General features: G+C 36.3%; 2 protein-coding genes across 2 annotated transcripts; one reads left to right on the forward strand and one right to left on the reverse strand.

Moving 5' to 3' along the window:
- Positions 1-42,244: 42,244 nt before the first annotated feature.
- LOC127847115 (puromycin-sensitive aminopeptidase-like) lies at positions 42,245-96,029 on the reverse strand. The gene is made up of 20 exons (XM_052378748.1): positions 95,602-96,029; positions 88,825-88,980; positions 86,925-87,050; positions 85,621-85,728; positions 75,557-75,757; positions 71,186-71,282; positions 70,158-70,306; positions 68,671-68,835; positions 68,050-68,154; positions 67,332-67,487; positions 65,103-65,184; positions 63,571-63,707; positions 60,870-61,004; positions 60,014-60,233; positions 55,013-55,155; positions 53,928-53,984; positions 51,939-52,046; positions 48,492-48,644; positions 46,020-46,067; positions 42,245-43,019 (listed from the first exon to the last, which is right to left on the reverse strand). Exons 1-20 carry the CDS (start codon positions 95,926-95,928, stop codon positions 42,879-42,881), a joined length of 2,814 nt encoding a protein of 937 aa, XP_052234708.1. The 5' UTR covers positions 95,929-96,029; the 3' UTR covers positions 42,245-42,878.
- Positions 96,030-105,497: 9,468 nt separating this feature from the next.
- LOC127848140 (uncharacterized) lies at positions 105,498-111,178 on the forward strand. The gene is made up of 3 exons (XM_052380444.1): positions 105,498-105,672; positions 107,341-107,473; positions 109,788-111,178. The coding sequence occupies exons 1-3, from the start codon at positions 105,670-105,672 to the stop codon at positions 109,982-109,984; spliced, it is 333 nt and encodes a 110-aa protein (XP_052236404.1). The 5' UTR covers positions 105,498-105,669; the 3' UTR covers positions 109,985-111,178.
- Positions 111,179-144,179: the final 33,001 nt, after the last annotated feature.

Here is a 144,179-nt window from a genome sequence, read left to right on the forward strand (position 1 = left end):
TGAAAAATTCGAACAATGAAAAGAGAAAACAGAGGAATAGTAGTGACAATGGCCAAAACAATAGCAACAATAGTAAAGTGCATAAACAAAGAGGCCCGCCCGGGAGTTCGAGTACAGAATCTACTCCGGTAAGCGATTTGCTTAATTGGACTAATTCGGTGCTGTATGGAGATCAACTGAGTGATAGTGTGTGTGTGCCGGTGGATGCAAAAATAGTGTCACAAACAATTGCGGACGGTGGCAATTCCGAACCTACGAATAGGGACCTTATGGAGATTATGAAATCTATAAGTAATCGACTAGAGTCCGTAGAGAATAAATTAAAAATTGTTGAAGTCATTGAGAAGAGGATCGGGGGCATGGAGACGGACATCAAAAAGTTGTGGGTGGCATTGGACGAGCGGATGAAGAAGGTGGACGATCGAGTGAAGCGGGTTGAAGACAAGGTGGACGGGGCGGACATCCACGCAGCGCAGATGGCGTCACGTATCGACGAGCTCGAAAAGGAGCGAGAAGCCATGCGCGATGATGTTTCGTATCTCCAGTCACAGAGCATGAGAAATAATCTTATGTTCACCAGTGTTCAGGAAGACAACGCTTCGGGTAACGAGACGCCGGAAGTGACGGAGCGTAAGCTTCGTCAACATCTCGAGGACGCTTTCCACATTGCACGTGAGTTGGTGGATTCCATTAAATTCGAACGTGTGCATCGTTCCCCTGGCGCACCGACTGCGGGAAAAGTAAGGAGCATTGTGGCGAAGTTTTCGTACTTCAAAGACAGGGAAATGGTGCGAAAGCGGTGGAAAAACTCGACGGAACTGTTTTCAGGGTGTTTGAGCAGTTTCCACAGGATGTGATTCAGAAGAGACGGAAACTGGTTCCCAAGATGAAAGACGCGAGGCGGCAAGGGAAGCGTGCGTACCTTGCTTACGACACCCTCTATATAGATGGGGTACCGCAGCGCGCATAGGGGCACGATGACAGTAGGATTTCTATCTTGTCTTGGAACTTTAATGGTTTAACAGATTGTAAAAAAAGTAATATTAATTTTGTCAATTTGGCCATATTGACCAAAATCGTGTTTTATATATATATTTGTTTTCAACTTAAATGAAATGAAAACGTGACATATTTATTTTATACTGTTTGTATTAAGACGCTGTACTTATGTATAAGTCTAAATAAAATGTCTGTTCTGTTCACAAATGCTTTCGTTTTACTCTATAGCTTCCGGCCATATATAACTGGCTACTCCAATTTTTCTAGAAAACACTGATTATATGCAGTCTTATTGAATAAACAATACTGAAGCTGCAATGCTTTTCTGATTCATTAACAGAAAATCCTATATAGGTTATTTATTCATCTTGACTCATAACCGTTCAACGCAACATATACAAAAATAACAAATGACGATTGAATTGAAGCTAAATATGTAGGGGTCACAATTTAAAAATCTGGTAGCAAACTAAGTAATAAACGTTTAATCAGTTATAAACGATTGTATCCGAAGTATGTCTGACGTTGGCCAAAATATTAAGCTTTCACCTTTCAGATGACTCTGTTGGTATAAACTATTTTTCTCAAGTGTATGATATTGAATGAGCAAAAATATTGGTGCAACAACTGATATAAAATACTGTTTTATTAAAAATTAATAAACATGTTCACGTCACACAAAGATTACACAAACTATTTATTCATTCGTTAGCATTATCAAGTAAGATGCAATGCAACATTTTGTGGTAATTATGAAACACTGGAATTGTAACGTCGCGTTTTATCACAAATTGTGAGGAAGCTGTTTCTACAAAAATCCAAGCTTGTATTCAAAGTGTCTATGCTATCTGTAACTAAACCCTATAACGATTTAGTCGTTTACAAGTTTGTCAGAACTGTAAAATAAATTATCGCGTGGCTCTTGATCAATTATCAAGCGCACCTGATCGATAAACAACTTTATACCAGTTTACGCGAGTTTCGTTCCGTTTATTTCAAAATGCACATTTTCACAATATGTGAATAGAATGAGCAAATACAGTTTATACAACATAATAACAGAGTCACATCATTTACAGAAAACAACGGTTAATTATTGCGTTCAGGAGAGAACGGTGAAAACATAAAACATGCAGAATTATAAATAAACAAAACTGTGTTATGTTTAATGCTTTTTTGGTCCAAATTTACGATTATTAAAGTGTTTACTTGCAAGAGATCAAACATTTATTTTAACTGTGGTTACTGAGTTATTTGATAACCTAGTAAAATGTAACCCGTTTTTCATCGATTTACCACTGTAGTGTAATTTTACCATTGTTTTCAATTAGGCGACACCCTGATGTATATCATGTGAATTTACACGTGTGTAACGGTTTAGTAAATGGAGATTTGATCATTTTATTCAAGTATTTTGTAACCTTAAGGGCATAAATGGAGAAGGATTACAGTGGTTCGAGATAAACAATCAAAAGGACTTGTGAAAACTGTGACAAGAACAGAGCGAAAAGTTAGAACCAACAGAAAATTCGACCATATCGAATTCGAGCCAAACGATAAAATTCATTCATTCATTCAAAAGTACATTTTATAAAAAATTGCCCTTCTAGGTAACCGGAAATTCGAACCAAGCGACTTAAAGCAAACCCGAGTGAACGGAATTTCATAACCCAATATTATGTTATTAAAAATAATCAAAAGCGAAAATTTAACGAACGGCTGTGTACGCTATGGCACGAATGATAAGTTTAATTGTAATACAACTGTATCTTCATTAGCAAATGATTAACTTTGTAATTGATATCGATGGTAAAATAATAACATTCCTCTAAATATACATCAAAACACACATCAGGTCGGCAGACAAGAGCACTGCATCTTGTCTGTTATGCAGTGCAACAATTCAACTGCATGGCGGCACCTCAAATCTTCGAAATCATATTAAATTTAAGCAACCGTCCGTTGATAACAACAAGGCCAGTCCGGATGTGGCAAAGCAACAGACGTTACACCAGGTTTATGGCCCCCGTCTTGCTTCGAGCGAGGCGATCAATCAGGCCCTTGCAAATTTCGTGGTCCAGGCATACGTGCCAATGAAAATCGTGGAACACGAGAGTTTTCGTCATCTGATGCAACTTCTGAATCCGCAGTACGAGGTGCCTTCTAGAACAACCGTCAGGGCGCGCATTGACCAGCAGTATGATGACGCAAAGAAGTCTCTGCTGTCCAGTCTTCAGCGAAGCACGTCAGTCCCCCTTACAACTGACTCCTGGACATCCAATGCCACAGAAGCATACCTCACAGTAACCGTACACTACATCAAAGATGACTGGTCAATGGAGTCGCGCATGCTTATGATCCGCGCCATGCCAGAGCGACACACCGGCGAAAACCTTGCTATTCGCCTTAAGGATTGTGTGGATGAGTTTGGTCTGAAGGGACGTGTTGAAGCATGTGTTCACGACAATGCCAGAAATATTGACTTAGCAATTGTGTGAGCGATATGACGCGAACGTAATATAAGCGGCCCAATCAAAAATAAAATAATGACGCAAGCGATCTCAAATTAGAAATTACTTTCGTTTCTATAGAGCGGTTCGAGCAGTATGACATTTTTATGTACTCTAACATTGAAACTACCTAACGCGTTTCGGTTAACCGGTTAATAACCGGTTACGGCAAAAGGTTAACCGGTTACTGATTTTTGTAACCTCTTGCATCCCTAGAATAAACATATTAGTACCATAAGGACTGAATGAAAAAACGATGTGAAATTGGTAAGATATATTTTTTTAAATATTGCAAGCACCTGTAAATTGACTTTTGACCTCTTAATATCGAATCAATGGGAGCGGGGGTCATTCAATAGACTAACCAGCGCAACGTACCTGATCCTATGTTTGCGCGTTATACAGATATTGTATCACTAGGCATCAATAGGCGTCTTTATTTCCTTACCAGAAACACAAAACACACACAAACTGTGGATGCTGATATATCAAAGCATTATGTACACATCTGTGACATTGATTAAAAGTACAAAGTTGCAAGCCCTTGTGACCTTCCACATGTTGACCTAAAAATTGATTGGAGTTTTATTTATCGCCTAATTAACAAAACGACCAATGTTGCCACGTCAGAAATTCAACAAAAAAAAACGGGTATTAATTAATTATGTATAAGACATTGGTCATAAGATATTATGAGGAGACGAAAATGGTTTACGGACCTGCCCTCAAACGATCGACACAGCCCCCCATCCTCCCCAAAAAAATTAATAAATAAAAATGATAATAATAATAATAAATAAGACAATAGGAAAACCACCACGAAGTTACGTGGAAAACATATATTTCAAAACGATTGAAACGCCTAACAACTTCGAACAATAATTGAACTTTGGCGTGGTTATTACATTCACAAAAGTCCGCGTTCACAAATACAGAAGGACATGAATGTATGTATAATGGCTGTGATATAAGGTCATGGGGCACGACGGCGATGAGGTGTCGGTATTATCGTGGAACATTCATGGTTTAACTGATTTTAAAAGATCTAGTACAGAGTTTACAAATATTTTAAGTTCATTCGATATATGTTTTTTGTTTGAAACATGGACCAAGCTATCTAGTAACATTACGCTTGACGGCTATCTATCTTTTAATGTCTTTAGAAAATTTCAACATAGAAACGCTCGAAGATGTAGCGGTGGTTTAGCTATTTATAAAAAAGATCATTTAAAAAATGGAATGGAAATTATACGGAATCATTAAGACACAATTATTTGGATAAAATTAAATCATGAGTTTTTTAATACTGCCCTTGATATTTACATATGTGTTAGCTATATATGGGGAGAGGACTCACCAGTCTACAATACAATTAATGTCGATCTTTTTGATATTTTAGAAAATGATATCACATATTTTTCTGAAATTGGAAATGTTTTTATAACAGGCGATTTGAATAGTAGAATCGGTAATAAAATTGATTTTATTGTACATGATACAATTAATACCGAACATGATGATGTCGATTATTCACCAGACCAAGCCTTTGCCAGGGCCTCAATAGATAAAATACACAATAGTCATGGTATTAAATTAATTGATCTGTGTAACTCATCTACATTACGCATTATCAATGGTAAAATAGGCGATAGTTGTAAACCCACATTTTTCTCAAATAACGGTTCTTCAGTGATTGATTATCTGTTGACAACAGAAAACAATTTTAAATCGTTACCAAACTTAACTGTTTGTGATTTTAACGAATGGAGCGATCATGCACCATTGCAGTTTTCATTGTATTGTAATAATTATTCGCCTTGTGTTGATTCTTTCACTGATGTTAAATATCAATGGGACAATGCATTTCGAGATAAGTTTCGTTCAGGAATTATCTCTCGACTTCCCGTTTTGACAGAAATTGTTGAAAATATTGATTGTACAAGTAAACTTTCAATTAACGTAGCTGTAGAAAAATTTACTTATACATTCCGGAACGTTGCGGTTCCGTTGTTTTTAAAATCTCATGTTTACAAGAATAAACCCACGTTCTTTGTTGATAGTTGTATTAAACACGCTGATTGGTTTGACAACGAGTGTATAATTGCTCAAAATCAATACCATGACGCTTTACGATGTTTTAATTGTATTAAGACTGATATAAATAGAAAAACGTTGTGTGAAAAGAAACGTCTTTATAAACAGTTAATTAACAAAAAGAAAAGGGATGCATTTAAACGAAAAATGATAGAAATAACAAAATTAAAGAGTAAAAAGTCAAAGGAATTTTGGAAATATTTTAAATCTAAAAACAAAATAAATGGCAATAAAATTTCAATACATGCATTCAAGGATTATTTTGATAATTTGAGTAATGCTATTTCTCATACCAATAATGCCGAAGCTGAAGAATTTTTTTCAAATAATAACTTTAATGAGGAAAATTGTACTTTTCCCGAACTAGATCAGCCGATAACAGTAGGTGAAGTTAAAAATGCAGTTAAACGCTTAAAACGTAAAAAGCGGCTGGTAGTGACTTTATTTTAAATGAATATTTTCTTGAAAGTTTGGATATTTAAACAAACCATTTATGTGACATTTTAATAGTATTTTAGTTTCGGGCTTTTTTCCCGATCAGTGTACAGAAAGAGTTATCATACCTCTGCATACAAAGGATCTGTTGATGATGTTAGTAATTATAGAGGGATAACATTTGTTAGTTGTTTTTCCAAGTTGTTTACAACCATTTTAAACAAACGTAACGAATCGTTTTGTGAAGATAATGCTAAAATTTCAGATGCACAATTAGGATTTAGAAAAGGTTGTTCAACTGTTGATGCTATTTATATCTTGTTGTCTGTTGTGCAGCATTTTTTAAATGAAAACAAACGTTTGTATGTTATAAACGTTGATTTGCTCAAATATTTTGTAGTATATATCGTAATGCATTATGGTTAAAAATGTATAAATCTGGTGTACACGGTAAACTATTGAGAATAAATAAGAATATGTATGAAAATGTTAAATCGTGTGTTAAGTCGTTGACATCATATTCCGAATACTTTAGTTATGCTGTCGGTATAAGACAAGGGGAGGTAATGTCCCCGATTCTTGTTTCACTGTTTGTAGAAGATTTGGAACTATTTTTAAAAGATAACACATTGTCTGGCCTAAATATAGACGACATAACCTTAATTTTATTGTTATTTGCGGATGACATGGCTATTCTAGGTAAATCACCAGAAGAAGTACAGAACCATTTAGATAACCTGTATCTCTATTGTAATACATGGGGGCTTAATGTGAATACTTCAAAAACAAAAATAATGGTTTTTCGTAAAAGGGGTTAAATTCGAAAAGATGAAAAATGGACATATAATGGCCAAGATAGAGAAATCGTCGACAATTTTAATTATCTCGGCACTGTTTTGAATTACACTGGTGGTTTCACTTTAAATCAAGAACATTTGTTTGGAAAAGCCCTTAAGGCTATGAATATTTTACTATATAAATGTAAGCAGTATGACCTTAAGCCGAAATTATTTTGTCAGTTGTTTGATTCTTTTATTGGATCTATTTGTTGTTATACCTCTGAAATATGGGGTTTTAATAAATCAAAAGAGATCGAACGCATTCATTAAAATTTTTGTAAGTGATTGTTAAATGTGAAAATAAACACATGTAACGCTACAGTTTATGGTGAGCTAGGAAGATGTCCATTATATTTTAATAGATATGTAAGAATTGTTAAGTATTGGTTAAAAATTATTAACACTAAACATATTATTATACAAACTGTTTATATGCAAGCATTAAATGATTGTAATAAGGGACGCAACAATTGGGTCGCAAATGTTAAACAATTGTTAAACGGTTACGGATTTTCCTATGTTTTTGAAGCTGCAAATATAACTAAAAGTCATGCTTTTGTATGTGAATTTAAATGCAGAATTATTGACACCTTTAATCAAGAATGGTTTGGTGAAATGAATAGAATTTCTATTCTAGATATGTATAGAATGTTTAAAACTACTCTTGAATATAAAAACTACTTAGATTCATTACCCAAGAGTCTACGTTTATACTTTGTGAAATTACGGGCATCTGCCCATCCATTGAGAATTCAGACCGGAAGATACGCACGCAACAATATTCCCCGTGAAGAACGTTATTGCTTGTGTTGTAATCAACGGGACATAGAGGATGAATTCCATTTCATCTGTGTTTGTTCATGTTACCGTTCTATACGGCAAAAATTCAAACAACGTTTTAATTTCATAAATCCATCGGTTGTTAAGTTCCATAGTTTATTAACATCAACTTGTAAATTTGTAATAGTAAATGTATGTAAATATGTAAAGGAAGCATTAACTGTGCTATTTGAAATTACACAACTTGAATTAATAGTTTGACTTGCTTGTAAGAAGTGTTTATATCACTTTTCAGTCACTGATATTATTTGTAATAGTTTGTCCTTACTGCCTTTACTATTATTATGTTTCTTCTTGTCAAAATCGTTATTGTTCTCTGTTCTTATTTTGTTTAGAAATGTCATTTCATTGAATTTAGTTCTGAACTTTCTAACATATATACATGAGTATATTGATTTGGTTACTTACTATGGTATACTGATACGTGACATTACTTAATTGATAATTATATGCATTAAAGACGATGTACCTATGTATAAGTCTTTATAAACTGTCTGTTATGCTCTGTTCTGTTCTGTTCATAATTAAACACATATTTTCATGCAACGTTTACTATAATAAAACTGACTGAATTAGCAATGCAAACTAACGAACAAACTTTACAATACAACCAGTGCACGTTAACCGAAATTTTTTTAAACTTATATTGCTATTAAAATACATTTGTATTATAAATTAAACAATATATACTTACAACTGCAACACGTTTCGACGCACTCATTTTAAATATTCAAATGCCTCGGTAATCTCTATACCTCCGTTAAAGGTCAATTTCAAAGAAAATCCAAAGTCACTATATTTAACGCTATTTACATTGTAATATGTTTAAATTATCGAGAAAATAACGTTTGCGTGTTGTGTTTAACCTGAAAAGGATGATTTTGTTGACTTTTATAATCGTTTACTGCATAGCTGCAGGCCATATATATAGTGTTCTCTGTAAGTACCGACAGCAGGCCATTTCGCCGGTGACATTTACTCTAGATGCCGGCTACTTTTCCCAAATATATCAAGTAAAATGTCACAAATGCTTCCGTTTTACTGCATGGCTGCCGGCCTTATATAACTGGCTACTCAATTTTTTCTAGAAAAACACTGATTATATGCAGTCTTATTGAATAAACAATACTGAAGCTACACTGCTTTTCTGTTTCATTAACAGAATATCCTATTTAGTTTATTTATTCATCTTGACTAATTACCGTTCAACGCAACATATACAAAACATAACAAATGATGATGGAATTGAAGCTAAATATGTAGGGGTAACAATTTTAAAATCTGGTAGCAAACTATGTAATAAACGTTTAATCAGTTATAAACGATTGTATCTAAAGTATGTTTGACGATGGCAAAAATATTTAGCTTCACCTTTCAGATGACTCTGTTGGTATACACTATTTTTCTCAAGTGTATGATATTGAATGAGCAAAATATTGGTACAACAACTGATATAAAATACTGTTTAATTAAAAATTAATAAGCATGTTCACGTCACACAAAGATTACTCAAACTATGTATTCATTCGTAAGCATTTTCAAGTAAGATGCAGTGCAGCATTTTTGTGGTAATTATGAAACGCTGGAATTGTAACGTCGCGTTTTATCACAAATTGTGAGAATGCTGTTTCTACAAAAATACAAGCTTGTATACAAAGTGTCTATGCCATCTATAACTAAACCCAATAACGATTTAGTCGTTTACAAGTTTGTCAGAACTGTAAAATTAATTATCGCGTGGCTTTTGATCAATTATCAAGCGCACCTGATCGATAAACAACTTTATACCACTTTACGCGAGTTTCGTTTCGTTTAATTCAAAATGCACATTTTCACAATATGTGAATAGAATGAGCAAAAACAGTTTAATTTATATCATCTGTTACTTTTGTGTAATTCACATATTTAAATGTCTGTTCAAACTGTGATCACAAAAACTAAATTATTATTCGCAAGTAAATTGAAGCCCTTAATTGGTACCTAATTGACAAACAACAGTTCGGGCCCTTTCTTAAAGAAAGTATATTGCATTGCGCGATTTGAGTAATTCACACATTTTAATGGCTGTACATACTGTGATCACAAAACTTAATTATTATTCGCCAGTCAATTGAAACCGTTAATTGGCACCCCATTGGCAAACAACAGTCGGGGCCTTTCTTAGAGCGCAATCAACACTGATACGGGCCGCGTTATCAGTTTGACACGACACGTCAAACATGTTACTCCTAAGTGATATCGGTTGCTTTTTAGGAAGCGGTTCGCAGGTCATTAAATATTGGTGAAATTACGATTGGAAAAAAAATGCGGATATCATTTTTATTATTCGAATGCTGACCATTCAATCGAAAATTCGATTATTCGAATAATTTTGCCATCACTTGTTATTTTTAAAGCCTTAAATTGGTATTTCTATACTCAGATAATAAAAACCTAACCGCAGCATTGCAACCATGTTTTTTTTATCGGATCGGAACCGTCTCGATATCGGCATAGACAGATTAGAAAATAGTTTTTCGTACAGGTTGCGCACAACCACAACGCTTCTAACGTGTTCACAACCATTTGCCATAAGTTGAAATAGTAACCGTGTTTTACCCCACATTACATAGTTTAAAACTCAGCTGAGATATCTTTGGGTTAAATGTTAAGTTCAATGTTAAAACAATGGAAATTAACGGGTATCTACAGTGTTCACATGGCTTTGTCAATAATTTGACCTTGTGATGTGAACAAATTGTTCAAATTGTTATATCAGTGTTCTCTGTAAGTACCGACAACCGGCCATTTCGCCGGTTACATTTACTCTAGAAGCTGGCTACTTTTCCCAAAAATATCAAGTAGAATGTCACATATTTGTGAATGTTAGTATAGAGATTTAAACGTGCTAAATCTTCTTCTACGTGGATACAATGGTGCACGATGAAAAATTCGAACAATAAAAAGAGAAAACAGAGGAATAGTAGTGACAATGGCCAAAACAATAGCAACAATAGTAAAGTGCATAAACAAAGAGGCCCGCCCGGGAGTTCGAGTACAGAATCTACTCCGGTAAGCGATTTGCTTAATTGGACTAATTCGGTGCTGTATGGAGATCAACTGAGTGATAGTGTGTTTGTGCCGGTGGATGCAAAAATAGTGTCACAAACAATTGCGGACGGTGGCAATTCCGAACCTACGAATAGGGACCTTATGGAGATTATGAAATCTATAAGTAATCGACTAGAGTCCGTAGAGAATAAATTAAAAATTGTTGAAGTCATTGAGAAGAGGATCGGGGGCATGGAGACGGACATCAAAAAGTTGTGGGTGGCATTGGACGAGCGGATGAAGAAGGTGGACGATCGAGTGAAGCGGGTTGAAGACAAGGTGGACGGGGCGGACATCCACGCAGCGCAGATGGCGTCACGTATCGACGAGCTCGAAAAGGAGCGAGAAGCCATGCGCGATGATGTTTCGTATCTCCAGTCACAGAGCTTGAGAAATAATCTTATGTTCTCCAGTGTTCAGGAAGACAACGCTTCGGGTAACGAGACGCCGGAAGTGACGGAGCGTAAGCTTCGTCAACATCTCGAGGACGCTTTCCACATTGCACGTGAGTTGGTGGATTCCATTAAATTCGAACGTGTGCATCGTTCCCCTGGCGCACCGACTGCGGGAAAAGTAAGGAGCCTTGTGGCGAAGTTTTCGTACTTCAAAGACAGGGAAATGGTGCGAAAGCGGTGGAAAAACTCGATGGAACTGTTTTCAGGGTGTTTGAGCAGTTTCCACAGGATGTGATTCAGAAGAGGCGGAAACTGGTTCCCAAGATGAAAGACGCGAGGCGGCAAGGGAAGCGTGCGTACCTTGCTTACGACACCCTCTATATAGATGGGGTACCGCAGCGCGCATAGGGGCACGATGACAGTAAGATTTCTATCTTGTCTTGGAACGTTAATGGTTTAACAGATTGTAAAAAAAGTAATATTAATTTTGTCAATTTGGCCATATTGACCAAAATCGTGTTTTATATATATATTTGTTTTCAACTTAAATGAAATGAAAACGTGACATATTTATTTTATACTGTTTGTATTAAGACGCTGTACTTATGTATAAGTCTAAATAAAATGTCTGTTCTGTTCACAAATGCTTTCGTTTTACTCTATAGCTTCCGGCCATATATAACTGGCTACTCCAATTTTTCTAGAAAACACTGATTATATGCAGTCTTATTGAATAAACAATACTGAAGCTGCAATGCTTTTCTGATTCATTAACAGAAAATCCTATATAGGTTATTTATTCATCTTGACTCATTACCGTTCAACGCAACATATACAAAAATAACAAATGACGATTGAATTGAAGCTAAATATGTAGGGGTCACAATTTAAAAATCTGGTAGCAAACTAAGTAATAAACGTTTAATCAGTTATAAACGATTGTATCCGAAGTATGTCTGACGTTGGCCAAAATATTAAGCTTTCACCTTTCAGATGACTCTGTTGGTATAAACTATTTTTCTCAAGTGTATGATATTGAATGAGCAAAAATATTGGTGCAACAACTGATATAAAATACTGTTTTATTAAAAATTAATAAACATGTTCACGTCACACAAAGATTACACAAACTATTTATTCATTCGTTAGCATTATCAAGTAAGATGCAATGCAACATTTTGTGGTAATTATGAAACACTGGAATTGTAACGTCGCGTTTTATCACAAATTGTGAGGAAGCTGTTTCTACAAAAATCCAAGCTTGTATTCAAAGTGTCTATGCTATCTGTAACTAAACCCAATAACGATTTAGTCGTTTACAAGTTTGTCAGAACTGTAAAATAAATTATCGCGTGGCTCTTGATCAATTATCAAGCGCACCTGATCGATAAACAACTTTATACCAGTTTACGCGAGTTTCGTTCCGTTTATTTCAAAATGCACATTTTCACAATATGTGAATAGAATGAGCAAATACAGTTTATACAACATAATAACAGAGTCACATCATTTACAGAAAACAACGGTTAATTATTGCGTTCAGGAGAGAACGGTGAAAACATAAAACATGCAGAATTATAAATAAACAAAACTGTGTTATGTTTAATGCTTTTTTGGTCCAAATTTACGATTATTAAAGTGTTTACTTGCAAGAGATCAAACATTTATTTTAACTGTGGTTACTGAGTTATTTGTTAACCTAGTAAAATGTAACCCGTTTTTCATCGATTTACCACTGTAGTGTAATTTTACCATTGTTTTCAATTAGGCGACACCCTGATGTATATCATGTGAATTTACACGTGTGTAACGGCTTAGTAAATGGAGATTTGATCATTTTATTCAAGTATTTTGTAACCTTAAGGGCATAAATGGAGAAGGATTACAGTGGTTCGAGATAAACAATCAAAAGGACTTGTGAAAACTGTGACAAGAACAGAGCGAAAAGTTAGAACCAACAGAAAATTCGACCATATCGAATTCGAGCCAAACGATAAAATTCATTCATTCATTCAAAAGTACATTTTATAAAAAATTGCCCTTCTAGGTAACCGGAAATTCGAACCAAGCGACTTAAAGCAAACCCGAGTGAACGGAATTTCATAACCCAATATTATGTTATTAAAAATAATCAAAAGCGAAAATTTAACGAACTGCTGTGTACGCTATGGCACGAATGATAAGTTTAATTGTAATACAACTGTATCTTCATTAGCAAATGATTAACTTTGTAATTGATATCGATGGTAAAATATTAACATTCTTCTAATATACATCAAAACACACATCAGGTCGCAAAGAATTCGGCATATTTTGTTATCCCTAAGGTACACTCGTGGTTCAACTCAAAAAGCTGCATAGGAAGATAAATTGGCATCTCAAAGTGTTCCAAAAACTTCCAAAGGCCGTAGGTAATGGGGTGGCAGCCGCCGCCCCAATATTTCGGCTAGTCGTCGTTATATAATTAAACGTAAAATCTACAAAAATCGCCACCCCAAAAACAGTATTTTTGTAATCACGCGGCGTCAGTGCAGAAGCCATGTGTCCCCTCTCCGTCTGCTCCGAGGTTGCCAATGTCAATATCCCTTGTTAGGTGTCATAAACCATGGACCCGGGTAATGTCATTGCGTTAATTGTTTTATTGTTCTTTTCCGTGATAGCGCTGTCGGTGTTTTGATTAAGGACAGGCTATTCTTTTTAATTTTAATGGATCGCTTTAATTCAGATGTAACTTCCAATTAAAACAATTTTGAGTAAATATACGCGTGAAAAACATTAATGTGATTGAATATATTTTTGTTCTCTTAGTATAACAGTTATTATTTGATTAGCAATCATTATTTTATGTTTTAATTAGCTCGAGTTTTTGGAAAGAAAAAAATGTTGAGATTTCTGGGTCGTCGTCGGCGGCATTGGACAAACTGATTTCATTACAAACTGAGAGTGAGACAAAAATCGTTTCCCCAAAACGCACCATATTAATTGTTATTGTAACAATTATCGGAACCACGGGAGAGGACAACCCTCTCAAACGAATCCCTTTATGTTACCAGTATATAAACTAGACCGCCACCCCAATGTTTGGAGGTTATCTACGCCATTGCTTTCAATTGGAAAGTTACAATCGTTTAGGAAAAAAAGGAGGTCATAACGTCGGGAAAGTTTATGTCACATCTCACTAATTCAATGACGCGTTGCCATTGAACCAAATAAGGATTGGAATAAGCATATTAGTACCATAAGGACTGAATGAAAAAACGATGTGAAATTGGTAAGATATATTTTTTTTAATATTGCAAGCACCTGTAAATTGACTTTTGGCCTCTTAATATCGAATCAATGGGAGCGGGGGTCATTCAATAGACTAACCAGCGCAACGTACCTGATCCTATGTTTGCGCGTTATACAGATATTGTATCACTAGGCATCAATAGGCGTCTTTATTTCCTTACCAGAAACACAAAACACACACAAACTGTGGATGCTGATATATCAAAGCATTATGTACACATCTGTGACATTGATTAAAAGTACAAAGTTGCAAGCCCTTGTGACCTTCCACATGTTGACCTAAAAATTGATTGGAGTTTTATTTATCGCCTAATTAACAAAACGACCAATGTTGCCACGTCAGAAATTCAACAAAAAAAACGGGTATTAATTAATTATGTATAAGACATTGGTCATAAGATATTATGAGGAGACGAAAATGGTTTACGGACCTGCCCTCAAACGATCGACACAGCCCCCCATCCTCCCCCAAAAAAAATAATAAATAAAAATGATAATAATAATAATAAATAAGACAATAGTAAAACCACCACGAAGTTACGTGGAAAACATATATTTCAAAACGATTGAAACGCCTAACAACTTCGAACAATAATTGAACTTTGGCGTGGTTATTACATTCACAAAAGACCGCGTTCACAAATACAGAAGGACATGAATGTATGTATAATGGCTGTGATATAAGGTCATGGGGCACGACGGCGATGAGGTGTCGGTATTATCGTGGAACATTCATGGTTTAACTGATTTTAAAAGATCTAGTACAGAGTTTACAAATATTTTAAGTTCATTCGATATATGTTTTTTGTTTGAAACATGGACCAAGCTATCTAGTAACATTACGCTTGACGGCTATCTATCTTTTAATGTCTTTAGAAAATTTCAACATAGAAACGCTCGAAGATGTAGCGGTGGTATTGCTATTTATAAAAAAGATCATTTAAAAAATGGAATGGAAATTATACGGAATCATTAAGACACAATTATTTGGATAAAATTAAATCATGAGTTTTTTAATACTGCCTGTGATATTAACATATGTGTTAGCTATATTTGAGGAGAGGACTCACCAGTCTACAATACAATTAATGTCGATCTTTTTGATATTTTAGAAAATGATATCACATATTTTTCTGAAATTGGAAATGTTTTTATAACAGGCGATTTGAATAGTAGAATCGGTAATAAAATTGATTTTATTGTACATGATACAATTAATACCGAACATGATGATGTCGATTATTCACCAGACCAAGCCTTTGCCAGGGCCTCAATAGATAAATTAATTGATCTGTGTAACTCATCTACATTACGCATTATCAATGGTAAAATAGGCGATAGTTGTAAACCCACATTTTTCTCAAATAACGGTTCTTCAGTGATTGATTATCTGTTGACAACAGAAAGCAATTTTCAATCGTTACCAAACTTTACTGTTTGTGATTTTAACGAATGGAGCGATCATGCACCATTGCAGTTTTCATTGTATTGTAATAATTATTCGCCTTGTGTTGATTCTTTCACTGATGTTAAATATCAATGGGACAATGCATTTCGAGATAAGTTTCGTTCAGGAATTATCTCTCGACTTACCGTTTTGACAGAAATTGTTGAAAATATTGATTGTACAAGTAAACTTTCAATTAACGTAGCTGTAGAAAAATTTACTTATACAATCCGGAACGTTGCGGTTCCGTTGTTTTTAAAATCTCATGTTTACAAGAATAAACCCACGTTCTTTGTTGATAGTTGTATTAAACACGCTGATTGGTTTGACAACGAGTGTATAATTGCTCAAAATCAATACCATGACGCTTTACGATGTTTTAATTGTATTAAGACTGATATAAATAGAAAAACGTTGTGTGAAAAGAAACGTCTTTATAAGCAGTTAATTAACAACAAGAAAAGGGATGCATTTAAACGAAAAATGATAGAAATAAAAAAATTAAAGAGTAAAAAGTCAAAGGAATTTTGGAAATATTTTAAATCTAAAAACAAAATAAATGGCAATAAAATTTCAATACATGCATTCAAGGATTATTTTGATAATTTGAGTAATGCTATTTCCCATACCAATAATGCCGAAGCTGAAGAATTTTGTTCAAATAATAACTTTAATGAGGAAAATTGTACTTTTCCCGAACTAGATCAGCCGATAACAGTAGGTGAAGTTAAAAATGCAGTTAAACGCTTAAAACGTAAAAAGCGGCTGGTAGTGACTTTATTTTAAATGAATATTTTCTTGAAAGTTTGGATATTTAATCAAACCATTTATGTGACATTTTTAATAGTATTTTAGTTTCGGGCTTTTTTCCCGATCAGTGTACAGAAAGAGTTATCATACCTCTGCATACAAAGGATCTGTTGATGATGTTAGTAATTATAGAGGGATAACATTTGTTAGTTGTTTTTCCAAGTTGTTTACAACCATTTTAAACAAACGTAACGAATCGTTTTGTGAAGATAATGCTAAAATTTCAGATGCACAATTAGGATTTAGAAAAGGTTGTTCAACTGTTGATGCTATTTATATCTTGTTGTCTGTTGTGCAGCATTTTTAAAATGAAAACCAACGTTTGTATGTTATAAACGTTGATTTGCTCAAATATTTTGTAGTATATATCGTAATGCATTATGGTTAAAAATGTATAAATCTGGTGTACACGGTAAACTATTGAGAATAAATAAGAATATGTATGAAAATGTTAAATCGTGTGTTAAGTCGTTGACATCATATTCCGAATACTTTAGTTATGCTGTCGGTATAAGACAAGGGATGGTAATGTCCCTGATTCTTGTTTCACTGTTTGTAGAAGATTTGGAACTCTTTTTAAAAGATAACACATTGTCTGGCCTAAATATAGACGACATAACCTTAATTTTATTGTTATTTGCGGATGACATGGCTATTCTAGGTAAATCACCAGAAGAAGTACAGAACCATTTAGATAACATGTATGTCTATTGTAATACATGGGGGCTTAATGTGAATACTTCAAAAACAAAAATAATGGTTTTTCGTAAAAGGGGTAAAATTCGAAAAGATGAAAAATGGACATATAATGGCCAAGATAGAGAAATCGTCGACAATTTTAATTATCTCGGCACTGTTTTGAATTACACTGGTGGTTTCACTTTAAATCAAGAACATTTGTTTGGAAAAGCCCTTAAGGCTATGAATATTTTACTATATAAATGTAAGCAGTATGACCTTAAGCCGAAATTATTTTGTCAGTTGTTTGATTCTTTTATTGGATCTATTTGTTGTTATACCTCTGAAATATGGGGTTTTAATAAATCAAAAGAGATCGAACGCATTCATTAAAATTTTTGTAAGAGATTGTTAAATGTGAAAATAAACACATGTAACGCTACAGTTTATGGTGAGCTAGGAAGATGTCCATTATATTTTAATAGATATGTAAGAATTGTTAAGTATTGGTTAAAAATTATTAACACTAAACATATTATTATACAAACTGTTTATATGCAAGCATTAAATGATTGTAATAAGGGATGCAACAATTGGGTCGCAAATGTTAAACAATTGTTAAACGGTTACGGATTTTCCTATGTTTTTGAAGCTGCAAATATAACTAAAAGTCATGCTTTTGTATGTGAATTTAAATGCAGAATTATTGACACCTTTAATCAAGAATGGTTTGGTGAAATGAATAGAATTTCTATTCTAGATATGTATAGAATGTTTAAAACTACTCTTGAATATAATAACTACTTAGATTCATTACCCAAAAGTCTACGTTTATACTTTGTGAAATTACGGGCTTCTGCCCATCCATTGAGAATTCAGACCGGAATATACGCACGCAACAATATTCCCCGTGAAGAACGTTATTGCTTGTGTTGTAATCAACGGGACATAGAGGATGAATTCCATTTCATCTGTGTTTGTTCATGTTACCGTTCTATACGGCAAAAATTCAAACAACGTTTTAATTTCATAAATCCATCGGTTGTTAAGTTCCATAGTTTATTAACATCAACTTGTAAATTTGTAATAGTAAATGTATGTAAATATGTAAAGGAAGCATTAACTGTGCTATTTGAAATTACACAACTTGAATTAATAGTTTGACTTGCTTGTAAGAAGTGTTTATATCACTTTTCAGTCACTGATATTATTACTGCCTTTACAATTATTATGTTTCTCCTTGTCAAAATCGTTATTGTTCTCTGTTCTTATTTTGTTTAGAAATGTCATTTCATTGAATTTAGTTCTGAAGTTTCATTTTACTTACTAACATATATACATGAGTATATTGATTTGGTTACTTACTATGGTATACTGATACGTGACATTACTTAATTGATAATTATATGCATTAAAGACGATGTACCTATGTATAAGTCTTTATAAACTGTCTGTTATGTTCTGTTCTGTTCTGTTCATAATTAAACACATATTTTCATGCAACGTTTACTATAATAAAACTGACTGAATTAGCAATGCAAACTAACGAACAAACTTTACAATACAACCAGTGCACGTTAACCGAAATTTTTTTAAACTTATATTGCTATTAAAATACATTTGTATTATAAATTAAACAATATATACTTACAACTGCAACACGTTTCGACGCACTCATTTTAAATATTCAAATGCCTCGGTAATCTCTATACCTCCGTTAAAGGTCAATTTCAAAGAAAATCCAAAGTCACTATATTTAACGCTATTTACATTGTAATATGTTTAAATTATCGAGAAAATAACGTTTGCGTGTTGTGTTTAACCTGAAAAGGATGATTTTGTTGACTTTTATGATCGTTTACTGCATAGCTGCAGGCCATATATATAGTGTTCTCTGTAAGTACCGACAGCAGGCCATTTCGCCGGTGACATTTACTCAAGATGCCGGCTACTTTTCCCAAATATATCAAGTAAAATGTCACAAATGCTTCCGTTTTACTGCATGGCTGCCGGCCTTATATAACTGGCTACTCAATTTTTTCTAGAAAAACACTGATTATATGCAGTCTTATTGAATAAACAATACTGAAGCTACACTGCTTTTCTGTTTCATTAACAGAAAATCCTATTTAGTTTATTTATTCATCTTGACTAATTACCGTTCAACGCAACATATACAAAACATAACAAATGATGATGGAATTGAAGCTAAATATGTAGGGGTAACAATTTTAAAATCTGGTAGCAAACTATGTAATAAACGTTTAATCAGTTATAAACGATTGTATCTAAAGTATGTTTGACGATGGCAAAAATATTTAGCCTCACCTTTCAGATGACTCTGTTGGTATACACTATTTTTCTCAAGTGTATGATATTGAATGAGCAAAATATTGGTACAACAACTGATATAAAATACTGTTTTATTAAAAATTAATAAGCATGTTCACGTCACACAAAGATTACTCAAACTATGTATTCATTCGTAAGCATTTTCAAGTAAGATGCAGTGCAGCATTTTTGTGGTAATTATGAAACGCTGGAATTGTAACGTCGCGTTTTATCACAAATTGTGAGAATGCTGTTTCAACAAAAATACAAGCTTGTATACAAAGTGTCTATGCCATCTATAACTAAACCCAATAACGATTTAGTCGTTAACAAGTTTGTCAGAACTGTAAAATTAATTATCGCGTGGCTTTTGATCAATTATCAAGCGCACCTGATCGATAAACAACTTTATACCACTTTACGCGAGTTTCGTTTCGTTTAATTCAAAATGCACATTTTCACAATATGTGAATAGAATGAGCAAAAACAGTTTAATTTATATCATCTGTTACTTTTGAGTAATTCACATATTTAAATGTCTGTTCAAACTGTGATCACAAAAACTAAATTATTATTCGCAAGTAAATTGAAGCCCTTAATTGGTACTTAATTGACAAACAACAGTTCGGGCCCTTTCTTAAAGAAAGTATATTGCATTGCGCGATTTGAGTAATTCACACATTTTAATGGCTGTACATACTGTGATCACAAAACTTAATTATTATTCGCCAGTCAATTGAAACCGTTAATTGGCACCCCATTGGCAAACAACAGTCGGGGCCTTTCTTAGAGCGCAATCAACACTGATACGGGCCGCGTTATCAGTTTGACACGACACGTCAAACATGTTACTCCTAAGTGATATCGGTTGCTTTTTAGGAAGCGGTTCGCAGGTCATTAAATATTGGTGAAATAACGATTGGAAAAAAAATGCGGATATCATTTTTATTATTCGAATGCTGACCATTCAATCGAAAATTCGATTATTCGAATAATTTTGCCATCACTTGTTATTTTTAAAGCCTTAAATTGGTATTTCTATACTCAAATAATAAAAACCTAACCGCAGCATTGCAACCATGTTTTTTTTATCGGATCGGAACCGTCTCGTAATCGGCATAGACAGATTAGAAAATAGTTTTTCGTACAGGTTGCGCACAACCACAACGCTTCTAACGTGTTCACAACCATTTGCCATAAGTTGAAATAGTAACCGTGTTTTACCCCACATTACACAGTTTAAAACTCAGCTGAGATATCTTTGGGTTAAATGTTAAGTTCAATGTTAAAAAAATGGCAATTAACGGGTATCTACAGTGTTCACATGGCTTTGTCAATAATTTGACCTTGTGATGTGAACAAATTGTTCAAATTGTTATATCAGTGTTCTCTGTAAGTACCGACAACCGGCCATTTCGCCGGTTACATTTACTCTAGAAGCTGGCTACTTTTCCCAAATATATCAAGTAAAATGTCACATATTTGTGAATGTTAGTATAGAGATTTAAACGTGCTAAATCTTCTTCTACGTGGATACAATGGTGCACGATGAAAAATTCGAACAATAAAAAGAGAAAACAGAGGAATAGTAGTGACAATGGCCAAAACAATAGCAACAATAGTAAAGTGCATAAACAAAGAGGCCCGCCCGGGAGTTCGAGTACAGAATCTACTCCGGTAAGCGATTTGCTTAATTGGACTAATTCGGTGCTGTATGGAGATCAACTGAGTGATAGTGCGTGTGTGCCGGTGGATGCAAAAATAGTGTCACAAACAATTGCGGACGGTGGCAATTCCGAACCTACGAATAGGGACCTTATGGAGATTATGAAATCTATAAGTAATCGACTAGAGTCCGTAGAGAATAAATTAAAAATTGTTGAAGTCATTGAGAAGAGGATCGGGGGCATGGAGACGGACATCAAAAAGTTGTGGGTGGCATTGGACGAGCGGATGAAGAAGGTGGACGATCGAGTGAAGCGGGTTGAAGACAAGGTGGACGGGGCGGACATCCACGCAGCGCAGATGGCGTCACGTATCGACGAGCTCGAAAAGGAGCGAGAAGCCATGCGCGATGATGTTTCGTATCTCCAGTCACAGAGCATGAGAAATAATCTTATGTTCACCAGTGTTCAGGAAGACAACGCTTCGGGTAACGAGACGCCGGAAGTGACGGAGCGTAAGTTTCGTCAACATCTCGAGGACGCTTTCCACATTGCACGTGAGTTGGTGGATTCCATTAAATTCGAACGTGTGCATCGTTCCCCTGGCGCACCGACTGCGGGAAAAGTAAGGAGCATTGTGGCGAAGTTTTCGTACTTCAAAGACAGGGAAATGGTGCGAAAGCGGTGGAAAAACTCGATGGAACTGTTTTCAGGGTGTTTGAGCAGTTTCCACAGGATGTGATTCAGAAGAGGCGGAAACTGGTTCCCAAGATGAAAGACGCGAGGCGGCAAGGGAAGCGTGCGTACCTTGCTTACGACACCCTCTATATAGATGGGGTACCGCAGCGCTCATAGGGGCACGATGACAGTAGGATTTCTATCTTGTCTTGGAACGTTAATGGTTTAACAGATTGTAAAAAAAGTAATATTAATTTTGTCAATTTGGCCATATTGACCAAAATCGTGTTTTATATATATATTTGTTTTCAACTTAAATGAAATGAAAACGTGACATATTTATTTTATACTGTTTGTATTAAGACGATGTACTTATGTATAAGTCTAAATAAAATGTCTGTTCTGTTCACAAATGCTTTCGTTTTACTGCATAGCTTCCGGCCATATATAACTGGCTACTCCAATTTTTCTAGAAAACACTGATTATATGCAGTCTTATTGAATAAACAATACTGAAGCTGCAATGCTTTTCTGATTCATTAACAGAAAATCCTATATAGGTTATTTATTCATCTTGACTCATTACCGTTCAACGCAACATATACAAAAATAACAAATGACGATTGAATTGAAGCTAAATATGTAGGGGTCACAATTTAAAAATCTGGTAGCAAACTAAGTAATAAACGTTTAATCAGTTATAAACGATTGTATCCGAAGTATGTCTGACGTTGGCCAAAATATTAAGCTTTCACCTTTCAGATGACTCTGTTGGTATAAACTATTTTTCTCAAGTGTATGATATTGAATGAGCAAAAATATTGGTGCAACAACTGATATAAAATACTGTTTTATTAAAAACTAATAAACATGTTCACGTCACACAAAGATTACACAAACTATTTATTCATTCGTTAGCATTATCAAGTAAGATGCAATGCAACATTTTGTGGTAATTATGAAACACTGGAATTGTAACGTCGCGTTTTATCACAAATTGTGAGGAAGTTGTTTCTACAAAAATCCAAGCTTGTATTCAAAGTGTCTATGCTATCTGTAACTAAACCCTATAACGATTTAGTCGTTTACAAGTTTGTCAGAACTGTAAAATAAATTATCGCGTGGCTCTTGATCAATTATCAAGCGCACCTGATCGATAAACAACTTTATACCAGTTTACGCGAGTTTCGTTCCGTTTTTTTCAAAATGCACATTTTCACAATATGTGAATAGAATGAGCAAATACAGTTTATACAACATAATAACAGAGTCACATCATTTACAGAAAACAACGGTTAATTATTGCGTTCAGGAGAGAACGGTGAAAACATAAAACATGCAGAATTATAAATAAACAAAACTGTGTTATGTTTAATGCTTTTTTGGTCCAAATTTACGATTATTAAAGTGTTTACTTGCAAGAGATCAAACATTTATTTTAACTGTGGTTACTGAGTTATTTGTTAACCTAGTAAAATGTAACCCGTTTTTCATCGATTTACCACTGTAGTGTAATTTTACCATTGTTTTCAATTAGGCGACATCCTGACGTATATCATGTGAATTTACACGTGTGTAACGGTTTAGTAAATGGAGATTTGATCATTTTATTCAAGTATTTTGTAACCTTAAGGGCATAAATGGAGAAGGATTACAGTGGTTCGAGATAAACAATCAAAAGGACTTGTGAAAACTGTGACAAGAACAGAGCGAAAGTTAGAACCAACCGAAAATTCGACCATATCGAATTCGAGCCAAACGATAAAATTCATTCATTCATTCAAAAGTACATTTTATAAAAAATTGCCCTTCTAGGTAACCGGAAATTCGAACCAAGCGACTTAAAGCAAACCCGAGTGAACGGAATTTCATAACCCAATATTATGTTATTAAAAATAATCAAAAGCGAAAATTTAACGAACGGCTGTGTACGCTATGGCACGAATGATAAGTTTAATTGTAATACAACTGTATCTTCATTAGCAAATGATTAACTTTGTAATTGATATCGATGGTAAAATAATAACATTCTTCTAATATACATCAAAACACACATCAGGTCGCAAAGAATTCGGCATATTTTGTTATCCCTAAGGTACACTCGTGGTTCAACTCAAAAAGCTGCATAGGAAGATAAATTGGCATCTCAAAGTGTTCCAAAAACTTCCAAAGGCCGTAGGTAATGGGGCGGCAGCCGCCGCCCCAATATTTCGGCTAGTCGTCGTTATATAATTAAACGTAAAATCTACAAAAATCGCCACCCCAAAAACAGTATTTTTGTAATCACGCGGCGTCAGTGCAGAAGCCATGTGTCCCCTCTCCGTCTGCTCCGAGGTTGCCAATGTCAATATCCCTTGTTAGGTGTCATAAACCATGGACCCGGGTTAATGTCATTGCGTTAATTGTTTTATTGTTCTTTTCCGTGATAGTGCTGTCGGTGTTTTGATTAAGGACAGGCTATTCTTTTTAATTTTAATGGATCGCTTTAATTCAGATGTAACTTCCAATTAAAACAATTTTGAGTAAATATACGCGTGAAAAACATTAATGTGATTGAATATATTTTTGTTCTCTTAGTATAACAGTTATTATTTGATTAGCAATCATTATTTTATGTTTTAATTAGCTCGAGTTTTTGGAAAGAAAAAAATGTTGAGATTTCTGGGTCGTCGTCGGCGGCATTGGACAAACTGATTTCATTACAAACTGAGAGTGAGACAAAAATCTAGCATTTAAATCAACATGAAAGTTTCCCCAAAACGCACCATATTAATTGTAATAGTAACAATTATCGGAACGACGGGCGAGGACAACCCTCTCAAACGAATCCCTTTATGTAACCAGTACAGAAACTAGACCGCCACCCCAATGTTTGGAGGTTATCTATGCCATTGCTTTCAATTGGAAATTAACAATCGTTAAGGAAAAAAAGGAAGTCATAACGTCGGTAAAGTTTATGTCACATCTCACTAATTTAATGACGCGTTACCATTGAACAAAATAAGGATTGGAATAAGCATATTGTTACCATAACGACTGAATGGAAAAACGATGTGAAATTGGTAAGATATTTTTTTAATATTGCAAGCACCTGTAAATTGACTTTTGACCTTTTAATATCGAATCAAAGGGAGCGGGGGTCGTTCAATAGACTAACCAGCGCAACGTACCTAGTCCTATGTTTGCGCGTTATACAGATATTGTAACAATAGGCATCAATAGGCGTCTTTATTTCCTTACCAGAAACACAAAACACACACAAACTGTGGATGCTGATATATCAAAGCATTATGTACACATCTGTGACATTGATTAAAAGTACAAAGTTGCAAGCCCTTATGACCTTCCACATGTTGACCTAAAAATTGATTGGAGTATTATTTTTCGCCTTATTAACAAAACGACCAATGTTGCCACGTCAGAAATTCAACAAAAAAACGGGTAGTAATTAATCATGTATAAGACTTTGGTCATAAGATATGATGAGGAGACGAAAATGGTTTACAGACCTACCCTCAAACGATCGACACAGCCCCCCTCCCCCCAAAAAAATAAAATAAATAAAAATGATAATAATAATAAATAAATCATATCGAATTAGAACCAAACGACAAAATTCATATAAGTACATTTCATAAAAAAATTGGCCCTTCTAGGAAACCAGAAAATTCGAACCAAGTCTGATAAAAATATCGGTGTACAAACATTATGTTGCCAATTTTGGCGGACTGATGACAATTCTTCGCTTTCTTACCTTAAAGATATTTAAGCCGTGCTCTGTGAACGGTTTTAATGCATGTGCGTAAAGTGTCGTCCCAGATTAGGCTGCGCAATCCGCACAGGCTAACCTGGGACGACACTTTCCGCTTTTATGATATTTTTCGTTTACAGAGTCTCATCTTAGCAAAATTTCAGTTTAAGCGAAGCGTCGTCCCTGATCAGCCTGTGCGTATTGCACACGCTAATCTGGGACGGCACTTTACGTACATGAATTAAACCCCCTTTTTCACAGAGCGCGGCCCATATGTAAGGTAATTGCTCAGAATTTTGCAGGAATGAAAACATGAACAGTCCGAATTGTTGACAGTCGAATACATTATAGGGATAATACACGTTTTCGAGGGCATGATCAGCTGCGGGCGCTCGAAAAATCCGTTCCTGCCCGAGTGCGCAGCACGTGGGCAGGAACGGATTTGTAGAGCGCCCGCAGATGAACATGTCCGAGAAAATGTGTATTTTCGCTAATCTTCGCTATTATTGCATAAACAAATCACACATACCAAAATAATTTTAAATAACATTGAAAACAATGTTTTGTTCATTCGACATCGACAAAATAATTCGATTATTTCAATACAGTTCAAGGTTGTGTTTTACATATGCCTCACTCGGTCATCATCCGAAATGACGAGGCTTTACCTTCGGATAGGCAGTTTTCGATTTAAAATGTGTTTAAACAGTGGATTAATGCAAAGTTGAAATGCAGCCGCGTAAAGTAAGAAATGAGGAATTATTTTGGAATTTACAGCAGGAACGTTGAAGGTACATAAACACTTACATTTACAGCATAGTCTTTTGAAAGTGTTGAGTAAATAACCTTAACTTCAATGACGTTGCCAATACAATAAAGCTGTTGTCAAGAGAGTGCAGATGGTATAACTTGAAAAGTGGATTGAAATAGTCATTATCCCTGCATGCATGAGGAAACTGGTGCTTATTCAGTTCCCCATTTATGCGTGGAAAGTCGTCGAAGGCTGGAGAAGGGAAGTAACTGCGCGTAGACCAGATTTTGGATATGAAAAACACATAACAGGGCTTGAACGGCACGTGAATCGCATTGTTAATACACGATTTCTCCCGTTCAAGCCCTCCTTTTGCCAAGTTTCTGCACCCCGCCAGAGGGCATTATAGATAGAGTTTATGCAATAATATTGATTCGTATGCATTGTACTTGTATTAAGGTCACCAACGTTATCACAGTTTGTCCTCGATATGTTGCTTTTTCAGTACTTAGTATACATGCATACATACGGTAACTAAGATCTACTATACTTTAAACAGAGGTTATGGTAGAGTAGCCATTGGCTATAAGATATTGACCCACACTATAGGAAGAACGAAACTGACTAATTATGAGACATCATCAGAAAATAATTGTTAGTTGTTATTCACAAGTATTTTTACAACAATAAACAAGCCATGGTCTGTGGATAAATTCGAACCCGCGATCTCCCAATGGTTACACGGGCGCTATAATACCTTAGCAAGAAGGGTCGTAGCGATGTGGGCATGCTTGAAACTTTCATGCGTAAAGAGATATCATTTAGAGTACGATACAGAAGTTCTGGAAGTAAGATGACTGAATACCGTTTATGTTTAGAATTACTTGCAAAAATATTCAGTGAGAAACAACATTTAAAATTTCGGCTTCAAACAATTTTGATTTATCGTTACTTATTTATTTTAACCCATTCGCAAAATGCGTCTAACGTGTGAGAGTGATGTATAACTTTGTAGACATTGTTGCTGTTGCTGTTTTAAAGGGAGCACCATAAGGTCGTCATCTTCATATAAAACGTATCATGGCACTGAATGGTGAGTTATGGACGCAATTGCTAGGGATTGTTTCGTAGCAAATAAAATCCTCAACTTTGTTGGAAATGGACAATTAAACTAAACAGCCATGTAAATGTTTGTAATAATGGTATACATGTAATCGCGGCAATGTGGATGAAACTTTTTTCATCAACGCTCATTGATGATGTGCCTAATCCATAAATCATGGAACATTCCACAATTCACTAGGTATGTCACAGATAATACTCCCGCAAGACGCATGATTGGAAAAAAATTAACGCTACAACTCAAACTCAGTGGTTTCCACACGTAACAAATTATATTTATTATGCTCCCCCAAATTTTTCGTTAAATTGATATCCCCGCCAAATAAATTTTGATTATTGATGGGTGCAGAACTAACAGAAAAGTTTATTTGAAGGGTTGTACCCTTATCTCACTTATTTTATAGTAACAACATAAAAAAACAATTGGAAATAACTCTTATTGAAGAAAGTGTAGGGTTATAGATTTTGTGCATGACACCTCTCCTCATTGATATCTTAACATCCATTAAAAAATCGTGTATAGTATCTGTGATATAGTCCTGTAAAGTAACATCAGACATGTACATATGTACTAGGGTTATGTTTCTTGTGCATGGCACTTATTCTCATTGACAATTATACACCCATGAAATTTCATGTTGAAATCTTGTATTTATAGTTTCTGAGATAAAGCCCTGAAAAGTTACATCATACAAAAACAACAAAGGGCAATAACTCTTATTTAAGAAAGTGAAGGGTTGTGGTTCTTATGCATGGTTCTATAAATGAGATAAAGCCCTGAAAAGTTACATCATAAAATAACAATAACAAGAAAGGGCAATAACCGTTATGTAAGAAAGTATACGGTTATGGTTCTCGTGCATTATACACATGCTTCTGCTCGAGCAGCAGTTAAAGTTTCGACACCTTTGGTGCGCCATAATAAATGAAGTGTATTCATTCTGACCTAGCCGCGGGAAATTTTATATGAATTTTATTGGACAGTTTAAAAGGTCAGGTAAGCAGAACGCCGAAAAAACTAACGCTACAACTCAAACTCTGTTGTTTCCACACGTAACACATTATATATATATTTATATTTATTTGTGAGAGGAGTAGCGTCTAAGAAATATGCCAAAACCCAAATGCTTTGTATTGTTTTGCTTCCATTTTGTAAAGTAATGCGTGAAAACTTACATCCCTACAACAAATTTGCTTATTTGGAAATATGTGGATTATTCGCGCAAATGTTGCATTTGATTACATGCATTGCAGTATAGGAGACAACTGGTATCGGTTATAATACTTCGGTTCATAATTGGACCCACGTCACGTGTGTTATATTTTTTTTATCAATAAAACGTTTTTTTCTTGAATCTTTAGGGGCATTTCATTCAAGTATAAATGGGATTGATTGCCAATATGATCATAGGAATAACACAGTCTTATGTTCGATTTTATTCAATGCCAACACTCCAGTCTTGACAGATATCCTGTTATTTCTTATTCGATTTTCCTATCAGCTATTATAGAATATTTTCTAGAATTTTAACCAGATTAGAAACCAAATGGTTATTTAAACAATCTATAATAACGGCATTCACTAAAATTATTTATATCTGAGTAACATTTATCAAGGACTAATATACGCTTCGTGCGTTCATTAATGAACGGTTCGGATGGATTTTGTTTCATACTGTAAATGAGCCAGATGCAGAAAATCAGGAGAGTGCCAATACGCATCATTCTGTGCGTTCTTTTCCTGTTTCATGTACATGTGCAGTTAACCCATTGCATGCTGGGAAATCTGTTGTCTGCTAAAATGTTGTCTGTTGAATTTCTTAAATTAGCATTTTCTTCTATTAAAAAAAAATACTATCAGAATAGCAAACAGTTTGGATCCTGATGAGACGCCACGTTTTGTGGCGTCTCATCTGGATCCAAGCTGTTTGCAAAGGTCTTCAAAATCCGGTTCCAGCACTTAAAGGGTTAACCCATTTATGCCTAGCGTCTAGACAAAAGGCCTTGGCAAACAGCGTAGACCATGATGCGGCGTCTCATCAGGGTCTGCGCTGTTTGCTTAAATGAATTTCTGTAAGAAATATTCTAAATATAGAAATAAATAAACTAGACATCCCTAATTTGGGAAATTATTGATCCAATTTTGAAGGATGGAAGAGTCGACTAGGCATAACTGGGGTAAATAAGATGTTGTTAATTTGATATGCCTCTCCGTTCGGGTGATTTTTATTTTATCGGCTACAAATATATAAATTACATCTCGAGTATATGTTTGTCTTGGTAACCTGGTGTCATGTGTTCAAACTGATGCGGTTCATCGGACACATCTAACAGGTGGTGTGATTTTCAAAGACTTGGCGCCCTTAATATTTTTCCTGGTTTATGAAAATAATCACACATGGATTGCCACACGTTCAATTACAATTAACGTATGGTATAGAGGATTTTGTTGGATTTTGTGGAATATCGATTTTAATTCACGAGTGATCAAAGAAAATGATGTCTGCGCCCTTGTGAAAATACATGTGTTCTTTTATCACAATTAGTTCCTGTCAAACAATGAAAAAAAAAATTTCGATAAATTTTACTGTTATTTTTCAATATTTGAAACAGTGAAATATCAGTTTTAATTCACTGATATTTCTCTAAAAACAATCGGATATCATTAAATAAAAAGCTTTAATATTATATGTATTGTCAAGAAGAAGAGGCAACGATGTGTTTTAATAAATATATGCGTCACTCGTGAAAATATCATTTTTCTATGATCATTGGGGAATTAAAATCGATATTATATTCCACCAAATCCAACAAATTTTCTTGTTATTTTATGCTTAAAAATGCTTATGTTTGCCATTCCGGACAATACAATTCCCCGTAAGGTGCCTCGAAATGTAAATACATGTATGTTAAAGGGATGCTTATCCGTATGTTTTTATAAACATTCAATGCAGAGTAATCGGAATTGGTCACATTGGGAGGGGGTCACAATCGGGAAACCAAAGATATCTAAAAATAGTTCCGGTCAAACAATTGTTCACTGTTTGAAACAGTGAAATATCGGTTTTAATTCACTGATATTTGTCTATAAACCTTCATAAAGCATAAAATAATTAATTATAATTACAATATATTATTCCAATATCCGTGGCCCCAATAATTGGAAGCCTCCTACGCTTCTAAAACGTTTTGATTATCAAGTAGACGAAACAAATCAATGGTAGACAATATTTATTTATAACAATTTATATACGTTCATTTCACATACAACCAGTGATTTTACAAATGTGATACATGTAACTCAAAACACCATGTCCAGTCAAATGCAATGTTCACACAGATAGCTACATGTAACATTTATTCGCATTGTAAGAGTGTCCCATGCATCCAGACAAACAAGCGCTATCGTCACATGAACCGCGTCATGCGGAAATGAGCCTTATGCATTTTGCACACAGCGTAGCTCTGGACCAGAGATCACAATCGCGTTGTCTGTTCAGGAGCTATCATGTCCGCTTCTGAGACCACGAAACGTTGCGTGACTTTATAGCGGAAAGGGCAACCCCTGATCAGACTGCGCAGATTGGTCTGGTACTTCGCTGGTCACTTATGGCATAAAAACCCATTTTCGCATAACGCGACTCAATCCTGCTTAAACAAAGATGGGCTCCTGTAAACCTGTTTCAGCTACAATTTTAGCCGCGTCATGCGAAAATAGGTCTTATACTATATAGGGCCAGAGTAGCTCTTGGCCAGCTTGAGCATAAGCGATCTGACCAAGAACTACTCTGTCCGGAAATGATACCATAAAACCGTGCATGACTTTTAAGAGCTATTGATCAGGTAAATCTTGAGCTTCGCTGGCTTCACATGGCATAAAACCTTTTTTCGCATATCGCGGCTCATATTGTTGTTATGAACTTTTCCAGCGCGGTCACGCAAGATGTACTTTGTGTATTGGTGTATCTTTCATCTTTTGTATGTTGACGTGTCATATACCGGACTTTGCGGAGACTTATAATATTCATAAAAAATGCATTATATACAAAAATGCATAAAAATCAATTCGATGTTGATATTGTTAGAGATTCGGTATAGAAGAAATATGTCTTATTTCAAATGCTTTATAAGGAAATGTTTAAAATTAAAAAAAAATATATCAACAACGTTCGTTGCTTAAAAACTGGTGTATTAGCGCTAATTTCGCATTTGATTTTAGGCATGGAAGTATATGGGATGAACTAAAGTATTCGTTGCAAAAAACATGAATGACTGGAACCGCGCCATGCAAAAAATAGTGTTATGACATATGTGGAGAGCTTTAGAACTCATGGTCAGGATATAACCCGTCCGTAAAAGTCACGCTAGGTTGGGTGGTCAATTTACGTTAAAGTCAAGCTAGGTTGGGTGGTCAATTAACGTAAAAGTCACGCTAGGTTGGGTGGTCAATTAACGTGAAAGTCACGCTAGGTTCGGTGGTCAATTAACGTAAAAGTCACGCTAGGTTGAATGGTCAATTAACGTTAAAGTCGCGCTAGGTTTGGTCGCCCATTAACGTAAAAGTCACGCTGGGTTAAGTGGTCAATTAACGTTAAAGTCACGCTAGTTTTGGTGGTTTATTAACCTTAAAGTCACGCTAGGTTCGGTGGTCAATTAACGTTAAAGTCACGCTAGTTTTGGTGGTCCATTAACGTAAAAGGCACGCTAGATTGGGTGGACAATTAACGTTTAAGTCACGCTAGGTTAGTTGTTTAATTAACGTTAAAGTCACGCTAGGTTGGAAGGTCAGTTATCGTTAAAGTCACCTTGGTTTGGTAGTTTCATTAACGGGCAGTGTAGGTCCTGTCCTGAATGCGAGAATGCACAGGCTCGACTGGAGACTGTGCTGGGCGGATATGATATAATACCCCTTTTCGCCTGACGCGGCCTTTTGTTGAAGGCAATGTTATTACTAATGTTCAATGATAACATTAGGATGTAAATTGCTTTTACTTAAATATCAGCTATACCGTAAAAGTTAATGCAGCGTCCAGTACTTCATTAGGAGGAACAGAACAGCATTTCTAGTGCCGCTTTTGTGAGAAGTTATATTTTAAACATATATTTTTTTGTAAATAACATATCATAAAATATTTTGACAAGAGGAGAACTGTGATTTTGTAATATTGATGTAAAAGTAATGGATAAGTTAGTAAAGAAAATTGTTGATTATAGTGACATGCGCAATATAACAAAAAATCATATTAATATATATACACATGTGTGTTTCACCCAACCCGATGGGCCTATAAGCCACCAAAACAGAATATTTCAAATAATATACAATAGCACCACATACACTGATACATGTGAATAATATATTACGAATGGATAATGTATGACATTTATATGAACATATTTGTATAAGTAGTACAAATACGAACAACTCAAAAAATAAATTTACAATTTACCTGAATAGTTGTTTTGTAACATGTTCACAACACAAGGTCAATATATTTTGGTCTGCCATAATCGGAAACCAGATCCGAAAGTAGTACCGAAAAGTGCTCCACTATTTTCTTCGGACGAAAAATTCCTGCTTTTTTGAAAAGAATAATCTCAACCCATGCGTGTTTAAGGTCGGCTGTATATCTGAACGAGATGTTCTTCGCCAATTGTTTAGCACTATTTGCTAGTTGAAGACCGTGCGTTGATTTCGGTTTCCCGCTAGATTGACCGTGGAGATATATTTTTGCGTACACCTTCTGAGAATTGTCTATCGCCCCAAAGCGTTCAGACTCTACCGTTAAAGTCATTTTCTTCTTGACATAATTGACATAACTCAATGTAAAACACATGGAAATACGTAGTGCCTTTTCTAAATCCCGTGTCTGGGAAGAATACCTGTTTGCCACACTTCGACACTCGGCTACATCCATAGAGTTCACTGACACCTTAGCCTTGGCATCCGCTGAATTCATTCCCAAGTCTGTGAAAGAAATTGATGACGCGAAAGTATGTCTTCCGTCCAGCAGAGAATAATTTCGACGTTATTAATAAGTGTCGAATCTGTTAAAATATTATTATCATTTATCGCCGTCAAACGCCTCGGTGTCTTGATATACCATATTGCTTGCGCTATGATGTGTTGTTTGGCCACAGATCGTGCGTGTCCCAGTGCAAGCAACCTTCCTTTTTTTCGATGGTGTTCTTAATTTCTTTCGCGAGGTCCAACTGATCTCATATGAACAACAGCGATGAAAAAGACTTCTTCAGAACCTTATCCCGATGTGTATTTAACATTCCGATGTCAGTCTTTTAATTGCAGTTGTTTTGAACACTACATTGGCAATATAATGTTTCTTCTCGAAATGAGGCGATTCAGAAATCGTAAAACCCATCCACTGAAGTCGAATAGGAGGATGCGCCGTTATTAAAACAATAATAATTAGTAAGTCTCACAGCAATCGTAAAAACTGTGAATGTTTTGCTGCACTTTTAGCGATGGCTTGAAGCAATCTGCGAAATATTAGAGTTGATACTTTAATACTCATTTAGCACCTACCGGTAACCAACGCAATTTTCTTAAAATCGGATTTTCGGCGCATGCGCACAGGCTATTTGGCAAAAGCAGCGGTTTCATTAACGTAAATCTTATGCGCAAAGGCATGTGTTTTGTCCACATATCGATAAGAATTTCCAAATATATAATATGCATTACCAATATTGTGTTTTTTTTAAATAAATTTCATTGTATATTTATAAAAATACAAGTTCAGTTATTAGCATCAGAGTACAGTTAGTCTGCAGATCAAACACCGGCAATGCCATAAAGAAAAGCTATATATTAGCCGAATTATTTATTCAACAAGGACTTCAATAGAGAAATATTAAAACATATTATCGTATAACTATAATTTCAGGATGAGCGAATCGGAGTTAATGAATGTTACCTTTTATTCGTTTCTTTCCACAAATGACGCATACAAGATTTCATAACATATTCAAATTTAATATCTAAATTTAAAGCATTAGTATGCGACACTTAAATTACAACTATTGATATTTTCGTTAAAAGGGCCTTTTAACAGATTTTGTCATGTATTGAAGTATGTCATTAAGTGCATTATATTGATAAATGTAAACATTAGATCTCAAAAACTCCAGTAAAACAAATTAAAGAAAGAAAAGAAGTAACCCTCGACTAGGCTCGAACCACTGACCCCTGAAGCAAAAGTCTATCGCTTAGACCACTCGGCCATCCGTGCTTATACAATGAGTGATGTATTGTATACTTTATATAAGCAATCCTCGTAGTATCACAAAATATAACGACAGCAACAAATCTCTCCAAATTATTCAATCGTTTCGCATTGCAACGCTTTATAATTTTAAGGGTTTTTAATCGTCAAAAGATGCATATAATGGATATTTTAGAGTATGGTAACTGTTCAGTATTACTGTTTCCTAAAAAATATCATAACTACAACGAAAATTTGCGAATCTGAAACAATTTGTTTAAATGTTGTCAATTTACCAAAACGTGAACAGGCCCCTTTAATAACTTTTTGTTTTGATGTTTCACTTAGTCAGCTCAATATGATTTTACTGAGATAAGGTTGAAATGTAATTAAGCATGATTGTTTGTATTGTTTGTGCGTTTTTTTCATGTTGTTTTTTAATTTTAACACAAGATGTGGCAATCATGAAGACACATGTATACCGCATTATTAACTCTCAATCGCTTTTCTCATCAGTATTTACCAGTATATACTTGTTAGGCTACAGTTTTTGCGCAGTTTTTATGCAGGTAGCGACAGTTTTGTATTGGCATCTTATTCACCAAGTATAGTGTTACTTTACATGGATTTTATGAAAAGCAAATGTGTATTTGCCGCTTAAGGATCCCTTTGCTCCCTTTATCTAGAGGCCTGCTACAATTAAAATTAAACACAATTGTGTTAATCCATATGATTCGCTGTATGTTCATCTCTCTGAATTTCAAGTTACCACCAAAAAACAAGTTCATTATGAAGACAATTATTTCCGGTTGTCACTTGAAATAATTACTTCGGAAATAAGCAGTTGAATCTTATTTAAAAATTGCACTTATAATATTAATTGTATAAATTAATAGTAATGAGATTTTTGAAAACAAACAACGCAATTGGTTATATTTTACATGTGTATGTAATTACGTTATGCATAAATTCCCAATGTGTCGCGCTTGACAATTCAAATTGATTCGTACTCCAAAATGTTTGGTAAGAATAGCCATAATATACATACATGCATTTCAGATAGAAGATATAACTCGGTTATCAGAGTGCCCAATTTGTTGAAAGTCTCTGTTATCCGAAGTGTCCTATATCGGGAATCAAAGTATCCGCAAATTCAAGAATACCACCTATTAAAAAATGCTCTATCTTCGTTTATATTTCATTGAATACTATCAAAATTTCAGTATTTGAAGCACATTGATTATTCCACATGCTGGAATAACAAACAATTTCTTGCAATTTTTTTCAACCGAACTTTCTATTTTTGTGGCACAAATCTACCATTTTACCTTGATTTTTTTTTCCAGAATATAAAGGGATACACCATTAATCAACTCGACCATGAGCCTTGTCCCAAAAACTAATCTTTAGGACATAACTTTTGAAAAAAAACTGAAGAACTTATCTCTCGCGCGTGGCTTTTGTTGTTCTCCGTTATCGAAGTGCCATCTGTTATCAAAGTATCCGCATTACCAGCGTGCGAAGTATAATTCAATGTTTAAATTTGAACATCGAGTTCAAGACACGCAACCTATTTAGTATGCAGTGGTATGAACCTTCCATCATTAAAATTTAGCTGATATGTACTGACGTTTTGCTTATTATGATTACATTTCTTATTATTAAATAATTTACTATAACGCATTCAAATACTATACAACATCCATTTGTCAAACTTCAAAATTTGATAGGGAGCTTGTTGTCTTAGGAAACTAAATTCATAATTCTTAAGAGGCTTACACCAATAAAACAATAGTGTTTAAAAGCATCATAATATCATAATTGGCCTTAAATGACAACGAACAATTATTCTCGAAATTGTATAAAAACACAAACCATATATATGAATTAAGCCGATTTTAGTGATTTCCTAACAAATTTAATTTCAAATCCATTAATACTTACAAATATACACGCCTATTGACACAAAGCAAGCCAATCTAACGGTATACAGATTCCTCGTATTCATTTTCCAGATTTATTCCCGTCTGGTTGTTAATACACATGTGTGGTGTGTGATAAGATTAACGCAAATAAGATTAATTATGCTTAACATGTGACTGTTCGAAAATTGAGTCATTAATATTAGGTGAACATCTAGCTAGGTGTCCGAAAAATAAGAGTCACACAAAATAAATATTTGGGCTAAAAAGATGTCCGAAAATTAAGATAGTCCAAAAATAGAGTATTCGTCTAGTATATTTATTTCTATATTTTAAATATTTCTAACAGAAATTCCTTTAAGCAAACAGCGCAGAACCTGCACCATGCGGCGTCTCATCAGGGTCTACGCTGTTTGCAAAGGCCTTTTTTCTAGACGCTAGGCATAAATGGGTTAAAACAACTCCACTGTGATACATGTAAAGGTTTTAATTTAAGTTTTAGTAAGTGAAGATTGTAAATTGTTGCATTATGATAAGTAATACGAACACGTTTTTTAGTGCCTACAAACATAATTCCAAATAGTCAATATCTTATATTCAAAGTACTGACTAAGAAATGCATGTAGAGTCTTTAAAAGTACCGATACATGTAACCAACGCGCCAACTACTTACATGTTAAAGATCGAAGCTATTTTATGCGGGAATAAAACAGAAACGTTTGCATTTGAATCAAAAGGATGCGACCTTGTTATGTTTGACCAGACTGTATACCTCAAAAATATAAACATTCACAATATTCAAAGTCTTCAAGTAAACATTAAGGTAAGCATGAAAACAAAGCGGTTGTGCTTTCTGAAGAAGAAAATTCTGGTTGGAAAGGCCTGCGTCACATTTGAAGATAGGCGCGTGTCTTCAATAATGCACGTGACGAAGGTGCTGTCACGTAAGAATAACTGAGATTTCAAATGTTTTGTTGCAGAGCATTGAAGGTCCTGAAATATACTGTTTTTCCATAAATTGGCAATAAACATGCACTCTGTGAGTATGTCGTTAAGGAAATGTATTATTAGTTTGTTCAACTAACGTCTGAAGATTTTTAGTGTGTTGAATTTTCACGTTATTCTCTGTAAATAAGTGACCTTTAATATGCATTTAATGTTTTAATACGTTTAAACAATGATTATAAGTGTGATGAATTTTCACTTTATTGTCTGTTCAAATGTGACATGTAATATGCAGTTGATGTAAATTTCGTTTCAATAAGTCCCTGTTACTGAAATGATTACATAAGCATGACAAAACATATAATTAAAACCTTAAACGGAACTATGTATTTTGTAGATTTAAGAAAGATTAATAAGGTAGCAAATAAGTGTCATATTCAAATGACTCCGCCCTGCGAAGAAATCATCAAACAAAATGAATTATATATAAGTGCTGTATTTTTGTATTTTGTTGGGGATTGGGAACATTTCATTTAAGTGCAACGATAAGGTTCTTTTGTATGGCCATTATCTATTGGCTTTGTGCGCCTTATCATGATGGTTTCTTTGATGCGCTTTTATATATAACATTGATTGGCATATATCTTTTATGTATATTAATGCTTTGTGTACCGATGCAGTTCAAATGCGCCAATTTTATGTTGTTGTTTTTCTGAATTTCTCATGTTGTTTATTTGTATTGCGCGCTTTTTGCACATATTTAATTACGCGTATTATTGTATTTGGTTGTATTTTCATACCAGGCGCGCTTTTCAGCATTAGTTTTACGGAGCTGTAGTTAGTTTTTGATTTAGTAATAAAGCTCGCTTACCCCCCTTATAATTAGTTTGTTCATTCGTTTAATTTTGTTTATGTATTACTGTACACATTAAAGCTGTTCGACTTTTAAATGAACTTGTATCCGTAAATATATTTTTTTTAACCAACCTGCTATAAGAAAAGGGTAGCAACATATGTAACATACCTGTAAAGCTATATCGTAGTAATTGAGATACACATTCCTTTATACTTAGACAAACTGCACTTTAACTATGGGATTCCAAGATCTTCTTCAAAGAACAGCTATTGGCGACGTTGTGCTGTAATGTTCAGTCGCAACTAAATCGTTCAGCTGCATTTACATTTAAATTCGCACATTTCTTAGCGGATCATTATATTTGATTTATTTGCGTTTACACCACAATATGAGCCTTTTCACATCATTTATACTGAAGTCATTCGGAGTTCACGGGTAGGAAAAAAAATGAGTTCGAAAAAAAATTTGGTTACGAGCAAAAATTTGGGTAAGAAAAAAAAATGGGTACGAAAAATGTAGGGTACGAAAAAAAAATTGGGGGTACGGTAAAGTAGTACCCGTGGGGAACTTGATCCTTTCAGCGAAACTGGGAGGCGGGTTACATTCTCGATCAAATATAACAAGAAATATCTTTAAAAAGGTATTCGACGTGTATTTTCTGTACCACTTATCTTAAAAAACTGTCTGTTACAGTAAACGTTTGTGGGTTATAACATTACGTGTTAGCATATAAATTCAAAACTTGACATGCTCTTTAATTACACCATGCTCTTAAATTTCACATGTTTATCATACCAAACTTTATATTTCGTTGTTTCCTTTCCTAAGTTAATGATGCTATGTGTACGGACGTGATTTCACAATCCCATGTGCATGAACATATACGTCTTTTGATTATCGTTCTTTTTCTCTAATTCAATAAGCTTAGGCATGTTTGTTCGTTAAGTACGGCAATAATTTCATGATGATTCCCGTTCAAAAGTGGGTATGAGCACATAGTCGTTAGAGCACTTGAATACGTGAGCTCGCCCATGAACACATGGTAAATCTCCGCAATATGCCCTAATATGTGTTTAAAACAGCAAACAATATCCAACAAACGAATGATTTGTCAAACATAGTATGTGCACTGATGTGGCTCTGTAATTTATGTTTGAAAAGTTTATAAAATATGCAAAATGAGAAAACACGCAGAAGAGCGAATATCACAGATATGATTTTTTTTTAAATCAGAGTTTATTTACAGGTCCTACCGGCCTCTTCACGAGGTCTTTGAGGTTCGACCTGAGATCACAGATATGATACGGCTATTATGCTGTTTATATACCATAGTCGCTACAACGTTTACAAATGGCAGGTTCGAAATAATTCGTTTTCTTTACACTCATGATCGCGTTGAAAGTTAATTATACACGTTTTAATTCGCAATTTATTTACTGAATCACGACAAATGTCAAATACAATACAGAAAATGCATAGTTGTTTCATTGATCTATAAACATATAATGGATTGAATATAACTGATTTAAAATTAACGTTTTCAAACTATTATTAAATCTTTTCCCAGAATATGCTGTCCTATTTATAGCTGAGCTTCCTATACCTTTATCAATGATAATCAGCAAGGTATGCCGATTAGAAAAATCGAGCTATCTCAATCGGACTGGCTCGGTCTTTTACATAGGTTGCCATTGTGAAGAATTTTTTCATGATATGATAACTTAGACGATGCTTCGCAGCATCGTCAAAAAGTGATGGTTATAATTTCAGAAAGTGCAGTTAGTGGCGCATGGGTTTGGATAGGCATACGCTTCAAAGATGAAAGATGGATCTCGTCCATTGACAACACAATGGTCACGTATTTTAATTGGACGGCCGGTGCGCCGGATAGGCTTGATGACCAATTTTGCGCTACTATGCATGAAGGTTTCCACTGGTGATGGGCAAATGTACGCTGTTTCGAGCGAGCACATGCTATCTGTGAAAAAAACATGTAGTTACAATTGTACACAAGATTTCGCTTAGTGCGTAACCACCAAGTAATCTAATAAGTGCATACTTCACGTAGGGCCTGATTACTGTCGACTGCGTTGTTATATTGCCTTTATTGTAAATTTTGTATACTTTGGTGAAAATAAACGTTTTGTTCTGTTCTTCTGTTCTGTTTGACAGTTTTTTACTCAAAGCCGTCGTTGTTATTGACACCATAGCGTAAATATCATCGATTACCATTTTTTCTATGATTGTACGTGAATTGATTGGAGTAAACAACTGTTATTAATTACCCCTGAAATAAAAACCCATATTTAATGAGCTCATGTTTTAATTCTGGTCATGCCAATATAGGTCATGTCTACTGGTGATATGTAAATCTCACAACGATTTTAGACACCAAATTTAAGCTCAGTCCATATTTAGGGGAAGTTTCATATGCTCAATACAAGTGCGTTTTCATATCAACCTAGAACGTTCACTTTTTAAAAACCCATTTATGCCTAGCGTCTAGAAAAAAGGCCTTGCAAACAGCGTAGACATAGATGAGACGCCGGATGATGCGACGTCTCATCAGGGTCTGCGCTGTTTGCTTAAAGGAATTTTTGTAGAAATATTCTAAATATAGAAATAAATATACTAGACATCCCTTATTTTGGAAATAAATTGATCAAAATAGAAGGATGGGGGGAGTCCACTAAGCATAAATGGGTTAATTGAAGACTTTTCGAGTGGTATGTGCTGAAGATATTGCTTGTGGCATGCGTGACTCTTGTTGGTTTGACTTTTCAATTAATGTTGTGATAGTGTTTTTTTCTTTTATATTATATAAATATTACGTTTATAATTTGTATTTCTATATTTATTCAATTTACTTGAAGATAACAACAATGACATAACAATTTTGCCGTCACCATTTTGCACAACCGAAATAAGTTCCGAAAGATTGAGTTGTTATCGAAATAGTTTAGAACACATTTGCATTGAAGTAACGATCACGCTCAACAATAACGAATATTTTGTAAAATAAAGCGAACCCATACAAAAATCATTGTTCCTTTTATCAAAATGCACAATTTCAATGTCAGATGTTGTTTGGTTACATTGATTTAACGAGATACAAAATGCTCGTCTTTATTTGTTTGTGTCACAAATAATTCCATTTTATTTCCCGCGAAATATCCGAACATTTACGGGCGAACGCGAGATCATAATAAAAATTATTAGAAAAAACACACTTTATTTCACATCAGATAAACAGTAGTTTGTATTAAAGTAGCTAAAGGTATTTCAAGGAGCGGAATTGATATACGCGCCATCGCTTAAATAATGTTCTTCTTGGAAACCACAACTTTGATATTTGGTATGTGACATCGTCTTTGATATTTGGTATGTGACATCGTCAGATCCGATCCGATGTCGGGCGATCGCCGGGCGATACCCGCGTGTTTATCGTCCGATCTTTTTTCGATCTCAACTAGATTCCTTTCCGGGCCCGATTAAGGTGCAAACCAGGTTATTTGCATGTTAAACAAACATTTGTTCATTTGTTTCATGCATAAAAAACATTTATTATTGTTGGCATCTCTTTAATAATTTATTTCGAATGCTTACATATTTTTTTGTCTACACTTTAAATTCGATCCTGGCAGATACTAATTGGTCTTCTAAAATCACTTGTCAGTCACACTGGTTCCACAATAAAGTGGCCATTTATGCAATTCTGCGTGTGAGACACTATCAACGCAAACAAACATACATGCATCAAAGAACTGAGTGCAACCGGTGAGACTTCTTAAAAAGTTCTGCTTAGAAATTCTATGTCAGGCACACTTATGTCTTGCCAAGCCTTTCACTTTCAAAAATAAACCCACCATGCTTCACACACAATCCATACACATCGGTTAATGATTTACCATGGTTAATTTGATATCCACATAAACTAAATCTTTGGTAAATAATGAATCAGCTAATGAAGGTCATAAATCAGAAAACACTATAATTAAATAATCAGATTTTAAATCAGCAGAAAAAAATATATTCAAATTTAAGCATTTAAATCAGTTGAAAATATAAATAAAAAAATCAAACAGAATATAGAGCACTTAGAGAAGTTGTTGCCAATAAAGCAATAGACATTGGTCACCGGACTTCAACAATGTTTAATGTTTATCCATGGTTCAAGAAAACATCAAATTAGTGGGTTCCGACTGGTCGTCTAGGCGGATGGTCGGTCCTTTAGGAAGGCAACGACGCCGGCAGACTGGTTCTTCATCCACATGGCATTCAGGCGGATATTTTCTACCGCCTGCTCGATCGACCTCTCCGCACCCGGGGCCGGATTGGACTTGAAAAACTCCTGAATATAACAAAAATTGTGTGCAGCTGATCATCAGTGGGCATAATTTTGAGCCATTTTAATAAGTTGTGAATGACTGATAGTTGGATCTGAGCCCGTATTCATCAACCAATTCTTAGACTTCAGAATACAGAACAGTCTAAGACTCAATAAGACTATTGCCAAGCAATATATGTCCCCTACCGGCTCCACCATTGTCAGAAACATATAAAATATATAAACAATTTTTTTTTATATGTATTTGTTGCCATAGCAACCAGAATTTTTGACGTAGGAACAAAATGTCCATATTGCCATCTATCCATGTTTCAAGTTTCATTAAAAAAATATGAAGAACTTTTAAAGCTATCGCAGGATCCAGAAAAGTGTGACAGACTGACGGACTGACAGAGTGACGGACACACAGAGCGCAAACCATGAGATCCCTCCGGTAAAACTGGTAGGGGACAATAACAAAACAATAACAACACGTGCATGTTTAAGAAATAATCGACGTGTAAGCGTTGGTTATTGCAGTTATAGCCAACGGTTTGGAGTTCCGACAAACCGTTGTTTATTACCACAACAACCAACGCTTACACATCGATTTTTTTTATTCTAACACCATTTCATTAATAATTTATCCGTGATTTAAAGGTTATAAATGAGTATTATATTAACCGAAAGTCCTCAAATTTTACGCGAAAAACGTGACATCACCACAACAATGAAAATCAAATGACGTTGTCTTCATTCATAAACAGTGCGCTGACAATCAAAGTGACGTCATACTAAACAACCGTTGGTATATCGGGGTAATAACCCACGGTAAGCTCCCTCCTCATCATAATATGCATGCATGTGGTAAAATTAAATATATATAGGCTAAAAATCTTGTTTTAAAAGAGGAATTATATAATTTAAATGTCAACTGCCTTACTAGACTTTACCTTTAAGTAGCTATCGAATTTTACAGTCTTAAGAATATGCTTTATTTTTTTTACTAAAGTCTATAGTTTTCATTAGGAAAGAAGTCTTCATTAAACAACTTTTCGTTGAGAAAGAAGTCCCCTCTAAACGAAAAAAGTATTGACCAAAAGCTATTGTCCCAGATAAACCTGTGTGGACTGTGCAGGCTGTTCTGGGACATGTTATGTGCAGCTTTAAGCCCCATTTTCCCAGAGCGAGGCTAATTGCGTACAGCTGATAACCAGTCTGCATAATTTGAGCTTATTATATTGGCCGTGATCTGTGAAAAAGGGGTTTAATGAATGTGCATGAAGTGTTGTCCCAGATTAGCGTGAGCAGTCCGCACAGGCTAATCAGGTACGACACTTTTCGCTATTATTTTTGTTTATTTAAAGGAAGATTGTTCTTGACGAAAAGCCAGTTTAAGTCGAAAGTGTCGTCCCTGATTAGCCTGTGCGTACTGCACATTACGCACATGCATTAAACCCCATTTTCCCAGAGTGAGGCTCATACTAATTTTTTTGACTGCTGTTAAGCTTGGTTAAGGCTATGGGCAATATCTTACTCATTTGTTTGACTGCTGTTAAGCTTGGTTAAGGCTATAGGCAATATCTTACTCATTTGTTTGACTGCTGTTAAGCTTGGTTAAGGCTATAGGCAATATCTTACTCATTTGTTTGACTGCTGTTAAGCTTGGTTAAGGCTATAGACAATATCTTACTCATTTGCTTGACTGCTGTTAAGCTTGGTTAAGGCTATAGGCAATATCTTACTCATTTGTTTGACTGCTGTTAAGCTTGGTTAAGGCTATAGGCAATATCTTACTCATTTGTTTGACTGCTGTTAAGCTTGGTTAAGGCTATGGGCAATATCTTACTCATTTGTTTGACTGCTGTTAAGCTTGGTTAAGGCTATGGGCAATATCTTACTCATTTGTTTGACTGCTGTTAAGCTTGGTTAAGGCTATGGGCAATATCTTACTCATTTGTTTGACTGCTGTTAAGCTTGGTTAAGGCTATGGGCAATATCTTACTCATTTGTTTGACTGCTGTTAAGCTTGGTTAAGGCTATGGGCAATATCTTACTCATTTGTTTCACTGCTGTTAAGCTTGGTTAAGGCTATGGGCAATATCTTACTCATTTGTTTCACTGCTGTTAAGCTTGGTTAAGGCTATGGGCAATATCTTACTCATTTGTTTGACTGCTGTTAAGCTTGGTTAAGGCTATGGGCAATATCTTACTCATTTGTTTGACTGCTGTTAAGTTTGGTTAAGGCTATGGGCAATATCAAACTCATTTGTTTGACTGCTGTTATGCTTGGTTAAGGCTATGGGCAATATCTTACTCATTTGTTTGACTGCTGTTAAGCTTGGTTAAGGCTATGGGCAATATCTTACTCATTTGTTTGACTGCTGTTAAGCTTGGTTAAGGCTATGGGCAATATCTTACTCATTTGTTTGACTGCTGTTAAGCTTGGTTAAGGCTATGGGCAATATCTTACTCATTTGTTTGACTGCTGTTAAGCTTGGTTAAGGCTATGGGCAATATCTTACTCATTTGTTTGACTGCTGTTAAGCTTGGTTAAGGCTATGGGCAATATCTTACTCATTTGTTTGACTGCTGTTAAGCTTGGTTAAGGCTATGGGCAATATCTTACTCATTAGTTTGACTGCTGTTAAGCTTGGTTAAGGCTATGGGCAATATCTTACTCATTTGTTTGACTGCTGTTAGGCTTGGTTAAGGCTATGGGCCTCTAGTATTGCAGATAAATAAAATATGAAAACAATTTTGCTTGTGTTAAATGTATTTTCCTGTATGGAATTCATTGGGTTCATGAATTGTATTAACAATAGGTCAAATATCTAATAAATTACCAGCGGATGAATTATTTTTTTCTCCTGATGTTTCTAGACTTTCATTCTTCAAATTAAAAAGGATGACCAAGCCAATAATCTTTCCCTTTTTGTATCGGTCATACTTATAAGAAAGGGTTTATACTTATGGGGAAGGGGTAGCAGCCAGTGATTAGTATCATGCATAATTTTTTTTTACCTGTACTTCCTGGGCTTTTTCTTCAGTTACAAAGCCGTCAGTCATTGACTGCAAGAGAGAGACATGAAATTAGGTAAAGAAAATAACAAATTCTTACACACAACATTTGTTTTACCAAGACATTTAAAACTAATTTATATAATAAATAAGTTTCTTTTTCAGAAATAAATAATTAATTTGATGTTCTTATAAATATAACAAAAGTATAAGCCCAGCTTTTATTTCATAAATAAAACAACAAAGAATTGTATATTGTACAAAAAATGATTATATTGTAACGACAAATCCAATGCTTACATGATCACACAAAACTGTTTAACAGCTGAGTGAAAAATACATTTTACCCAATTTCTTGTTCTACAGAATAATCAGCAAATAACACAATTTGTCTTTTGACTATTAGTAAAAGTTATGCATTAAAAGGAACAATAACAGGATGCCTAACAATAGGTCTGATTTACAGTGAGATTTGTAGCAAAACAAGAGCTGTGTTTGAGAAACAAAATACCCTACTGCACTTTAAACCCGCACAGCAGCCATTTTAGAGAAAAAACCCATAACTTTGTAAACAAGAAACCGTCGGAGACGGGTGATGCTCCCCAAACATTTTTTGTCACAATATTGCAATATATATACACATAAAAGGAAACGTCTAGTAGTTGGGGGGACAAGAATTGCACTATATGTACAGTTTATAGAAAATTTCAAAGGGCCATAACTCTGTGAAAAATCATCCCACCAGAACCGGCTGATAAATGCACATCTCCTCTTGGTAGTGAAGCTTCCCATAAAGTTAAATTGAATTCCGGTCGTAAATTGCTGAGAAGTAGCCCGGACAAAAATTGTGCACGGACGGACAGACACACTGACGGACGAAGCGGCGACTATATACTCCCCCTTTTTTGGGGGGGAGCATAAAAATAAATGGACCGGAACAAAACCCATGCTTCTGCCTTCATCTGTAAGCCATGTCAGTAGACTTACATACTAACAAGCCAATTCGTTGAATTGATAACCCCCGCCAATATGCTTCTGGACACAAAAGTGTTATATTTGACACTCAAAAAAGCATTTTTTCAAGATACAAAGGGCCATAACTCCGTTATTAACAGATGGTGTACAATGCCATTTGGCGTGCATTATCCTCTTATCCATATATATACTCATACCAAGTTTCAATGTAATCCACCAAAGCACTTTCAAGATATGGCTCCGGATGGACGGAAAGACGGACGGACGGACAGAAAGACGGACGGACAATGCCAAAACAATATTCCTCGGCCGATGACCCAGTTACCCAAAATGGGTGTGGCGTGTAGAACTCATCAAGGTGCATCTACATATGAAGTTTCAAAGTTGTAGGTGGAAGCGCTTTGATTTTAGAGGCAATGTTAAGGTTTTTGTTAAAGTTTAATATTAGAGGTTACAGTGACCTTGACCTTTGACCTAGTGACCCATAAATGGGCGTGGCATGTAGAACTCATCAAGGTGCAACTACATATTAAGTTTCAAAGTTGTAGGTGGAAGCACTTTGATTTTAGAGCCTTTGTTAAAGTCTGATATTAGAGGTCACAGTGACCTTGACCTTTGACCTAGTGACCCAAAAATGGGTGTGGCGTGTAGAACTCATCAAGGTGCATCCACATATGAAGTTTCAAAATTGTAGGTGGAAGCACTTTGATTTTAGAGCCAATGTTAAGGTTTTAGCACGACGCCTACGGCGGACGTCGAACAGCAGATGAGCTGGCTATGACAATAGCTCGGGTTTCCTCCGACAGCCTCGCTAAAAATGAGCTTAATCTCACAAAATCTTCGAAAAAAAACATCCTGACACAGAAATTTTTCAAAGTCCACTTTCAAAGTCCACGGCCCATAATTTTGACAAAAAAATGTATAAGTGGTAGACTCGACAATGTAAAAAAGTAAAGAAAATCAAATGCGTACACATTGCCAGACCAACAGAGAAGTTCCAATATACCCCCTCTAAATCTTCATTGTGGGGGGAGGGTAGGAACTGAGCCTAGTTCTGAGAAAACTGGGCTTAATGGTAAAGTGTTGTTGGCAAAGGTTACGAAGGAACGGAACTTTCCACTTCGACTGGATAATTGTTCAGAAGAGACATTCTTTTAACAAGATATGTGTTTGTCAGAAACACTATGCCCCCTTCTGCGCCGCTTTGAAGCTATATATTTGACCTTTGACCTTGAAGGATGACCTTGACCTTTCACCACTCAAAATGTGAAGCACCATGAGATACACATGCATGCCAAATAAGAAGTAGCTATCTTCAATATTGCAAAAGTTTTGGCAAATGTTAAAGTTGGAGCAAACAAACACACAATCCAACCAACCAACAGACAGGGCAAAAACAATTAAAAGAAAAGCCAGACTGAAAGTGCCAACCCTGACAAGCCTGTACATTAAGCCCAGTTTTCCATCATGAAGCTCAATTGGTCTAAGCCATTAAAGCACCTTGCAGAGTCGACCCAGGAGCATGCTGCCCTTGTAGCGCTTCATGAGATCATCAAAGTTCTCCTGGAAAAACTTCCAGCCAATATCACGACCCTGCACAGAGCAGGTCACACCAGGCAGAACAAACACAGTGTCTTGAGCTCGAACCTTGTCCTGAAAAATAATTGAGCCTACCTAAGTGAACATTGGGTTTAATGCATGTGCGTTAAGTGTTGTCCCAGATTACCCTGTGCAGTCTGCACAGGCTAATCTGGAATAACACTTTGCGCTTGAATAGTATTTTTTGTTTAAAGAAATCGTCTATTAAGCAAATATCTAGCTTAGGCAGAAAGTGTAGTCCCTGATTAACCTGATTAAGGCTAATCTTGGACAACACTTTACAAACATGCATTTTACACTGTTTACAGAGCCACACACATGCATCTAACCCTGTTTACAGAGCCACCCTCTTGGACAACACTTTACACACATGCATCTAACCCTGTTTACAGAGCCACCCTTACTTTACACACATGCATCTAACCCTGTTTACAGAGCCACCCTTTTGGACAACACTTTACACACATGCATCCAACCCTGTTTACAGAGCCACCCTCTGGGACAACACTTTACACACATGCATCTAACCCTGTTTACAGAGCCACCCTCTTGGACAACACTTTACACACATGCATCTAACCCTGTTTACAGAGCCACCCTCTTGGACAACACTTTACACACATGCATCTAACCCTGTTTACAGAGCCACCCTCTTGGACAACACTTTACACACATGCATTTAACCCTGTTTACAGAGCCACTTTGCACACATGCATTTAACCCTGTTTACCGAGCCACCATTGGACAACACTTTACACACATGCATCTTACCCTGTTTACAGAGCCACCCTCTTGGACAACACTTTAAACACATGCATCTAACCCTGTTTACAGAGCCACTTTACACACATGCATTTAACCCTGTTTACAGAGCCACCCTTACTTTACACACATGCATTTAACCCTGTTTACAGAGCCACCCTCTTGGACAACACTTTACACACATGCATCTAACCCTGTTTACAGAGCCACCCTTGGACAACACTTTACACACATGCATTTAACCCTGTTTACAGAGCCACCCTCTTGGACAACACTTTACACACATGCATCTAACCCTGTTTACCGAGTCACCCTTGGACAACACTTTACACACATGCATTTAACCCTGTTTACAGAGCCACCCTCTTGGACAACACTTTACACACATGCATTTAACCCTGTTTACCGAGCCACCCTTGGACAACACTTTACACACATGCATCTAACTCTGTTTACAGAGCCACCCTATTGGACAACACTTTACACACATGCATCTAACCCTGTTTACAGAGCCACCCTCTTGGACAACACTTTACACACATGCATTTAGCCCTGTTTACAGAGCCACCCGTGGACAACACTTTACACACATGCATCTAACCCTGTTTACAGAGCCAACCTCTTGGACAACACTTTACACACATGCATCTGACCCTGTTTACAGAGCCACTTTACACACCTGCATTTTACCCTGTTTACAGAGCCACTTTACACACATGCATTTAACCCTGTTTACAGAGCCACCCTTGGACAACACTTTACACACATGCATCTAACCCTGTTTACAAAGCCACCCTCTTGGACAACACTTTACACACATGCATCTAACTCTGTTTACAGAGCCACCCTCTTGGACAACACTTTACACACATGCATCTAACCCTGTTTAAAGAGCCACACACTTTACACATATGCATTTAACCCTGTTTACCGAGCCACCCTTGGACAACACTTTACACACATGCATCTAACCCTGTTTACAGAGCCACCCTCTTGGACAACACTTTACACACATGCATCTAACCCTGTTTACAGAGCCACCCTCTTGGACAACACTTTACACACATGCATTTAACCCTGTTTACAGAGCCACCCTTGGACAACACTTTACACACATGCATTTAACCCTGTTTACAGAGCCACCCTCTTGGACAACACTTTACACACATGCATCTAACCCTGTTTACAGAGCCACCCTCTTGGACAACACTTTACACACATGCATTTAACCCTGTTTACAGAGCCACCCTTGGACAACACTTTACACACATGCATTTAACCCTGTTTACAGAGCCACCCTCTTGGACAACACTTTACACACATGCATTTAACCCTGTTTACAGAGCCACCCTTGGACAACACTTTACACACATGCATCTAACCCTGTTTACAGAACCACCCTTGGACAACACTTTACACACATGCATTTAACCCTGTTTACAGAGCCACCCTTGGACAACACTTTACACACATGCATCTAACCCTGTTTACAGAGCCACCCTCCTGGACAACACTTTACACACATACATTTAACCCTGTTTACAGAGCCACCCTCTTGGACAACACTTTACACATATGCATTTAACCCTGTTAACAGAGCCACCCTTGGACAACACTTTACACACATGCATTTAACCCTGTTTACAGAGCCACCCTTGGACAACACTTTACACACATGCATCTAACCCTGTTTACAGAGCCACCCTCCTGGACAACACTTTACACACATGCATTAACCCTGTTTACAGAGCCACCCTTGGACAACACTTTACACACATGCATCTAACCCTGTTTACAGAGCCAGCCTCCTGGACAAAACTTTACACACATGCATTTAACCCTGTTTATAGAGCAACCCTTGGACAACACTTTACACACATGCATCTAACCCTGTTTACAGAGCCACCTTCCTGGACAACACTTTACACACATGCATTTAACCCTGTTTAAAGAGCCACCCTTGGACAACACTTTACACACATGCATTTAACCCTGTTTACAGAGCCACACTTGGACAACACTTTACACACATGCATCTAACCCTGTTTACAAAGCCACCCTTATTAAGTTTCAGCAGATTATTGTAATATTGTAGAAGTCCTTCTATGTTACTATTATATGAAAAGATATTTGGTGAAATAATAGGTTACTGCCCCATGCTCCTTTTTTATTCGTCCTTTATTCTATAATGCCATTGGAATGGTTCATTATTCCACCTGCTCGTTTTTGCAACACCCTGTAGCTTTTTGCGTTCATAGACCTATCACCTTCTACATGCTTATCTCTATTTGATAAATAGAGGATAACCGCTTGTTTAACGTGTTCTAACATACTAGGTCATTCATTTTTCCCGAGCACATGAAGATAAAAAATATAATTTCCATTGATCAAATTTGTTTGTTTTTCAGGGTAATATAATAAAATATATATCACCGATAAGTAAGAAAATGAACATGTGTAAATTGCCCTCTTCTACTTTGAAATAGGCAGTGTAAAAACATGTTTCAATACTTAAAATAAACTGCTTTCATAAACTTGGCAAACTTCTCTTTCACAAACATGGTTAACATGCTGTCTATCACTTACAGACATGGCAAACTCGAGGGTGCGCCTGATGAGAGCCTCGTCCTTGACACCGCCTAGCAACCGACCAATCCTGACCTTCTCCTCCTGCATGTCCGCAAGGTCATACAGCTGTCAAACAAACAAAATGATGTCAAACACCTGCGACACATGTCTGCAAGGTCATACAGCTGTCAATCAAACAAAATGATGTCAAACACCTGTGACACATGTCTGCAAGATCATACAGCTGTCAAACAAACAAAATGATGTCAAACACCATCCACATGTCTTTAAGGTCAAACAGCTGTCAAACATACAAGATGATGTCAAACACCTGCGACACATATCTGCAAGGAAATACAGCTGTCAAACATACAAAATGTTGTCAAACATCTGTGATGCATGTGAAGCCAGTCATACAGCTGTCAAACATACAAAATGTGGTGAAACACCTGTGGTGCCATCCAAGCAACTGTTAAACAAATTGTTGTCAAACACCTGTGACACATGTGAAGCCAGCCATACAGTTATTAAACATACAAAAATGTTGTCAAACACCTGTGACACATGTGAAGCTAGTCACACAGCTGAATGTTGTAAACACCTGTGACACATGTGAAGCCAGTCATACAGCTGTTAAACATACAAAATGTTGTCAAACTCCTGTTACACATGTGAAGCCAGTCATACAGCTGTTAAACATACAAAATGTTGTCAAACTCCTGTTACACATGTGAAGCCAGTCATAAAGCTGTTTAACATACAACATGTTGCCAAACTCCTGTTACACATGTGAAGCCAGTCATAAAGCTGTTTAACATACAACATGTTGCCAAACTCCTGTGACACATGTGAAGCGAGTCATACAGCTGTTAAACATACAACATGTTGCCAAACTCCTGTGACACATGTGAAGCCAGTCATACAGCTGTTAAAAATACAACATGTTGTCAAACTCCTGTGACACATGTGAAGCGAGTCATACAGCTGTTAAACATACAACATGTTGTCAAACTCCTGTGACACATGTGGAGGCAGTCATACAGCTGTCAAACATACAACATGTTGTCAAACTCCTATGACACATGTGGAGGCAGTCATACAGCTGTTAAACATACAACATGTTGCCAAACTCCTGTGACACATGTGGAGGCAGTCATACAGCTGTAAAACATACAAAATGATGTCAAACACCTGTGACACATGTGAAGTCAGTCATACAGCTGTTAAAAATACACAAAAAATTCAAACACCTGTGACACATGTGAAGCGAGTCATACAGATATAACACAATAAATGGGCCATACAAACAGTGTATAGAGTGTTCACATGATTTTTCTTTAATTTGACATTGCGATTGTTTTTACCCTAAGTTGACAAGTTTTCCCCAAGTGAACTAGTTTCTAGCTCAACCAAGATATGATTTACACAAATGTTTACACAAAGTTTGATGAAGATTACAGAATAAATTTCTCCTCTACAGCGTTCACAAGCTTTTTCTTAAATTAGCCCTAATGACATAGTTTATGAACCCACAAGACCAAGTTTCTAACTAGGGTCAGATATCAATGGGACTTTTTGAAAAAGTTTCAAGACCATTTGGTAATTATAAATCCAACCTCTAGAGTGTTCATAAGGCAATTGTTTCTCTACAGATAACACACAACGGAAAAAGGCAATAAAAAAAACTCCACATGAGCACAAGGTTGTGCTCAGGTAAAAATATTTCATGAATTTGGTCCCACAATTTTTATAAATCAAGCAGAGAAAATAATTATCAGGCATACAAAGGTAACAGTATTCTCCTTTTTATAACCATTTTGGAAGTCATCTTGAATAGTACCAAGACTGGTCGATGATGGAAAGTTTACTTTTGTTTTTTTATGAGGAAGGATTTTAACGAATGCTTTTATGCACAGTTTGTGTATGGTTGGCGGGGAGGGTTGTGTGGGTGGGGTGTATCAAGGCAGTAGTTGTCATGCTACTTGTTACCATATTAAACAGGTTTACCTTCAGCATTTTGTCAAAGGTCTCCGAATTGCCATTTGTCAGGACTGTCGTGTAAACCTGAAAAAAAAATGCATTACAAAATTTACTAGCTGGTAACAATAACCAGTCCTATGGCTATACATGTGTTATATAAATACATGAGCTGTGCACTGTGAAAAGAGGGTCTAATGCATGTGCGTAAAGTGTCGTCCCAGAAAGCTTGTGTAGTCTGCAGAGGCTAACCAGGGTCAACACTTTCTGCTTTTATGACATTCTTTTTTTCAAACAAGAGATGTGTTTGTCAGAAACACAATACCCCCTATTGCACCGCTTTTAAGCCATATATTTGACCTTTGACCTTGAAAAATGACCTTGACCTTTCACCACTCAAAATGTGCAGCTCCATGAGATACACATGCATGCCAAATATCAAGTTGATTTCTTCAATAATGCAAAAGTTATTGCAAAACTTTAACCAAGGTTAAAGTTTTGGGACACACACAATGAATGAATGAATGACAGACAGACAGACAGACAGGCCAAAAACAATATACCACCGATCTTTCGATCCAGGGGCATAAAAAGTCTTTTCTTAGCAAAAATCAAGCAGACAGGCTAATCTGGGACGTCACTTTACGCACATGCATTAAACCCCATTTTGGCAGAGAACTGCTCATATTTATATTCAATCATGGATTCAAACTTTCCCGATATAATATTTGATATATACTTTCACACGTATTTTAAAATGTTTTATGGAAAGTTAACATTAAAGTAAGTCTTATCAAGTTTACAAATATAAATATAATCTGTTTTTCAATAGATAAATATTATTCAGGGGAGCAATATTTGAATGGAGTAATGGAAATTTGAGAAAGTATTTTTGACCCATAACAACAGAACTCATCGACAAACTGCGAGCAAATCCCTAAAGACATTAAATCTGTGCATTCAAACATTGCCATGTCAGCTTAGATAAAGATTAAAGATTAGAATTATAGAGACTTTATGGTGTACCTACACGTGGAATGCAGTTACAAATTCATCTTTCAAACATTTTTTCGATTTGGTCTTTAAACACCCACAAGCAGACACCCCCAACTTACCGGCACCCGTAAGTCTGCAGGAAGCACTGATTTCCCCTCAAAGTGATCTTCAAACCTTCTGCGAGCTTCGGCAACCGTATCAGGGTCACCATAGCGACCAAGGCGTACCAACGCAAGCTCTCTCAACATGGACGTCAAAACACCTAAGTAGTATAAGACTGCGACTTGAGGTACATACATGTACATATGAGGCAAGTTCTGGCAAAACTGGGCTTAATGCATGTGTGTTCAGTGTAATCCCAGTTGTGCAGTCTGTACAGGCTAATCAGGGACATAATTTTCCGCTTCACTGGTTTCCAGTTATTAGAGACCCTTTTAAGCAAAAAATTCCCAAAAAGCGGAAAGTGACATCCCTGATTAGCCTGTGTGGACTGTACAGGCTAATCTGGGACTCTGCACAGGCTAATCTGGGACTCTGCACAGGCTAATCTGGGACTCTGCACAGGCTAATCTGGGACTCTGCACAGGTTAATCTGGGACTCTGCACAGGCTAATCTGGGACTCTGCACAGGCTAATCTGGGACTCTGCACAGGCTAATCTGGGACTCTGTACAGGCTAATCTGGGACTCTGCACAGGCTAATCTGGGACTCTGCACAGGCTAATCTGGGTCTCTGCACAGGCTAATCTGGGTCTCTGCACAGGCTAATCTGGGACTCTGCACAGGCTAATCTGGGACTCTGCACAGGCTAATCTGGGACTCTGCACAGGCTAATCTGGGTCTCTGCACAGGCTAATCTGGGACTCTGCACAGGCTAATCTGGGACTCTGCACAGGCTAATCTGGGACTCTGCACAGGCTAATCTGGGTCTCTGCACAGGCTAATCTGGGTCTCTGCACAGGCTAATCTGGGCCGACACTTCATGCACATGGATAAAGCCCAATTTTACATTTAAAACTCATGTTCAAAAGTCATTATCACAGACTTTTGTATAAGATTATTCAGCTCTTTTATTTCTAGAACCACTTTTATCCCATTTTCACCGCGACATTGACGGTATAACACGTTGTGGAATATACTTGCTTGTATTCAACACTGTGGAATATACCTGTCGCGTGCACGGACTACTTTTTAAATGACGTCATGCGATATGCGCTAAAATTAGGTCGATATTGTTTGGTTCATTGATCGAATTTTAAGGTCACCCATTAGAAGAAAATGAGCATATTTTGCAGAAAAATATATATATGACATATTCACCAAAAGAAATGTTGAAATAAAATATAAAATTACACGATTTTTGCTTTGTTATTTTTTTTATTTATATTTACTTAACCACTGAATGATTTTTCATAAGAAACAAAGTCGACAAAACTTAAGCTTCAAAATTATACGACCTTCAACCTTTAAATCTAGTCATATGACATAATATTTCGCCATCCGTATAATGAATCAGCTGATTGATGGCGTCATAAAATGACATACTTATTGCGTCATTTTCCCTATTTTTTTGACGATTTATTATAAACGCGATTTTTTTCACATGTTTTCTACATGTACTGTATGTCGACATATCTGAATTGTCAATTGATCACATTTTCCTTATTTCGTGAAATGTGCATTGTTTATAACCAAAGCATATAGATCTACTTTTGACATTTAACTTAAATGTTAAGAATGTACAACAAACCATACACATATCGCACAGTTCATGAATAATCTGCTATGTTTGCTTTCCTATTTAATTCACGTTAGGCATAGAGCTGTGTAAAGTATAAGATGGTAAAAATAGCACCACACTGGAATTGGGAACGTCTCATTTTGTACACGGGTATTTTCTACTCATTTATCTGTTGTGTAGATCTACTGGAATGTTTTCTTCTTTGTGTATTTATATATTAAATTATTTTTTCGTACAATAAGGGCATTTACCATAGGTAAATAAAACACTGTGCAAGTTTAAACATAATTATGTTTGTATGCAGAAATCTGCAATTGCAACCGAGTTTACCAACGGCTATTATTAGATAAACTGCTCCGGTTCATTTGAACAGCCTTAATGTAGAGTAGATGACGTAGCGTGTGACGAAGAAGAAAGTTTATTGAGTGCATAAACTCATTTGAATAACGTGATAGAATGGCATAAGGGTCTTTATTTAACTATGCTAAAATAATTATTAAAAACCCTAGATGCAAAATCGTCAATTATTGAATTTAATGTATTATTAGATGGATTTTAAAGGATAATTAAAGGTAAGATACTAGTTCTTACGTGTTTTAATTTTTGTTTGTACTTTTGTCGTACCCTGTTCTCGGGAAAATGATTTTAACATGGGCACCATTGATGCATCGGATCACACACGGCATACCCATAACATTATATAAAAAAACACGTTCTGCGCGTCCTTAAATTCGTCGTCCGAAGTCGGAAAACGTATTGCCCTGTATATTTTGTCAAATAAAGTGTCAGTCGCTGCAATGGTCTGTTTACTCGTCAACATTGTCAAGGTCGTCGATAGCTAAAGAAACTTCAGCGTACAGTTTATTTAGTATTGACAGACCTGTACAAAGTCGCGCCAGTCAAAAATCATAAAAAGCGACATTTAAAGTTATGGTAGCCAGAACTAGGTCGTCGATGGTGTACATGTATGTTGACATCGACAGCATTTTGTCAGGAGCAATCGCCGCCATATTGGATTTTGATTTTTTTCTTTCGAAAATAAAACAAATTATAGTATGAGTAAAATCATCTATTCGCGGTCGTAATGTATTAAAATTCGCATACTGCTTAAAATTGAATGTAGGCATATGGTGATATTTTTACTTGTTTTACAGTTTGTGTGTGAATTTTTTAAAGACTATTTTGCGTACCAGAACAAATACTTGTATATCACTACGCATGGTTACATTTGTTAGATTTTAAGCGCTTTTATGACTGAATTAAAATTATTGTTAAGGTTATTAGATCTATTTATGTTAAATGTCACGTTGAAAAAATCAATGGGATAAATAGTATACTAGGATTAGCGTTGAATACAGAGAAGGCTCGCGCTTCCGGCGTTCTAAGCCTCGCAACATAAACTTCTCTGTATTCAACGCTAACCTAGTATTCTCTATATAATGCATTAGTCACACTTACCACTAGCCCAATAACCTGGGACTAGTGAAAAGTATTACGAGCTTGTAATGCCTTATAGATTGTATTTATAAACACCAGACTTGTTATGCCGTATAACTTATATGTATAAACACAAAGCTAATTTTCTCAACGATTATCTGTTGCAATCCATTGATTGGATCTATTATTTTGGTAGTTAAGCGACCCTTAAGTATCATTGACTACAGCGAAGTGAGCATCTCTTGTCTATATAAGGGTCTTCACAAACTGTTTGTCAGTTAACTGCTTAATAATAATATCACATCAGTTTACTAATCTAGAAATGTTGCAACAATCAAGGGATGTTGCAAGCCCACACCCGGTAAAGCACGGATGTCTTAAGCGACATGACATATTGGCCTGGAGTAACCCTGATAGTCATGTGGAATGCATGTTTCAGTATCACTTTAAGTATTAAAACCCTTCCAGGCATTAAGAAGTTATAGTGAGAAACTAAGATCTAATATTTTATTTTTGATCTTACATAGTGACATTGAACTTTGAACCACACTTATTTTAACAAGAGATTGCCAAGCAATACGGTCCCCTACCGGTGGACCTCCACCATTGTCAGTAAATTGTTTTTTTAAAACATTTGTTGCCATAGCAACCACAATTTTTAACGTAGGAACAAAATTAATTGACGTGCATAATCTCCATATTGCCATCTGTCCATGTTTCAAGTTTCATGAAAAACATTGAAGTACTTTTTAAGTTATCGCAGGATTCACAAAAGTGTGACGGACCTACAGACTGACACACGGAGGGCAAACCATAAGTACCTCCGGTTTCACCGGTAGGGGTCAACAATGCACAATAGGAATTAGGCAACCCAACCTCACTGGTAGTGGGGTTCGAACAAAATTAATCTGTACATGGTGAAAGTCGAGAATATTGAAAATTCTGAAACCTGGTCTGAAAATTCTAAACTTCAGTTTTTCGCACATTTATGTTATGGCCAATAAAAAATGCTGAAATCAGTAAATATTCTTGATTTAAAAAAAAATAAATACAAATATTAATATAAATTCTGAAAGCTTTCACCCACAAATTTTTCTCAACAAAACAATAAGACAAATATTGCAAAAATCACATAGGTGTAGGGATTCTAAAAATATATTGTGAAATTAGCACCGTATGGAAAGCTATATCTCCCTTTACTATGTGTAGTATCATATTTCAACTGTATCTTGATGCTTAGCATTATGGTTTATCCTTTTCAGTGCGGGAACCGAATTTTAAAGGCCTTTGCAAACAGTTTGGATCCAGATGAGACGCCACAGAACGTGGCGTCTCATCAGGATCCAAACTGTTTGCTATTCTGATAATATTCTTTGGAAAAAAAATCGAAGAAAATGCTAATTTTAGAAATTCAGCAGACGATATTTTAGCAGACGACAAATTTCCCAGCATGCAAAGCGTTAACCCTTTCCTGCACAGAAGCAAAGTGAAAATGGCCATATACAACCAGCATAATACCTGTTTAGGTAGCATGCTGTATGCTGCTTAGCAGTATCTAACCGTTGGAAATGAAGCGTTTAAAAAAATTAAATTATGTATGAAAGGTCTAAAAATTTCATAGATTTTCTGAAGGACTACAAAACTGTCTAAATGCATATCTAAGCAAAGTACAGTGTAAACCCTTTACAACTTAGATACGTATTTTGACGCATTTGTAGTCCCTTCAAAACTTAAATTTAATTTAAGACATTTCTTACTAGATTCAAGTTTTAAAGGCTTCATTTCCAACCCTTAGATACTGATGAGCAGCAAACAGCATAAAACCTGAACAGACTGCGAGTTACTCGCAGGCTGTTCTCGTTTATGCTGTTTGCAAATAGCAATTTTCATTTGAGTGGAAAAGGGTAAAGCATATCTTGACAACCATAACTATGCCAACCTACTTTCCCCCTCTTTTGCCTCCCAGCCAAGGCTCCTAGCTACCGGTCCAAACAGGTGGCGTGCAAATGTTTTGTATGCCTCGCTGCCCTCCGTGTACTGCAGCATAGAGGCCATCTGACCGAGGTTCATTGCCAGGTCATGCCACACCGTGTAGTTGTCCTCGTTGATGTAGCCTTCCGCGACCTTCAGTACGTCCACAGAGGATGCCAGACCAGCCCTTGCCTAGCATACACAAAACAAGATTCCCAATAGCCCTCTAAAATATTCCCAAAAGGAAGGAAAGTTGCATAAATTTTGTTTCAAAAGCCCATTGTCTGCATGTGAAAAAGTAAAATAAGCACTCAAACTGAACTTTTTAGCAAAATGGAATAAACCAAAATATTAAGATGGGTTATTGCAATTAAGTTTAAAGCAATTAAAAAGACATATTTTTCTCAATCATATGATTTCCCCATGCAAATTTGCCCAATTCAGGGTTTTTAACATTAATTTTTCCAAATAGGCGTGGTCCAGGTACTTTTCCAAATCGTGCAACAGAAATCGCGGAGACAACAGAAGTTTGAAAAACATAAAAGGCCATAGGGATGTATATACGCAGGAACCTACAAGAAAATAGCCCCTTAAATTTGAGACAGTAAGATAACACTTTTATTTTTTTGTTGTTCCTTGTGATTTTTCATAATTGTCTGTTAATTATGGCTTTATCATGATTGTGTGGACTACACAGGCTTAATTGGGATGAAACTTTAAACACACGCATTAAGCCCCATTTTCCCACAGCACTGCTTATTTTTACACATTAAGGTCAAAAAGTGTACTAAATCCCTGATCGCTGAAGTCTTACCCCCGTACACCTACCAAGGCAAATAGGTCGTTCTCAAGGCTGAGTCTGTCCCTTGGGGGCAGGGTCTTGTTCCTCACAGCAGGGATCAAGGCATCCAGCATCTCGGATGGGTAGTGGACCCTGTACACCCCCACTGAACCACTGTTTAGCTGCACAGATGGAAGCACGTGGAGATTTATAATTGTCATATAATGCATTTATAAGAATTGATAGGGCATTCATTTTAACTGAAACATAATTATTATTTGCATTACCATGCATTTAATTTATCTTTTTTTATTATTATTTGTTATATTATTATTATGAAAATCATTTGTTTTAGTATCTATGTCATTACATCATCATCATCATCATCATCGTTATCATCATCGTCATCATCATCATCATCATCATCATCATCATCATCATCATCATCATCATCATCATCATCATGTTTTTTTTTCCATATGGCTGTTTAATAAAATTGATAAATATTGTACCAAAACCAATTGTTTATTAATTTACCCAATGTTTTAGTTGTATATTTGTTCTGTTTTTTTTTCAATGATCCTAATATAAAACTTATTGGTATTTCATTACAATTACAAACAGTAGCAAGAGGGCCATGATGGCCCTGAATCGCTCACCTGACTAACCAAATACAATCCCAACACAGTTTTCATCAAGATAAACATTCTGACCAAATTTCATAGAGATTGGATGAAAACTGTGACCCCTATTGTCTACACAAGGTTTTTCTATTATTTGACCTAGTGACCTAGTTTTTTACCCCAGATGACCAAAATACGATCCCAACCCAGATTTTATCAAGACAAACATTCTGACCAAATTTCACGAAGATTGGATGAAAACTGTGACCTCTATTGTCTATACAAGGTTTTTCTATTATTTCACCTAGTGACCTAGTTTTTGACCTAGTGACCTTGTTTTTGATCCCAGATGACCCAAATACAATCCAAACCCAGATTTCATATATATAAATATTCTGACAAATTTCATAAAGATTGGATATAAACTGTGACCTCTACTGTCTACACAAACAAATTGTTGACGTTTTTTCTATTATTTGACCTAGTGACCTAGTTTTTGACCTCAGATGACCCAAAATCAATCACATCCAGATTTCATCAAAATAAACATTCTGAACAAATTTCATAAAGATTGGATGAAAACTGCGACCTCTATTGTCTACACAAGGTTTTTCTATTATTTGACCTAGTTTTTGACCTAGTGACCTAGTTTTTGACCCCAGATGACCCTAATACATTTCCAACCCAGATTTCATCAAGATAAACATTCTGACCAAATTTCATAAAGATTGGATGAAAACTGCGACCTCTATTGTCTACACAAGGTTTTTCTATTATTTGACCTAGTTTTTGACCTAGTGAACTAGTTTTTGACCCCAGATGACCCAAATACAATCCCAACCCAGATTTTATCAAGATAAACATTCTGACCAAATTTCATAAAGATTGGATGAAAACTGTGACCTCTACAGTCAATTGGTGTATAGCGGATTTTAGTGAGTAACGGATAGGTACAACGTTTTTTTGCTAAATACTTTTATTTATGTTAAGATTTATAGTTTTCTATGAATTGAATACAAAAAGCCTATCATTGTTAAGTCGATTCATGTTTTTGTTGACGTGTGTCAATGTTTACAACTGGTTCTTTTTTCGAAAGCAAAACAAGGTCACGTTATGTACGCACCGTTTTTGTGACGACAGGAAAAGTGCAGACGAATGGTTTCTTGAATTTTGCAGATTTTGTTTGGTAAACATAATGTTCATTGATGTAATATTTTAGTATTATGTGTACTTTACAAAAGTAAGATTGCTCAGAAACCAAATTGATGCGTACCATATAAAATAAGCATGAAAGCTGCAACTCGGGATTTAGTGAATAACGGACATGTGGTGACCCATATTCAGGAATGTGGGGATTGTCTCAAAATAAATATTAACTCAATTGAAGTTGTCCAATACACATGTGGTTAGCGTGTGGCTATGATATTAATTAGTGAAAACATCATTTTTAATGAAAAATAATCAAATTATAACGAAAAATCGATTTCTCTGAAAACATATTTTACACTATCAAATCTATATATATAACAAGGTATTCAACTCAACATGACCCGAATATAGGGTGCATCGCTTTGAACAGCCATTACTTCATCAATTGTGCAGCGATTTCCATGAACTTGGTCTTATTAAACGCAGAAATGAATTTCCTTTCTGGAAATGTACATATATTGCAATTATTTTTTACAAATGCTGTGTCAAATTTCAAGAAAAAATACGATACACATGTAATCCGATAAAGACCTAAGCGATCCGGTAATGGCTGAGTCAGTGTACCATGAAATTCGCGCTGTAAGCAAATAATATTTTTTCGGAAATTTAAAACTACTGGCATGTTTCAATAGGAAAGACATGTGTCTATCTAGGTTTAATGGTTTAATTACTGAATGCATGGTGTTTACCTTGAAATGAGACTCGAAGTCCTTAGCTAGCTGTTATACACCAACCGACTGTACTGTCTACACAAACAAATTGTTGACGAACGGACGCACGCACACACAACGGACGCCGCACATCACAGGGTCACATAAGCTCACCATGTCACTTCGTGACAGGTGAGCTAAAAATCTATTTAAAAATATCTGTATTTTTTTCTACATGAATTTATAGTTTCTCCTTCTTACCCTACCTTGACCCATGCGTTTGGTTTCACATCTGGCAATGTGACCTTCATGGAAGGCTTGTCTAGTAGCACAGTGTGCACTGGGGTGTCCGGGGATGTGGATGTGGAGACTGATATAGGCACCATCCATTCCGTGCTCTCACCTGGCAACCAAACACCCAGTTAGCAACCAAACAATTGCATAGCAACCAAACACTCACATAGCAACCAAGCACTCACATAGCAACCAGACATAAGGGTCCTGCCTCAACAAAGATCTTAAGACAAATTTATTTATTATTTATGAGTGAGTACCCCACAACAACAAAACAAGATGCTCAGTATGTTCCTAATATAAAGCACATAATTATGAAAAGATCAAAAGCAAATTATTACAATTACTCACTATAACAAATCATGGATGACTGTGTCAAGCGATTAATGCAAAATTGTTTCTATGTATGCGCACAAAATTTCATGTTTTAAAAAGTCAATTTCGTAACATAAAATAATTTGATTTGCTCACAGTCGCATTCATGTTAGTTACATATCTACTAAAAAATACAGAACTCACAGTATTGTGTATACATGTATTTTATGTACGACTAAACATGCATAAAATACTGAAATAGTAGCAATGCTGAAAATGTTCACCCACACCTGCATCAAGCCTATATTTGCCAGCTACAGCTTACTAGTGCTGCAACAATATACCGGTATATTGGTATATATCGCAATACGAAATCCGCATATTGTATTGCGATACGATTTTCATCATACCGGTACGAAAATTTTACAAAAATTCATTCACATTTCGTCCAGAAAAGCCATCCGAAATAATGATAACAAGGTAAACAAAACAAAGCAGTGTCAATATTTTTTTTCGTAAAAATAGCATTCTGAAAAGTATATTATACGGAGTAATGTTGTTATATAGGATCATTCGTTCGATGCTTTTGAACAAATTATCGTTGAATTAATTGCGCACAGCTGTAAATGTTTCGTTCGATTCTGAATTGAGCATTATTAAATTTGTAATCCAAATTTCGGAAATACGCTTCAAAATGTTAATGCTAATGCGACAATAATAAATTATAGCGTCAAATAAAAAGTGCTTTATCCTTTGTCTCAATAAAAAGCGTGCGAAAATTATACAGACATGTAGGACGTCGCATGGAAAGAATGGGTGTATTTTGTGTTGTATAAAAATGGGAACATCACGTCAGGTGAATTACGCGTATTCAGTGGAAAAAAACGCCCGGGTTGGACGTTATTTCATCACATCTTTAAATAGTAACAGATGCCAAAATGTATTTGATACTTAAGAAAAGTTGCGAATGTTTGTGTTTCTTGTTATTCTTGAGCACATATACCGGTATATAGTAAATATTTACCAAAATTTGCTTTAAAACTGGAATATACGGGATTATCAGGTAATTGGCAAGTTATAATTTTGGTACAAGTTAGCAATATATTGCGATATATTGCAATACGGGTTTTTGAACTGGCAATATATTGCAATACGGTTTTTGGCGTATTGTTGCAGCACTACAGCTTACCCTCCTTGGTTTTGCCGTCAGCGTTAAACTTTTCTTGTGTGAGCTCTAGGACCCTACTGTCACCCTCCTGTGTCTGGGTTACCTGTCACATACAATAGCAATACATGTAACAAAATGTAAGCACATTGAAACATTCTGTTTGGCGCATTCAGTCACTTGTTCATGTAATTTAAGTGACTAGACAAACAGACAAAGCATTGTTGAGTAATTCCACTGTGTGAAGGATCAAAGATTGCACAAAACAGCAAGCACACACCTAAATAGGAACTGTCCCTCAAATGTAATATCAAAAGATAGATCCATGGTTTGACTTCCTTAATTCCATAGTCCAATCTACTTGCCAGTAAACCACAGATGGTCCAATTTACTTGCCAGTAAACCACAGATGGTCCAATTTACTGGCCAGTAAACCACATATGGCCCAATTTACTGGCCAGTAAACCACAAATGGTCCAATTTACAGGCCAGTAACTACTGATCAGGGCCCTCAATCTATCAAATCTGCGGCCAAATTTCGGCCCCAGTCCCCCACCTGAAAAGTATACTTTTTTCCCCTTTTTTTTGGGGGGGGGGGGTTTATAAAAAAAATATTTTTTTTTTTTTTTAAAGACGTGTCTCATGATTATTATATCTCAATTCTATTTCAATTTAATCTTGTCAAACATACTTAATTATGAAAAAGGAAATGAATATAGTGCAAACATGTACAAATGTAATAATCAGAGAGTAAGTAAAAAAAATCCCCCAAAAAGGGAAACGCCGCGAAAATTCCCCTTCATGAGGGTAGCGACCCGCTTCCCCTAAAATGGATTGAGGGCCCTGCTGATGGTCCATTATACTGGCCAGTAAACCACAGATGGTTCAATTTACTACCAGTAAACCACAGATGGCCCAATTTACTGGCCAGTAAATAACAAATGGTCCAATTCACTGTCCAGTAAACCACAGATGGTTCAATTTACTGGCCAGTAACCCACAAATGGTCCAATTTACTGGCCAGTAAACCACAGATGGTCCAATTTACTGGCCAGTAAACCACAGATGGGTCAATTTATTGGCCAGTAAACCACAAATGGTCCAATTTACTGGCCAGTAAACCACAGATGGGCCAATTTACTGGCCAGTTAACCACAGGTGGTGCAATTTACTGGCCAGTAAACCACAGATGGTCCAATTTACTGGCCAGTAAACCACAGATGGTCCATTTTATTGGCCAGCACATTAGGGATGGTCCAATTTACTGGCCAGTAACTATTGATGGTCCAATTTTCTGGCCAGTAAACCACAGATGTTCCAATTTACTGCTAGTAAACCACAGATGGCCCAATTAACTGGCCAGTTGACCACAAATGGTCCAATTTACTGGCCAGTAAACCACAGATGGTCCAATTTACTAGCCAGTAAACCACGAATAGTCCAATTTATTGGCCAGTTAACCACAAATGGTCCAATTTACTGTCCTGTAAACCACAGATGGTCCAATTTACTGGCCAGTAAACCACAGATGGTCCAATTTACTGCCAGTAAACCACAGATGGCCCAATTTACTGGCCAGTAAACCACAAATGGTCCAATTTACTGGCCAGTAACCACAGATGGTCCAATTTACTGGCCAGTAAACCACGAATAGTCCAATTTACTTGCCAGTAAACCACAGATGGTCCAACTTACTGGCCAGTAAACCAAAGATGGTCCAAATTACTTGTAAGTTAGCCACGAATAGTCCAATTTACTGGCCAGTAAACCACAGATGGTCCAATTTACTGGCCAGTAAACCACAGATGGTCCAACTTACTGGCCAGTAAACCACAGATGGTCCAACATACTGGTCAGTAAACTACTAACTAGTAACTGTCATGACAATTTTACCAGCCGAAAGGGTCCATATTATGGATTTTTTTCCTGAACTCATGATGTTTTACTTGTTTTAATGTAGGACTGAAAAGACTTTTATACAGACTGCATACCAGGCCTTTTCTGGGCATTATGGGAAAAATGAAATTTCAGGACTGTAAAATTAGCACAATTAGTTCACTGATTTTGAAAAAACTAATTTAATATAATTCAAATTATTAGAACAAAATCATATACATAATAGTTATATATTTGGTTAAATGTAAATATAATTAACTATTAATCATTTAGAAACTTCTTTAAACAAATAATTTTTTATCAAATTGGCTTTTGTTACCATAAGATACGCCAGGAAAATGTGTGATATGTACACACCTTGATGACTGGAAAGCCCATTTGTTTGGTCCAGGTGGTCATCACCTCGCCCACTGGTTTGCCACTGGCGTCCCCAAGGGCGGCCCATAGATCCTCTGTGAATGTGTTCTTGTATGCAAACTTGGTCAGGTATGCGTTCATACCCTTTCTGTAATCCTGTACAAAAAGGATACATTCAAGCTGTAATATGAGCCTCGCTTTGGAAAAACTGGGCATAATGCATGCGTGTTAAGTGCTGTCCCAGATCAGTCTGTGCAGTCCACGCAGGCTAACCAAGGACGACACTTTCTACCTAAAATGGATTTTCATTTTCAAGAGACTTTTTTTAAACAACAAATCCTTCACAGAGGAAACTTTCATCCACCATAAAGACTGCAGACTGCTCAGGTGTATCTGAGATAACACTTTATGCACATGCATCAGCAAGTTGCAACAAGTTGCTGCAACAGTTTACTTGAGTGTAAAGTTATTTTCAAATCATTAATATATAGCATAACATATGGCTGGGACTGGAATGGTTGGATGGGAATCAGGATGAACAAACAAACAGCGTGACTACAATCTGCAATACTCTTATAAGGGGGATGGGGGCAGGGCATACAAATAAACTTACTACACTAATAAGAATAAATGAGTTGCACAAATAAAAATGTCAGGACACAATTAATAATTTCCTTGTCACTAGACAAACTCATGAGGTTTCCATGGCAACACCCACCTGGTCCCCGATGTAGTCGTGCAGCATGCGTATCACAGAGGCTCCTTTGCTGTAGGAGATCACATCAAATATCTCGTCCACCTCACATGGCGCTCCTACTGGCACCTGCAGCATATAGTTGCAGTGATTTTTACATTTTAAATTTGGGGGGGGGGGGGGGCCAGATTAGATAAATTATTACTCGTGCATGATAAGTTTGTGTTATTAATATCATAATGAATATACATTATTAATTAAAACCTTAACATAAACAAATTATGAACCTTTATTTTTTAAATGGTGTTCAGGTAGTTCACATTTTTATTCAAAGGTCATGTTTTACGCCTGTCATCCACCACATCAACAAGCATATGTGCTGCATTCTGGGAAAACTGGGCTAAATGCATCTGCATTAAGTGCTGTACCAGATTGGCCTGCACAGTCAGCACAGGCTAATCAGGGATGACACTTTCCGTTTTTATGGAAGTTTTTGTTTAAAGGAAGCCTCTTCTGAGAGAGGCAGAAAGCGTCATCCCTGATTAGCCTAATCCAGGGTTACTGTTCACGCACATGCATTAAGCCCTGTTTTCCCAGAGCAAGGCTGAAATCATGTAAAGAAGCCATGGACCACAGGAAGCTCACCTCAATGGGATGGCTGGTGTGAAGTGCGTCCAGTTCCAGGGCGCGCCCCAGGTCCTGGTTCACAAACTGCGTCCAGATGTCAAACTCTGGGAAGCAGTGGTCAACGCACAGGTACTCTATCCAGGAGGCGAAGCCCTCGTTGAGCCACAGGTGGGTCCACCATTCCTGTCAGAGAAACATATCACACATTTTTTTAGTGTGTTTCTTCAATTTATTGGTCAATTAGTTGTTAAAAATAATGCATCCATTATTTCTGTCAGAGAAACGAGTCAGACAAATATTTTAGCCACACTTTTTGAAAACAGGGCCAATTGCATTTGCTTCAAGTGTCGTCCCAGATTAGCCTGTGCAGTCAACACAAGCAAATCAGAGATGACAATTTCTGCCTAGACTCGAGAAATGACATATTTTTAACGGAAAAATCCATAAAAGTGGAAAGTGTTGTCCCTTATTAGCCTGCACTGACTGCATAGGTAAATCTGGTACTCCACTTTACACACATGCTTTGAGCCCAATTTTGACAGGTCCAGGTCCATATCAGATGTATTGGTCTATGAACTGTCTAAAATTATGCACCAACTGTGAAGGCATTTAACCCTTTGCATGCTGGGAAATTTGATGTCTGCTAAAATGTTGTCTGCTGAATTTCTAAAATAAGCATTTTCTTCGATTTTTTTCAAAGAATACTATCAGAATAGCAAACAGTTTGGATCCTGATGAGACGCCACCTTTTGTGGCGTCTCATCTGGATCCAAACTGTTTGCAAAGGCCTTCAAAATTTGGTTCCAGCGCTCAAAGGGTTAAACATAAATAAGGAAATATCATTTTGACAGTTGAAACACCGGTAAAGAGCATTTTCACAGCAGAAATGCCAGCCATTTGTTACTATTACAATTGCATGTGGACATCAGCTTTAATTTTTACTTTGATGTGAACAAAATGGCATGGGTATCCAATTAAGGTGATATTGTATGTAAATGTTTTTTCCAAACAACAAAAAATATATGATTCATCAGCAGACAGGTTTGCACCAAAAAGATATAATTTTGGAAATATTGGGAGAAATGTAGTTAGACAAAAATACATTTGGATTGATAAGCACATATCGCAGACACAACAGGGATGACAGGTCATGTGCCTACAGTTGTAAGGTGTTGGGCGTATATTATTAAAGTACCATCATAAAGAAAGAGATGGGAGGAATCTAAGCTTTTCCTGCTCAGATTCAAAGTGATAATGGTTATGTGCAACCAGCATAAAACCATAACAGCCTGCGAGCGACTCGCAGTCTGTTCAGGGTTTATGCTTACTGTTGCTCATCAGCATTTCAGGGTTGGACAGCCTTTAAAACTTGAATCTACTAACAAATTTCTTTAAATAATTTGATTTTCTAATGGACTACAAAACAAAAATAAAAATATAATGGTTCAAAATGTGTAAACAAGTGGTAGAGGGTTAATGATACATCTAAAATCTGCTGTTCTCACCATGGTGACAAGGTTCCCAAACCACTGATGTGCCAACTCATGCCCCACGACCAGAGCAACCCACTGCTTGGCCGTGGATGAGGAGTTCTTGGGGTCAATGAGGAGGGCAGTCTCTCTGTAGGTCACCAGGCCCCAGTTCTCCATGGCCCCTAGAGACAAAGAAGGCACGTGTACGGATAGGCTAGAGAGCTGATTTTGCCATTATATTGACACAGGAACCATTCCAGATGTCTGGCCAAATTCTGCCATATTTTATTGACTTCTTACTTGCCGAAATCCCCCTTAACAATACATTATTTAAATATTTATCCAGCTCCAATAATGTATTTATTATCATTGAAAAAACAAGAGATGTGTTTGTCAGAAACACAATGCCCCCTATTGCGCCGCGTTAAAATAAAATTTCAATATATCATTTGGCAGGTTTAGAAATTATCTCCCTTTTAAAGCTTATTACTTCCCTTAGATTGTATTTTATGACTTTTGACCTTGAAGGATGACCTTGACCTTTCACCACTCAAAATGTGCAGTTTCATGAGATACACATGCATGCCAAATATAAAGTTGCTATCTTCAATATTGCAAAAGTTATGGCCAATGTTAAAGTTTTCGGACGGACGCACAGACTGATAGACTGACAGACAGACAGACAGACGGACAGACCGGGGGCATAAAAACCCAACTCACCCATACAAATTAGACTTTTACTACACTACAGTACCTAAATCAAGAGTGAGGATGTACATCACTGTACATTTGTACAGCAGCACTTTATGTACTTTTTATTTATAACAATTTTTAGAATTGCTACTAGTTTTCTGCATCTGCTAACACTCTCATGTGGTAAACAAAACTTTGCATTAAATTTAAGTCAATAAATTAATGAGTGCTTCAAAAAAGGTCAACTTAAAGGTTAAGAGATCATTCAACAATTACTTACAAAAAGTAAATTGTATTTTTTTAAGTAAAAAAATACCGCGTAAAAAATACCGCTGTTTTACACACATGAAAATGATTGCATAAAATACCTGCAGCAAAGTCAGCTATGGCGATGAGGTCCAGTTTCGGAAGTGGGTAGGCGAGGTTGAAATAGTGGTTGTAGAACGGCAGGGTCTTCACAGCAACCTGCGGGTATCATCAAGTACTAGTGTTTTTGTTCGTTAAAAATCGGATCCGGTGTTCAGCCCCATTCCAAATTGAACAAAGTATCTATTTTCCCCAAATGGGACCTAAAAATTCCGAAATTTCCAAATTTTTTATATTTTTTTTTATAGATTTCAACATTTTGTTCATCTCCCATCCAGCCATATAAGCTCAACCTTATTAAAATTAATACTGAAAAACACTTCAATTCTCAATTTGAAGCATTTTTTAAGCAAAACAGCAACAACCCTAATTTCCCAATTTATTGCAAAACGCATGGGAGTTTTCCCAATTCAATGGGACCCGGCCCAATTTCTAAAATGGTGAAAAAAACACTGAGTACTGCTTTGCAATCTTTGCATTCAGTTAAGGCACAAGTAACAGTTCAAGATTGATATGACCTTCTTTTCTCAGCATGTTGTAAAAAAAAATGCTGATTTTTTTACCAAAATTTCTAAAAGCAATTTTTGTTTGGTTAAAATATTTCGAAAAAAAATAAAATGAAAAAATAACTGTAGAGAATATAAAAGTGAGACAAGGGAAATCAATCTTTTTAAAATAGGTTGACCACATTTCTACCCCAAATTGGCTCAAGAGGCACTTAGACATACATGCCATAAATTTTCAGACTAATTCCGGGACATTGAGCTCAATTTTCCGGGACTTTTGCCGATTTTCCAGGACATCTATACATATAGTGATATATATATAGACATATATGCATTTTTGATACGCATTTGTTTCACATCGTAAATTGCTAAGTTCGTAAGACTATCCAAAATACACAAGATCTATTTACGTCAAATTAAACATTACTACTTCCGTTACTAGATACAAGCCACGTGTTTTTCGTGTTAAAAAAGAGCACCAAATTGTTTTTATGCACATGTCACATATCTGCAGGAAACGCGTGGGCGTATCCACAGATGCATAAAACTTTGTAGCGCATTTGTTACTATTTAAAGATGTGATGAAATAACGTCCAATCGGGGCGTTTTTTTTCCACTGAACATGCGTTAATCGCCTGACGTGATGTTCATGTTTTTATTCAACACAAAATTCACCCACAATTTCCATGCGACGTTCTACATGTCTGCATAATTTTCGCGCGCTTTTTATTGAGACAAACGTTAAATCACTATTTATTTGACGCTAGAATTTGATAATGTCGCGTACGCATTAAATTTCGAAAGCGCGTTTCGGATTACAAATTGAATAATGCTCATTTGAGAATCAAACAAAACATTTACAATTGTGCGTAATTAATTTAACAAGTTGCCATAAATCTTATGAAAATTACATCACTCGTCAGCATGATCTTACTGCAGGTACAATGCTTACGAGTGTTGTCGCTCATTCAAAGTGTGCGCCAACAAACTGCCATAAAATCAGTACATTAAAGCCAATTAACAGCCACATTAAACAATGCCGCCTTTTAGTGTTGACTGCGAATGTGAGAAAATCGATATGATAACAGGACCCCTGTTAATTGATCGATTTTGACACGTAGCATAGTCACCTATTCGGGTAGGCATTGCCATGGAGACGCTGCGGATTAGTGGGAACACAGTGATTCGAAGTGCAGTTAAGCCTAAGATAAGGTACATGTATATATAGATTTTGTTAAATCCAGGACATTTGACAGATTTCCGGGACTGGGGGACACGTTCTTCGTTTCTGGGACAATCCCGGACAATCCAGGACGTATGGCATGTATGACTTAGAAAAGCAAAGTGATTATTTTGTAGTCTCTGATTTACACATATTTTCATCGTATGAATTAGCATACACATTTCATGGGGAGGGGAGCGAGACACGGGCGTTTAGAAAAATCTGACAACCAGGGCTCGAAATTAACACTCGCACACTCGCAAAATGCGAGTGAAAAATACCGATTGCGAGTTAAGTTTTCAGCCACTAGTAATTTTTTGCGAGTAGAGAAATAGTGAAAAAAAAACAGTATTATTGCTAAATGCGTTCGACGTCCTGAACGCTAAACCATAGGTCATAGAACGTCCTAATACCCGTATGCGGAAACGCGCACCTTGTATATAGACTGGTATACTTATAGTACAGATACGAGGATGGTATTGGTACAAAGAACGTTAAACAGTCGACTAATTCACACGTGTTCATTGAACTTGAACATACATGGCGTCGAAGCGAAAAATAACATGTAGTTTCTTTTTGCCCACAGATGGAAATAACAATACGATAGATAAAGCAAAGTTAACTGTTGAATAAAAAAAACGATATTAAATTATGTGTCCAGCAAAATTTGCGAGAATGTTTTTGATTTTGCGAGTCGGTATTAAAGCTGCTCGCAATGTTTTGCAAGTAGAAAAAAAAAATAAATTCGAGCCCTGACAACTATGACAATGGTGAATAATATATGTCTTGTTCTGAGAGAACTGGGCTTAATGCATGTGTGATAAGTGTCATCATATAAAATGTAAGCATGTGCAGTCTCCACAGGCTAAGCATGGACAAAACTTTTCCTTCTTATGGTATTTTTAGTTTAAACAAGAGCTTTGTCACAGACATGATGAATACCCCCACATGCCGCATTGACACATGATATTTTGCATGTCGTCTTCACAAAAAACAGCGGACACCATGCTCAATTTTTAAAACGCACTCAGTTACCCCTTGACCTAATTTTCGACCCAGAAAGGCCCATGTTCTAACTTGGCCTTAAGATCATCTCCATAAAACTTCTGACCAAGTTTGGTGAAGATCGGATGTAAACTACTTGAATTAGAGAGCGGACACCATGCTGAATGTTAAAAAACGCACTAAGGGACCCCGTGACCTAGTTTTAGGCCCGGAATGGCCCATGTTCACACGTGTGACCAAGTTTGGTGAGGATTGGATGAAAACTACTTGAATGAGAGAACGGACAACATGGTGAGGTTTAAAATGCACTAAGATACCCTGTGACCTAGTTTTTGACCCGGCATGACCCATATTCAAACTTGACCTAGACATCATCAAGATACAACTTCTGACCAAGATTGGTGAAGATTGGATGAAAACTACTTGAATTAGAGAGCGGACAACATTGTGAAGTTTAAAACGCCCTTAGTGACCCCGTGACCTTGTTTTTGACCCGGCACGACCCATATTCAAACTTGCACTAGACATTATCAAGATACAACTTCTGACCAATTTTGGTGAAGATTGGATAAAAACTACTTGAATTAAAGAGCAGACAACTTGGTGAGGTTTAAAACACACTAAGTGACCCCGTGACCTTGTTTTTGACCCGGCATGGCCAATGTTCGAACTTGACGTACACATCATTTAATTACAACTTCTGACCAAGTGTGGTGAAGATCGGATTTAAACTACTTGAAATAGAGAGCGGACTTCATGCTCAATGTGTAAAACGTACTAAGTGACCCCGTGACCTAGTTTTTGACCTGGCAAGGCCCATGTTCGAACTCGGCCTTAAGATCATCTAGATACAACTTCTGACCAAGTTTGGTGAAGATCGGATGAAAACTACTTGAATTAGAGAGCAGACAACATGCTGAATGTTTAAAACGCACTCAGTGACCCCGTGACCTAGTTTTTGACCCGGCAAGGCCCATGTTCGAACTTGGCCTAAAGATCATCTAGATACAACTTCTGACCAAGTTTGGTAAAGATCCGATGAAAACTACTTGAATTAGAGAGCAGACAACATGCTGAATGTTTAAAAAGCACTAAGTGACACCGTGACCTAGTTTTTGACCCGGCAAGGCCCATGTTGGAACTTGGCCTTAAGATTATCTAGATACAACTTCTGACCAAGTTTGGTGAAGATCGGATAAAAACTACTTGAATTAGAGAGCGGACAACATGCTGAATGTTTAAAACACACTAAGTGACCCCTTGACCTAGTTTTTGGCCCGACAAGGCCCATGTTCGAACTTGGCCTAGACATAATGTAGATACAACTTCTGACCAAGTTTGGTGAAGATCGGATGAAAACTCCTTGAATTAGAGAGCGGACACTTAATACGGACCGACAGACAGACAGACTGACCGACCGACAAGTTCACTCCTATATACCCCCCTTTACTTTGTTTGTGGGGGTATAATTAAGTCGAAAATCCTTCGGGACACAGGCTAAACTGACATGACACATTACAAACATGCATTAAGGTCAGTTTTCTCAAAACGAGACATATATAATTCACCATTGTCACATGTTATTCATAAACAAATATGCGTAAACCAATGACTACAAAAGAAACATGGTTTAAACTCACATCCAGTGCAAACTGCCCCTGCTCCTTCTTGCCCACAGGCGTGTACACCCGTATGAGGACCCCATCCTTGTCTGTTGCCTCTACGTAGTCATACTCGCCCACAACAAACGCCAGCAGGTAGGTGGACATGATGGGCGACCGGCTATACTTGACAACCTTAAGACTGCTGTCTGCAGTGTCCTCTGTCTCCGAAACTACTGGCTGAAGTATAACAGAACAGAATAGAATATTCAACCTAAGCATTACAAGCTTATCGTTTTAAATGTATACAACTACAAATGTACTGAGTAATAACATTCTGACATGGTTCAAACAAAAATCTCAAACCTAAATTCAAGCACTTTTCAAGGACTTTTTAAGGCCAAATTTTCATTTTCAAGGCCGAGAACCATACATAAGTTTCCTTTAAAAAATGCATTTTCAAGCCAGATTACCACAGTATATATCATTTATTTGCTCAAAAACATTAAACTAATTTCACAATAAATCATTTGTTATTTCTAGTTATTACATACACATAAATGTTATCCATCCTTAACTCAATGAGTCTCACATATGTATTTACTTTTTAAAGTTCTTACAAACAAACACACTGTCTCTTTATATGCTCACATCAAACAGACTAGTTCATTTCATTTAAACAGAAGTCAGTTATTATAACATTTTGTATTTCACAGGGCTGTTGTTGTTAATGTCTGTTTTAGATTGCACAGTTTTAACAATAGCACCTTCCTGTTTCACCAAAAAGCACAATGCAGGACCCCTGTTTGCTTCTCAATTTCATGTTTTCTTTGTGGGTTTCCCCTTTATCGTGGCTTTTCAAAGCGCTTTCACCCATTCCCCCGACACCAATGGTCTTCATATAGACCCAACAATGTGCTTTTCAAATGTCATTTGTTTTCTGTTCCCAGGAACATTCATAAGTTTCGCGCAAAACATAACGATAAACGTCATTTTGACAACTTGTTTATGACCAGAAAATTATAGCGCCATGAATATTCATGTTTAAAGAATGTTGACGTATTGTATAAGTTGTAATTATTTAAGCATTTTTCTGCATTTCATCGGTGTTCATGACCAGAAAGTAGCGCCAGGAATATTCAGTTAACCACTCTGGTTTGAAACGACACTTCCCCATCGCTGAATTTTTACTCGCGAAAATTGATCACAATGGCGAACCTCTGACGTAGTACACATAATCTGTGACGTGTACACTTAATGTTTCGTACCCAATAGTGTACGAAACATATATTTTGGTACTCAATTTTTTGCGCGAAAGAATTAAGGATAAATTTTCGTAGTATTTTCCTTAAGAACGATTGAAGTTTATGGCGATGATAAAAGTAATTTTAAACAAAATAAACATTTTCAAGGCTTTTTTACATGAAATAAGTACTTTTCTAGCACTTTTTCAAGGCCAACCTTTGTTCAAGGGCTTTTCAAGCCTAGGACTCGTTTTCAAGCACTTTTCAAGCCCTGTGCGAACCCTGAATTCACATTGCTCGCTCTTCCACTCGCCAAATTGGCCAATGGCTTTCGCTTTAAACATATACAATTACTGGAAAATAACATTCACAATGCTTGCTCTTCCACGTCTCGCCAAATTGGCCAGTGGCTTTCGCTTTAAATATATACAATTACTGGGTAATAACATTCACAATGCTTGCTCTTCCATGTCTCGCCAAATTGGTCAATGGCTTTCGCTTTAAATATATACAACTACTGGGTAACAACATTCACAATGCTTGCTCTTCTACTCGCCATATCGGCCATTGGCTTCACATGTCTACCGGCATGTTTGGCATAATAAAATTGTGTTCCTTCTTAAATCTTAAGAAATATTCAAAATGAGAGATGTGACTATATGGTGTTCATGAAAGCTAAAGCCCTGTTATGACAAGGGCTGTTTGTAAAACATGAATGCCCCCCATATTGTAGTGACAGCCATTTTGTAAATATGTTTTTTGTCACTGTGACTTTGACCTTTGACCTAGTGACCTGAAAATCAATAGGGGTCATCTGCGAGTCATGATCAATGTACCTATGAAGTTTCATGATCCTAGCCATAAGCTTTCTTGAGTTATTATCGGGAAACCATTTTACTATTTCGGGTCACTGTGACCTTGACCTTTGACCTAGTGACCTGAAAATCAATAGGGGTCACCTGCCAGTCATGATCAATGTACCTATCAAGTTTCATGATCCTAGACATAAGCGTTCTTGAGTTATCATCCGGAAACCATTTTACTATTTCGGGTCACAGTGACCTTGACCTTTGACCGAGTGACCTCAAAATCAATAGGGGTCATCTGCGAGTCATGATCAATCTACCTATGAAGTTTCATGATCCTAGGCATAAGCATTCTTGAGTTATCATCCAGAAACCATTTTACTATTTCAGGTCACCATGACCTTGACCTTTGATCTGAAAATCAATAGGGGTCATCTGCCAGTCATGATCAATGTACCTATGAAGTTTCATGATCCTAGGCATAAGCGTTCTTGAGTTATCATCCGGAAACCATTTTACTATTTCGAGTCACCGTGACCTTGACCTTTGACCTAGTGACCTGAAAATCAATGGGGGTCATCTGCCAGTCATGATCAAACTACCTATCAAGTTTCATGATCCTAGGCATAAGCGTTCTTGAGTAATCATCCGGAAACCATTTTACTATTTCGGGTAACCCTGACCTTGACCTTTGACCTTGTGACCTGAAAATCAATAGGGGTCATCTGCGAGTCATGGTCAATCTACCTATCAAGTTTCATGATCCTAGGCATAAGCGTTCTTGAGTTATCATCCAGAAACCATTTTGCTATTTCGGGTCACCGTGACCTTGACCTTTGACCTAGTGACCTGAAAATCAATAGGGGTCATCTGCCAGTCATGATCAAACTACCTATAAAGTTTCATGATCCTAGGCATAAGCGTTCTTGAGTTATCATCCGGAAACCATTTTACTATTTCGGGTAACCCTGACCTTGACCTTTGACCTTGTGACCTGAAAATCAATAGGGGTCATCTGCGAGTCATGGTCAATCTACCTATCAAGTTTCATGATCCTAGCCATAAGCGTTCTTGAGTTATCATCCAGAAACCATTTTGCTATTTCGGGTCACCATGACCTTGACCTTTGACCTAGTGACCTGAAAATCAATAGGGGTCATCTGCCAGTCATGATCAATCTACCTATTAAGTTTCATGATCCTAGGCATAAGCGTTCTTGAGTTATCATCCGGAAACCATTTTACTATTTCGGGTCACCGTGACCTTGACCTTTGACCTAGTGACCTGAAAATCAATAGGGGTCATCTGCGAGTCATGATCAATCTACCTATCAAGTTTCATGATCCTAGGCCTAAGCGTTCTTGAATTATCATCCGGAAACCATTTTACTATTTCGGGTCACAGTGACCTTGACCTTTGACCTAGTGACCTCAAAATCAATAGGGGTCATCTGCGAGTCATGATCAATGTACCTATGAAGTTTCATGATCCTAGGCCAAAGCGTTCTTGAGTTATCATCCGGAAACCACCTGGTGGACAACCGACAGACAGACCGACCGACCGACATGTGCAAAGCAATATACCCCCTCTTCTTGGAAGGGGGGCATAAAAATGACCTTTTGCTCTAATCGTAAATATACTACAGTACACTCAAAGTATTAAAACTATATCAATAAAACAACAAACATGTAAAAGCCATAAAATCAGGTTTTTAACATTTTTAGCTTAAATAAATCAATGAAATAAATTTGCAATCCCAAGCAAGGTCTAAATGCTAGCTACCATCACACAACATTTAAGAGTTATAACCCCAAAAGAGATGTGTTTGTCAGAAACACAATGTCCCCTACTGCGCCGCTTTGATTTATTATTTTTTATCATTTGGCAGGTACAGATAATTATCTCCCTTTGAAGCTTATTACTTCCCTTGGATTTGTTTTTTTGACCTATGACGTTAAAAAATGACCTTGACCTTTCACCACTCAAAATGTGCAGCTCCATGAGATACAAATGCATGCCAAATATCCAGTTGCTATCTGAAGGACATAGAAGTTATGAGCATTTTTCGAACCTAAATGCAGAAACATAAACGCAAAGTGTGACAGAAAGACAGACAGACGGTCCAATCACTATATGCCCTCCTTCAGGGGTATAAAAAGCCTCAAGCTAATGATCTGAAAAAGATTTTCCACTTAAAAAAGTGACCTTGATACTGTATAGACTTAAGTTGTCCCGAATGCAATAACATTCTTGGTTTGCATATACAGTTAGCTAACTACACAATAAATTGCAGTACAATATCACCACTTATGCCCGTCAAGTTATTTAAGAAATAATAAGTGTATGTTTTAGTTTCTTGTTGAATAACCAACGGCCAGAAGTTTAGATGCGTAGGGAATAAATCACAAGTTTGTAGCACAAGTGATTTGAAACCATGCATCTAAACTTTTGGCCATGGAATATTCGAAAACAAACTATAACGTACACAAATTATTTCGATTCTAACATGGTTTTTACTAGGGCTGTGACGAGACATTCAAATATTCGAATTACTCGAATGTGGCTGTGGATGAATCGTATTCGTTATTCGCCACCTCCCGAACCGAATATTTGACGAATACAAACAACGTGGTTTCGAGTTTAAAAGTTTAATCATCTTATCTTACCTTACAAATGAAGGTTCATACAATAAACCCCTATATTTAAATGTTCTTCTCCTTATTCCGGCGTTTTTCATCATGTTTACCCCACCCACTATGTTACACAGTGAGATTATCAACAAAAATGGCAGGCACCGGTTGAATATTTACGACATTGAATTGAAAAATCTTTCGAAAGTTTCGATGGTTGTTTAATGTTTATTTAGGTAAATACGAGTGATTTGATGCTCAAACATACACACAAAGGATAAGCAGATGGAATTGAATTTCTTTTTTTTATCTTTACAACAATGATTGTGCAACTTATCAACAAACATGGGGCCTTGCAAAGGGAATGCTATTGAAATCATTGAACCGCCTGCCAAATAGTCATGTTTTCAAAACTGTGTTCAAAGTTTAAGCAGTTCTAGTCAGTGTTTTGTTATTTCAAAGTGTTATATTTCATATTTTCTGTATGCAATGATACTCAGTTAATCAAATTGACAAATACTCATAGTTTCATACAAGATAATGTCATGTCAAGTAGTCAGTATTACTTTTGTTCATTGAAATTCATATTTGCGAATAAATATTCGTATTTGCCACCCTGTATTCGTGATACATATTGTAATCTTGCCTAGTGTATTCGTTACAGCCCAGTGCCCCAGATAATTATTTTGGGAATAGGATTTTCACCCACTGATTTTGAACAATAGGGTGATTTCATTCTTGATATCGGGTTAAATGAGTTATAAAAATGCATACCTTAAAATCATTGCTGCTTTACTTCTGTTGAAGCTGCACACTTGTATTGATTCAATAAAACTGTAAACTATCATATTTACTTTAATAAACTGATGTTTCATATTCATGACATCTTTAATCATTGAAACTGTCCATAATATAAACTTAAAACTTAAAACAAGAGCACCGCCTTGCGGGTGCAGACCGCTCATCTATTTTCTTTTTAAAGGTGAAGGGACTCTCATTTTCAATCACAAAGGAGGGAGGAGTGGAGTGAAGAGGGGTGTATAGTGTGGGGTTGTGGACATTTATTACATTATCTTCCAAAAAAGCGAAAAAAAAAAAAAAATAATAAAAAAATCGGGGGGGGGGGGGGGGGGTATAGTGTGAGGGTGTGGTGATAATTTGTGAGATGATCTTAAAAAAAAAAAAAAAAAAAAAAAAAAAATCAAAAAAAAAATTTGGGGGGGGGGGTGGGGTGGGGGGGTGGGGTGGGGGTATAGTGTGAGGGTGTGGTGGTCATTTGTGAGATGATCTTATAAAAAAAAAAAAAAAAAAAAAAAAAAATAGGGGGGGGGGAGGGGGGGGAGGGGGGGGGAGGGCACGGGGGATGGTTTGGGTGAAGTCTATTGTGGTATGTCAGGTAAGAGTAGTTTCATCAAAGTATCAATCAAATCTAATCATAAATAAAGAAGTTATGGCAATTTTAGCAAAATTTAATAATTTGACCTTGAGAGTCAAGGTCATTCAAAGGTCAAAGTAAAATTCAAGTTGCCAGGTACAGTAACCTCATGATAGCATGTAAGTATTTGAAGCTTGAAAGCAATAGCCTTGATACTTCGAGTGGATCGAAACACAAAATTTAACCATATATTAAAAGTTACTAAGTCAAAAAAGGGCCATAATTCCGTAACAATGACAACCAGAGTTATGCAACTTGTCCTTTTACTGTACCCTTATGATAGTTTGTGAGTGTTCCAAGTATGAAAGCAATATCTATGATACTTTAGGGGTAAAGTGACCAAAACATAAATCTTAACCAAATTTTCAATTTTCTAAGTATAAAGGGCCCATAATTCCGTCCAAATGCCAGTCAGAGTTACATAACTTTGCCTGCACCGTCCCCTTATGATAGTTCATAAATCTTGCAAGTATGAAAGCAATAGCTTTGATACTGTAGGAATAAAGTGGACCTAAACACAAAACTTAATCAAATTTTCAATTTTCTAAGTATAAAAAGGGCACATAATTCTGTCAAAATGCCAGTCAGAGTTACATTACTTTGCCTGCACAGTCCCCTTATGATAGTTAGTAAGTGTTGCAAGTATGAAAGCAATAGCTTTGATGCTTAAGGAATAAAATGGACCTAAACACAAAACTTAACCAAAATTGTCAATTTTCTAAGTATAAAAAGGGCACATAATTCTGTCAAAATGCATGCCAGAGTTATCTAACTTTGCCTGCCCAGTCCCCTCATGATAGTAAGTAAGTGTACCAAGTTTGAATGCAATAGCATTGATACTTACTGAGAAAAGTGGAACTAAACGCAAAACTTAACCAAAATTTTCAATTTTTTAAGTATAAAAAGGGCACATAATTCTGTCAAAATGCACGCCAGAGTTATCTAACTTTGCCTGCCTAGTCCCCTCATGATAGTAAGTAAGTGTACCAAGTTTGAATGCAATAGCATTGATACTTTCTGAGAAAAGTGGACCTAAACGCAAAACTTAACCGGACGCCGACGCCAACGCCAACGCCGACGCCGACGCCGACGCCGACGCCAAGGTGATGACAATAGCTCATAATTTTTTTTCAAAAAATAGATGAGCTAAAAAACTGATGTTAACTGACATCTTTATAACTGTCAAACATATCGAGTGATATTTTGGCGCAACAATCGCGGGTGTCTTTCGTCCTCTCTTAGACATTTTTTTTTTCGTATCGAAATAGAAACTGAACGAACAGACGCTTTACAAAAGCACGCACAATGAGCGATGAATTAAGTCAGATTGAAAATGCATGCATGTCGTAGTAAATAATTTGGTCAGACGCTTTATTTAACTATGAAATCTAGTCTGCTGAGCGTTTGAATAACTTTGACTGTTGCCCTGCTCCATCATCCAGGCGCTTGCTTAATGTAACCGTCGCTGCGTTACAATAATAATTCCAAAGAGAAAATACCGAAAATGAGCAAAGCATTTTAGATCGAAGCTATTGTATCTTACGCATTTAATTTGACGTTTTTGCTTAAAAGTAAAATTTGTTGCGTTTCCAATACGCATGATATTGTATTTCTTTGCGTTCTTAAACATTTTAATAGGGTGAAAGATGCAGATACGCAGCTTATCTGGGGCACTGCAGCCCTAGTTTTTACTAAAGATTTATACAATGCATCTTATTTTTCTTGTGCACTATTTTATGTTTAGTTCTCTCATAAATACGCCCATAGTTTGTTGTTGAATAACCCACAGCCAGAAGTTCTCCTTTGTTTATATGAAATTTGGCATGTGCCGTGTAAGAATAAACAGTAATATTTATTTTTGTTTTCACCTAAATCAGACTGGCCCCAAATGAACTCTCATGGTATGTCTTTATAGCTACATACATACACAATTTCAATCCAATTCCTTCATCAGAACTAAAGTTATTCACTGGAAACCAATTTCTGTTTTTACAGTGACCTTGACCTTTACATTCTCTATATACAATGCCAAGCCTCCATCCAAGCTTTCTTTAGCCAAAGTTTTATCAAGATCGGTCTATGCAAACTTAGCTCATTGACCAGAAACTACGTGTTTGCTGTGTTTCTATTTTTAGTTACCAGAGTACAGTGACATTGACCATCACCACACTGGTTCAAAATGCAAATGCAACCAAAGCTAGGTCTTCATGACATTTACCAACACACAACATTTCAGTCAGTACAACATCTTACTCTAACAAGAGCTTGTCACAGTAGTGCCAAATCCCCGCCGAAATGTGTTTGCTTGTATGACAACATTTGTTTTAGAGAGTAGAATAATATTTGTAAAACAACGCACCTGTGTCATCAATTTATATTTCAATGATCAATTAGTTATAAAGTGTTGGAGTTATGCAATAGAGAATTAAATATATGGAAAAAAGAAAAGGAGGTAATTAAAAAAGAAGACTATAAACAGTTACTGTTCTTGATCACTGTATTTTTCCTCAAACTCATCCATTCATTTTACAGTGAATACTTCAGTGTTCAAATTAAAATATTATTGTAAAATTAGATAAAGGGAGATATTTAAACTTGAAAAGCTAAAATATTTGCTATGAAATTAAATTAAATATAATTTAAAATTATAAATAATAAAAAAATAAAAAATAAAAAAATAAATAAAAATAAAGGGAGATAATTAAAAAACTATGGCAGAAAGAGTTATGGGTCATGTTCATTGCACTTCTCCTAGTCGCCATCTGTTTATATTTCAAGTTTCAAGCAAATCTCTTCAGTAGATTTAGAGTTATGCTCCGGACAAAAATTTACTTTGAAATTAAATAAAGGGAGATCATTAAAAACTAAGGTAGATAGAGTTATGGTTCTTAGTCACTGCACTTCTCCTACTTGCCATCTGTTTATATTTCAAGTTTCAAGTAAATCCCTTCAGTAAATTTAAAGTAATGCTACAGACAAAAATTTACTTTGAAATTAAATACAGGGCGATAATTCAAAAAGTAAGGTAGATAGAGTTATGCTTCTTGGTCACTGCATTTCTCCTTGTTGCCATCTGTTTATATTCTAAGTTTAAAGTAAATTCATTGAATAGATTTGGAGTTATGCTCTGGACAAAGTTTCGGACGGACGCACAGACGGACGGGACCAATTTCTATAGCCCCATCGAAAAAAAATTTGACGGGAATAAAAAGATGTTATTGAGCAAAAAGTGCTTTTCTATTTTTAGCAACAGTGAGCTTGACATTGAACTTACACGCCCAGAATACAATCAGAATCCCAAACTTCCTAAATCCAAAGTTTTATCAGTGGTCTATGCAAACAAAAGTACTAGACTTTTTTGGGGGGCACAAATCTCCTCTGACAAAAATAAAACACTATTTAATAAAGATAATTTTTAAATTTGAGATAATTTAAGTAAAGAAGAGCTGTCTTCATAGGATGACATATGCCCCCGATAAACGCTTTGATAGAAGTTATGAGCATTTTTCAAAACCTAAACACAGATTTCGAAACCTAAACCTAAGTTCAAGGTCAAAGGGGTCAAAATTTGTGTTTGTATGGAAAGGCCTTGTCCATATACACATGCATACCAAATATGAAGGTAACATCCGAAGCAACATAGAAGTAATGAGCATTTTTCGAGCCTAAATGCAAAGTGTGATGTACAAACAGATGGAGGGACAGATGAACAGACGGACGGTGTGATCACTATATGCTCACCCTCGGGGCATAAAAAGTATTAAAATGCTATTAAAAAAAACGCCTTTGTTTTTATCCATAAGAATATCTATTAAAAATAACAAGACATTCCTATTTTTAGTGAATTTTAAATATTTAAAACAAATTGCCGTTGTTAAGGAATTTCCACATTAAAATTCCGTTATAGGCTTAGCAGGACCCAAGTCCTGGTTCAATACCACAGGAGTGAGAGAAATGCCCTGGAAGCTGAGATGCTGCAGAATCCTACCATGTTGGACAGGGCCACTCTGTTCTTTGGTGCCACCAGGGTGATGTCAAATGTGGCCTTGAGCGCAGGCTCATCCCAGCACGGGAAGGAACGTCTCGCGTCAGAGGCCTGAGTACATAAAGGGAACAGTAATAATTGGTTGATATGAATTTAAGCCCCGCTCTGTGAAGATGAGGTTTAATGCATGTTTCTACAGTGAAGTACCAGATTAGCCTGTTCAAGCTGCACAGGCTAATCAGGGTGACACTGTCTTACTTTCATTTTGATTAAAAAGACTGCTCTTTGATTGAAAAATACAATCAAAGTGGAAAGTGGCTCCTCTGATGCTGGCTGCATAGGCTGATCTGGGGCGACACTTTATGCACATCCATTAAGCTCCGTTTTTTCAGTGAAAGGTTGAAAAGAGGATATTTGTTGGAATCGGTGGATTATTGATTTTAATTCACAAGTGATCCTATAAAATAATATTTTCATGAGTGGCGCAGCCACAAGTGAAAATATATATTTTCTATGATCATTAGTGACTTAAAATCAATGTTCCACTGAATCCAACAAATTTTCTTTTCATTGCATGCTTTTTTCACCATTTATATAAATTGTTTAAGAGTTTAACTAAACAATTTCGCTGGGATAATGACGTCATTTCGTCAAAAAAATGACGTCGTTTCACAGTAAACATTAAATATTTCACAGTAAACAGTAAAAATTATAGATAACTTTCATTGTTAATTTTCACTGTTTGAAACAGTGAAATAATAAGTTTTAATTCACTAATATTTCTCTATAAACCACTGGAAAGCATAAAGTAAGTCAAATTTTAAACCCTTGCAGACAGACAGATAAGCACACAGTAATAATCCAGTAAAACATTAAATGCCTGCTTCGGTTTGTTTGGTTGTTGTGGGGGGGGGGGGGGGGGGATCAGAACTCATCATAACTACATTGTGTATTTACCATGTAAAATGATCACATTTAAAAACAACAATTCAGCAAAAACAAATATGGAGCAGTTTATACATAACCACTATGGTGCATACACATGATTGTTTTTTTTTCGTTTTGATACAAACACAATCCCCATTCTATTCATTATTATCCTTTATACAAAATATAATGCACTTTATATCAAATATCCTATTTTAACCAAAAATACAATCCAACAAGATTTTTATAAACATTCCTATTTAAATATTTGTTTCAAATCAATGCTTTTCGGAATTTCAATTTTAAAACCGGGTACATTTTACACAATGGAAGTAGAAAGAAAAACACCTGCAGAATAACACTCTAGCAAACGACCGTACCTCAAACTGCGTGGAGGCCCCATACCGATCCTCCCCGTCTGGACCCGTGTACTTGCTACGATAGAAACCCTTCATGTGATCATTGAGCTCCCCTGTGAACGTCACCTTCAGGTGTCCATTACCTGCCTGCAATGTGTCCAGTATTCAATATTAGAACAAGCCAACCGACTCTGCACTGGTAATTTATCAACTTGGCGTGCTCAGATTCTCTTAGACCCATAATTCCCAATTTAAAGATTTAACAATGCCAATTGAACCAATTTCAGGGGTTTTCACACTAATTTTTCCCTAATTGGTATGGAACAGGTACTCTTCCCAATTTGGCCAAAAAGTGCTGAAAATCAGAATTAAGTCACGTACAACACACGTATGAACACATACAAATCCTTAATATATTCCAAAGTGGATGAAAAGACAAAGGGAAATATTCAACAAAAACTGTCAGTAATCAAAATAGAATTCTTTGAGATCATATACACAATGAAGTAATTGAACATTGAAATACTGTATTAAGCAAGATTAACCCAGTATTTAAAGTGGAGTTGAAACAAAATGAATTTTGGACTATAGTTATAAAGCTGTGAAAACACTCCACAGGGCCACATTATGCAAAAGTATTTTGCAGCAAGGTTCCACATTAACGTTATTAAATTGAGAAAGATTTAATAAAATCCACCCCGTAGTTAAAGAGGCAGACAAAACACCAGCTTTGCACTGGCAGTCAGATGGACAACTGCAATGTTTAACCCTTTGCATGCTGGGAAATTTGTTGTCTGCTAAAATGTCGTCTGCAGAATTTCTAAAATTAGCATTTTCTTCTATTTTTTTCAAAGAATACTATCAGAATAGCAAACAGTTTGGATCCTGATGAGACACCACGATCTGTGGCGTCTCATCTGGGTCCAAACTGTTTGCAAAGGCCTTTAAAATTCGGTTCCCGCACTGAAAGGTTTAATGCCACTCACTCCGTGCATACAGTATGAAAAGGGGCTAACTTGGTCTTGAAAACAGCTAAATTTGATGACTGAATGCCAGCTTATTTGTGATTTTTTCTTTTGATTCTAAGATAAGGAGATGCATTCATGCACATTAATGCCATCTTGCTTTATGAGCCTGCTTTTATTAACCCTTTCAGTGTGGGAACCGAATTTTGAAGGCCTTTGCAAACAGTTTGGATCCAGATGAGACGGCACAGAACGTGGCGTCTCATCAGGATCCAAACTGTTTGCTATTCTGATAGTATTCTTTGAAAAAAATCGAAGAAAATGCTAATTTTAGAAATTCAGCAGACGACATTTTAGCAGAAGACAAATTACCCAGCATGCAAAGGGTTAATGATGAGGCATAGTCTTGAAATCATGAGGTCTTGGGTTTTATCCTGAAACACTAGAACATAATTATTGATCATGCCTTAAAAGCCCATACAATATTTCATACAATATTTTGAACAATAAAGTAAAAACATTAAAAATAAAAATCCTTATAGCAATAGCCAAAATTTCAACGCCCGATGTGGATTGGTAACATAGATTTAAATATGCAAAATGCTCTTTTTTATTTTTTGTGGGAAATTATATTCAACACATGTTCATGTTTTATGTTATTGTTAGTGTTCGTGTGTCTTATATATAGATATCATTGCAGGAAATTAAAATGGAATATATTGTGCAACAAAAAATAAAAACAAGCATTTTGTATCTTATTAAATTTATGTTTCTATACCACATCTAGCATTGAAATATTGGCTATTGCTAAAAGGAACACTGATTTTGTATGGGTTAACTTTATTTTACTTAAACTTTTGCCAAATATTTGTTGCTTTTGATTATTATGTTACCTTATGAAAGGGCCAAAATAATAAAGCTTCAAATTGACTTTGAAATCTTGTTCATTCACATACTGGTAACTCCTCTTCGAAGGTAAAGACAGCAAGTTCATCCTCCTTCTTGTAGGTAATGGCACCCACCAACTCAGAACCACCATCAGGCGTGTAGCTAACATTTGAAACCTCAATCTCAATACAGTTCAGAGTGACTGTCCGAGTTGGCTCTGCAACCTGAAATGCAATTGTCAATTATATTGATATATATAACTTGCTCACAAATTTCAGAAAAAGTTGCATGAAGTCATCGGAGATTCTAGCATAAATGCAGTGCAAGCACATCCTGTCAGGTGATATACGCGTTTTCAGTGGAAATACCCCTGTTCCTATTGGACGTTTATTATATAAAATCTTTCAATAGCTCAGTGAATCAAATTTAAGTTTAGTTGGCCTCATGCGTATAATGCCGTATTGCAATTGAGCACTTTCCCTTTCCAGTGTTGGTTAATCATTACCGTCCGTTATACATGGTTATCCACCCAATAACGCAATTGTGATAGTCCATTTGCCCTCAGGGCATTCTATGCAATATTTCCTGACATTTATCTGGTTGCAAAACTCCATGATCAAAGGGTCCCAGATAAGGGAAAACGGGGCAGAAATCTAGAAAAAATAGCGCTGTAAATTATAGTGCTGCAACAATACGCCAAAAACCGTATTGCAATATATTGTCATTTCAAAAACCTGTATTGTAATATATTGCAATATATTGCTAACTTGTAACTTGTACTAAGTGCGAGAACAAATTGGATGTTCCGCCGCTACATTTGACACCATCCTTACACCACTTACAATATCCTACCCCTTCCTCGATCTCATTTGTTGCTCTCTCCCTTTTAAGACTAAATATGTCCAAACAACACTTTATCTCTTGTTCTCTATAAAGTCAAACTCGTCGTTCGTTTCTGCCATTTTGAGAACTATTAAAAAGCCGTCATTCAGAATATTAACCCGAAAGAGAATTGTTGATGTTTAAAAGCCGTTCGTGTAACTTATCAGAATGGTGTTACATAATATTTTTTTAGCTCGACTATTATATATGAAATATACATAGTGGAGCTATCCTACTCACCCCGGCATCGGCGTTAGCGTGCAAATGTTAAAGTTTGCGTACTACCCCAAATGTCTCCTATGTCCCTTGACATATTGCTTTCATATTTTGCATACTTCTTTACCAACATGACCTGAACCTTTAAACAAGAGCAGACAACTGTATCAAGCATTTTGACAGAATTATGGCCCTTTTTTCACTTAGAATATGCATATCATTGATAAATCTGTTAAAGTTTGCGTACCACCCCAAATATTTTCTATATCCCTTGACATATTGCTTTTATATTTTGAATACTTCTTTACCAACATGACCCCAATCTATAAACAAGAGCAGACAACTGTATCAAGCATTTTGTAAGAACTATGGCCCTTTTTCCATTTACAATATGCATATTACTTTAGATACATTGCCAAAACTTCTTTATTTATGATCAGATTGTATTAATACTTTGACAAAACAACACTTACCTGAATACCACAATAGATTCCACCCAAACAATACCCTACGCCCCTACCCAGAATCCCTGCCCCCCCCCCCTCCCCCCCCCAAATTTTTTTTCCCCCTTTTTTTATTTTTGAAACATCATCTAATAAATGACCACACCCCACATTATACCCCCCCCCCCCGAGCCTATTGTGTATGGTTTGACTTTTCAATAACGAATATTGACAAAAATACACAGTTTGAAAAAATATCCCTCGTATAGGTATTATATATACACAAGGTATGAAACGCACAATATGCCTATTGCTGAAAGATTGTGGAACACTGGACATGACCTTTTTCACCGAAAACACACATGTTCCCATGCAGTTGCCGACAAAATGCAACTGGTTTCGTTAAAAGACAGTAAAAGCAACGTGATTACACAACTAACCGATCCCATTTAACAATCTGGAACCCCTGGGGTAAACTCGGGGGGAGGGTCCCGGGAGGTGGGGGGGTGGGCAAATTTATGATACTGCTGCCTGTGAACATTAAACACTGATTTGTTTTGTTCACCTTAATATCATTATTTCGGATGGCTTTTCTGGCCGAAATGTGGAGGTATTTTTGTTGAATGTTCGTAGCGGTATGATGAAAATCACATCGCAATACAATATGCAGATTGCGTATTGCGATATTTACCGATATACCGGTATACTCGGACCCCACTGTATCGCGGCATTCATTGTATCGCGCTAATTTTATAACTCTGAATATTTCGCTTTCACTGCCACCTAGCGGTTGTTTACGTTAGTAACTCCTTACTTTCGTTTTCTTTTTGACATATTTCCGGCGAAAAGATGTTCCGAGTCGCGGTAAGTTGTTTTATTTATGTATCGGAAATGATTTTCTAATTGATTTCATCATTTTCTTGCAGATTTTGTCTAAAAAAGTGTTAACTTTCTTAAAAATACTTTTGACAGTTTGCGGTCGTCTGTAAAATTTGACAGGCACGTCACTTCCGCTGTTGAATAAAAAATCTACGGAAGCGCATAGTTGTCAAATATTTTAAAATTATGTGCAAATTTAAGCAATAATTTGCAAATGCAAATTTTAGAATTGATTTTTGCTTGCATGACAATGTAAGAGAATTTGAACTTATAATTTTGTTCTCTTTTTCAGGAACTTCAACCAAAAAACAGCGATTCTTGTATGACAGAGAAAATCTCCAGAGGGCGTTTGAGGCCACTTTGGGTGGTGTTTCTGCATACAGAGCCTCAAGGATGTTCGCTGTACCAGAAACAACCCTTAGGGATAGAATTAAGGCCTAACAAAAAAATATGTTTGTTTCCACTGACATGGCCTAAAAAACTAGGGTAGGTAGGTAGGCAAATAATTTTATTTTTAAAAATATTTTTTTTTAGAAAATGTCGTACATGGTGCATCTTCTTCTCATTTTTTGTGTACAACTGTATGTACAATAAATTTGATGATATATGTAATGCAATATGGCTTAATTTAAATGCTTTAATGAAATAAAAACTTGCTGTTCATTAATTTTGCATTTGTTGCTTTCCTTATTTCCGAGTTTAATGTTGACTTCTGGCAGCGATGTTAATAGTCCATTTTATAACCAATAAAAGGCATAACTAAAGTCGCAGTAAGCTTGACCCTCAGTGTCTATAGGGATTCAGTGTTGTTATGCTTTCCGTTCCTTTGGAATCATGGACTCCATTGGAGTATATACTATATTATTTATAATTTATAATATATTAAATAGCTCAAAAGCCATGCTTGGGGGACGCGAGTGGTGTTGCATGTAACATTATCACCATGAACAGACCCAATTAAACTGGGTGTGCTATTATACTTCTTGGATGCAGTTTATGCTTCCAAAGGACCACATTTTTAGATTATATTATGTACTGGTGTCGTGAAGTCTATCTACCAGGGCTAGCGTTGTCCCAAAATTTCTTTGAGACGACCAGGTTTTTGTTTTTCGTTGCACGAAAACTGGTTTTGAAATAATTATATATACATTTACTATAAACTTGTTTATATTCTTTTAATGACAACAAGGGCATATCGCATATCATAATGTAATATACATTTTTCAATATAGAAATAATTAGTATGGTACTTGTCAACATACAAACATAAGTTATTTTATAGATGAACATTTAATATGGGTGTCGATTGTTCCAAATTTGAAATCCTGAAAATTAGGCCGAGGGTCTTGGAACCGCAACCGCAGGAATCCAACAGGAATAAAGGGCAGATCCACCACCCCATCCAGAGCCTTTACTAATTGTTCTTTTTTTATAGTCTTTCCAATTGTATTTTCAGGTGAATACAATTTAAAATATTATAAACCACACCGTCCGTATCAACGCATAAGCATTCGTCATTCTATTTCTTCTATAAAGAACTTCGAAAATAAATTAAAATCGACGAAAAATAATGTATCCAAAAACGACATGTGCATATCGTTTGTCTGCAGACATTGCAAAACCTAGCAAATATACAATTTGGTTGCCATATTGCTTTACAATAGCATTTTTTGTGGGTAAAAAACAACTTAATTATCACCTTTTAATTTCAAACATTAATCGGCAAAAAGTTGCAACATCGTCGAAATAGAACTAATTATTTAATTATCATCCTTTAATTCAGATCGATAGTCGGTAGAAAGGTGTTAAGTAATCAGCTTAGAAATAATTTATTTATTGGTACGCTTCTTTTGATTTGCTTATCTTTAATACGACGTTTGCCATCGGCCGCTATATTGTTGGCAGACGACAAGATCAACTGACTGTGTATTCCAAGTGTACAGTGTCTGCGCATGAATGACCCAATATCATGTGTGAGCAAACTAATTGCTGATTGGCCAGCTACCACATGCGCTTCAATAACAATAAAAATGATATGCGGATAACGTAGACAAGTTTGACAAGTTTATTGACCGTTGCCGAAAAATACGCGGTCCGATTTTTTTCGAATTTTGGGCTCAAAAAAGATTAGGACCGGCGGCAAAAAATTAGGTAGGGTTGGGCCACCGGAAACAAACAATTATTTTTGTTACGCCTAAAGGTCGCGTTGATGTTGAGGCAAAAGTTGGTCACGAGACCATTTTCACAATAGAGGAAGAAAAGAAGTTGTACGACCACGTGACCTATATGGCTGAAATTGGATTTGGGTACACCAAGAAATCAGTACAATATATGGGGAGAGATTATGCTGAGTCTTTGGGAAAGACAATGAAGCCGGACCAAAAATGCCTTAGTGACAACTGGTTTTATGGATTTTGCAAACGCTGGCCGGAACTGAAGTCATCAAAACCTCAAAAACTGGATCTTTCAAGAGTGAAAACATCAAGAGAAACACTAAATAAATACTATGATGAACTTTTCAATGTACTAACAGAGAACAAAATAATAGATAAACCTCAGAAGATATTCAATATTGATGAATCTGGTGTCACGAGTGAACACACCCCACCAAAAACCATCTGCAAAAAGGACACTGTGCCACAAAATATAACCTCTGCAAGATTATCCACAGTAACCATCATAGCAGCTGGTAATGCTGCTGGTCAAAGTGTTCCACCATATTATGTCTTCCCAGGACAACGCTGGAATGATGTATTTTTGAATGGAGCATGTCCAGGGTCAGCAGGGGAGATGTCGAAGTCTGGATGGTCCAGTACATCAGTGTTTCTGAACTATCTGACAAAACATTTCATTGCCTATGTTCCTACAGACAGCGAACATCCCACACTCATATTGTACGATGGTCACCGCTCACACATTTCATTAACATTGGCTGGATGGGCAAAAGCGAACAATGTCATCCTTTTTGTTCTGCCTCCACACTCAAGTCATGTAACCCAGCCCCTGGATGTAGGTATTTTTGGGCCCTTCAAAAACATATACTATCAAGAGTGTCAGCACTTCATGAAGTTAAATCCTGGCTTGAACATCACCAAATACAATATTGCCCAACTTACAGCAAAGCCATATCTGAAAGCACTTTGTCCAGAAAATTTAATATCAGCATTCAAGAAGACTGGAATATCACCATACAACAAATTAGCAATTAATGACTCCCAGATAGCACCATCTACAATCTTTGATAAACCGGATATAACCATGGAATCAACAACACCAAGTGAAGGAATACCAAACCTGATGCAGAATGCTGGTGATGCAAAACAAGCTTCTGAATATCCAGCTGTTGATTTCTTTTCCAAAAAGACAATCACTCAGGCAGTTAAGCCCAAGCCTAAAAGATTTGTGCCTCCATTTAAAGTAACAGGCAACATGATGGGCGAAAAGAATGTTCAGCAGCTAACAGCTGCAGCCAACCAGGGACAGTTTGTATAGGTCCCTGAGCCAACAAATCAGCAGTCGCTCGTGATCCTGAAGTTAAAGAAAAGGAGACACAAAAGGGACCTATACCAAGTACATCTGGACTTAGCAAACAACAGGTGCCCATTTTGAGTCCTGAGGATGCGAACAGCGATGAGGACATTGAGACTGACTCTGAATCATGTTGCGTTTGCAATAGTTTTGAGCCTGCAGGCATTGACAAATTCCCATACATAACATTGGTTACATGGGGAAAATGTGACAAATGTCCACATTGGACTCATTTGAAATTATGTACAAATGTGAGAGTAATACGAAGGGACACTGAATTTCTGTGTCCACATTGTGAATAAACATCTTTACAGTCTTATGATTGAAAACACAGATTAATTCTCTGTGTAAAAGTTAAAACTGATTAAAAATCTTATTTTTCATAAAATTGTGATTTACATTGTTTATAATGATAACAAAATATGTTATGTACCATATTACATTTTTTGTGGCAATTGTTGCCCACCATACTTGAAAATTATTCCTTTTGTAATATTAGCGCGATATAATGGAGTGACCTAGATTTTACGGACGATTTAACAGGTTATGACCTTTCTGCTTGTACGTCTCTAATTCTCACACCAAAGTAAAATAAATGCGCTTGTTTTGTGAAATAACGATTTTTTTAGGGATTGGATATAAACTTTAGGTAATATATCGGCTTTTTTGCAAGCAAGTAATAGATTTTCGTCAAGTACCGCATTACAGTGGGGTCCCATGATATATTGTTGCAGCACTAGTAAATTATTCTGTCCAAAAACTTAGTCATTAAGTATCGATGAAAACCTGTATGTCCGAAAATATAGTCATGAAAAATAATTATTCTGGCTATAAAAAGGGGTGTCCACAAAATTAGAGTGTCCGAAAACTTAAGAGTAATAACGGTAACTTGCTTACCTGCACAGTAATGGTCTCATGGCCTTCGAAAGTGAAAGCCTTCAAGTTCGGTTTCAGCGTTATGTCATAGTTAACGGGTCGAACGTTCGTCGGCAGTCTTTCGAACGGTTTCTTCTCTGTCGGCATAGTCACTTGAAAGCGTCTCTGAACAATGAGAAGAGAATTAGAACCTCTCACGCGCTGGCTATCTATGAACTTAATCAATTGAAACTTGTACCCTGACACCGACCGGCGAAACTGGAGAAATCCTGAGGGAACTTCCTGGTTTCTTGGGAATAACAAACGTCCTAGGTTAAAGTATTTTCTGGCGTGTGGCCAGAATTTCATGAAAAGTATTTTTTCGCCGATACAACAGTATTTAATATCGTGCAAAAAGTATTTGTGGGGAGTTGTGTGGGTTAGTGTTATATGCAGACGCGCATAACAGTTTGAATTCAGAAAACAGATTTTTTGTGCAGATTGTGTATCACGTGATGAACAGTGGGAGGTGTATATTTTGCGGCACTATTAGAATTTGTAATGCAGATTTTTAGTGCAGATTATAATGAAACCCTATTCGTCTGCGTCAATAATTTGTCGTAGAATTGTGGTTTATAATAGCGTTAGAAAAAAAATTGAGTTCTGAATACAGATTTATAGTGCAGATTGTGTAACTTCTATTTGCATGTAAGCGTTAGATGTAGACGTGCACAACAGATTGAGTTCTGAATACAGATTTATAGTGCATTGTGTAACTTCTATTTACATGCTTATAAACGATCTTCGCAAGTTTTATACGCGTGGTATAGCGCTTGGGAACAAATGTGCACCTATAAAACTGTATCCAGATACCTTTCACATCGTGCTTATACGATTTAATTCTGGATTATACGATATTGTTGCCTATTGATCTGTGTACATTGAAATGCGCGTATACGGTCTTAAGGCCCACTCTCACTATGATGCCGGCGGAGCCCCGGTGCGTGATCCGGGATCTACCGGGATGAACCGGGGCTCTACCGGGATGAACCGGGGACGACAGGGATGAACCGGGGACAACTGGGGCTCCACGCTCCACCGGGTAAGTATTAAAATGTTTAATACCTGCGGGATGAACCGGTAGTTACCGTGAAGGACCGGCATCGACCGGCGCGGAATCGGGAACAACCGGGACGGCACCGGGAACAACCCGGACGGCACCGTTGCTCCACCGGGGCCCATATAGACATCGACAGAGCTACAGCAACGCCCCGGTTGTCGCCGGTGGTGCCCAGGTGGAGCCCTGGTGAATGCCGGCAGAGTCCCGGTATAGCCAGGTTCATTGGTAAACCGGCGCTCTGCCGGGACGCCACCGGCATTCACCGGGGCTCCGCCTGGTCATTACCGGCGACGACCGCGATTAAACCGGGGCGTTGCCGTAGCTCTGCCGGGGTCTGTTGCCAAGATAGCCCCGGTGAGTCTCGGCGGAGTTACGGTAGACCGGGGCTTTGCCGGAACGCTGCCGGCTTTTACCGGGGCTCCACCTGGGCATTACCGGCGACAACCTGGGCACTGCCGGGGCTTCACCGGGATAAACCGTAGCTTGTTTTGGGTTGACCGGGACTCTGCCACATTCAGGTTTAATAATGATGAGTATCTGTTGATCTGCACCCAGTTAACATTCACATGCGCATATATACGGTCTTACTTGCATTACAGGGCTAAATGAACCCTATCAATGTGCATCGAGTCGATATTTAAAGGTGGCTTATTCGCTAGTAATTGTATTAAATAACTAATTACATTATATTTATCTGCGTCCATACAATTTTCGCATTGCTTGAGACGTTTTAAAAATCGTTGTGGATCTTATGAGCGTCTATTAATCTGCGTATAGACAACGATTACATCGTGCGTATACCATCAAACTAAGGTTGTTTACGGACCGTTTTACGTCACAACTGAATACATTTTACACTTACTTGTGCATGTTTAATTTCCATTACATGGATCGCGATTTTAATTAAAATAAAAATACTTTATTCGCAATAAAAGCAATCTAAGAACGAACATGGATAAGGATTATTCCATTACTTATTTAATGCCATAAATTAAGATGTTCGTGTCGACTGAGCGCAAATGTATATGGAAAAATCCCATACAATCCCCGATTGTAACCGTATACGCGCCCTGTGAGTGCTGTCGTAACGCATGCAGATTAATAGGACTTATTAGTTTTCCGTCGAATTTAAAATCCATATAAAAACCTGTGAACTACACTGTGAAGGTTGCTGGCATGCATAAGGATTAATAGGGTATCACAAGTTCCCCGTTGAAATTAGATCCATATAAGAATCTGATAGGATGCGTTGAAACGCATGCAGATTTATAGGGTTTCATTGGTTGTCCGTCGCAAGTAAACTTTATAAGAATCTTAGAAATGCCATGTGAATGTTGTCGAAACGCCAGCAGATTTATAGGGCTTTATTATTTTTCTTTCGCAAATTAATCACATATAAAAACCTGAGATATGCCGTGTAAAGTTTATCGGACGCATGCAGATTGTTCGGGCTTCAGTAGTTATCCGTCGCATGAAACCGAAATCGGAACCGGCTCAGACTTTGGACCTGGACGCAGATGATTACGGAATCACTACGTTTTAAATGCAATCAAGAGATTATATCACACGGGATAAAACACTAATAAATCTTCAATGTTGTCGGAACACATGCAGATTGATAGGGCTGCAATAGTTTTCCGTCGAAATCAACCACATATAATTCAAAGAATCTTCTTAGATTGTTAAGACGTAAATAAGGTGTTTATATCGCATTTGATGGATAAAGCCCGTATAAGCATTAGTTTAATAATATCTTTCAATATAGCATTGAAACCGTATAAGAATACGGGAATGTCAACTGGGTGCAGATTATAGGGCTCCATTTGTTATCAATTGCAATTTAAAAACATATGGAAACATCTGAAGATTGTACGGATGTATATAAATATAGTTTATTAAATAAACACCACACCATAAGCAGACAAATAATGTTTATTAAATGTTAATTAAATAAAATTCATACAATTAATAGTTGTAGTCGGCATCTATATAGATCTGTTCCGGAGAATACACCTGCATACAAACTGAAAATACTCAATTTCTGATGACGCATACACACTGGGGTACATTGTGTCACACCGGTCTTACTGACAATAACAATAACGTAGTGACGTCACCATTTATGTATAGAATGCACTGGGGTATACTCTCAATGACAGTCTGCTCTATACGATCTGTTATGCACGTCTGCACATAACATCAACCAGTTGTGTGAGTGTGCGTTAGACGTAATCAAAGGGGTGTTTTGTAAGGGTTGCAATTTAGGTTACACACTACTATTAACATCCTTAATGAAATAGGAAGGGCTGGAGTTAAAATATAACTTTTGTATAAAGTAAAATAATCAGCGTTTCAGCTGTGTTTTTCTGTTATTTGTCGAGGGGGTTGTCCAACTATTCCGTTAACTTTCCGCTAGTCTCTCATTCTCACGTAATGTGTGAGTCGTTCTATTGATAGATCTGCAATTCTGTCATTCTGCTCGATTCGTAATTATGCCGAACGGAGAAAACATACATTGAAAGAATGTGCTATATGATATATCGTGGCCTTTAATGTATCACTGGCATTTAATGCCAATTATGAAGGTCGGGTCATTGTTCAGACGACGTTTTATCAGAATCTTGGCAAAATATAAAATAAAGATACTAAAAGCAAATCAACAATACTGGGATCGATATAGCATTTTTGTCATTTTTATGCCCCCGGTAGGGTGGCATATAGCAGTTGAACTGTCCGTCAGTATGTCAGTCTGTCCGTCCGTCCGAAAAAAAACTTCAACGTTGGCCATAACTTTTGCAATATTGAAGATAGCTATTTGATATTTGGCATGCATGTGTATCTCATGAAGCTGCGCATTTGGAGTGGTGGAAGTTAAAGGTCAAGGTCATCCTTCAAGGTGAAACAAAAATAATAATTTCAAAGCGGCGTTCTCATGAAGCTGCACATTTCGAGTGGTGGAAGTTCAAGGTCAAGGTTATCCCTCAAGGTCAAATGTCATTTTTTTTAATTAAAAGCGGCATTCTCATGAAGTTGCACATTTTGAGTGGTGGAAGTTCAAGGTCAAGGTCATCCTTCAAGGTAAAAGGAAAAAAATATATAAATTATTTCAAAGCGGCGCAATAGGGGGCATTGTGTTTCTGACGAACACATCTCTTGTTTAAAATTAAGAACAGGCTCTGAGATATGTGTTACGCTCCTTTTGAATTTTCTAGATATGTCAAGGAAACCGACTTAAAAATCATTATATTCATAGGTTTTTTTTCAATATATTTCTTGTATAAATTATGGGCTTGAATACTGTTAAGAGTACGACTGGAAATAAACTGAAATCTGATGTTTTTATTGTCAATGAAATGTTAATGGTTCGTTATAGGAGTAAATAGTGTACCATCGAGGACTTCTTTAAAACGTGATATTAGGCTGACTGCATCCCATATTTTTTACTAGATTTCATTATTTTATTATGGTTTAGAAACGTTCAAGATAATTTTCGTACAGAATTACACACTTTTTTCCATGCTTACAATTATCAACATATGAATGTAATCAATTCACATCCACGATATATATATAAATATATATATATATATATATATATATATATATATATATATATATATATATATATATATATATATATATATATATATATATATATATATATATATATATATATATATATATCTCGTATAATCAGCAAATACTGTGTATGATAATGTTATAAATGCTTACAAAAGTATGAAGCCTGTATGTCTCAATTAAAAATACTGTTTAATAATTATGTTTAAAGGCATTTAAGTTCCAACGAAAAACATATGTTTAGTTTCGACACATTTATTTTAGCTTGATTGTATCGAAAGTCTTCGATTTGTTGACACATTCTCGCGTTCGTTTCTGATGAAGAACTAGAAAATAAAGTATTTGGACTTTCCTGTCCTCTCAGATGCGTATTGTCCTGTTCTATTAGCTGTGTATTGTCCTGTTCGATCAGTTGTATATTGTCCTGTCCTATCAGCTGCGTATTGTCCTGTCATATCAGTTGTGTATTGTCCTGTTCTATCAGCTGTGTATTGTCCTGTTCTGTCAGTTATATATTGTCATGTTATATCAGCTGCGTATTGTCCTGTTCTATCAGCTGTGTATTGTCCTGTTCTATCAGCTGCGTATTGTCCTGTTCTATTAGCTGCGTATTGTCCTGTTCTATTAGCTGTGTATTGTCCTGTTATATCATCTGTGTATTGTCCTATTCTATCAGCTGCGTATTGTCCTGTTCTATTAGCTGCGTATTGTCCTGTTCTATTAGCTGTGTATTGTCCTGTTCTATCAGCTGCGTATTGTCCTGTTCTATCAGCTGCGTATTGTCCTGTTCTATCAGCTGTGTATTGTCCTGTTCTATCAGCTGCGTATTGTCCTGTTCTATTAGCTGTGTATTTTCCTATTCTATTAGCTGTGTATTGTCCTGTTTTATCAGTTGTGTATTGTCCTGTCCTATCAGCTGCGAATTGTCCTGTTCTATTCGCTGTGTATTGTCCTGTTCAATCAGTTATGTATTGTCTTGTCCTATCAGATGCGTATTGTCCGGACCTATTAGCTGTGTATTATCCTGTTCTATCATTGTGTATTGTCCTGTCCGCTCAGCTGCTTATTGTCCTGTTCCATTAGCTGTGGATTGTCCTGTTCTGTCAGCTGCGTATTGTCCTGTTCTATCAGCTGCGTATTATCATGTCCTATCAGCTGTGTAATGGCCTGTTCTATCAGCTGTGTATTGTACTGTTCTATCAGATGTGTATGTTCTTGTCCTTCCACCTGTGTATTGTCCTGTCATTCTATCAGCTGTGTATTGTCCTGTCATTCTATCAGTTGTTTATTGTCATGTCCTATCAGCTGTGTATTTCCTGTCATATCAGCTGTGTGTTGTCCTGTTATTTCACCTGCGTATTGTCAAGTCCTCTCATCAGCTGTTTATTGTCCTGTCATCCCGTCATCTGTGTATTGTCCAGTTCTATCACGTGTATTTTCTTGCCATTTAAGCTGTGTATTGTTCTGTCCGCTCGTCTGAAATTTCTATCAGCTGTGTATTGGTTTGTTCGATTCGCTTAAGTTTCTTATGTTCTTCTCGTCGTGTACCGTACCGTATATGTGCTGTGCCTTGACATGTTCTATTCGTTTTATATAGTCGCCTTTATCGCCTGTTTTTCGATGTTCTTTCCGCTGTGCATTGCCATAAATGTCACCTATGTATTGACATCTTCTATCCGCTTTGTATTAACACACAATTAAAGCGGCCTTCAAGAGACTTACGCATGGCTCCGTTGGGCACAAACATGCAATAACAAAAGTATCGCATTGTATGCGCATGTTCGTGCATATCAAGTTTCGAAAGCGATTATATATTCAGTAGCGTTTTTAGGCGCACTTAAGCACAGAAAAACACGGGTATATGATTTTGAACAAGATTGTATAATCCGGGTATGTGACATGCAAAACGATTTATGAAAAAATACATTATATATTTATTTTTTAAAGGGGGGCGGAGGGCGACACATTAACTGTTAAATCACTGAAACAAGAAATCAACACCGAGTGTTATATCATGCTTTAACCCATTTATGCCGAGTGGACTCTCCCATCCTTCTAAATTGGATCAATTCATTTGCAAAATTAGGGATGTCTGGTATATTTATTTATAATTTTAGAACATTTCTTACAGAAATTCCTTTAATCAAACAGCGCAGACCCTGATGAGACGCCGCATCGTGCGGCGTCTCATCTGGGTCTACGCTTTTTGCCAAGGCCTTCTTTCTAGACGCTAGGCATAAATGGGTTAATGACAGACAAATGATGAGCCCCGCTCTGGGTAAACGGGGTTTAGTGTGTGTGTGTGTGTGTGTGTGTGTGTGTGTGTGTGCGTGCGTGCGTGCGTGCGTGCGTACGCGCGCGTGCGTGTGTGTGTAAAGAGTCGTTCTAGATTAATATGTATGTATGTTAAGTGTAATCCCAGATTAATGCGTGTAGTCCGCGTAGGCTAATCAGAGACCTAACTTTCCGCCTAAACTGGATTTTCGCTAAAAAGAGACGTTCTTAAACCGAAAAATACAATAAAGCGGAAAGTGACTTTCCTGATTCGCATGTGCGGGATACACGGGCGCTTAATCTGGGACAACACTTTACACACATGCAATGGTCCCCATTTTCTCAGAGCGGCTCAAATGCATTCACATTGGCAAAACTTTGCAACTTGGAAATCTCCCAGAGGTAAATGTAAAACTGTTAACTTACCCGTTCCGTTATGAAAGAAAACTTATTGAACCGTGAATAAATTTTAGATAAACTCTAACATAAGTTTCGTCTGTACCGATCATATATACTAGTAAACAATGTCTCCACCAGCGAATGACAACAATAGCATGTGGAGAAGTGGGTAACAGCCTGGCATTAATATTATAACCCGGGGGAAAATGATATGAAATATAAGCTCCATATTATTCATTACGTCTCAAAGCGCGTGGTGGTCACATGACACCATTCACATGTTACAAGTCACGCTTAGGCAATACAACTGTGCATTCATAGCGCGTTTTTTATTGTACGTGCAATCGTTTTCCGTCGTGTTTCTATATTAAAAGCAGGAATTTAATGGACATTTTTTTTATAAATTTAATAATCATTAAATATATATACTAAAATTGTATACTTTAATTCATAGCCGTAACATGTTTCCTATTCAGGAATATAGATTTGATAGCTTATAATACTATGTATCGTTTTGTATTTTTGTCTTTTAATCAATGACGGTGTTTAAATCTGTTCAAAGAAACTGTGCACACGTCCCTTTTACGTGCGTTAATTTATTAATATGCGTGTGTTTTAAATGAACCCGGTCGGCCATCACCTATGCATTCATTTATTCTAAACGAGATTCTCGAAAGAATCATAATGATGAAGCGGTATGACTATAAAATAACGACAACGTGACAACGTGATGATGATAACTCGACGTAACGATAACGGAAACAACTATCTGCGACGCTACTTACGGTGATAATAATGCTTTATTTCGCGTTATCAACATTTTATCATTTTTCAGTATTTTTTATCATCGTAATATCGGGTTTACATAGCATGCTGATGTATAGAAAGGCCCGTGGTTAACGTTTTGTGATCCTCAATACATTAACTTATCTCTATTCAAGTCCTATCGAGTATTCGTTATTTGTACATGTACATGCATATGCTATTAACGTTTATTTTAAAGGGGCATCGTTACAGATTTTGGCACGTATTGAAGTTTGTCGTTAAACGCTTTAAATTATTAAATGTAAACATTTGAACTAAATACCTCAAGTAAAAACAAGAATTAAATAAAAGATAGGAAAAAAGTTAATTTAAACTGGGCTCGAACCACTGACCATTGGAGTAAATACTTGCATTTAAACCACTCAGCTATCCTTGCTGAAACAGTGCGCGGTGTATTTTAAACTTTACATAAGCGTTCCTCTTAGTGTCACAACATATAACGATAACAACGGAATTCCAAATTTATTCAATCGATTCGCGTTTGTAACGCTTTATAATTTGCAGGGGTTTATATCCTCAAAGATGCATAAAGTCGATATTTTAAAGCATGGTAAATGTTTAGTATTACTGTTTCCTCGCAAATATCATGACTACAACGAAAATATGCGAATCTGAAACAAGTTGTTTTCAATTTACTTAAACTTGAAAAGGTCGCTTTAAGTGCTTGCTATTTTGCAAAAAAGTAGGCCCACCGTGAACGTAGGAGGGATCGTAAACATAAACATAAGAACAACCCCTGTACGTCGTTAATCCAAACCTGCATCAGATAAACCAATCTGCCGAAAAAATTGAATCTGCAGGTAGGAAGTAGGTGCATCTTTGTATCATTTCATTGTAGTTGCAATAATCAAACTCCCAGCTATTTACCCTCCGGGTCACGCATGTAATCACACAAGCTCAGAGCATTCAAGAAGAACTACATTTTCGTATGTGTAGATAATTATATTTCCATAATTACTGTACAGATTTAATAAGTGATATTTGTCACGGATATAGATTGAATGATATACAATCAATATGACCTTACCAAATTGCTTTCTGACTTGAACAAACACCAACGTCATAAGAATCTCAGCTGGATTGATCCACAAACCCTTAACTTCAAAATAGTTTGTGAGCAAAGGCCCTTGACTAATTGCCACTGATTATTCTCATTGTTTTTATCTCGGCTCAAAGATGTTGATTTGAGCTTTCATCATTTGAGCTGAACACCGAGAATGCCATTGAGCTCAGTAAAAATCTCAAATCTCAGCTATTCAAATATTAACCCGTTTATGCCTTGCGTCTAGAAAGAAGGCCTTGGCAAACAGCGTAGATCAAGATAAGACGCCGCATAATGTGGCGTCTCATCTGGGTCTGCGCTGTTTGCTTAAAGGAATTTCTGTAAGAAATATTCTAAATATAGAAATAAATATACTAGACATCCCTAATTTTGGAAATAAATTGATCCAATTTAGAAGGATGGGAGAGTCCACTAGGCATAAATGGGTTAACTTATACACACTCAAATTTATGGTTGAGCCAGACGCATAACTGAAACCAACACATGTGAACAAGAAATTGGGCGAAATGGCCAACATCATACACAATTGAGTCGAAAACAAAAAATCGAAATTGAGTCAAAATATTTACTTAAGAATGTCCGTGGTACTATAGGAACTTGTACCCGATAAGAACGTTATTTACTGAAATCAATACGCCATATCTTGAGTTATCTTTATAAATACACATTATCACATGCGTGTAGTGTAAATTTTTCACAAAAGAACAAGGACGTTTTACATCCTGGTATAGCGGATTTAACCATTTACGTGTTTCGAGTTATAATTTCCTCCCCAGTTGCTCACATGATTTTGACAATCATTGGTTTAACCCATAGTGTCTGGACTTAACAACAGTATTCATTTATCAAAATGGTCAGTGCAATTTCTTTTCATTATTTTAAATAAGTATTACTTTATAAATCATCACTTCCGTTTTAAGTAACGCTAAATGTAAAGTATTGACGTACATCTTTAATTAAACCGAAAGTTAATGTTTAGTATATGTTATGGTGATAAATATATCCGGCCGGGAATGCCTTTACTCATTTGTTGCATAAAATGTTAACTCTCTATTGTATTTTTTCTATATTATCATAAAGTGGTGTCGTTTCCTTGGTTAGCTTAAAATTATGTATTTTAGCCCCATAACATCAATAGGCTCTGCTTAATGAAACGCTGTCGAGCCTGTTTCCTGTGTAAAACCATTGATCGGTGTCTACATGAGGGAATATCTTTAGAACTCTCCCACAGTACGGGTCGAACCAGTGACCCATGCCCCCCCCCCCCCCCCCCCCCGCCCAGCCCTCTATAACAACTACGTCACTACGACGTTGCCTTGACACATGGGCATGATTTTAACATCAGGGACGTATCTAGATAATACTGTTCCCATGTACGGAACATTTTTTTTAAGACCAAACAATTACCGGTTTGTAAAACAACAGTTTACATCGATTTAAATATATTAGTATGCAATTCCCTATAGAATAACTTGAACTCCAAAAGGCATTTTACTCGTACTGGTGTAGCACGACTTACTAAAATTCTTTCCAAGTATACGCGCATGTCGTCTGTTAAAGATCTTCATGTGACTCGGACCATATCGTCAGTATAATGATATCAATTGAATGTCGCGAATGTATTAGCCGCAAAACATGTTATAGATACTAGATAGCGATTTAAGCGCAGTACTTGAAATGCATGCGGCTATTATTTGAAATTTCGTGTGTACACGGTTTGCGTATGCAACACATATGAATTTATTTCAAAATAAAGAAACTGAAATATTAGTATGAATATGAAAGAAGGCGCATAGATGCTCAACGCAAAAATTAACATGAGCAATTTTGCCAAAGTGACTGCCCCATAACGATCATATCAAAGCAAATTACGTTTATGGCAGCAACTACATTCCCGATCTCTACGCAGAGTTGTCGTTCCTTGTCCTCACATACAATCTCTGCCATCAAAAGAAAATCCTACATGATTTGGGAGGATTTTTTTAGGTTAAAGTTTTAAATTATGAATAGTAGTGATCCAGTCGCTGGTTCCCGTCAAATCTCTGCGCAGATGTTGCTACACTTCCGGACTCAATCTCCACGCAGAGTTGTCGTTCCATGCTTTCACATACCATCTCTGCCATCACAAGAAAATCATACCAGATTTGGGGGGATTCTTTTTTGTTATAGTATTGTATTATGGAAAAGAGTATCATTATATGTTATATTTTTAAAGTAGTAGATAAGTATAGTTTCATAATAAAACAATTATTTACCTGTTTTAAAAAAGTAAAAATAATAACGGAAAATTATTGTACAATGTGTCTCGGCTATCATCACATGGTTGGTTATGAAGGCATGGATTTGATCCAGTTATGCTGGTTCGATTAAAAAATCTGCGTGGAATTTGTCCGGACCTATTACACGACGCCCTGATGGTTTCATGCTTAGGCACTAACTAAACTAAAAATTGTTATAGCCGACAAAGATAAAAAGAGATTTACGTGAATGTCTAAAATATATCAGAATTGTTTCCCGACAGGCCGGAGAGTGGAGCCATGGCCTGTTCAACTGTTTTGATGACTTCGGTATCTGCATCGTCGCCTACTTAGCGCCATGTGTCCAGTTCGGCCAGAATGCCGAGAAGGTCGGGGAGGGGAGCTGCTTCCTCTGCGGTACGTAGGTCGATCGTGATACACCTACTTTTTCCGAACTTCTCCGTAAGATACATTTATTTAATGCAATAAAAATCGTGAAACATCGACTTTCTCCGGAATCCCCAATTAGATAGGCGGATTTAAGCAATGCATCGTCTCCTGATCCAGAGTGATGCAATCAATCGTCCGCTGATCATTGTAGTACGTAGGTATGCGGACATACGTGTATGTTCCTTCGAGCCATTGTTTACATGCTGTTTTTTAAAGGTTAAAGAATAACGGTGCGGTTTATAGTCTGCTTCGATATACCTCTTCAGCCGACTTCACAATCAACCCCCCGATCACTGGGATTTAAGTCGTCCGTTAACATATGGCGCACGAGGCAGCCACGGCACATTGACTTATTTCCCTCACAGGTACCCATTTATACACCTGGGTGGTGAGGAACAAGCGTGGGATTAATTTTTTGCTCAAAAAAATCCAGTGCCTGGGCGGGATTTGAACCAGGGACCTTTCGATCCCTAGCCTAGCATCTTACCACTAGACCACTGTTTTTTAATATAAATTACGTTTAAAGCTATTTATTTAAGCTTGACTGCACCGAAAGCGTTAGGCTTATTGAAACGCTCTCGAGGTCCGTTTCTTGGGCAGAATAAGTACTTATTGTATTCAAAGAACAGTCTCACAGAGGTGATCAAAACCGTGACCTACCGGTCGCTAGGCGGACACTATATACACTACGTTACGGTGACGTTCTACAGTGTGGTACCTAGGTATCCGGAAATATGTATGCGATCCTGCAAACAACTGTTCACAAGCTTAGTTTGAATTATATGGCTACATTGTACTTCATGCGTTAATGTGAGAAAATGCACATTATACACGTAAGATATTTGGTATTATGCAATATAATGTAACGAATGTTATTGAGTTCGCCGTAGCGTAGTGGATATGGTGTCCGCCTAGAGACATGGAGGTCACGGGTTTGATCGACAATTCGGAAGCGTTCTTTACATCTCACCCATATACACCAAGGTCTAGTTCAAGTACCAGGAAACGGACTCGAGAGTCTTTCAAATAAGCATTAGGCTTTCGATGCAATCGAGCTAAAATAAATCGGTTTAATCGAATGGTCGATGTTAAAACAATAATGTAGGAATGACAAATGATGTAGGATATAAAAATCGGGGGTCATAATGATGTTAAAGGGCGAATATCCGTCTGAGTGAACATAGTAACAAGTGTCTTCCGCGGTTCTGATGTGTTCTGTGTAGTGGCCTTCTAATAAAAGTAATGCATGCACAACAGCTCAATACTTCCGGTTGTTTGGATTGTGGTATCTTTATTTTCATCTGGATAGATATATTGATATGTAGTGACAACGGCTGTATTATACCAAGTGAAAACGGATGTTCAGCATATGGATTGATGATGGCTGACATATAGTTAATATCGACGTACTGTGAAATAACATGGTATTTTGTCATAGTTTTGTAGGGTTTTCCGTCTTAATTTTACTCGCCATAACAATATTAAGTTAAAGTCTCGACGTAAATGTTTCCGGCTTTTCCCGAAAAAATATTTGGTCGACATATTCTAAGTCGACAAATCAACATAATTTTTGGCGTCTTGCTCTTGTAAAAATGACCTGCCATCATAGTTTTAGTCGACACGAGGAGTTATTGTTTACGCCATGACAACTTTTTCATATCATGCCGTCATAGAATGTTGACATCATCACAGCATTAGGGTGTACCATATACGCTTCTATAGCTTTTATATAATGTGAAGACGAGTCGATATAATTTAAGTGGACAAAGGGCGTTGTTGAAAAATGTTTGAATAATATCTACGTGGATCACTGGGTGTCGACATGACTCATAAAGACATGGATATAACATATAGATATGTCGATACATATGACTATATATATATTGTCAACATTATATTGGTGAGATTACTTAAATTATGTCGACCAAACATATTTTTGGGAAAAGCCGGAAACATTTACATCGAGATTTTAACTTAATGGCATCATGGCGAGTAAAATTAAGAGGGAAAAACCTACACAACTATGACGATATACCACGTTATTTCACAGTAAGTCGATATAAACTAATCCGGTATGACCATATTATTGGGGTGTACCATATACGCTTCCGTAATCTACAATGCCCGAAACGACGACATAAATTCCCCGAAAATGATGTCCAGAGAGGAAGTAAATCCGCGCTTAAAATGTGGAATTGAGTTTCGCTGATTGATAAAACCAACGCTTTTTCGAGCGTTCTCACAGGTACATAATAAACATGACTACATTGTGTCATTTCAGGGCTGGTTTATTTCGTGCCCATTCTAAATATCATAGAATGGGTAACAGTGCGCGGGAAAATTCGCGAGCAGAACGGCATCGACGGGACCGCGTGCAACGACTGCCTGACGATCATGTTCTGCCCACTGTGTGCACTCGCACAGGAGACGATGGAGGTTCAGAATATCCCCAGACTGATGTCCATGAGCCGAGAGTAATTGCGGAAATCAGCGAAAAATCAGCGGAATTATGTTATCTTGAACCCACTCATTTTGACGCACTGGCATTATTGCGATTATTTGTTTTCTCGAACTATCTCATTTTGTTCAACTCGAACTCATTGCCACTTTCTAATCCCCAACCAAATCATTTTTAGTGACATTTCATTATCTAGAACTTATTCTTATAACTTATATCTTCGTTATATTTATTTTGACCCAATTGAACTTTGGTTAAACTTCGTTATCTCGAACGTATTCATTTTGACCCGATGCACTTTTGATGAAACTTCGTTATCTCGAACTTGTTCATTTTTAACCACTGGAACATTGGTGAAACTTCGTTATCTCGAACTTGTTCATTTTTACCCACTCGAACTTTGGTGAAAGTTATTTGTCTGGAGCTCACTCATTTTGACCCTCTGAAACTGCAGTGAAACTGTGTTACTCTTAACTCGGTCATTTGTCCCATGGGAACTACAGTGAAACTTTTTTACTCCTAACTCAGTCATTTTCCCCATGGGCACTACAGTGAAACTTTGTTACTCTTAACTCACGCATTTGCCCCATAGGAACTACAGTGGAAAATGTTTTGCTCTCAACTCAGTCATTTGCCCCATGGGAACTACAGTGAACGTGTGTTGCTCTTAATTCAGCCATTTGCCCCATGGGAACTTCATTGGAATTTACATCCGATGTTTTTACTAAAACCTTATTATATGATACTTCTCTTTTGTTTTGGATCTTATTGCTACGTTTTTTCATTTTGCAGTGTTTTAAATGACATATATTTTTGCTATCGTATCACATTCACGCTCTATGTAGGAAAACAACTGCTAAACTTCGTTATCATAAACTCTTGAAGTTTTGAAGATTTTTCCTTTTGATACATCATTCTTAAATGTATTTAATTTGAAGTATGCGCATAGTTTGAAAGTATCGTAACGTTATCTCGAGTTTCCAATATCGTATATATGTACTTACAATATAACTTTATACTTTTGAACGTGTTCTTTCAGGTCAGATATCACAGTCTGCACAATTAAGTTGAATACTATGTTAATATATTTTTGGTCAACACAATTCAAATGTACTAGTTTTCACACGGGATATGGCTTTATACAAATACTATTGTTATCAGCAATATTGTTCAAGTTTGTTGAAGATGACCATTTAATTAAATTATTTATAATGTATTTTTGTTGTCATTTGTATCGGGTCCGCTTGCATTGGCAGTGTTGGCAATGGGTCACTTGCCTTAAATAAAAGACCAACTAATTGTATTTAATAAGAATGCAATACTGGTCCAGCAGCTGGGGTTTCACTTTTTATATTAACTGTTTAAATCACGTGTTTAAAATACGCATGATCTATTTGTCCGGACCGTAATTTCATCGTTCATCAGAAAAATGCACACTTACGTGCAAAACATTTTCGCAGTTTAAAGAATGGGTATCGCTTGCAACACACGTGTTACATAGCTCAACGGCCAATTATGTGAGTAATGGAGATCATGCAGAATGTCCTCGTTCATAAATAAGCGGGCAATTTAAAAACAAGAGGATCTGAAAGGCCCATAGTCGCTCACCTGAGATAAAATGAAATGACCTGTTCTTTGCAGCCCAATATATCAATAGAACAAATGTTCTAATCAAGTTTCGTGAAGAATGAACAACAAATTGCCCCCTGGCGGCCAGATTTTTGAACAGACCTAAACCATTTTTGAACTCGTCCAAGATATCAATGGGACAAATTTAATGACAAAGTTTAATGAAGATCAGACAATAAATTTGGTCTCTACAGTGTTAACAAGGCAAATATTCATTACGCACAACGGAATACAGACACTTGACAAAATGTGATCAAAAAAGTTCATCTCGAGCAATACATATTATGTTCATAAAGATTGTCACCATGATTGAAGATGATATTATTAAAACTAATAGAGTAAACTAAATCAAGATATGATAACAACATTTCTACTCAGCAAGTGACATTCAGATTGAACTAAAAATGTGAAAAAAAGTATTCACAATGCTTCAAAATAAACAACTGTAGACATACAAAATCAACTGAGAGCCTTCTTTTTAAACAAACATGAACTATTTTCAGACTCACCGTGCAATTATATTTCCAATTAAAAAATGATTACATCCGTTTTAACACACAAATCTTTAATAATCACACAAAAAATTCAGACCTCATCAATAAACTGTGTGCCTCAAAAATTATATCTTCTCTTATCTATGGTGGCACACATCAAAGAAATAGCACAACAAGGTATCAAGTTGCTGATCTAAAAAAAGAGCAACAAGGCTCACTCAGAGATGTGTATTGATTTGTGCTCAGGCAGCTGATAAGCGTAAGTTGGAGTAATTAAGTGTGCATTTACGATTGGAATTCAAATAATTCAAGCTATTAACAGTTTTTTCTCCCTTAAGTAATTTTCTGCGAAATAAATATTACTAAATTAAACTTTGAGAATATTTAACTAGAGTATAAACAAGGTTTTACTATAACCATATAAGGAGAAATGCCCCGCCCCTGGTGGCCATGTTTTTTAACCAACCCAAACCATTTTCAAACTCCTTAAATAGGAGTTAATCCTCTTTATATAGGATAAATCTTCTGACAAAGTTTCATAAAGACCGAAACTTAAATGTGGCCTTTAGAGTATTAACAAAGTTTTACAAAAGCCATATATAGCCATATAAGGAAAATTGCCCCGCCCCCTGGTGGCAATGTTTTTTTTTAAGCAACCAGAGCCATTTTTAAACATGTCTAAGATATCATTGGGACAAATCTTCTAACCAAGTTTCATTATGATCGGACAATAAATGTGGCCTCTAGAGTGTTAAAAAGGTTTAATTGTAGCTATATAAGAAAAAATGCCCCGCCCTTGGTGGCCATGTTTTTCAACTAATCGGTACCATTTTCAAACTCATCCAAGATATCATTGTGACACATCATTTGGCCAAGTTTCATCAAGATCGGACAATACATGTGGCCTCTAGAGTGATAACAAGGTTTTACTAAAGCCATATATAGTCATATAAGAAAAAATGCCCCCCCCCTGGTTGCCATGTTTTTAAATCAACCGGAACCATTTTCGAACTTGTCCAAGATATAATTGGAACAAATCTTCAGACCATGTTTCATGATGATTGGAAATTAAATGTGGCCTCTAAAGTGTTAACAAGGTTTTATTATAGCCATATAAGGAAAAATACACCGCCCTCTGGCAACCATGTTTTTCAACCAACTGGCATCATTTTCGAACTTGTCCAAGATATTATCGGGATAAATCTTCTGAACAAGTTTCATTAAGATTGGAAATAAATGTGGCCTCTAGAGTGTTAACAAGGTTTAACTATAGCCATATAAAGCCAAATTAGAAAATGTCCCGCTCCTTGGCAGCCATGTTTTTCAAGCAAACATAACCCAGAGGGGGTAATCACGTGATAGTCAAGATGGCGACGTCCATGCCGAGACAGTTATTTTTCGCCGTTTTATACCCTTTATTACTGATGTTTATTGTTTAAATGACGCTCATTTTCCAGCCATTTCAGTAAAAAGGTGATAAGCGTTAATTTCGTATTTAAATTCGCCTTTTATCTCGACTTTACTCCCCGCAAATTTTCTTAGCCGGAGCCCGAATTAGGTCATCCCGCTAAGAAATTTCGCATCTAGTAAAGTCAAGATGTAAAGTCAAGATGTATTACTATGAAATAAAAGCGAGTAACTGTCTTCCTGATATGGCTGGAAAGTGAGCGGAATAAAAAAATAATACAAGTAATAAAGGACATTAAATGACGAAAAATACCTTCCTCGTCATGGACGTCGCGATCTTGTTTGTCACGTGATTACTCCCTCTGTAACCATTTTGGAACTCATCAAAGATATCATTGAGACCAATCTTCTAACCAGATTTCATGAAGATTAGGCAATAAATGTGGGTTCTAGAGTGTTATCAAAGTTTTAATGTAGCCATATACGGAAAAATGCCCCGGCCCCTGGCTGCCATGTTTTTCAACCAACTGGCATCGTTTTCAAACATATTATTGGGATGAATCTTCTTACCAAGTTATGAAGATTGGACAATAAATGTGGCCTCTAGAGAGTTAACAAAGTTTTACTTTAGCCATATATAGCCATATAAAGACAAATGCCCCTCCCCTTGGCAGCCATGTTTTTCAAGCAAATGTAACCATTTTCGAACTCATCCAAGGTATTATTGAGACCAATCTTCTGACCAAATTTTACATTGGACAATAAATGTGGCCTCTAGAGTGTTAACAAGACAAATGTTGACGCCGCACGACGTAAAACGCACGACGGAAGACGGACAAAAGGCAATCACAAAAGCTCACCATGAGCACATTGTGCTCAGGTGAGCTAAAAAAATGCCGCAATCGTTCACATTTTGTTTACAATGTGTTGCATGCAACCCCCTTGTCTCTAGCCCAAAGGTCTATTGCGTTATATAAAGCTGGCGCTGTGGTATAATAAAGAATTAGTATTCGTCATCCAATACTAAAATATCATGCCTCGTATGTACCTCGGTTGAGTGGGCCACGAAATCAAAGGCCAAGGGTACGCGGTAATATTTTTTACAATATTTATAATTACAATATGAATAGTATATTTTACAATGTTATGGTCGTGCTTAATAATAAATACGTGTCGTAAAGAAAAAGAAATTATTCGCATAAAATCCAGACTATTAATTACTTTTTATCTACGGTTTTAAATATAAATTTAAATACCGATACAAATAATTGGTCAAAGGAAAGCAACCCAAACAGTGCAACCGTTTGCATGAATTACTAACATTAGAGTTATCTTACCCTGTCTCGTGATTCGCGTGCACGAAAATGTCAGATAGATTGTCGCATTTCTCATTTTTGGAGGAATGTATATATTTTCTCAGAAAATCCATTCCACAACCTCGAAATACTGTCTTACTACAATAAAATATATACACATTTCTTCTTCATTCGATAATTTAATCCTCGCAAAGCACGAACCCCGAAAAAAGTAGTTTTTATCTGTTGGGTGATTAAAAATAGCAATTTGCACGACCTTTTTGCGTTTACATAACAATTTGCAGTCTCTACGATGTCCGAAATTACATGCAATTTACAAAAGGTTGCAGTAGTTTTCACAATGTAACTACATATGAGCTGCTTCATGCAATAAATATAGATTATTAGACGTTTCACTGTACAATACGGAGATATATGTGGACGAGCACACAGTTTAAGTCATATTGGACGAGCTGACGATAATACTAGTATAAGCAAGACTTTCTGCATTTTAGGGACAACACTAATCACTATGGACGTGTTTGTGTTTAACAGTAAATTAATCATAAATTAATATTTTTTTAAATCATCGAACGAATCCAAAACGTATTTCGGATTGTGTGTTTGTAATGCATAATTGTTAACTTCGATAGGAATAAAACAACTCGCTCCGACAGGATTACGAAGTCGTATATCGTGTTTTGGGTCAGAATGGTTAGCATGGGATACAAACGCTATCAAAGAAAGTGTGGATTTAAATACATTTCGATAAAGGGATGGAAGAACAGAAAATGGAAGGGCATATCATTGAACTGTGTTGCTATAAGCATTGGATTAAAGCTGTCAATGAGGTTAATAAAATAGAGTTTTTGTTTTGCTGGTGCATTTGTTTTTCAATTTCAAATAATAACAATATCACTTGCTGTTGCATTTGTTTTTAATTTCTAACATTTATCCAATTTATTTATTTAAGAAATACAATCTAAATATCGTCCTGTGTGAATCGAATATTGTACATTCGGATACTTTTTTCTCGGTAACGGCTTTTATCGTTATAAAACAATTGCTTAGTGCACTTGCACTCAACTGTCCAATATGGAAAAAATACAGACTTTTTGGATCCAATACCGGAATATATTTGACGGTCACGTGGTACTTATGAAGAATGCCCATTGGATGAATTTATTGGATATAGAATAATTATAGGTTATTAGACGTTTCACTGTACAATACGGAGATATATTTGGACGAGCACACAGTTTGAAGTCATATTGGACGAGCCGTTAGGCGAGTCCAATATGACTTCAAACTGTGTGCGAGTCCAAATATATCACGTATTGTACAGTTTAAACGTCTAATAAACTTTTTATTCTATATCCTCATTACCAAACCAGCTTTCCGTATTTTTATTTTCATTCATTGATTACGCACAATTACGTATCTCGTGTGACGTCATTTCTCTGACGATACATACTAGTATAAGCAAGACTCTGCATTTTAGGGACAACAATATGGAGGTGGTAGTGTTTAATAAATCTAGTAGCAAATTATACCATTTTGATAGCATTGAACGAATCCAAAAGGCAAAACGTATTTCGGATTGTGTGTTTGTCATGCATAATTGTTAACTTCGATAGGAATAAAACAACTCGCTCCGACAGGACTACGAATTCGTAAATTGTGTTTTGGCCTTTAGGTCAGAATGGTGAGCATGTGTACAAACGCTATCAACAAATACCGTGGTTTAATGCTGTTTGCATTTGTTTTTCAATTTCAAATAATAACAATATCACTTGCTTGTTGCATTTGTTTTTATTTTTAACATTTATCCAATTTTATTTATTTAAGAAATACAATCTAAATATCGTCTGTGTGAATCGAATATTGTACATTCGGATATTTTTTCTCGGTAACGGCTTTTATCGTTATAAAACAGTTGCTTAGTGCACTTGCCACTCAACTGTCCAATATGGAAAAAATACAGACTTTTTGGATCCAATACCGGAATATATTGGACGGTCACGTTGGTACTATGAAGAATGCCCATTGGATGAATTTATTGGATATAGAATAATAGGTTTTATGCCTTTGCGCAAGCGTAGGTCCACACCAGCCTGCGTATGCTCACAGCCTGGTCAGGGGCCACACTGTCCCTAACGGGACCACCAAACCCACACCGACTTTATTGAGGAACGCGGGCTTGTCTGGAGCTCCCCTGGTCGCACATGGCATACGACTCATTTTCAGATGACGCGACGAGGCTTAATTGAATTGTTGTGTCATCAACAATGTCATCACATACATGCCAAGAGATTTTTGTTGTTCTGTCAAAGAATCCAGATAGAACGTTTGCAATTTAAGTAAAGAAGATACCTATAATTACCTGTTGACACAATCTTTCACTTCACTCCCGGCCACAAGTAATATATTATAATTATTCGTTCAGTTTGACATGGAGACGTGTGCGCCTAGCTACTGCAGAGATTCTTAATTTTAGTCATACTTAATAATCTCAATCTGCAAATCGTACACTTTGCATTTCACAGGCGGTTATGCACGATCTTTTGAAAGATGCGAAGTTGGGATGATAAATATCACACATTACTAAAGGTCCGGAACAAATGGTACCAAAATATAAACACATTTTGAGTTGGTGTACGATTGCTTATACTTCTTGATTGCCCTTCGCGTATTGATAGGCAATACTCACAACTCAACGCACAATTGTTCACACGACACAGAGACAAAATGCTTAAGTATTGTAACAAACACGGGTAAACGTGTCGGTTTCGTGATTAACTTAGTCGTTAAAAATTTATTGTACTAATAAATACAATGCATCGATGTAATGTAATTTCTCTCGTTGATATTCATAACTTGGCTCTTCATATAGAAAATAACATGTGTACTCTACAAACGCACACACTTAACCCATTTACGCCCAGTGGACTCTCCCATCCTTCTAAATTGGATCAAGTTATTTCCAAAATTGGGGATGTCTGGTATATTTATTTCTATTTTTAGAATATTTCTTACAGAAATTCCTTCAAGCAAACAGCGCAGACCTAGATGAGACGCCGCATCATGCGGCGTCTCATCTGGGTGTACGCTGTTTGCAATGTCCTTTTTTCAGGACGCTAGGCATGAATGGGTTAAGGAACAAATCGCTTTGAAACTATATTCAATAGTTACACATGCACATGCATTCAAATGGTATGAGTTTTCATTCAGAGTAGCAAGAATACGTATACGTATTTTATATCCAATCAATTCATCCGATGGGCATTCTTCATATGAACCACGTGACCGCCCAATGAATCCAAAAAGTCTGCATTTTTATTTGATGTGGAATTCTGTATATCAATAAACAATACACCTATAAAACCATTACTTGGTACACAACTTCTTCTTTTTTAAAGCACTCAATATAATTTTTGAACAGTGACAGTTTACAGTTAATGAAAAACATTGGCATTATATACTTGTTATATACTTGTTTATACATGCATATTAGATGATGTACGACGATTCCAAACCGAGATATGTGGGCTCATAACAGAGTTGATGCAGTTCTTTTGTACGTATTTGTCTGGGTAACGATACACATTTTTAATATGTTAATATTGTTCCAAAGGTAAATAATATGGAGGTATAAATAATGCATATTGTGACCAATCTAAATTCTATATATTGTGAAATCGTTGCAAAACTAAAATCTAGGCTGCTGCTCACAATAAAATTTCTATTTAGGTACAAGCAAAATTGCGTTATGTCCGGAGTGCAAACCCTTAAGTGTTTACTTAAACGTTATACATATTGACTAGGTCATTGTGTGTCCAAGTGGTTAGCGCGATCATAATTATGATGAATTCCATCCAATACCGATTGACAGCTTAGATAAATAAAGGCATATGCAAATAGGGCCGTTGTAGATAAAACACCGTACGTATCTAAGAAGAGAATAGAATACTAAGAAAAAAATGCATTAAACAGAATATATGTTTAATTACTCGGCGAAAAAAACAAAATGCATGGTGCAATGCCGTTTTCAGCGCCAAGCCGGGTCACTTGATGTGATGTCGCTAATGCGATGTTTACGAAATTAAATAATTTGTCAGGATAATACATGTGTCCCGCATGCATGAACTATAAGATAACCACGGCGTATGAATTACGAACTTTACTCTTCCTTTTTCAACATGCATGAAAACATTTCTTCAGACTTAGTCGAATCTTTCCCTGCTAAAGTCAATTCAAGGGACCTTTTCACAGATTTTTACTTGTATTGAAGTTTGTAATGAAATGCACGAAATTGATAAATGTAAGCATTGGAAGGTAATTTCTTATGTAAAACACAAGAAAACAATTAAAGAAAGAAAGAAAAAAACGTAATCATCAACTAGCAGCGAGTACTTATCAAACAAAACCAAGCCGACTCATGACATAATATTACTTAAAATTTAATGATTAAATAAAATCCAAGTGTGTGCAATGAATACATTAACCCATTTATGCCTAGCGTCTAGAAAAACGGCCTTGGCAAACAGCGTAGACCCTGATGAGACGCCGCATGTTGCTTAAAGGAATTTCTGTAAAACATATTATAAATATAGAAATAAATATACTAGACATCCCTAATTTTGGAAATTACTTGATCCAATTAAGAAGGATGGGAGAGTCCACTATGCATAAATGGGTTAACTGCATATTACACGAATTAATTCTTCAAAGTCGCTTTTAAATTGTATTCACGATTTGTTTTTATTTGTACGCGATAGCGTACACTTAATGTAACGAGTTTTCCAAGTCAGTCTTTCTTAGCTACGCTGGGCGGAGCGTGGTTGTATACAATCGATATTGGCCAATGAGAGAGCACGCTTTGCATGAGCGACAGCACTCGTAGGCCTGCACTAGCTACAGGTCACATAACCCCAAACCGGAACTCCTGTTTTTAGGGTTACATGCAGTCAGTTTGATACTTAGCACACATTGTTGAGTGCATGCTGCCTAGGATTTGTAAAATACATTGCAAATGGTTGGTTTTGGTATCAACATGAAGGTATATTTGTAAGCAATAAGAAAATAAGCCATTTTTGTGCTCTACTTTTGTGTTGATGGTTCCCGGCTTTGAAAGTAGGTCATACTATTTGAGCCCAAAATGGTTGTCTGCACAGCTGTCAAAACCGGTTTGCCTTTTCTAAGGTAATTATTTTGAGTTTGCGCGTATAGAATTTAATGACATGCATTTTTTTAAAAAGATTATGCATTAATCTTTCCAATGATGTATGATGATATAGTGGGTATGCGCTTGATCATGGTAAAAATTGATATCGAACTTCAACTATTTTATATGTAATATAGAAGGAAATTAATTGCGCATGCGTAACCTTTAAGCACATCCGACCAAGTTAGTCGTCTGCCAGAATTTTGACATTTGACCATCAAAAACTCTCTGTATTGCAAAACATAACTGCCAGATGTTATTTTGACCCAAATTAGGGCTGTTTGCAATTGGGCTGTTGCACTTAGGGTCATAAGGGGGGTAAATGCTGGAAAATCACACCGAAACCTGTTCCGGAGACATATTCTAAGACTAGTTAAACACCCGGTATTGTTTTTCAGTGCCATTTTGACATTAATTTGCATCAATCTCAATAATGAACCTATTGCATGTCTCTATTTCATCTGTATTTATTATTATTGTTTACTTTTTGAGCCTTTCACTGTTAAAAATGCCCGCCAATTTTGGACCGACACTTCTATCTGCCTTCGCCTTCAACCCATTCAGGCAGATCTACTCAGAATAACACTACTTTGCCTTATTTTACCTGTTTGGATATCTTGCTGAGTTCAAGTAATATCAAGTATTCAGCTGAAAACACAAAAATGATAATAATATTATGCTTTCTTTCCTGGAAGAATGTTGTTGCGATAGACCCTGCATGAAAAACACCAGGGAATCTGTATTTAAGTGACCTTAATATTATGCGTAAAACTAAGTGTGCATTTGTAGGCGGTGTCGAAATGGGTCTATAGCTCTGCCTGAACTGTCGTCCAATTGGTTTACAAGTCCGGCTGAAGTGACAGGCCATCAAAAACTGTACAGCGTGACTGATTCGGAGACGGCCCTCAACACTCGCCCAGTCGTGTCGAGAGGATCAGTGTCTTTGCAGGTTAGTACGCCGTTATTTTCAATTAAATCTATTGTAAAATGATTTCGTTGATATCCTGGCACACTTTTGTCACCAAAATTAGGAAAATTGGGTGTTTTACATTGACTGCAGCTCTGAAACCAAATTTTGTGGCGATAACTTTGCCGGTGTGCCCGACAATGTTATGCCGGCGTGGTGAATTAACCATTTGTAGCAAATAAAGCAAGAAAGACTATTGAAAGCTTACTCTAATTGTATCTAACTTACATTAGTTGGCACCGTAATGAGTAAATGCGCACAAAAAACCTTTTGTTTTCTCAGATTACACGGAATTGAGCACCCGGGCCAGACTGACACTTTCCGGAGCCTGCCCGAGACGGAACTCGAGCCGAGGAATCATAGGTCCAGGTGTGACAAAAGACTTAAAGCTCATGTCTGACGATGACTTTTTTTAGTCATGAAGTCAAGTGTGTTGTTTTTCCATGCAAGCGAGCCCTTTTATTGGGTCAAATGACATCAGAATTGCTGCTTCTACATGGATTTTACCTAAAATGTGCAAAAAAAAAAAATACAAAAAGTTTGTTCGAATCATGTTCAAAACCTGCTTTGATGCACAAATATTGCCATTGATGATTTTTTTCACTTATTAAGCCATATGTAAGATCAGCTTTGCCTATTAGAATCGAAAGACATGCCTTGTATGGAGTCTAAGTGCTGCATGTATGATGTAACCAAGTTTGGCTTTTCTACCTTAATTCTTGACGCGAAACGCTGTTACGCATGGCGCTTTCAACGGCAACTTTTATGAATAAATCTGTGTGTCATTGTACCGGAACTTTGTGATCTTTCTCAAAACAGATTATACCTATGGGAAAAGTGCCTTTAATTTAAATTTGAAGGGGTTGGGTTCTCTTAAAGGTCACATAACCCCAAACCGGAACTCCTGTTTTTAGGGTTACATGCAGTCAGTTTGATACTTAGCACACATTGTTGAGTGCATGCTGCCTAGGATTTGTAAAATACATTGCAAATGGTTGGTTTTGGTATCAACATGAAGGTATATTTGTAAGCAATAAGAAAATAAGCCATTTTTGTGCTCTACTTTTTGTGTTGATGGTTCCCGGCTTTGAAAGTAGGTCATACTATTTGAGCCCAAAATGGTTGTCTGCACAGCTGTCAAAACCGGTTTGCCTTTTCTAAGGTAATTATTTTGAGTTTGCGCGTATAGAATTTAATGACATGCATTTTTTTCAAAAGATTATGCATTAATCTTTCCAATGATGTACTGATGATATAGTGGGTATGCGCTTGATCATGGTAAAAATTGATATCGAACTTCAACTATTTTATATGTAATATAGAAGGAAATTAATTGCGCATGCGTAACCTACAGTAAAATTATGCAATCTGAACGCATCGGACAGTGGGCTACACCACACCGTCTCTCTGATGTACGTAGGCGGCCGTCATATTGGATTTGGAACTACTTTAGAAAACAAGATGGCGGCCCCCTCGTAAAGAGGAAAAATTTAAATGCGTGTTTTAGCTCGTCTTTTTCAAGATAGCATTCTTTAAGCAATAATTCAATGTAGATCTGTGAATTCCAACAACGTACTTGAAAACTTTTAAAAAATTAAAATGCCATTACTGACATACTGATAGGGGTACTTATAGTATTGACAGAGACGTCGAGTAAATTTAAAATAAAAATTAAATCGACTGTTTTCGTTATATTTTGTGAGATACGAGGATTGCTTACATAAACTTGATAAAGTATAAACACATCACTCATTGTATGAGCATGGATGGCCGAGTGGTCCAAACGGTAGACTTTTACTCCATGTGGTCAATGGTTCGAGCCCATTTGAGGGTTACTTTTTTTTATTCAATTTTATTCTTTTTTTATTGCAGCTTTTTAGATCCAATGTTTGCATTTATCAATATAGCATAGAGTCTATAATGATTTTTTTTAGGAGTTCTTATGAAAGTTAGATTTTGTGACATTACAAGGATTGCTTATATAAAGTATAAAATAAACCACTGACTATATGGGAGCACTGATGGCCCATTCGCTATATTCCAGTAGACCATAACTTGCGGCTAAACGAGTTGGTGACTTCCGGTCAAATGTAAACAAAGATTTGTCTGTTGCAACAACGAAAACAATCAACTTCGGTTTATAAAGTATGTATAAAAATGTTTTTGTTTGTTTGATACTGATGGGTATTTTACCTTATTTATATTTGATTGTGTGTATTTGCACTCAAGTAATTGTCTCTAGATGTGTGTGCAGATTCTGATTTTGAACTAGTAGCAGTAGTAGTAGTATCCGATAGTAGTGCCTTAGTGGGTGGGGGAATAATAACATGTAACTTTTCGTTGTCACATATTTCAATGGCTTCATTTGGACTATAAAGTATACTATTTCTTTTTCGAAATTTTATTAAATAAGTCATACAGAGCGTATATTGTCATCTAGAGTAACCGATTCAAGGTTTTTATATAAAAACATTTTCCTGGGGTAATATAAACAATTGACCATTTTAGCAATATGTTACTATTAATACTTCATAAATCATAAATGTTGTAAAATTATAATTATCAATACATTGATGTATATTTTGTTACATGTCAGGTTTCACTTGGCTAATCTGCAAATAAGCCCTTACGTATTGGCAGATGCAGCTTACCATGTCGAAAGGTTTAGCTTCACACTAAGTCTGAAACGCAGTCATGTCCAAGGTTAGTTATCTCTTAAGTTACATGACTGATTTGTTGACAATGTACAGTTCATGTTGAAGGGGAATATTGACAGTGAATTTCTTCAAACATTGAGCTACAAATATGTTTATAGCAGAAGAAATTTTATTTACGCATGTTAATCAGTGATGGAAACAAAATTTTTTTTACCGCACGGGCAACCATCTTTAGTATTTTGGTTGCCCTAAGCTAAAGAGTAACGAGCCCAGAATTATGTTTATGTCACGTCATGTCACGATGTGTATCTAATACATTCTTTAAATAAAATAGATAATTAAATAAGATTGCTGACATGACACACTTTCAATGCATTAAATGATTATGTATTATTATGAGCCTGAATGGAGTCATTTCCTATGCCTAAATAAAAATATTTTTTTAACAAATTATTGAATTGGTCGCTAATTTTTATTGTTCTGAATTGTTTCAAGCTTTAACATAAGTAAGTAGCCCGGTCTGACTACAAACTTTTAAAATGGATTTGCCCAGGCTAAAATCTACTTGCCCCGGGCTTTCTGGCAACCACTAATTTCCATCCTTGTTAATGGGTTAATTAATTATAAAGTACAGGTGATGAAATTACATGTTTATTATTGAAAATTAAGTTGTTAAAATTACATATATATCAGTTCCAAAAAGTGTGCAGTATTAAAGCAGCTTTGCAAAATGCAGCCAATTTAAGGGATATGAAAACGTATCACATTTCGTCTATTGTATGTAATAACTAGGGTAACTGACATTTTGTAGATGGTCCAGTAATGCATATTTTCTGAAATACAGTAAGAGCACACATGTAATTTCTTGCATTCAAAATATTTTGGTGTTGAAATTATGATAACTGCTCCTTTCTTAATTATTTATTGTTTTAAAAAAGACATATGGATTTGGAGTTTTGTTTTGTTTTTAACCAGGTTTTCCGAAGGAAAAAACTGGTTATTAGATTGGCGAATGCGGGCGGGCTGGATGGCTGGCTGGCGGGCGGGCGGAACAAGCTTGTCCGGGCCATAACTATGTCGTTCATTGTCAGATTTTAAAATCATTTGGCACATTTGTTCACCATCATTGGACGGTGTGTTGCGCGAAATAATTACGTCGATATCTCCAAGGTCAAGGTCACACTTTGAGTTCAAAGGTCAAAAATGGCCATAAATGAGCTTGTCCTGGCCATAACTATGTCATTCATTGTGAGATTTTAAAATCATTTGGCACATTTGTTCACCATCATGGGACGGTGTGTCGCACGAAAGAATCACTCAATATCTCCAATGTCAAGGTCGCCACGACTAAATATAGCGTTTTTTTAAAAACAAACTTACAAAGGGGGTTAATTTTGTTTGTTCATTTCAAAAGTTCAGTTTGAGTTTTCTCCCTTTATCAGATTTTTTTTTCACAATGAAAACCTGGTTTTGTGACAATTTTGTCCCTTGTTCAAATTTTATTATAATACTAATGTGAAAATTGGTATACGAAAAAACATGTATTATTTTAATAAAACTGTTTTTTGCTTCTCCTAAAAATTTTACAAAATGTCAGTTACACTACTTTTTACATTCAGAAAATGACATGTTGCTCATGTCAATTTGAGAAATTTGGTAAAAACATTATTTAACCAAAAAGGTTGTCTTAATATTTTAACAGTTGATGAATGTCACCTTAATAAACACAAAAAATGGCAAAAAAGTAAAAATTATAAAAATGTCAGTAAAGTGACTTATTACATTCAGTAGACGATTTGATAATTTCCATGTAGTCAATAAAAACTTTGTTTACCTATTTGTGTACATTTGTGAAAGTACAGTATAATCTGAAATTCCTATTTATTATAAATCACACACATGGCAGTTTTAATATATATTTATGTTATTTTTTGATATCCTAATAAAATCAATGTCAAATTTGTTTTGCAAACAACAAAGCTGAAATGTAATTTTATTAATGTATTAAAAGTTTAAACATATAAAATTATGACATGAATACAGGTATTATTGTAGTCAAACCTCTTGTTTAAGCTTTTACTCCAAGGGTCAGTGGATCAAGCCTAGTTAAGGAAGACTTCCTTTCTTTTTTTTTCTTTTTATTAATTATTTTTTATTGAGGTATTTTGCTCAAATGTTTACTTATCAATTTAAAGTATTTAATAACAAACTTCAATACATGTCTAATCTGTGAAAATGTCCCTTTGAAATTGCTAGTTTTCCTCTTACATGCCCTTGTATTTTAAGATAGAATACTTTCCTCTCCAGAGGAAAGAGGTATGGGTTTGAATCCCATCGGGGGCTTCAGAGGATGATTCATTTTGAGACAAATGTTAGTATTTGCTTTAGTGTATCCCAAAATTAACCTAATATTAAATATATAATTGTGAAAGATAATTCAAAATAATGTATGTTTCTATATACATTGTGATCCATGGACATGAACATTCAATTATGCAAGAAACATGTATGATTTGAGGGAAGAATACGACAGCAAACTTAGAATGGACATTCATTTTAGATTGTTAAGTAACTAAAACTATAAATATTGTAAAGCTTGTGTATGACGTCCTTGCTTCTGGAAAGCAGAACAGTTTAGGCATAAATGATAACTCTTTTTCTTTAGAATCAACATTGATGCATTATTACTAAAGCAAAGTTGAACTTTTTAAAAACTCGATGAATTGGGAACTGAATTTTTCATGTTCGTTGCTTGCAATTTACCAGTACTGAACATAATGTTACTGGTGAACAAATGCCTTCTCTCTTTACACTTTACAGATGGTGTTTTTCATAAATATCCAGGTTAATTTGTTTAAATACCGGGTAAGACCTCGTATCATATTTATATACATGTAAGCTATACATTTATGATGATGACATTTTGTGTTTCGCTGTAAATTTACAGAGAAAATATAGTACAGCCGCATGTCACCAGAGTTGTTAAAAGGGCATTTAGACAGTATTGTCCCTGACTTGCCCATTTTGACATATTCTTATAAACAAGAGGGCCACGATGGCCCTGTATCGCTCCACTGCTGAAAAAAAAGGCTGAAACAAATATTCTCGGCATGTGCAAGTACTTATATATAGGCCCTATTTAAGCACATGTACACTTTTGTGACCTCCTGGGCAGGGTCAAATTTAACCCCAGGGGCATAATTTGAGCAAACTTTGTAGAGGACTACTATACCTCACTACATACTCAATGTGGAAGCCCTAGGTCCTAGAGTTAAGGATAAGAATATGTTAACAGTTTTCACAAAATAAGCAAGATATTGTCACAGAGTTACAAATATTATTATATTATTATTTGATTTTTTATTGAGTACATTATAAATTCATACAATACAATAGTTACAGTTTTAAAGATATTGAATTGATTTCTGTGAATATGTTTGAATATGATTTCTTTGTCTACTGAATTGCAGTAGAAGGTTACTTGGAACCACATGTTTAACTTGATATTGATTACATTGTGTTAGTTACAGTCTTGGAAGTCTTCTCATGTTAAATTTACACTCAATATGCAGACTGTATGCTGACTGTATGCTTATCAGCTCTAGCTATAAATAATGACTGTGACTAAAGATTCTTAGACTAGGTGCTAATTAATTACAGTCTTATAGAAGTAAGGAAGTAAGGTACTGTATGTTGGATGAGAGATAGATAGGATTGGTCAGTGAGATGTGTGGGTGTGACTTGGCATTAAGGATCTGTATGATTGATGGATGAATGAGAGATAGGATTGGTCAGTGAGATGTGTGGGTGTGACTTGGTTCTAGGGATGAAAGGGTTTCAATAGAGTGACAAGTTTTTTTTAGGAAGGAAGGAAGGAGAGGTCAGTAAGAGAAAAGTTAGAAAGTGCGTTACAAGTTAGAGAGAGACAGTTGGAAATAGGAGGATGGAAATTGTTAAATAAGATCTGATAAGAATGAAATAGAGTTAAGAAGGAATGCTTAAGAATGCAATATAGGAAGATGGAATTTGTTGAAAATTATGTGAACTATAAATGAATAAAAGAGTAAACGCAGAAAGCGAGTTGTGTTGTGCTAATCATAACAAGGGCACAGATTTCCCCGGTCCGGTTACATAATGGTGGAGAATACGGGTAGATGTGATTATTAAACAAGTGGACTAAATTGGTAACATAAAGTTTCAAAATGCCAAAAATGGACATTCCGTTGCTAAAATTTGATCTTGAACAAAATTCTGCTTTCTTTTTGGCAAAATTCAATAAAATAGCAGACATAAACAAATGGAATGAAGAACAAAAATGCTTACAGTTGTGCTTAGCAATACCAAAGGAAGGCGAGTCATGGTTTATGTCCTTAACAGAAGACACAAGGAACAATTATGTGCTATTAAAGGATGCGTTTATGTTGAGATTTGAGGAGCAAGAGTCGAAACTGTCATTGTACGACAAATTTGTATCAGGAAAGCAGGACACACAGAATATAGTTACATATGTGGAGAAGGTTCAAGCAGTTGGCCAGAGGCTTGGAAGATCAGACAAGGAGGTCTTCGACCAAATAGTCCATGGACTGGATGATGATGTTAAGAAGCTTGTCTTCTTAAAAGACGTCACAAACGTTGTTGAGTTGGTGAAACTGGCGAAAATGGCGGAGGGCAGCAAAGCATCAGTGAACCAGACGACTGCTTTCACGAAACATAACAGTCGAGGGACTGGAAGGCAGGCAAGACCCATGTTCAAGCAGGCGTATGACACACCTGGGCGGCGGCAACCACATGAAGGAAGAAGACAGGCGGGGCGATGTGAACATTGTGGTAGGTACAATCACCTATCTATTGATTGTTGGCATAGGGGTGCCAGATGTTATAAATGCCATGCAATAGGTCATATAGCAAGAACACACACTGTTAGGCAATAGGGACGCGCGCCTGTCCCAACCACTTTTGGGGATGGGCAAAAAGGGGAAGAAAATCATAAAATTGGTAAATGTTCCACATTAGGAGAAGAAAGAAACCTAATTGATATAAGACTAGGAAAATTTTCTGTGGCTGCAATGATTGATAGTGGAGCATCAATTTCATGTTTGACTTATGACATGTATAGGAAAAGTGGGCTGCACAATGAATATGAAATACAAAATTCTGAAATAAAAGTTGCTCAGACAGTAGATGGTACAGAAATGAAAATCATGGGTAAAATTGTTATCCCTATGGTAATAAGTAGGTTAACAATTACACAGACCTTTCATGTATTCAAAAAGCTGAATCAATCGGTCATTTTAGGTCGTGACTTCCTCAAGGATCAAAAGGCATGGATTGACTTTGAGAATGATGTCGTTGAAATTCAGGGTGGTCTTGTTGTAGCGAAAATGTTTGCTTCACCTCGCAAATCGAGTTTAGCAAGACTGGTTAATCGAATAAGTATTCCACCTCAGTCTGTTACGGTTGCTAGAGTCAAGGTTAAAGGTGATGTTTCAAATTCAATGTCAATCATTGAACCCCTTAGAACATTGCCAAGTTCAAACAATGCCGTAGGAGCTAGAGCAATTGCTGAGGTTAAAAAGGGACAGACTTGTATGCAAATCATGAATCCTAGTAATGTTTGGGTCCACTTAAGCCAAAATGAGCCAGTAGCGAGAGTAGAAAGAATAGATTCTGACAGTAGTGTAATGGATTTGGAGTCTAAAACTGAAGCTATAGAAAATATAGATAAAATATCTTGCAAGAATGATGAGATGTCTGATGAGGAATACATACATATTGCAAAGTCTATTGGCATAGATCTGGAAAATTCAAATTTAAACAAAGAACAAAAACATAAATTATGGGTTTTTCTCGGTAAAAATCGAGATGTGTTTGCAACAAATACTGCAGAATTAGGGCATACTAAATACTTTCCGCATAGGATTGAAACTGGAGTTGCTGCTCCAGTAAGGCGACGTCCGTATAGGGTTACCCCTGAACAAAGACTTGAAATTGAGCGCCAAACTAATGAGTTAGAAGAACATGGCATCATAAGTCCATCAAATACTCTTTGGCAAAGTCCTGTTGTGCTGGTAAAGAAAAAGAATGGTGAATATAGGTTTGCTATTGACTTTCGTGGTGTGAATAAGGTTACTAGGCCTATGAATTTCCCAATCACACATTTCCAAGATGTTGTAGACTCCTTAGGGCAAGCTAAGTCAAGTTTTTACTCAGTTTTAGATATGGCACAAGGTTTCTTCCAAATTTCATTAGATCCAGAAACAAAAGATCGAACAGGTTTTGTAACCCATCAAGGTGTCTACGAATTCAATAGGTTACCCTTTGGTCTCATGAACAGTAGTTCGGCATTCAGTTTGGTTCTAAATGAAGTTCTCAGAGGGATCAACTACAAGTATGCACTAGTGTACATTGATGACTGCCTGATTTTCAGTCGTTCATTTGAAGAACATTTGGATCATTTGTCTGAGGTCTTTAAGAGATTTCGTGCGGCAAATTTGAGATTGAAACCAAGCAAGTGTATGTTTGCTGCCAAAGAAGTAAAATTCTTAGGACATGTTTTCACAGAGCATGGTTTGCTGGTAGATTCTGAAAAGGTCTCTGCTGTCACAGATTATCCTTGCCCGAAAAATCAAACTGATGTCCGGTCATTCTTAGGACTTGCAAATTATTACAGACGTTTCATTAAGGATTTTGCCCATATTGCTAGACCTTTGAATAATCTGTTAAAGAAAGATGCTGTGTTTCATTGGAATGAATCATGTGAGATAGCATTCAAATTGTTACAAGAAAGGTTGACAATGGCACCCATACTGTCATTCCCTGATTTCGAACAAGAATTTCTTTTGTATACGGATGCTAGCCACCAAGCCATTTCTTACATTTTGGGTCAAAAGGATGACAAAGGTAGGGAGAAGGTCATTTCATATGGTGGTAGAGCTTTGCGCCAGGCTGAAAGGAATTGGGGCATTAGTGATCTGGAAGGTTTAGCTCTGGTAGAAGGGATAAGGCATTACCATACATATTTGGCAAACCGCAAATTCACAGTCATTACTGATCACATAGCTTTGAGAACACTAAAAGAAAATAGAATGAGTGGTCGTCTTGGAAGATGGGCTGTTTTTCTGCAAGGTTACCAATATGATGTAGTACATAAACCAGGGAAACTACACACAAACGCAGATTTTTGTCTAGACGTGAATATGAAGCTCAGAAAGATGATACATCTGATTATTGTGATGATGTGGTGATTGATCCACAAGTCTGTTCAATTCAAACTGATATGATTGTAAAAGAATACAAAATTGAGTATGTCATAAACAACTGTTCTGAGGTAAACTCTCTTAAAGTTGGTCACAAAAATGATGCATTATCAATTTATCAGAAATGATTTGTGCAATATACACATACGAGAATTTGGATCCAGCTCAACACATGTTCAGCATTTGTGACTTAACAAATGAAACAATGAGGGAAGCTCAGTTAAGTGATGCAAGTTTTGGTCCAATGTTTGACTATAAAGAAAACTTGAGGGTGCCCGATGATAGAAATGATGCAAATAGGCTAGTGTCTGAGGCGCAGTACTATGAAATAGAGAATGGAATTTTTTATTATTTCTATCATCCCAGGACAAAAGGTCACAAATGGGATCAAGTCAAAAAGCAGTTAGCCGTTCCCCATCAATTTAGGAATACAGTTTTAAGGTCATACCATGATGCTCTAAGTGGAGGTCATTATGGCATTGAAAGGACATATGAGGCAATTAGGATGAAGTTCTTTTGGCCATCAATGTACAAGGATATTAAAATCTACTGTCAATCATGTGAGCCTTGTCAGCAAGCTAAAAGATTTGTCAATCACAAAAATTCACTGCTTCAACCCATGCCAATTGGTGATGTTTTTAGCCGTATCCATGTTGATATATTAGGCCCTTTGCCTAAGACTGAGGAAGGTTACAAGTATGTTCTGCTAATTGTAGACTCATTCACAAAGTGGTGTGAAGCGTTTCCATTAGTTACAATGGAAGCAAATGAGGTTGCTTGGAAATTGTATGATGAAATTATTTGCAGATATGGATGTCCAGATTCGATTTTGACGGACAGAGGTGCAAACTTTATTTCTAAGCTGATGAAAGAGTTGTGTAGTATTTTCAAAATCAGTAAAATAAATACTAGCAGTTATCATCCAGCAACAATTGCAGCTGTTGAAAGAATGAATAGTGTGGTCTTACAAAAATTGAGGATCTTTTGTAATCAAAAGCAAACAAACTGGGCTCAACTACTTCCAAGCATCATGCTAAGTTACAGAGTTAGTCCATGCATTGACTCCACAGGTTACTCTCCCTATTATATCTTGTTTGGTAGAGAATGCAGGTTACCGTTGGACACAGCTTTGTTACCTACAGAAACGGCTGGTACATCTGATGAGGCACACCTAAGGCGCATTCTAGAAAATCAAGCTGTATGTAGGGATCTGGTCAAAGAAAATATTTCAAAAGCACAAGAGAAATATAAGCATCAGTTTGACAAGAAAGCTAGTGCTGTGGAATATCATGTTAGAGACAATGTTTGGCTGTATAATCCTAGGACACAGCCAGGAATGTCACCAAAACTGACCAAGAGATGGGTTGGCCCCTTTTACATATCTGAAAAGATAGGTAAAGTTAACTACAGGCTTCGAGATTTGAAATCTCATGTGGCTATCAAAAATGTAGTTCATGCCAACAGGCTAAGACCGTATCATAACCCAAATTTAAGACCGACAAATGTCCCTGTTGAACTAGTAGGACAGGATATTGTTCAATTAGATTTGGATCAATTTGATCAGGTCACTAACGATGAGATTATTGCAAACGAATCTCTGGATCAGTCATGCAGTGATGAGACAGGGCTGGGTAGTTCATTGCAGTTTGATAAAATTTTAATGGCTGCATATCATAAAGGACATATTGTGTACAAAGTAAGATACAAAGATTGTATGGGTAAGACTATGTCACAATGGAAAAATGCTGAGGAGGTACCAGAAAATAATAGGAAAGATTTTCACATTAAGTACACATTTTCTGGTAGGGTTCGCAAACGACCAATCATAAAGTAAAATCAGTTAAAATAATGTACACATATTCAATGTAGCATGCTTTTACAATGTCAATGTAAGATGTGTACGGGGGTGAACACGTCTCCAATTATAGCAGGCACTTGAAGTAAAAAGACAATTCAAAAACCAGTTACTTACCAAGTAAGCTACCTTACCATAGCAATTAACCTGTAATGTTGGGTTAAATGTCTAAGTTAAGTTTTATTATTATATAACTATGTATTGTGTATAAATTCAAAATTCGACTGCAGTCATGATTTGGTTATTTTGGGGGGAATGGGAAATATGGTACTAGTTTTATAAGTAAACTAATGCTTAACTTTTATATTTTCAACAATATTATTTAAGTTACTTGTGTAATATGGGGTTCTGTTAACCATTGATAACTATAAGGTTAGAAGATATATACAAGGTGTATATATGATCAAGGTGTATAAAGGGTGATCACCGACTTAATGAAGGCGCATTTTCATGATGTATATAGGTAGACATATATATAGGCGCAATGGAGAAATATGATGATGTAGGTCTTAATTACAATATGACTATTATGGCATATTATAATTCTTAACTTAAGTAAACCTATAGATGGTTACAGAATTAATAAGGGTTCTGTAATGATGAATGTAATGAGTTCAAACTGGGAAAGTCTTTAATACAAGAATGTGTGTGGCCTTGCTATATGTACATCGTTTAAAATATTATATGTTGTCTCAATCTTTTTAGAAACTCATGTTTTATCATGTATTAAAAAAAATGGCACTATTATGCTTGCAACCAATAGGGTGGTTGTACTTACAAACTGTGTGAAAATGAAAAGTGAAAAATGTTCATATGAAGTGACAAATATGTTTGAATATTTTTTTCTTTGTCGTATGATTTTAATGACATTAATTTGACAGACATATGAATGATTATTGATTTGTTGTTATAAACATATGTACTAAAGAATGTTCAATTTTAATGTATGACTTTGCCTATTGATGAACTTTGAAATTCAAGAAATAACTTCTGTGAGTATGTGTGTATATTATAAACAATGACTTTATTTGTTTATGTAATTTACTTTGAATAATTGTGATTTTAATATAGCTTTGCTTTGTTAATTTGCGGAGCAAATTGTTTGGGAGAGTGAGGATGTGTCACAGAGTTACAAATATTATTATATTATTATTTGATTTTTTATTGAGTACATTATAAATTCATACAATACAATAGTTACAGTTTTAAAGATATTGAATTGATTTCTGTGAATATGTTTGAATATGATTTCTTTGTCTACTGAATTGCAGTAGAAGGTTACTTGGAACCACATGTTTAACTTGATATTGATTACATTGTGTTAGTTACAGTCTTGGAAGTCTTCTCATGTTAAATTCACACTCAATATGCAGACTGTATGCTGACTGTATGCTTATCAGCTCTAGCTATAAATAATGACTGTGACTAAAGATTCTTAGACTAGGTGCTAATTAATTACAGTCTTATAGAAGTAAGGAAGTAAGGTACTGTATGTTGGATGAGAGATAGATAGGATTGGTCAGTGAGATGTGTGGGTGTGACTTGGCATTAAGGATCTGTATGATCGATGGATGAATGAGAGATAGGATTGGTCAGTGAGATGTGTGGGTGTGACTTGGTTCTAGGGATGAAAGGGTTTCAATAGAGTGACAAGTTTTTTTTAGGAAGGAAGGAAGGAGAGGTCAGTAAGAGAAAAGTTAGAAAGTGCGTTACAAGTTAGAGAGAGAGAGACAGTTGGAAATAGGAGGATGGAAATTGTTAAATAAGATCTGATAAGAATGTAATAGAGTTAAGAAGGAATGCTTAAGAATGCAATATAGGAAGATGGAATTTGTTGAAAATTATGTGAGCTATAAATGAATAAAAGAGTAAACGCAGAAAGCGAGTTGTGTTGTGCTAATCATAACAAGGGCACAGATTTCCCCCGGTCCGGTTACAATATAAGCGTATATGCCCAGGGGCATAATTTGAACAAACTTGGTAGAGGACTATTAAATGTCACTACATACCAAATTTGGTAGCCCTAGGCCCAATGGTTATGGACGAGAAGATTTTTAAAGTTTTCACAAAATAGGCCTTATATTAGCAAATTTTCAATTTTGTGACCCGCGGGTCAGGGTCAAATTTGACTCAAAGGGCATAATTTGAACAAACTTGGTAGAGGACTATAAGATGTTACTGCATACCAAATTTGGTAGCCGTAGTCCGAATGGTTTTCGACAAGAAGATTTTTAAAGATTTCACAAAATAGGCGCTTTATAAGCGTTTATTCAATTTTGTGACCCTGGGGCAGGGTCAAAGTTGACCCCAGAGGCATTATTTGAACAAATTTGGTAGTGGTTTATTAGATGCCACTACATACCAAATTTGGTAGCCCTAGGCCCAATGGTTAAGAACAAAAAGATTTTTGAAGTTTTCACAAAATAGGCCCCATATAAGCGTATGTTCAGTTTTGTGACCCCCCGGGCAGGGTCAAATTTGACCCAAGGGGCATAATTTGAACAAACTTGGTAGACAACTATTCGATGTCACTACATACCAAATTTGGTAGCCCTATGCCTATGTTAAGGACAAGAAGATATTTAAAGTTTTCACAAAATAGGCACTATATTAGCATATAATCGATTTTGTTGCCCCCAGGTCAGGGTCAAATTTTACCCCTGGGGCATAATTTGAACATACTAAGTACAGGACTATACAATGTCACTACATACCAAATTGTGTAGCCCTAGGCATAATGGTAATGGACTAGATTTTTTTTTTTTAATTTTCACAAAATAGCCATTACAGTCTCCGCCAAACATGGTCGGACCGACGGACATGTCCTGTAAAATTTTGTAAGGTCCGGCCTGTCGGTCTAATTTACAGGACCGATTGTCCGGTAAAAAAAAGAACGAAATTGTTGATTATTTATGTTTTTACGGCTCTGAAAGTTTTCCGCGGTATAAAAATAGCGATCGCGTCTTTCCGTTCCAACGCTCTACTCTACGGAATTTTTCGATGCACCTGATTGGTCCATTTTTTTTGCGTCGTTTCCATCTGACGAATGCTCGTCAGGAGGGTCTAAATCCATGACGGCCTAGTCGCTAATTAAGTTAATTATAAATCTGATTATTAAATGAAACAAATATCAATTTGTATGGACGTAATCGAGATAGTTATTAATAATTGTGATCATCTTCATTCGCAATGTCATGATCTTGACAGTCAATGTTCCTGCGTGAAAAAGGCTGGAGATCAATGATCTAAGCCGTCGTGGGTTTAGGCCGTATTGACCAGATTCCTCTCTGACATGCGCACTGACACTTAGCAACAAGAATCAACAAACGCTACCGCCGAGTTTGACTTTGAAAACTGTTTGAAAAATGTTTCTACGATATTACGAGGGAGCGACTCCCGGTGGAAAACGACCGGCACCACCTGAAAATAAAATGCTCCTAAATTCTTTTTGTACATAGTGCAATTATAATGATAAATGTGTTCAATAGTTTTCAGAACATGTTTCATAAAACTAAACAAGTACCATGTATGGCCGCTTTTCGTGTGATTGTATTAATATATTTATGTAGTTGGTAGGTCCTGTGAAAAAAGAGGAGGTCCTGTATTTTTTCCCAGTTTACAGGACCTACTGTCCTGTAAAAATTTGACTAGTTTGGCGGAGACTGCATTATATAAGCATATGTTCAATTTTGTGACCCCCGGAGCAGGGTCAAATTTGACACCAGGGATAAAATTTGAACAAATTTGGTAGAGGACTCATAGACTACATACCAAATTTGATAGCCCTAGGCCCAATGATTATGGACGAGAAGATTTTGAAAGTTTTCACAAAATAGGCCTTAAATAAGCAATTTTCAATTTTGTGACCCCCGTGGCAGGGTCAAATTTGACCCAGGGCATAATTTGAACAAATTTGGCCAGTGGTCCTAAAAACTGATTTTTTGTTTAGAGTGCAAAGGGGATGGAGGAACATTTGTTGGTGCCTTTTTAAAAAGTTGTTTCATTGTGTGGAAAATTGAGTTTAAAAATGTATACACAATGCCTTATATGTGGCAAATTCCAACTATGTCTATGGTTTTTCATGTAAAAACAAGAGATGTGTTTGTCAGAAACATAATGCCCCGTATTGCGCCGCTTTGAAGCCGTATATTTGACCTTTAAGGATGACCTTGACCTTTCAGTACTCAAAATGTGCAGCTCCATGAGATACACATGTATGCCAAATATCAAGTTTCAATCTTCAATATTGCAAAAGTTATAGGAAATGTTTAAGTTTTCGGACAGACAGTTGGCACATATAAGTTGGTTTTACAAATTCACTGAGTGTAAACATTGGGCACTTATATAGCTCAAAGTGACCGGGAAACAAATTCTTGTGTTCTGATTTACATACATGTATTTACACTTGCAAAATTCAAAGTTAAGAATGGTTATTGTTCTCTTATTGCCAACAACTGCATAAATCTTAACATTGTAAACTGTTTGTTTTGTCTTTATTACTACTTTTGTACATTCTTTTGTATTGCCCTCTTTATATTAACTTTCAACATATATATTAAATCCAGTAATTGTAGATATCAGATGTTTTGTGATGTAAATGTGTAGGGTTCTTGTTACTTGTCACAACCATTTCCATTTCATAATGCCTTAACACTGATATAGGAAATTAGTGATTTTTGATTATTGTATTTATGTAAACTTATTCTATATGCTGATGAAAGTGTCATCCTTTATTTTCACAAAGATCCTAGTATCATCAGTAGTGTTTTTTGTAAAGAACTTGAAAATTGTATTAAATGGTTAGTGGATAACAAACTTTCTTTACACCTTGGAAAAACTGAATGTATAGTGTTTGGTTCCAAACGGAAATTATCTAAACTTCATAATGTAATGATCACACTATTGTTTCTCAAACATCTGGGGCCCGTCTTATCAAACATCGAACGACATTCTCAGCTTACGATGCAATTTTCGAAGCGCCATATATGCGTAACCGTCGCATTTATAATTACTTTTGTTGAACATTTCCATTCATTTCCAAAGAAGCTGTCAAATATCCATTATATTTGAAACATACAAATTATAATCACTTATATTTTTAAATTACAAAATGCAATCGTAAGTTAACTATGTCGTAATATCTTTGATAAGACGGACCCCTGTTGAACACCTTGGTTCAATATTCGACACTGATCTTTCTGCTACATCTATTGTTAATAATATTATTAAAAAGGTGAACTCAAGAATAAGATTCTTCAGGGGCGTAGCTAGCATTTTTTGAGCTGTAAGCCCGAATATGTTACATAAAAACGGGGTGTGTGTGCGGGGTTTCTCCCCTAGAAATTGTTTAAATCCTATAACGCCTGTGGTGAGATTTAAAGCATATCTAGACAAATAATAAGGTAAGAAAATATAAGACTTTGGCCTGTATTTCTTTGATATTTTACTGTTTTATCTCAATGTCAGAGAACTAAATTTTACTGTATTATCTTTATACCAGAGAACTAAATTTAAAAACAATATGGAACAGAGAAACATTTAAAATTGTAACACTCACTTATTCACAAGTCAAACCATGGGAATTCTTTCCAATAATACTGTCTGCATGTCTATATAGAAAGAAGTAGAGTTGATAATTGGAAGATATGTCCTTTGAACAAGACCAGAATCCATTGCCGGAGGATCATGTCAATATGAAATGCAGATTACTTACACCTCACCTTCAGGGTCAACATTTTAATGCGTTTTTCGATTTGAAGCAATTTTAATTTTTTCATGTTTCAAAAAAAATTGTAGGCCCGGGCCTGCTGTGCCTAATAGCAGCTACAACCCTGTTCTTGTATAGACAAAACCACTGTTCAAATATGGAATTAAGAAAATTGTTATGTAACTCATTGGTTCAATGCCATTTTAACTATGCTAGCTCTTCATAGTACAATGGTATTAGTAAACAGTTAAAAAATAGATTACAAGTTGTACAGAATAAAGTTGTTAAATTTATTCATGGATATGACTCTAGAACATCTTTGAAAGTTAAAGATTTTAGTAGTATTGGTTGGTTAAATGTTCAAAACAGAGTTAAGCAAATAACACTCAACCATGTCTATAAAATTGTCAACAAGAAATGTCCTTCTAACATGACCTTTTTTGTTTAATAATTTAGTTTAGTGTCTGATATACATAGGGATAACAGTAGATATAGTAAAGATAACTTTTATTTACCTCAATGTCCTCAAGTGAATGGTTTTACCAGCACTACTTTTAATTATAAACGATCAAAGACTGGAACTGTTTACCTGCTGATGTAAACATCGTTATAAAAGAATAAATATGAATTTGAAAACATCTCTCACAGACAATATGATTGAAATTGAAAGAAGATGCTGATTTTATTTGTTACTAGTAGTCTTATTATAATAAGTAATATTAGTAATATATATATATATATATTACTGTTGTTCAAATAAGTCATCAATAAAGTATTTGTACGTACATTTAAATGTGATGACAAGATAGTAGTATACATTGTGTAACTAATGCTCTCTTATAATATATGCTAATTACTATTTGATCTCAAGACTATAGTCTTAAGTTTAAATGAATGATATTTTTATGCGTAATAATGCCACCATTTTTGTACATTTTCCACCCATCTATAGGGCCCCATTGGAAATAAGTTGCAAACCTTTCATGGGACATCCTGTGGTATATATATCATGTCTTGATTTCAACATCTTTGTGATCCAAAACCTGTGATAATTGTTTTCCAATTGTTAAATGTTGTAAATTGACTGTATTGTATGATCTGTACTTGTATGACATATATATACATATGCATGAATAAATCAATATTTAGAAAAGTGTGACTGACACTGTCTCCAGACATATTACAGTTAAATGACTTCATGTCTGTAATGGCAGTCAGGGATGGAAAATATCTTTTTACAATTGTTGCCTGCACTATCGACCATATTTAGTGTTTTTGTTTCCCAGCTAAAGAGTATCGACCCAAAACCATGGGCATGCCTGTGATTTGTCTCTTAAAGTTTCTTAAAAGATAAATAATATAAATTTTATCAACACCACTGCTCAGTTTTAACATTTCCAATACAGTATGTCTTATTTTGAGAGGCCATTCTGAATTGAATTCATTTCCAAGCGCAAAGATATGCCTTAATATATTAATATTACCAAACTGAACATTGTTACACTGTCCCTAATTTTAATGGCACTGGATTGTTTAAGGCTTTGAAAAGCCAGTTGCCTGGCCGGGATAACAACATCTAGAATTAAAATGCCTAGGATAAAATATGAACAATATCTGCCAGAAGTACTGTATGATTGCCATCATCAAATGTACAGAAAGAATCGTTTTTCAAATTCAATCAAGCCCCACTCATTCCATTCCATGAAACCTTTCAGGTGTCTCAATTCTGATAATAGCCCCACTGAGGGCCATATGGCTATGGTCCATATACAGTTTGTGACTGCCTGGCTGGTCACTATAATGTCATTGGGACCAACGTGGAGTTTACTATTTCTTATATTACACCGAAGAGTTTTCTCTGTACCACTGTACAGTGTTGTACGATTGTTTATGGTATAGAACATAAACAAATTGATTAAATCTCAAAGTTTGTCGCCTGCAGCCGAACATCAGCAATTTTGCAATGAATATAATTTAAGAAATACTGATTCTTTTAAGTTTGAATTATGTTGATGTTTTCACTTCAAGAAACAACTAATTGGCTTTCTTAACATTTTTTAAAATTTGAATATTTTGCATGCAATAATATCTAATTTTAAACAATAACATTAATAAATATTCTATTATATTACTCCTTAAAACATATTGGTCCTTATATATCTATATTATCGGTTGATTTAGTGCAAATTTGTTAGTGTGTAACCCGAACTATATTTTCGGTGTAATATCTTCCGCCTAAAGGCGTTAGACATATCCTTCCACCAAATACACCCGAGTGACGATCGCTGATATGGCGGAATTGTCCGAGGTGTTCCGATCGTAAAATTATGCAGACTGAATAAGTGGGAACAGTGGTGTAATGGTTGAACGCTGGCTAAGAGATAGAGAGATCCCCGGTTCGAATCCCTCCCTAACCACTGGAATTTTTCTGAACATGAAATTTATCCCACATATGCTCCTCTCGTGGACATTGTGCATTGTATGCAAAAAAACAATTAAATCATTTATTCGACTCGTAAAGAATTTTAACAAATTAAAGTTGATTTCATTACATACCACTAAAATGTTTTGTCGAATTCTCATATTGGCATAAATAAATTTGTAATCCGAAACACGCTTCTGAATTTGAATGTTAACGCGACAAAAACAAATTCTAGCTTCAAATGAAAAGCGCTTCGTGTATTTCTGCTGTTTCTTTGTCTCAGTAAAAAGCACGCGAAAACTATGCAGACATGTTCAACGTCACGTGAAAAGTGTGGGTGTATTTATTGAACAGCGAGTCAGGCGACAAACGTATGTTCAGTTGGAAAACCCCGTCTCGATTGGACATTATTTCATCACATCTTTTAATAGTCACATATGCCAAAATTCATTTCCTACTTAAGAAAAAAGGCGAATGTTAATGTTTATTAAATTATTGAGTTTACTATTAAAAATGGAATATACGGGATAATCTGGCAATGAAAAGCGACGGGAAAAGAAGTTAATATGCAGTAATTGATACGAGTTGGGCTGATACGGATGCATTGGTGAATCGATCGAGTTGGGATTATGCGTATCTATGCGTGAGAAAAAGTGTTCAGAAATGAAATAAATGTCGTTAACCACGACTTTATAGCTTTTTTCTTAAAGAGTCATAACGGACTAAAATAACGTCATTAATAACGTACAGAGGGGGCTCATCATCACCATCATCATTATCATCATCAGCATCATCATCATCATCATCATCATCATCATCATCATCATCATCATCATCATCATCATCATCGTGATCGTGATCGCCATCGCCATTGTCATCATCATCAACATCATCATCATCATCATCATCATCAATAACATCATCATCATCACCATCATGATCATCATCATGATCATCATCATCATTATCATCATCATCATCATCAACAACAACATCATCATCATCATCATCATCATCATCATCATCATTTTCATCATCATCATCATCATTATCTTCATTATCATCATTATCTTCATCATCATCATCCTAACCATCATGTACTTCTTGGTATTGACTCATGTACTACTTAATAGCGACTCATGTTCTACTTGGTAGGGACACATGTACTACTTGGTAAAGACTCATGTACTACTTGGTAGAGACTCATGTACTACTTGGAAGAGACTCATGTTCTACTTGGTAGGGACATATGCACTACTTGGTAGAGACTCATGTACTACTTGGTAGGGACTAATTTACTACTTGGTAGAGACCCATGTACTACTTGGTAGAGAAACATGTACTAGTTGGTAGAGACTCATGTACTACTTGGTAGAGACTCATGTACTACTTGGCAGAGACTGGTGTTCTACTTGGTAGGGACACATGTACTACTTGGTAGAAACTCATGTACTACTTGGTAGAGACTCGTGTACTCCTTGGTAGAGACTCATGTACTACTTGGTAGGGACTCATTTACTACTTGGTAGAGACACAAATACTACTTGGTAGAGACTCATGTACTACTTGGTAGAGACTCATGTACTGCTTGGTATAGACTCATGTACTACATGATAGAGATTCATGTACTACTTGGTAGAAACTCATGTACTACTTGGTAGAGACTTATATACTACTTGGTACTTGGTAGTGACAGTGACTACCAAGTACTACATGAGGTTCTACCAAGTAGTACATGAGTAAGACTCGTGTACTACTTGGTAGTGACTCATATACTCCGGTAGTTGGTCATGCACTACCTCTGGTAGACACTCATTCACTCCTTGGTACACACTCATTCAATCCTTGGTAGACACTCATTCACTCCTTGGTAGAACCTCATTCACTACTTGGTAGAGACTCATGTACTACTTGGTATGGACTCAAGTACTACTTGGCAGAGACTCATGTACTACTTGGTAGAGACGCATATACTATTTGGTAGAGACTCGTGTTCTACTTGGTATGGACTCATGTAAAACTTGGTAAAGACTCGTGTATTACTTGGTATACTTTTATATACTGCTTGGTAGAGACTTGTGTACTTCTTGGTAGAGACTCATGTACTTTTTGGTAGTGACTCATGTACTACTTGGTAGTTAGCTAATCTACTACTTGGTAGACACTCATTTACTACTTGGTAGACACTCATTTACTACTTGGTAGAGACTCATGTACTTATTGGTAGAGACTCATGTACAACTTGGTAAGGACTCATCTATTATCTTCATCCTCATCCTCCTCATCATAATCATAATCATCATCGTCATCATCGTCATCATCATCATCATCATCATCATCATCATCATCATCATCATCATCATCATCATCATCATCATCATCATCATCGTCTTCTTCATCATCATCATCATCATCATCATCATCATGATCGTAATAATAGTATATGAGTTGACCATTATCACGTGGGTTGTATAGTGGTAGCGAATTTGATAAGAGCATTTTTAAAACCAGTCGCAACTCAGCGGAGAGGTTGTTTAAATATAGTTAGTTTTTTTTCCTGGGGCGAAGCCCTAAGGCCATAGTAATGATACAAATTTCTGAGTTAGTCAGAATTGGCTGGCTGCCAAAACATCCACGAATGAATGAATTCCGAAAAGTCCGATTTACCACTTGGCGGTCATTCATGCGCAATCAAAGAAGAGGGACCTATACAAACCAATAGGTCCCTTCAAAAAAGTTCTTCGCAGATCTCAATAACCCGCATTGTAAATACAGAACATCACTATATAACATGCCAGTGTCATAAAACGTGTAAAACAATATTATTGAAGCAAAATTGCTAAGCATTGGGTACGACGTAGTTTTTATTATTGTTTGCATATTCATGTGAGAAAAAGTTCCTCACTTGACGGTCTAAGCCGAAAATATACGAGTGTCTACGGAGACAGTAAGAAGAATTTTTTAAGGTATTAGCACAATCGTGATACATCGGCTATCTCGGATTCCTCCGTAAGATAGGCCTCGTGGCTAACGGTCGCCATATTGCCTTGTATTACTACTTTACTACCCAAAAGGTTGTCAGTCTATTGTTATGAGGCTGTATACATGCGCGTTGAACTAGCGCCAAACTTTTTACCGAAACTTTGATATTAAGAGCACTATTAACGTTCATTTGTGTTGCATTTTGACCTATTATCCAAGTGATTTACTTTTCCATTATTATTTAATCACCCTATCATCCAATTTTTAAGATGAAATTACGGTGTTTACAAAACCAACCAAACCGAAAGTGAAACTGGATG

This window comes from Dreissena polymorpha, chromosome 10 (genome assembly GCF_020536995.1).
Source record: "Dreissena polymorpha isolate Duluth1 chromosome 10, UMN_Dpol_1.0, whole genome shotgun sequence".
Classification (NCBI taxonomy): Eukaryota; Metazoa; Mollusca; class Bivalvia; order Myida; family Dreissenidae; genus Dreissena; species Dreissena polymorpha.

What these genes read in the sequence shown, in the direction of transcription:
- LOC127847115 (XM_052378748.1), bottom strand. Translation starts at nt 95,928, where the DNA reads ATGAAATTCTGGCCACACGCCAGAAAATACTTTAACCTAGGACGTTTG. An exon ending in TTGGGAACCTTGTCACCATG is followed by an intron (nt 68,836 to 70,157) that starts GTGAGAACAGCA and finishes TTTCTCTGACAG; the next exon opens with GAATGGTGGACCCACCTGTG. An exon ending in ACGACTACATCGGGGACCAG is followed by an intron (nt 67,488 to 68,049) that starts GTGGGTGTTGCC and finishes CTTTTTGTACAG; the next exon opens with GATTACAGAAAGGGTATGAA.
- LOC127848140 (XM_052380444.1), top strand. An exon ending in GGGGAGCTGCTTCCTCTGCG is followed by an intron (nt 107,474 to 109,787) that starts GTACGTAGGTCG and finishes GTGTCATTTCAG; the next exon opens with GGCTGGTTTATTTCGTGCCC.